This window comes from Ailuropoda melanoleuca, chromosome 2, assembly GCF_002007445.2.
Source record: "Ailuropoda melanoleuca isolate Jingjing chromosome 2, ASM200744v2, whole genome shotgun sequence".
NCBI classification, from domain to species: domain Eukaryota; kingdom Metazoa; phylum Chordata; class Mammalia; order Carnivora; family Ursidae; genus Ailuropoda; species Ailuropoda melanoleuca.
The window spans coordinates 66012486-66156664 of NC_048219.1; the positions used below are offsets into that span (position 1 = coordinate 66012486).

General features: G+C 34.8%; 1 protein-coding gene across 5 annotated transcripts; it reads left to right on the top strand.

Annotated features, from left to right (window-relative positions):
* The first annotated feature begins 22652 nt into the window (after positions 1 to 22652).
* PTBP2 (polypyrimidine tract binding protein 2) lies at positions 22653 to 89834 on the top strand. Of its 5 annotated transcripts, none has more exons than XM_002915125.4 (14): positions 22653 to 22851; positions 24516 to 24546; positions 48156 to 48231; positions 60927 to 61099; positions 61994 to 62137; positions 64530 to 64694; positions 64785 to 64895; positions 70697 to 70892; positions 79831 to 79985; positions 81434 to 81467; positions 81885 to 81977; positions 87771 to 87987; positions 88090 to 88167; positions 88338 to 89834. In XM_002915125.4, exons 1-14 carry the CDS (start codon positions 22844 to 22846, stop codon positions 88468 to 88470), a joined length of 1614 nt encoding a protein of 537 aa, XP_002915171.1. In that variant the 5' UTR covers positions 22653 to 22843; the 3' UTR covers positions 88471 to 89834. The 5 variants fall into 5 exon arrangements, with proteins under 5 accessions (XP_002915171.1, XP_011217883.1, XP_011217884.1 ...); XM_011219581.3 differs by having other exon boundaries at positions 22654 to 22851; positions 88341 to 89834; XM_011219582.3 differs by having other exon boundaries at positions 22655 to 22851; positions 79846 to 79985.
* Positions 89835 to 144179: the final 54345 nt, after the last annotated feature.

Genomic DNA, 144179 nt, shown 5'->3' on the forward strand with positions numbered 1-144179 from the left:
TGACTGGCTAGCCCATGATTGCTCACATGGCAATGACAGTGTTTCAAGAGAGGGAGCAGAGTGTACAAGGACTGTTTACTCTTGTATAAGAACCATCACTTCTGCCAAATGCTAATGGCCAAAGCAAGTCACAAGATAAGCCCAGATTCGAGTAGGAGGGAATAGACTGCCTTGATAGAAGTCCCATCGGAACAGGTGTGGATACAGGAAGGCATGAAGAATTGGAGACAGTTTTTAAATAAATCTACCACATGGGCCTAAATTGAGTTTTACTCTTAGATGTCTTGGTTATATGAAGCAATAAATTCATTTTTTAGTCAAGCTTACTTAAGTCTAGTTTCCTATCTCTCAAGTCTATCAGAGTTTTAACTGATACAATGATTGCCTCCCCTTTGTAGCCATATTTTGGACTCCTATAGGGTGAGAGTCACGTACATTTATGTCCCTCAAAGTTACTGTCATTAGGTGTTTGAAAATTTTACTATTTTAGGCTACTGTATTGGAGGAAATATCATACCAGGACTGTCCAATAGTAGCCACTAGTTATATGCGGCTATTGAGCACTGAAATGTGGCTAATTTGTACAACAAACTGACTTTTAATACTATTCAATTTTTTAAATTTTATGTTTAAATAGCCACATGTGGCTAATGATTAGCCTAACAGGACAGGTCTACACTGATAATCTCACCTATACCCAGGCTAGCTGAATGACTATGGGTCAGTCTTTTAAGCCTTCTAGTCTTAGGTCCCTTACCTAATTGATGAAGTGATCAGACAAAATGTTTTCTAAACAAACTCTTAACTTTAATATGTTATGATTTTAGGTAATTCAGTAACTTCTGCTGGAAGGATGAAAACTTCTGTAGGAAGTTTGATATTTTGTGAAGATATAAAAATGGTATAAAAGATTTTTTTTCTTTTTTAAAATAGTATTCATAACTCTTTTTCCTGCATTAAGAGTAGTATGTGAAAGCTAGGGGAAATTGACAATAAAAGAAAGAGGAAAATAAAATTCGGCTATAACTGGGATAAGCATATAATTTATTGTCCAAACACAGACAACTTTGAGAGTGAAAAGGCACTAATGACAATTGCAGTGGGACAAGTGGAATCCAGAACTGTCCCAGACAAACTAGGCTTTATGGCCACTCTGTATATAGTCCACAATGTGCCTTAGTATAAACTAATAACATAACATGGAGCTAACGTAATGTGTCCAGGTGTGTATGTTTTCTGATGTTCTGTCATACTACAGGGATTGATTTTATAATATTTAAAGAAAGAAATCGATGACATAGCTTTCAGTCAATTCTTCAAAAATTATTGTTTCTTCTGGCTAGAGCTTCAGAAGGTATTGAACAACAACGAATTAAAGATCAGTATATCAGGAGAGAGTCTCTATAAAATATTGCAGACTGAAACCAGATCCATGTCTTCTAACAGCCAGTCAAACAGAGGGTAGAATTTGCCTCTTCTATTACTTAGAATAACAGTTTCTTGTGAAGAAGATACTTGCTATTGTTTTAATTCTAAGAAAATGGGGGAAATTTTTCTCATTTATGTGAATGATAATTTGCTTACAAAATGAGAAGGTAGTTTAACTATGACAATAATAATGGTGTTTTAGACTTCTTCATTATAATATTAGAAATCATTTTACTTTGAAAATAAAATGGACCTTAAAAAGATCAAGTACTACCATTTTTATGTAGCATTTCTATGTATATTAACTAATTTATTTTCCTTTCTTTCTCTACCCAACTGTATCTTTATATTTAAAATATGTTTCTGGTGGACAGTATATAGTTGGTTCTGCTAACTGATAATATCTACCTTTTGTTGAACTGTTTAGGCCATTAATATTTAATGTTAGTATAGATACAATTAGGTTTAAATCTACTACTTTAGTTTTGTTTCCTCTTTAGCCTATCTACTTCATCATTTCCTTTTTCTTTTTTTGCCTTCTTTTGTTTTTTGTTTGCTTGCTTTTAAGTTTTTATTTAAATTTCAGTTAGTTAATATACAGTGTAATATTAGTTTCAGGTGTACAATACAGCAATTCCACACTTCCATACATCACCCTGTGCTCATCACAAGTGCCCTCCTTAATCCCCATCCCTATTTCACCCATTTCTCCCCACCGCCCCTCTGGTAACTATCAGTTTGTTCTCTATAGTTAAGAGTCTGTTTCTTGGTTTGCTACCCCTCTCTCTCTTTTTCCCCTTTGTTCATTCATTTTGTTTCTTAAATTCCACATTTGAGTGAAATTGTATGGTATTTGTCTTTTTCTGACTGGCTTATTTCACTTAGTGTAATACTCTCTATCTCCATCCACATAATTGTAAATGGCAAGATTTCATTCTTTTTTATGGCTGTAGTTCATTAGATAGATCTTTCATTAGATCTTCTTTATCCATTCATTAGTCCATGGACACTTGGGCTATTTCCATAATCTGGCTATTGTAGATAATGCTGCTATAAATATCAGGGTGCATGTATTCCTTTGAATTAGTATTTTTGTATTCTTTAGGTAAATACCTAGTAGTGTAATTGTTGGATCATAGGGAGTTCTATTTTTTTTTTAAGATTTTATTTATTTATTAGAGAGATTGTGTGTGAGCACAAGCAGGAATAGGCAGAGGGAGAAGCAAACCCCCCGTTGAGGAGGGAGCCCAATCTCAGGACCCATGAGATGATGACCTGAGCCAAAGCCAACTGTTTAACCTACTGAGCCGCCCAGGTGCCCCGGGGTAGTTCTATTTTTAGCTTTTTGAGGAACCTCCTTACTATTTTCAAGAGTGGCTGCTGCTAGTTTGCATTCCCACCACACTGCAAGGGGTTTCCTTTTCTCCACATCCTCACCAGCCCCTCTTGTTTCTTGTATTATTCTGACAGGTATAAGGTAATATCTCATTATAGTTTTGATTTGTATTTCCCTGACAATGAGTAATGTTGAGCATCTTTTCATATCTGTTGGCCATCACTATGTCTTCTTTGGAAAAATGTCTATTCGTGTCTTCTGCCCATATTTTAATTGGATCATTTCTTTTTTGGGGGTATTGAGCTTTATAAGTTCTTTGTATATTTTGGATACTAAACCTTTTCAGATATGTAATTTGCAAATATCTTCTTCCTTTCCATAGGCTGCCTTTTAGTTTTTTGCCTTCTTTTGGATTGAGTGTTTTTATGACACCATTTTATCTTTTGTACTGTTTAGCTATAATTCCTTGTTATATCCTTATAGTTGTGGCTGTAGGTTTTACAATATGCATCTTTGATCACAATCTCCCTTTAAATATTATACCACTTCATGCATAATGTAAAAGCTCACATTATTCTTCCTTTCTTCTCCTTCCATCCCACTGTTATTGTTGTCACACATTTACTTCTACATTTACTTTTTCATTACATTGGAAAACAATTTTATTAGTGAAATAAATAAAATAAATTGAAATGAAATACATGAAAAGACCAAATTTTATCATTTTATATAACATTTCAATCAATATTAATGACTTTTTCTTTTAACTCACAGTAAGTTGTTATTAATTTCTGCTTTAAGCATGCAATTATCTTTTGAAGAAATTCTAAAAATAGAAAAATTTGAACATATCCACATATTTACCTTTTCAAAACTTTTTATGCCATTATTGAGACTCAATTTCTATCTAGTATAATTTCTTTTTATCTGAGAAACATTTTTCTTGTTGTGTAGATCAGCTGAGAAATTTTTTCAGCTTTATTTGTCCAAAAAAGAATTTTTTTTCCTAATTTTTGAAAGATATTTTCTCTGGATATTGAATTCTAGTTTGACAGCAATTTTTTTCAACACTTAAAAGATGTCATCGTATTTCTGGATTGCAATTTTTTTCCAGTGAGAAGTCTGCAATCATTCTTTGTTTTCTCTGGCTGCTTTTAAGATTTTGTCTTTATCATTAATTTTTAGCAACTTGCTTTTGATGTGTCTTTATGTGGGTTTTTGTGTGTTTATCTTGCTTGTGTTTTTTGAGCTCTTAGGTTTGTAGTTTCATACTTTCTATCAAATTTGGAAAATTTTTAGTCACTAAAATTCCCATCTTCTCTTCCAAGTCAAAACTTCAATTGCATGTGTTTCAGACTATTTAATATTGTACCATGGGTCCCTGAAACTCTTCATTTTTTTTTCAGTCTTTTCTTCCCTTTTGTATATCAGTTTGTATAGTTTCTATTGATTTCTATGTCTTCAAGTTTATTGAACTTTACTTATGTAGTTTCTAAAAACTCCATTAAGCCCATCTACCAGTTTTTTCATTTTAAATATTATCTTTTTCAGTGCTAAAAGTTCCATGTGACCTTTTTGTTATATATGTTACATAATAATAATTTTATATATGATAATCTTTATACTTTTATTTCTGTCATTACATTTATGCTTTTCTTTAAGCACTTGACTTTATCTATAATAGCCATTTAAAGTATGTGCTAAAATCCCTCATCTCTACAGTTTCTGGGTATATTCCTATTCATCGATATCTCTCTTGATATAAGTCTCATTTTTCTGCTTGTTTACATGTCTTGTAATTTTGTAGTGAGTTCTAGACAGCAGATTTTATGTTGCTGTGTGTCTGTGTTTTGTTGTCTTTAAAGAGTGTTGAATTCAGTTTGGTAGGTGTTCAAGTTACATTTGGATCTATGTGACTCTTTCATGATTTTCTTTTTGTAACTTGGTCAGGGATGGTCAAGAGCATTCTTAACACTAGTGTGAGTTAGCTCTACTGTTACGGTGTGAGCTTTCTGGGGTTTCTGTTGAATGTCCGAGATGTTCAGTGAAGGCTCTGCACTATGGCTTATTAGAACTCAAATCTCTCCCACTCCTGTGTATCTCCTGGCCCTGTGTGAGTAATGGACATTGCTCAGCTTATAGCTCCTCAGTCATTTTCAACCAGCCTTATGGAGTTTCACCCTACACATGTGTAGCTCAGTATTCACCAGTAGACTCAAGAATAACTCTTGCAGATTTTTGGAGCTCTTTCTCTGTCCTCTTTCCTTTCCTGTTCTTATCAGTTCAAATTTCAGGTGGTTAGCCTCTCTTAAGTCTCATATCTGTCACTTCAACTTATTGAGAGTGTCATATTCTGCTTTCCTTACTTCTCGCCTTACCATATTCCAGGAAGTATCTTCAGGCACAAAGCTGAAGATATCATAAAGTTCACCTCATTTATTTTCTTTTTTCTCAGTTATGCACTACTTGTTGTCCAATGTATGAAAACAGTTGTGTCTTTACATTTTTTTTCAAGTTTTCTAGTGTTCATTTTATTTTATTTTGTATTTATTTTTTTTAAGATTTTGCTTATTTATTTGAGATAGAGCAAGAGAGAGAGAGAGAGAGCAAGAGCAGGGCAGAGGGGCAAAGGGAGAGGGAGAAGCAGGCTCCCTGATGAGCAGGGAGCCCCATGCAGGGCTCAATCCCAGGACCTAGACAGCATGACCTGAGGTGAAGGCAGATGCTTAACCAACTGAACCACCCAGGCGCCCCGCTAGTGTTCATTTTAATGGTAGGAGGGCAAGTCAGGTCCCATTTACTCTTTAATGACTAAGGATGCTAATGAGCCTAGCCCAGATCCTTATCTGTGGTTTTAATGTCTTGACTCTTTGTTAGAGAAGTTTCTGCTTTCTCTTGCATGCTGCTATATTAGTTGAGAACCCTGATTTTATCATACAGAAGTATGTTCAATTGGATTTACTCCTGAGAGCTGGAGATGGAACAAAACAGCCTTAGAAAAAACAAAAACAAAAAAGAAAGCAGAGTGGCCTACTCCCTGTGGCCATTATTTCTGCTGTAGCTCAAGGATCTTGTCCCCAGTATAGCTAAGCCAGATGCCCAGACTGGTGAACTTTGTTGCTACCAGGGACTCACTCAGGAATTTTGTCATTATTTTTTTAACCCAAATGGTATTAATGTTTAATTTCATTAACACTCTCTAGACTGTTTATGAACATTTTCGTGCAGTATGTATGAAATATTTCACAATACAAATTAAGAGTTTTGCTTACAGTAAGGATAAAATGTTGGAATTATGAGGCTCACATTTTGTATTTTAACCATTGTGAGATAAACACATTCTGGTAGGCATAGTGCTACCATAAAACAACAAGCAAGCAAAGAGACAAACCAAGAAATAAAACTTACATGGACCATGAACTCTAAAGGTATCCAGAGAAAATTTTAATTATTATGATGAATTGATTAAATATGTTTCATATTGCAGTATGGTAAGAAGAATTGGTGGATCAAGGTGAAAAAATATAGTTTCTACCCTTAAGGACCTACAGGGTATGTGTGATGGTGGAGTTGGGGAGCCCAAGCTTACGGAGATAATGGGAAAATAATAGATAAGAATGGGTGACGGAGAACCACAGAATATTATTACAGCACAAAAGGAAAGATTTTGTGTTGAAGTGACATATTAAATGACTCCAATAAAATAAGCAGAAATTAAATTAGGGAAAGGGCATATGTGGTGTGGGAAAGTTGGAAAGGTCATTAACAGACATAAACAAGGTCATTGAGGCAAAAAAGGAATGATGGGTGCAGGATACTGGTGTCTGTTTGGAGCATAAAGTGGAAGACTGGCAATGCCTGGAAATGAGGCTCAACACTATGAAGAGTTTGTATACTACGTTAACAAACTTGGAGTTCACCTATAATGAAAAGGAGCCATTAGCAGTTTTTAAGAAAGCTGTTCCATATACAGACTTATTTTTGCACAAATGTCAGGGAGTGTAGCATTCATATGAATAAGAACAGTGGTTAGAAAAGTCAAATGATTATTACAGTAATTGAATTAAAAGAATCCTGCCCCTGAAAAAAAAGTTTAATGATAGAAGAGGGGGAGTAATTGACAGATCAAGGGCCCAGATAGTACAGCGTCAAGGAACTGAAAAAGGCACCCTTCATCCTCAAAACTAGAGGAAAGGAATACATGTGAATGGTTTATGTAAATTATTTCATAGGTGAGAGATTGGCAAATTCAGAGAGATTATGCATTATGGCCTCAGTTTTGTCAATGAAAGTGGCCTGAAAGTGAGAGGAGAATTGGATGAGATTTGTGCAGATTTGGAATAGTAGTTAAGGGAGAGGAAGCAAAATACAGCTCAAGAGATTAGTAGAAGAAGCCGAGGATCCAGCTGCAGTTTGAAATTATGATTTTATGGTGGCAGCATCTATAAGACTGGGAGATTTTTCGCCTACTGGCACTCAACTGCTCAGGTGTAGGAAAGGGAAGATGATAGATTAAAGCTCTGATTCAGTTTTTGTTGCATTGAGTTTAGATGGTAGGGGTTCACAGTTTTTCTGAGTAGCAATTAAAAGCTTTTTTTAGAGAATCAAACCTACCTTTGAAATCTTCTCTCTCATCTCCTATAAGGAGGGAAGAAAATGTATTCATCAGGGGTCCTCTTGGGAAGAACAAAGTATAGTATTATTTGGAAGAATTATTTCTTGGAGTTGTGACCTCCAATTGCATATTGAAACAATAAATGGTATTCACTAAAATGATATGCATTAGAAAGGGAGGAAATTTTGGTTTGCTTCAATAGGGAGAGATGAGAATACAAAAACAAGAAGACGGAAGGAAGGAAGGGAGAGGGGCTGCAGATATCTAACCTGCACAATATACTCCTCATTGTCACCTCTAAATATTCAGGGACAATCTAACAAATACTTGGTAGAATCTAATTTATCATGTCAATTAGATAAGGGACTGAATTTTACATACAGGTTAATGCAAAATGTACAAATGCAGGAAACACAAACATAGGAACTAGAGGCAGCATACCTCATGAGAATTCAAGCTCCCAAGAATGGACATTGGCGATCCATGGCCAGTTTACCTACAGTGTCAGGAAAGTCTCCCTAATAGCTTCTGAAGGATAGGATTCAAACCGATCCCTCTGTATCTCCTGACTGCTTAGCATATGCCTTACACACAGGAAGCATTCAGTAGATAAACTCTATTCTGAGTCATCCTTCTTAAGGATGAATGCTACCTTTTATAAGAGGGAACAGAAGGAAAAAAAAGTGACTGGATCTCTGACCTTTCCCTGCCTTCAAATAAACAACTCAAAGCACAGCTCAGCACTGTCATTTTCAAATAACAAGGGCACGACATTTTCAAACATTGGAATACTGTGATAGCACATGTAAATTTTCTAAGAGAGACTGTATAACCAGAAACATATGTGCATTCAGTAACTATTATAAATTCCTGTGGCTAGGCTACAAGTAAAGCCACCCTTGTAGCAACTCTGTACCAAAAGCCATCGACATCTGTTCTTAAAGGTAAGTGCTGGCTCTCAGCTTTCTGGTTGAGGTCATTGTCTGGAAAAAATTTGTCAGGTTGGTCAGTACAGCGGTTAGTACTGGATTAACCAATTATCAGGTTAAGTTTGTGTTTAGGATGCCAGCAAAGCTGGGGCACCATATATATATATGTGTATATTGTACACCATATATATATATATATATATAAAATTTTTTACATATACATACGTATATGTACACTATATATATATTATATATATAATATATATATAATTTTTTTTATGAAAATCTTCCAAGAATATTATAGGAAAATTCGTTGGGAAAGGTTTACTTTTTGTTTTCGTTTTGTTTTTTAGATTATATTGGGAGTTGATGAGATGTGTAGGAGAGGAAAATGTTTTCCTCAACCTTCTTAGGATCCTTGGCTGGGTCTCAAAAATTAAACTGCCAAAGATAAATTAACAGAAGAAAAGAACACACATTTTATTGACTTTTTACATGTAAGTGGAAGAACTGAAGAAGTGGCCAGAGTAGGAAGCTGTTGTTCCTTTTAGGAAAAGAAACAATAAATTTGTGAAGAATTGACAAAAGAGAGGGGTTTGAGTTCTCTAACTCAAAGTAGCAAGTGGTGAAGTAGTCACTGAGAAGATAAGGATGAATTTAATAAGGTTTGTTTGTACAGATTTCTCAACCCCAAATTCTCCATCTCTGGTGACAAAAATGTCGTTCTTCTTCCTTGTACAGGGAGAGTAACTTTTATATGGGAGTTTCATGATCTATTTCAGGGAAGAGGGGTGAGGAGGATGGTGGGAGGTCAAAGTGACCTTCCTGCTTCTGCCTTTTTCTCAAAGTCCTCCAGCTTAAGATATTCAGCATGCCAAGTTTCCATTGTTTGGGGTAGCATGTCCTGAACCCCACAAGATGGAAACATACTTTTGTTAGTTTTGTTAGTAATTGTCTTCAAAAATTACACTGTAGGTGGATATTTTCAGCAGACACAATGGCATTGAATAATAACAAAGAAGTAGCAAACAAGTTGGTAGTTCAATAAAATAACCAAGTTCAATTGGACAAAAATAAAGGGCAGAAAACATCAGAATTTTCCCTTACTCATTCAGCTATCAAGTCTTAAGCAACTCAAGCTTACAGCTAACAATACGTTGACTAATAAAAATCCTGGGGGGACTGATTTAATGAATAGATAAGAATTATTCACATATTAATTATAATTAGCATATCAACTGTATGGAAATTAACTACTTCTGAAGTATTTGAGGGTATTGAAGGTGCTTAGAAACAGTTGATAGTCTATGTTATCTTAAACATTCTGCTTACACTTAAACAATTAAATCATAGTGTTCATAAGCAAGGAATTATTTTGACAAAGATGAACTTTATTTAAATTTAACTCAAGCTCAGACGTCCTAAATTATACAAAATCTGAATATTGTGGAGTATGTTGAAAGGTTTTATTGCAGCTTTTAAATCCTCTTTTCTTTCTTTCTTTTTTTTCTCTTTTTAGTGATATCGGGAAGGAGTTCCAGAAGATGTGCCTATACTGGACATGAGTAAAAAAAGGTCCAAAGATACATTTTGTAAATTATTAAAATCTTATCTTAAAATATACCCTAATTGGTCACATTGCATTCCACAGCCCGTGTAACATCTGAGTGGCCAGATGGGTACCTTCTTTTTAGCTATATCCTTGTACCCTATGGGATACAGGGAAAGAAAAAAAATCTCTTCTTCTGCCTACCTGAAGTTTTTCAACTGGAACCCTGTAAATTAGACTGACAAAAGACAGATTAATAAGAGAAAAACAAAAAGAAGTTTACTAACTTGTATATTTCACATACACAGGAGAGATAGGGTTTAGTAACTCAAAGGGGTGACTAGACCTTGGGCTTATATAGCATTATAACAAAGGAATAATAATTTTTTGAGAGAAGTAGCGAAACAAAGGAAAAGTACCTTGAGATTCTGGGGCTCAAACCATGGGAAGTCAAGTATCTGGGAAAGTAATGGTAGACAAAGGCTATTTAGTGAAGTTTGTTATGTAGATTATTCCAGTGCTGTTTCCAGGCTGATAAGGATCTAAAGTTGTCTCCAGTGATTCACTTTTGTTGTTCCTAGTGGAGGGGAGGAAGGACATCTTTATAAATTTATGTCCTGCTTTTAGACAAATAGAAGGAGAGCAGATTAAATTTTATATATTTGCTTCTTCCCAATTGCCTTCAGCTCAAAATCATCCTTCTGCCAAAGTGGCATATTTTGAGTGGCAAATTCTTCTGTGCTTCAAGGACAGGATTTTGCTTGTTCCTGCCCAAACTTCACAAACCTCTTTGTATTTGTAGAAAATGTGAGAAAGGTATAGTTTTTGATGAGATATAAATAAACTGTTTTTCTCATTAATATCAAAGGAAAGTCCATCAGTCCATTGCATTTACCAAGGTAAAATCAAGGCAATATTATCATATTATTAGCAGTAATATCGGTGGGAAAATATCCTATTGGCCTATTATAGAAGCTTCAGATCAAAGATAGTTTCCAGTCTATACTATGTCCGGAAAGAGCCACTAACACAAATATCTTGCTTAAATATCCTTTATGTATTTCAATGTTAAAGAGAAACTATAAGATCATTGTATTGGCGTTTTTTCCTTCTGAGATATCAATGTGTCAAATAGGTACAATTTTATGAAATAGTCTTATGACTTTAAAAAAGTTAAAATTTCAATGTCTACCCTAAATGTCTACCAAACTATCTTATAAGGACCTCATGTCCTCCCCTGCTTAAAACTTTCCAACAACTTCCTATTGCATTGCCTTTAGGATAAAGTTCAAATTCATCAGCACAGTATATTTGGATATTTCAGGATCAGGTTTCCTCCTCATTCTCCATTCCTTACACCAAAATTCTCAACACCATTAATAATTAATATCTCTCTGTGTGCAGGTACTAACCACTTGACACTCTCTCCTGACTCCCTGCTTTGCAGATGCTGTTACCTCTGCCGGCGATGCTTTCTCTGCCTCATCTACTGGCAACCTGACAGTTTAAGCTTCAACCACCCAGAAACCTGATCATGGATCCTCAACCTTCTCCAGCTTACGTTCAAAAAAACATTGTGTGAGAGACGTCTTTTGTGCTTTTCCTGGTTGTGCTGGTGCTGCACTGATTTTTTTTTTTTTCGCTGAATTTTAAGAATTGATTTTCTCATCTTTTCTCTCTACCAGAAGTTAAATTACTTGAGGTTGAGGACAGTTGGGGTTTTTTGTTTGTTTTCAGTACCTTGCACAGAGATTGAAATAGGATAATTTTTCAATAAATAAGTGTTAGATACTTAAATTCTAAAAAATTTTGAGCAGCCACAGTCAATATATTTCTACATCTTAACAGCCTGGATTATCATACCTGCCGTCTCACTCTCTTCTCTTTCTCTTCTTTCAAGTCTCTGCTTAAATGTCATGTTATCGAGATGGCCTTTCCTAATCTCCCTATTGAAACCTTTCACTCAATTCTCATCTATTACCCTCTTTCTACACTGCCTTGCTGTTTTTCGATACAGCACTTATCATCTCCTGACATACATACATACATGCATAAATAGTTTCTGTCTCTTCCACTGGAATGTAAGTTCCTTGAGAGCAGAGTCTTTATTTTGTTCTCTACTCTATCTCTAGTCCCTAACATAGTGTCTGAAACATAGAAAGTATAAATTTCATTCATTTAACAAATATTTATTGAGTGCCAGGTACTGTTCTAAGTGCTTAGTGTACATTGGTGAACAAAGTAAGCTCTTTCCCTTGTGAGTGGCCAGGGGGAGGCAGTGGTGAGGGAGGGAAAAAAATAAAAATAAAAAATCGGCATAAAAAATAAGGAAAATATTTGCTATATTGGAAGATGTTATGCGAAAAGAAATATAGACTGAAGAGGATCAGGTGTTCTAAGGGGGAATTTACACTATTAAATAGGGTGGTCAAATAAATATTTATGAATAAATAAATGTTTATTGAATAATACATATTTGTTCGATGAATGAATGCATATCTTCTATTCCATATGCTCAGCTATTTTATACATACTTAAACTTGGATGAGTTAAATAACTTCAGCTCACTAACAACCACAACATGAACGGAAACCTTTCGAATAGAAAATTATTTTGTTTGAATGGACCATTCACCTCATGTAAAAAAAAAAACAAACTAAATATTTCCTCCTATTTAGTTAGGCAATTAGAGGAAGAGTAAACTCTCATAAACTGCCAGTCCATTGTTCTTTTCATTATATCAGAATGGTTCAAATCCAAACTTTTATTTCTGAGTTGACCTACTAGCCTTATGGAAAGACAGCACAATTTATGTATATAGGTAAAGTCAACTTGTTTTTCTGTATTTCAGTCTTCCAAGCTATGAAATAGGATAAGGAAGAAAAGATTCGCCATCTGTTATGCAGGCATATCACTAGAAATATAATGTTCCTAAATGAACTTTCTGCTAACTTCCCACTCTAGCTCATTTGTCTTATATATCTATGTAATTGCTTATTCATATATTCAGACATTTTTATTGGGTGCCAATTCTGGTCCAGGGACTGTGCTGAGCACTTAGGATGTAGAGATGATTACCACTTTATTTAACAAAGTCTATTCATTAATTCATTCCATAATTATTTATTGACTACTTTATGTCAGGCATTGTTCTAGGTGGTGGGAGGGCAGCAAAGAACAAAAAATGCAAATTCACTGTTCTTATGTAGGTTGCATTTTGGGAGGAGAGACAAATAATAATCAACTAAACATATAGATACATGATATAATGTTAGGCTGTTAATTCCTAAGAAGAGAAATAAAGTAAAGAAGGAAATATAGTGATGGGATAGAGTTGCTGTTTTAAATAAAACTCTCCAAGAAGGCCCATCTGAGAGGGTCACTTCTGAGCAAGACTTGAATGAAGTAAAGGAGAAAACCCTGTAAAGATGTGGAGCAGAGCATTCATGACAGAAAGCACTGGCTGAGGCTGACTTTCTCTGAGAGCAGGTTCTAGACACAAGGTAGCCTCTATCAGTGGGTATGCCCTCAAGGGCCAACTATGCTTGGATAGATTATGCTAATCCATGTATAGTCATGTTTGTAGCTTGAAATCGACCATGGTGGAAGTATTTATGTCATGCAAATCAACAAATATAACAGATCAGAGTTTTTCTCCCAGAGAGCCAGTTGTTAAACATTTACCGGCATATCATTGACTCTGTTCCCAAGTACTGAGGGAAGGGAGAATGGTAGAGGTGAAATAATTTCCTTAGGGGCTAGATCCAACTTCTGTGAGACCAGTTCTCTTGGTGGAGACCTAGCCAAAAGATTCTGGTTGTTTCTTTATGTATCCCTTCCTGGACCCCAATGTTTGAGGTGGGGGGGAGTAAACTTGGTAGTCACTGCCCTGAGTAATTGGTAAATGGCATCAGTGAAAAAGCCCTTCCTCCTTACCCTTGCACTTCTATGCCACTTTCAATTTTTAAAAATGTTTAGTCCATAATACCTGTTTTATCATGTTCACAGTACCACCACCAACCAAACCTGAAAGAATAAAAAAGCTAAGTGGAGGACCGAATAGAAAATACTACCACCTCCTGCTCCCACCAAAAGTGAGCAGGACATAATAACAGCATTAAGGTACCTAAATAAAAATATACTGTACATTTGTGAAGCACCCAAATACTCAACATTTTAGAACTGTTATCACAATTTTTTAAGACTTAATTTCAAGTATTAATATGATGGAAATGATGATAAGGCAACTAATACATTGCAAAAAATGTCATACAGTGTACTTTTTTCAATTAAGTGACAGTGTATGCATTCCTTAATGTGTAGACAGAATCTTATTTTTACCCATTTTATATAAATGGTAGGTTTAATTTATTAACCTGGATCCCATACACACAAACAATAGTTAAAAGTGAAATAAAGTGTTATTGATTGTAACTCTTTGGTTGCAAGTAACAGAAACAACTTGACTTGAGTTACAGAAAAGAAAGACAGAAAGGGAAAGAGAATACCATTGGACCTTAAGAAGGCCTAGAACTAGGAATTAGAAATTCTGATAGCCAGGCAGTACAAGTACAGTCTCTGTTACTTATTGTTGCTCTCTTTGTATCAGCTTCAATCCTTTATTCCTTCTGCAGACCAGTTATCTCCACTCCTTAGTTCACATGGTAGAATATAGTTGTCCATTACTTCTGAGTTAAGATGTTACCTTTCTAATCACTTGAGAACAACAACTGAGAGTTTTTCCTCCTATATCTAAGTTTTTAGGTGGAAGAATTAGATTGACACACTTTGCTAAGCTGCCCAATCTTGGTCTAACCAGCTATGGCCAAAGGAACTGGGCTCTCACATTACAAATATGGCTGCTGAAAGCCCATCATGTGAAGAGAGTCAAGGAATTGAGAAAGAGATAGTTCATAGAGAAAGAACATGTATTTATGGGCTAAGCAAATATACTATAAGTGCCCACATCAAAATACTTCATAGCAAATTCGAGAGTAGAAAGGGACTCAAAAAATCACCTAGTTCAATCCACTGCCCTGTGCAGTGATCTCTTCCACCCTGTCTCTGATGCATGCATTCAGCCTCTGCTTGAACATATAATAACAGAGAGCTGACTAAAGCATGAGGCCACTCATTCCAATGTGAGGCACTTTCATTGTTAGAAGGTTCATTCTTGCACTGAGCTGAAATTTGCCTCTCCATAACTTTAATCCATTCTACTTTGTGGAACAATAAATAATATGCTTAATTCCTCTTTTTACATGACAGCCCTTTATTTATTTAAGGATGACTAACATATTCTTCACTGGTTTTCCCCAGGGCAAACATTTCCAACTCCTTCAAACATTCGTTCTCTGACATGAATCCCTCATCCTTCCCTATTTTAATGGCTAGTTTGCTTTTGATTGTCCAGAAAAAATATTCCTACTCCAAATGTATAAAGCAGTAAACGGATCTCCCTGGCTCACATCACTGGCAAGACTACTAGAGTCAGTCTTCAGAACGTAGGTGATCCAGCAGCTCAGTTACTCATTCATCCTTCAGCAAATGCCTGGGGAGCATCTACTTTGTGCTAGGCATTTGTACTAGGCACGTGAGATGCATCAAGGCTAAAACAAACTGTTGGTTCTAGAGCTTATATTCCAACAGAGGGAGACACATGGTAATGAATAAATGTAAAAAAAATAAATTATATAATATATTAGAATGTGGTGAGTGCCTTTAATAAAAAGAGTAGGTACAGCAAGGAAAGGGGGACTGAGATAATTGGAGCAGGGTGACAAGTGGCTGTGTTTAGTCGTGTGATCAGGGTGCATCTCATTGTGATTTGAATAAAGACTTAAAGAGGAAGAGAGTTGGGGGTGCATGTGAAGTAGGCAAAAGTATTTGCAGGAAGAGCAGAGCAGAGAAACAGCTTAAGTGACGACCCTAAAGTGAGACAGTGCCTGGCATGTTTTAGGACCAGCAAAAAAAGCCAGTACATGGCAAAGAATGAGTGAAGGGGAGTCATCAGTGTTGAAGACACCGGACAGGGGACCAGATCACATAGGATTATAAGCTTTTGTAAGGACCCTGCCTTTTACTCAGAATGAAATCAGGTTCCATTTCAGGGTTCTGAGCACAGGAGTGACATGATCTTACTTACATGTTAAAAGAATCTCCCTGGCTCCTCTTCAAAATACATTGTTGGGAGGTAAGAGTTTCTTTCTGTTTTTCTATAGTCTTTACATTTAGTAACCAACCTCTTTTGTGATTATAGTGTGGTTGTCTGCAATGATCAGAGCTATATGCTTCCACATTTGTGCTCATCAAGCAGGAGATGATGATTATTACCACCATCACATGATGGCAGACTTCATGTTGATTGACCCACCTCTGAACCAATCCCTGGTTCAAAGGAATGCCATATTCTGATTGGCCTTACCTCTGAAATACCTGAAACTATCACCATGGAATGGGAATGATTACTTTGATTAGCTTATCTGTGAAACTAGGAATGAAGGTTCAGCTACTCCACAGTGGAAAACTGAATGAACGTTGAGCTGCCAACAATAACGCCCTCTACAATTATCCTGGTCTAACATTTTCTTAACATTTATTCTAACTAAACATAATCTGTGGGCAAAATTTGAGTACAGTACTTTCATTTCATTAACAAATCCTAAGATTATAATTGTTTTGGTTCAATACTTCATGATTTCTTTATAGGGTCTGTCATTAAACCATGTATCCCCTAATGTGTATTTTCCGGTTATTTCTTTTAACCTAAATAGGAGACCTTACATCTAAATTCCTGTTGTATTCCTTCAAATATCATCTTGAATGCTGATTCTATTTTCCTAATATAGATTATCTGTGATTTGCAAATTTGGTAAACATTCTTCATTGTAAATATTAACTAAGGACAAAATCATATTCTTTTTTTCTTAAAAAGACACTTTGTTTCTCTAATAGAATATGGGTGTATGGGGTCAGGGAATCATAGACAGAGGTGACAATGCTCCAAGAGAGACATCTATTGCAAAATAATTAAGAGACTTAACCAAATTTGAGCTATTTTCAGCTCTCAATTCTCAGTTTTTCATTGCCAGTGTTCAGGAGCAAATGTACCCAAACCACTTTTAAAATTTTTGAAATATTGAAAGATTTTGAAAAGGCTGATGGTTTCCATTTGTTATTTGGTTCCTTTCTTTGTGAAGTTATCAAAGAAGAATTCAGCTGGGAAGAGTTACTCATTCCAGGAATGAGTTTAAAACCTGTATTTTTATTTGCAAATCGCTTGTCAGTCATCATTTATGTGGCTATTTACATAAAGCCACATAACTTATAATATGGATTTTATAATATATTTATAACATTTCATAATTTATAATATTTTAAAGCAAAATGATGTTGTTTCCTTTGTATGTAGGATTTTTTTCATCTTTTACTTTTCTGTGTATTTTTCTTTACTTTTCTCATTCTCTCCCCTAGTGTAGTCCTTTATGCATGATCATTCTAAAAACTGCTGATCCACTCAAACTATTGTGTTCTCTTCCAAGAATAATCTCTATTATATGCACACTATAGGAAGGACAGCCAGCTATGCTGAGCTTTTTTCAGTGAGCATGTAGATAAGCAGTCACTTTTGCTGAATACAAAAGAGGCAATGTTTGTGCTAAGACAGTCCTTTGCTCGTTGCCATCTAATCCTTTCTTTTTTTAATGTAAAATGTATTTTTATCAAAGTAACACATGCACAAAGCTTAACAAGTAAATAGTTCTGGAAGATTTATCATGAAATAAACAAAACCAAAACTATACTCTTCTGCCTTACCCTTTTCTTATCCCCAAGTACCATGCCCCAGAAACAACCACTTTGAACTCTTTTCCCTGATTCTCCTGGTATTTACCTCTATGCTTCTGAATGATATGCTCACTTGCTATTTTCTCACCTATCAATTCTACACATATTCTATTGACTTCCTACTTTGGAATATGAGAATTTATATTCCCGCCACACACACGCATGCACACATCCATACTTCTCTTCTAACCTCTCGTGAAATTGTTTCATAACCTTAGTTTTATTAATATTCGGCGCTTGCATTATTATGAAGATGTAACTGTTTTTACGATTGATCCATAGGGTGCATTGTGATTTATTTACTTACAACTTTATTTCTCTCAGAGTTAATTTTTTTCCCCTAAGCTTACCAACAGCACTACAAAACTCTGCTCAATATAGTCACACATTTTTGGTCTATATAGATCCATGCTTTTTCTTGGAGACATCTTTCCTGGGGCCCTCTGGTCTCATATTGTATTGGAACCCAAGGACTCCTGTACTGCCGTATAGCTCTTGGCCTAGGTCTTCTTCGATCAATATCTAATTTACTTTTCCTCTCTTATATGTTGGGTCTCTGGCTTCCTGGATAGCATATGTCCTTTACTGATGTATTCCCTTACTGGGAAATGCATCTTCCAGGAGATTTCCAAGAAGAAATTCATAGGGAACAAACTCTTTGACATACAAATGTAGTATATTTAGAAGTATGTTTATTCTATTTTTATACAAATTGATAGTGTGGAGAGGAATCCTTGTTCTCAGTACTTAGGAAGCTTTGTGCTATGTCTGCTGGGGAGCAAGATAGGTGGGCATTGACAGGTAAAAAAGGGTATCTTAGTACAGTTTTATCTTTATTATAAGTGAGGTTGAACATTTTTGTTTTTACTTTTCTGTAATATTTTTCCATATTCTATTTGTATGCTTACTTATTTTTCTATTTGGTTGTTGACTTCTTTATTTGTAGAAACTGCTTATATATTAAAGAAATCAGCCCCCCTTTTTACAATAGGAATTGCTAATGTTTTCTCACAAGGGCTCAAGGACTTAGAAGACAATTTGATAGCATTTTTAAAAATTAAAAATGCATTCTACCTAGGAACTTAGTTTGTAGTATTTTTCCAGCAGATATATTTGCACATATATATGGACAATGACTTAGAAACAAGAGTATTGATTGCAGAATTGCTTGCAAATAGTTAAGATTGGAGGCAACCTATATGTTCGTCAATGATATCCAGTGAAATAAATCATGATTTACTCATTTGGTGGAATATTAAGCAGCCATATATAAAGAATAAGACAGTTCTAAATGTACTGATAAGGAAAGATCTCTATGACATATTTTTTAAGTTAAAATATAAGCTGCAGGGGCGCCTGGGTGGCTCAGTCGTTAAGCATCTGCCTTCGGCTCAGGGCGTGATCCCGGAGTCCTGGGATCGAAGCCCCACATCAGGCTCCTCCACTGGGAGCCTGCTTCTTCCTCTCCCACTCCCCCTGATTGTGTTCCCTCTCTTGCTGGCTGTCTCTATCTCTGTCGAATGGGTAAATAAGATCTTTAAAAAAATATGTGTATATATATAAGCTGCAGAAATGTGTGTACTAGGGGCACCTGGGTGGCACAGCAGTTAAGCGTCTGCCTTCGGCTCAGGGCGTGATCCCGGAGTCCTGGGATCGAGCCCCACATCAGGCTCCTCCACTGGGAGCCTGCTTCTTCCTCTCCCAGTCCCCCTGATTGTGTTCCCTCTCTTGCTGGCTGTCTCTATCTCTGTCGAATGGGTAAATAAGATCTTTAAAAAAATATGTGTATATATATAAGCTGCAGAAATGTGTGTACTGTAATTATTACTTCAAAATAAAAACTAAAACTGTATGATCAAATTATGCAGTAGAACATTATGCAATAAATTGGTAAGATGGGTTGCTTCTGGAGTAGCTGGGAGCAGGAATAGGAGGTATATGCTTTTTTTTTTGTAACTGCTTTATTGATATATAATTTATATTCTATGAAATTCTCCAATATTCACTGTATAATTCAATGAACTTTAGTATACTTAGTAAATTGTACAACTGTCACTACAATCTAGTTTTAGAATATTTCCATCAGCCTAAAAAGAAACCTGTGTCCATTTACAGTTAGTTCCCATTTTCTCTCCTAGCCCTAGGCAACCACTAATCTATTTTTTGTCTCTTTATATTTGCCTTTCTGGGCATTTTATATATGTTTTTATATCTTTTGAATTAACTTTCCCTATTTTGAATTTGCATCACCTATTCAAAAATACATACCAAAAACCCTGATCTAATTGATTATACTATTATTCCTTCTCATAAGAAGAAACTGCTTTGTGAAAAAGTTAAAGGAAGTCTTTGGTACTATAAGCAGATGAGAGGTGAAGATAGGAATAAAATCAGAACATTATGAACAAGATCCTATTTCCTACTTTTATTGCATCCATATTAGACCTCGTTTTGGCTTAGCATACACTGAAATTTAGATTTAATCATTGTTCACATAAGTGTAAATCTCTGTAAAAGGTCAAAACATTTACCACTCAGAAGGGAAAGAACAAATCATTACACTGAAAAAAGATATGGGTATGAAAATAATACTGTACAGGCACTTCACTTTTTATTGCCTTATTTTGTTAGGAATCCATAAACACTAATATAATCTTGTCATATATTACAAAGGTTGGCCATCTGCTAATGTTGAGATTAATAATCTGCCCATGGTTAACTCATAGAATCATACAAATTTAGATTTGGATGAGGTTTCAGAAATTTATCTATGACATTTTCCCAGATTTATTCTACTAGATACCGGCCAATCTAATTACTTCAGTGACATGTTTAACCTTTGTGAAAATCCCTATATGGATTTATTTATATCAATATTGTTGGCTGTTAACAATCCAAGAGCTAAATTTGCTACCGGTTTCTTGTCAAGTGAATAATAATAGTTAATAACAAAAATAATAACTATGATGATAGCACCCTTTATTGAATATTTACTGTAACCCATCACTGAACTAGAGAGGTGCTTTACATAAAGGCATTTAGACTTCACAACCATCTAGGATGAAGGCCCTATTTTTAATTCCATTTTCATTTTCGGTAAAGTAAATCCCATTATTTTCAGTAATGGAAACTTTTTCTTGGAGAGGTTAAGGAACATGCCTAATGTCACACAGCTGCTAAATGAAAGAGCTCAAATTTGAACCCAGTTTTTAATCAACATGCTTTTGTGATATACATTGTTGCATTAGCCTCATTCCTGACTCCATATTATACTTTTGTCCTTTTGTCTTAATCCCTCTCATTTGACTTTGTTATTTCATCTACTATTTTATATGACTTGACTTGTAAAGAACCTTAAATCTTTTCTAGATAGTGACAGGTTTAAATAAGCAACATATTGACTATTGTTTGTTCATAGTCTTGTACTTTATTAGGAGAAAAAAAAAAGAAAAACGTGTTTTTCTCAATGCTGTAATTTCTTTTGACACCTAAGGACAGGCTTCCCCTCCTGAGATAGTTTGTCTTTGCCAATAGATCAATATTGATTGAGTCAATGTGGAGAATACAGAAAATTATGCTAGAGTTCCTGCCCTTTGGGAGCTTATGTATTCATTGTTGTGGGAAAATACATGTACAAAACCACAAATAGGTGAAAAATTATTATTAATGACATATAATGGGTTCTTTATGTATTGTAAGTCAATGGTGAAGGCAAAGGGAAGGCATTTTTGGAAATAGATCTTTTTAAGGATTGCCAATCCTTGAGTTAAGAATTTTTAACATTTGTGTGCTCTGAAGAGTTCTATAGCGAAATATTTGGACAAGATGCTCTTTAAGGTCTGTCCGCCTTAAAAATAATATAATTTTACGAATTATACATAAAGTACCAATTAGTAATGGGGTAAGAGGGTTGCATGAAGGATGAATAGGAAAACCAGACTGAGAGTAACTGGAGAAATATAAGGAATATATTTCGTTTCTCAGGATTTTAATGTACATTTGTGTTTGTCTTGTGGTTTGGGGTGATGGGAGAAGAGGGTAAATTGCTGGCAAAGCAGTCACCCACTGAGCAAATTTCCTCCAAATGGATGCTTGTTCAAACTTTGTTGAACCCCTGAAAAACATGTTAAAGAAAAGGTGCCATATGGTATTTGAATTAAAATGGAGACCGTGAGATAAATGGAAAAGGGAGTCAATTTGTGTAGCCCATTTTATTGTTCCTTTCGTCTCTAACCAGTGGTGAAGACTGAGGACCACTCCCATCCCCACTTTCCCTTTCAAGCCCCCAAATGGTAGCTCCTAACTTATCGTAACATTTTTCGTACCTACTTTTATGACATGGCTCAAGCGGTCTTCTTTTTCATCCAGGGTATTGTGACTATTTCCTACAGGTGCCCACTAATCAGCAGCTGAGGTTGAGAATCGCATTTTCCTCCAGTTGGCGTGGAACTACAAGTGTCTGGAAGCAAAAGCCTAGGTTTCAGTCTGATACCCAATAAGCAGTGGTCTCATTTAATGGAGTAAAGGTGTTTTGTTTTTTGTATCTGTTTTTGTTTTAGGGAAGGGAGAGGGTCTGCAAATAAAAGATGGAGTAAGAGGAAAGCGATAAAATCGTTTTTCCTTGGCCCCAGTAGGTCGAGGGTAGCCAAGTTGGGAACTGGTTTGGAGCGAAAAGTGGAGGCTGCCTGGGGACAGTCCTGCGGTCCCGGGACCACCCTCCTGAGGTGCAGAGTAGTGGGTGTGAAGGCTTGAGAGGTGTACACCCACGCCTCCAAAGAAAGACATCAGGGACTTCTCAGACCAGCGTGCAAAAGGAAGCCAGGTCGCCGCGCTCCACAGCTGCAGGCCCGGGCCCAGAGGGCGGAGGGCGGAGGGCGGAGGGCCCCAGGCGCGCGGCGGCGCGGAGGAAGCGACGGCGGGCGGCGCCCACTCCCCCTCGTCCCCGCGCCCCGCCGTTCGCCTCCCGCAGCCGGGCGCCGGCGCGCGGCTCTTTCCGCCGCCGCCGCTGCCGCGCGCTGCCCCGTGCGCTCCGGCACCTTCGGCAATTTCCGTCGGGCCCTGGCCGCCATTTTCTCGCCGCTTGTGCGTCTCGCTGGCTGCGTGGCTCGGTTCTTGTGAGCGAAGCTTTGTCCGGTTCGGCAATGGACGGGTATGTAATGGGGCTGGCGAGGAGGTGTGTGAGAGGGGAGTTGGACCGTCCTGCGGCCGGGTCCAGGGTCGGCCAGAAACCCTCCGGCGGCCCCTCCCAGGGCTGGGCTGCCGTTACCCAACCCCCGCCCCATCGCACACACCCCTCCTTTCGTTTCCCCCGGCGGGCTCCGGTCGAGAAAAGGAGAAGAAAGCGGGCTTGTAGACAGGAGAGGCACTGGGGCGATGGCGGGGGCGACGACCCCGGAGGAGGAGCGGACACGGGCTTGGCGGCGGGGGATGGGGTGGGAACCCCAGAATGTCTGGCCCGTCCCTGCCCCCTCTAGGAGCCATTTCGATCCGTAACCGGGTATCCGAACCCTGGGTAGCCGCGCCTGTGGAAGCGAGTGTAGTGCCAAAGAGAGAGGCCTGTGTGGGGGCTCCTGGGGGAGAGAGGAGAGGCATCTGTGTGCACCCCAGCCGTCCCCAACCTGCCCGGGCCGCCCTGGCTGGGGGAGATGCCGGTGGCGGGAGCTCGGGGGAAAGCTAAGTGGGAGCTGCTGGGGAAGGGGGGGCGGGGAGGGCGTGCGGCGGCGGGAGGAAGGGGGAAGGCAGATGTCATACTCCTTTGTTTTCACTTGAGTCTGGTAGTGGGGGCGGGAGACAGAAAAAAATGCCTTTTTGTGGGGGCCTAAGAACATTCAAGGCTTGGCAAAAGGGCCCAGAAATTAAATCATCTAAAAACCCAAGTGTTTGTGGTCGACATCAGTCACATGGGCAAGGGCCAACAGCCATGGCAGAAACAAGAGCAGATAGTCAACACAGGGCCATTTTTTTAAGCCACTTTGACCAGTTTCTGGAAAAACAAAAATAACTACAAAAAGCCAGAATCGTGCTGCATCTTTGAGAGCCCGAGTGGAGATAGAATGCTGAGTGAGGTGAGGCAAGGGCTTTGGGAAATGACACGGACCAGGGCCTCCCTGGTACTTAATGCTTTACATCTGAAAAGACTCGTAATTATTTAACTAATTGTTGGAAAAGAGGCACCCTTGAGGGCGAAAATACAGCTCTATTCAGCCCTTCTGGGGGTATAAAAACACTTAAAAAGCACATTTATTAGAATCAGTGACAACATATGAAGAGCCAAATAAGGGTTTAAGTGTTTGAGTTTAGTGTTTTTAAAAGATACTAAGGGAAGACCATATCAAAGTTAACAGAGTAACAAAAATTATCCTAGAGGTTATCTAGCGATTGTTTTCCACTTGAAACATAGATCTAGAGAAGTTCACTATTTCACCAGATAAACATGGAAATTGATGACAAAACTTGGCAGTGGAATTAACGTGTCCTAACTAAAGAGTTGGTTTAAGTTTTAAATTATTAATCTAAGTGTACAAGCTTTGCCTAAATGGCATTATAGTGTTCGGGGTTTAGTTCTTTTTGATATTTAAAGGGTTGTTTAAAAAATACCGGAAGTTCAGTGAATTTCATCTCAAGTTTGAAAGCAATTTCTAGAAAACGGAGTTGAAGGTTGTACAAAGAAGTGTCACTGACAATCTATGTATTTGTTTTCTATTTGCATGGTGAGTGGAGGATTTATGAATGATGAACTACCCTAAAAAGATTTATAGAGTCCAACAATGATTAGAAAAATAATGAGGTTGAAACTATTTTTTTTCTTTACAGAATTGTCACTGAGGTTGCAGTTGGCGTGAAGGTAGGAAAAAATTGTTTGAAACTAATGAAAACTGAATTGCTGAATCTACATTAAAGGAAATTTTCAGCTAGCTTTTGAAAGTTAGAGTTAACAAAAGTGTGAAGTGTTTCGTTGAATTTTAAAAGTTGGTTTATATAGTTTATAATCTAAATAGACAAAAACTAAGTTTTTCTAGAAATGCAGACTGTGAGAACATTTTAAAATAGGTTACGAACGCTGTTCAGGGTTGAAAAATGCTTTCAGACATGGCTTTTGGTGGATATATAAATGATATCCCAATTTTCTGAGAGGAAATTATGGTTTTAAATGGATAGATAAGTGATTTGACCTAAATCATGTAATTTTATTAAGATTTTTTTTTTTACTTTTGATTACGAATACCAAAATATGTATTTCAGTAATGAGCCACATTAGAAATCAGTTATCTTGATACTTAAAAGAAACTTGTTTAGACAATTAGCTTTAAATTAGAGTCAGAAGTTAAGAGCTGGTTTGTCTTTCCATTAAAGGAAAATAGGCCTTATGGTACAGATCATTTGGAAGCTTTCCTCACTTTTTGGCCAGGAAAACTACTCCTTTAGACCTTAGTTCTAATGCTTAGGCCTGTTTTTTAAAATTTTTCAAACCTGGCACATCTTCCAGGCCTCATGCACAAAGACTTGTTGATACAATAACATTTCTGCCTTTAAAGTGTGAGTAGCCTTGAGAGGCTGTGTCCCTAGTGTAGTGTTGGTGACTATAATATTTTTTGGAATTCTTAAAATTTCATCTATAACAATGTGATATTCTTTACAATACTTCAGGAGATATTTTGTTTTATCTTATTTTCTGTTCTCTGCCCTATAATGCACTAGATATTTATCCATACTTTAGTATTTAGGCTTATTTTTTGAATTCATATTACATAGATTGGGGGAGAAATAGCTTTTTCTGGGGAAGGTATTCTTATTTGGCACTGATACTTTCTAAGTTGAGGTAGTTGCAGGATTTGAGATTGGGAATAAGTCAAGAGTGCAAGATATAGAATGTATAGTTACCATCCAAATAGGTATTCTCTGGAATTTTGTAAAAGAATGAATGATACAAGTCTGAGTTGTCCACTGTTAGTGGATGAGGAAAGAAGGAACTCAGACAAGAGGCGAGAGAAATGAGGAGACAAAGAATTGGATGTCCAGGTATGGTTTATTGGTTTTACCAGTTTTCTGTATTAATTCGAGGAGAAAAAATTGGAAAATGATGTAAAAATAATTGCCAACCTTTTTTTTAATCCTTTGCTTAATATACAGATTTGAATAACTGAAGTTTTGTTTTATGAACTTTTCTGAGAATAGGGGTTAAGAATTTTTGCTTGGGGGCGCCTGGGTGGCTCCGTTGTTAACTGTCTGCCTTCGGCTCAGGGCGTGATCCTGGTGTTCTGGGATCGAGCCCCACATCAGGCTCCTCCGCTGGGAGCTTGCTTCTTCCTCTCCCACTCCCCATGCTTGTGTTCCCTTTCTCACTGGCTGTCTCACTCTCAAATAAATAAAATCTTTAAAAAAAAAAAAAAAGAATTTTTGCTTGGGAATCATGCCTGTGTATGAGTAATTAAGTTTTCATATGTATATATTATTTTAATATGCATGGTTAAATTCATAGTGGTAAGTATTTCTCCCTGAGTCCTAGTTCTGTTTCTCAAGTATAGGTAATTATGTTAAATTTTTTCTGGTGCATTTTTTTTTTTCCTGAAGTGTTAACTAGTTTGTATATTATCAAACATTAGTATCCTCGCTTATTTATACAAATGGGTTCTTACCACGCGTACTGGCCCACATCCTGCCTTTTTTAAAAAATAGCTTTACTGAGAGAAAATTTGACATAAAATAAACTGCACATATCTAAAGTGTACAATTTTTTGTCATGTGGATGTACCTATGAGACCATTACTACAGCAAAGATAATGAGCATCCATCACCCCCAAAAGTATCATTTTTGCCCTTTTGTAATTACTCCCTTCTGCCTTTCCTCAAGCAACCATTGATTGCTTTCTGTCACTATAGGTTAGTTTGCATTTTTTTAGAATTTTAAATGAATCAAAATGTACCCTCTTTTTTTTTTTTTTTTTTTTTTTTTTTTTTTTTTTTTTGTTTTGGTCTTCTTTCAGTGTAATTATTTTGAGATTTACCTATGTCGTCTATCAATAGTCTATTCCTTTTTCTTGCTTAGTAATATTACATTTTATGGGTATACGGCAATTTGTTTATCTGTTCAACTCTTGATGGACATTTGGGTTGTTTCCAGTTTTTGACTATTGTAAGTAAAGCTGCTGTGAATATACTTGTAAAAGTCTTTGTATGAACTTTCATTTCTCTTGGGGAAATACCTTTGGAATGGCTGGATCATATGGTAGACATATGATTTTAACTTTTTAAAGTTTTAAGAAACTGCAGACCATTTTCCAAAGTGGTTGTGCTATTTTACATTGCCACCAGTAGGGTATGAGGTTTTTCAGTCCTTCCACATTCTCTCTAATGCCTGTGATTGTCTTTGATTATAGACATTCTGATAGGTGTGAAGTGGTAATCTCCCTGTGGCTTTAATTTGCATTTCTCTAATGTCTGTGATGTTAATTGTCTTTTCATGTACTTTTTGCCAGCTGTATATCATCTTGGGTGACGTGTCTATATCTCTTGCCAACTTTTTACATAGGGTTACTCTTGAGTTTTAACAGGTCTTCATTCTGGTTATAAGTCCTTTATCAGATATATGGTTAATATTTCTACTGTTTGTGTTTTCACTTTCTCAAGAGTGTATTTTGAAGAACAGCAGTTTTTAATTCTAATGAACTGAAGTTTACCAGTTTTGTACGTCTCAAGCTTTTGGTGTCATATCTAAGCCATCTTTGCCTAACCCAAGGTCACAAAGATTTTCTCCTTTGATTTCTAGTAGAAGTTTTACAGTATTTGGTATTGCATTTAAGTTTATTTGAGTTAATTTTTTTTTCATATGGTGCAAAATATAAGCCAACATTTTTTGTTTTGGGGTATGGACTTAAACTTTTTCCAGCACCATTTGTTGAAAAGGCTGTCCTTTGTTCATTGAATTGGCTTTGCACCATTGTCAAAAATCATCTATGTATGTATGATTCTATTTCTGTGCTGTATGCTTTTCCATTGACCCATTTTTGTCCTTCTAGATGCCAAAAACATACTGTCTTAATTACTATCATTTTATATTATATAGTCTTGAAATAACGCAGTCATGGTCTTCTTCGTTTTTAAAGTTGTTTTGGCTCTTCACATGTCTTTTTATATATGAGTCAGTTTCTACAAAAAAGTTTGCTGGGATTTTATTGGAATTAACTTGAAAGGAATTTGAAGTAAACTGACATCCTGATAATCTTGAGTTTTCCCACTCAAGAACACAATCTATCTTTTCCATTTACCTAAATCTTTTAATTTCTTTCAGCAGTGTTTTCAGTGTATAGTTTTTGTACATTTTTGTCCGATTTATCCCTGTTTTATGTTTTTTGGTGCTATTGTAAATGATGTTTTAAAAATCTCATTTTCCAGTTGTTATTAGTGTAAAGAAATACAAATATTTTTGCGTGTTCTTGTATTCTTCACTCTTGCCAAACTCACTTGCTAGGTCTAATAGCTTTTTTGTAGATATCATCAGATTTTCTGCACACACTGTTTATCTTATTTCCTGTCTGGATGCCATTTTTTTTTTCCTGCCTGTGGCATCTGGTACAGTGCTGAATAGAAGTGATGAGAGCAAACATCTTTACTTTGTTCGTGTTATCAGGGTGAACCTGAATGATATTATTTCTTTCTTAAATGTTTGGGGGCAAATGACCAGTGACGTTGTGAGGGCCTGATGTTCGTTTTCTTTGTGAAAGTTTTAAATGACACATTTAATCTATTAGATATAGGACTATTTGGTTTATCTATTTCTTCTTAAGTGAACTTTGATAATTTGTACTTTCTGATCCAAGTTACTGAGTTTATTTGTATAAAGTCATTTATGATATTACCTTTTTATACTGTTGATGTCTATAGAATCTGTAGTGATGTCACTTCTCTCATTCCTGATGCTATTTGTCTTTTTTTTTCCCTTGTCAGTTTAGCTAGAGATTATATTAATATTCTCCAAAAATCAGCTTTTGGTTTCACGGAGTTGTCTGATTCCTATTTTATTGATATCTGCTGTTTTAGTTTTCTTTTGCTTGGCAGAAGTTCTTCTTTTTCAACTTAGTTATGTTGAAGCTGATATCATTGACATGATACCTTTTCTAATATAGAGGCTTAGTGCTATGTGTATTCCCTTTTAAGCACAGGTTTTGTGGCATCTCTCAAATTTTGACATGCACACTTCTTTTTATTCAGTTCAAATACATTCTAATATACTTTTTTTGACCCATGTGTTATTCAGAAGTATGTTATTTATTTAATTGCCAAATATTTGGAGTTTTCCATAGATGTTCCTGTTACTCTAATTTCATTGTAGTATATATGCCACTTCACATAAATTATGTGAGTATTAGAATACTTTATTTCTCTTGTCTTGGCCTCTGCTATTGTCATCATTCATTTTACTTCTATAGATGTTAAAAATTCTATAGTTTGTTTATTGAAACAGCCAGTTATCTTTTAAACATGACTTAACAAGAAAAACATCTTCTTTATTGTCCATAACATAGTTGTATGTCTGCACTGAATATTTGGGGGGATTCTCTGCAGATTCCCGGAGTTGTCTCTGTGCACCTGTCTTTGGTACTCTGCCATACAAACTCTTCTTGCTTTGGTCTCTTTGGACTCATGTCCTCTTACTTAATTGAGGGAGTTTTTGAAGTTTGGCCATTTTCTGCACCTGAGCTGTGCCATGGACTGGTCTTTCTCTCAAGAGAGTGAGCTGGGGCAGTCATGGACTCAGCTCGTTTGTTTTTTGAATTTCAGGGATCATTGTTCATCATTGTCTGATCTTCACTGGTCTTGAAAAACCATTGTTCTATACATGATGTGTGATTTTTTAAAAATTTCAACAGGGCAAACTGGTGCATGTTACACCATGTTGGCTGGAACTGGAAGTCCGCCTATTTTTTTCTTTTAAAAAAAAAATCACATGGTCTGCAGTTCAAGATCTGCCTCATTTTTTGTTACATGGACACACCACAATATAGTTCCTACATTGATGGCCTTATGGTTTGATTCCAGTTTGCAGTTAAAGACTGTGTGGGAATATTTACAATGGAAGTAGAAATGTGTCAAGTGAAATTTACAGTTCAAAAGTATATGAAAACCACATTACCAAAAGGGGATTCTTCACTAAATGCTTTTCCACAACTGTATGGAAGTACCTGTTTCTCTACACCCTTACCGAATTTTGGGTTTTATTTTTTTATTTTTTATTTTTTTTTAAAGATTTTATTTATTTATTTGACAGAAGCAGCAAGAGAGGGCACACAAGCAAGGGGATTGTGAGAGGGAGGAGCAGGCCTCCCACTGAGCAGGGAGCCCCATGTGGGGCTCCATCCCAAGACCCTGGGATCATGATCTGAGCTGAAGGCAGATACTTAATGGCTGAGCCACCCAGGCACCCCGAATTCTGGGTCTTATAAAAATTTAGAACGTTAGCTAATTTTAAGCTCAAAAAGTGCTTTATAATTTATATTTTGAAGTGGGTGAGATTTTAAGAATTTGATTTTATATTTCTTGCCCTGTGAACTGCCTCTGTATACCTGACCTATTTTAATGATCATCTTTGTTAGATTTCTGTATAAGGATTGATACCATATTCATCATAGGTACATTTTCTTATCGTTTATTCTTTTAATTTTTTTCCTTTGCATTTCTTCATGTAGTTTTGGGCATATAGATTTATTTGTGTATTATTAAGTAGTATAGTTTTTTTTTTTTTTTAGTTTATTTGATTTTAAACGTTTTTAGCTTCTGTTACCATCTTTTAAATGCGATTATAATAGTTTTAAAGATTAATGTGATTATGCAGAAAAATATTTTTCACAACTAGGTCTTCAGTTAACGTTAACTGATTTACAGTTCATATAGAATATTCAAATTTTATAGCTTTAGGATATGTTGAAATTTCATTTTTCATTATCTTTATAAATTTGCTGTACTCAGTTGATTTTAGTCCTTTTTGGTTAGCTTAGTGAGAGTATAAAAGGAAATCTGAATTTTTAATAAGGTTTGTTGCATGTCTTTAAAATGGTTTTTTACATTCCTTGTAATTTAATTAATTTCAGGTTTCGTTTCTGTACCATTAACCATTTGTCACTGTGAAATCTTTGCAAAATAATTGGCCTCTTACTTAGGAAAACAGAAATGCTTGAGGTGATTGCATTGTAATTCAAGATGATACTCAGTATGGTAAAATGTTAACTTTTTGGATGGATATTTTAAATAGTGAAATTTGTAGTACTCTTCTTACTAAATTGAGTAAAGGAAGCCTTTAACACTAGACAATTAATAAAGAACATAGTTGTTAAAATAAGTTGTTAGCATTTTCCAATTTGGATTTCACTAGTATTTTGAAAGCACTGGTTGTGAAGTGCTGAACTTACTGTATAAGTTTTGATATAGCAGTTAAATTTACCAACATTGGCTGTTTAGATAGTTGCAATGAAATAATGCCAACTGTTACTTTTCGTAATGATTTAGCATAACTGATTGTTTATAATAGGTATGTTATTAAAAACTTTTGTTTGGGTTTTTAGATTCTGATATTTCTTAAAATGCTGTACAGATATGATATGCATGCTTAGGTATTTATATTAGAATTTCAAGTTGAAGACATTTTGAATGTGTCTACTAAATGACAAGACTGTTAACTTGTAACTCAAAGAGTGAGAGAATATATGCTCCTTGAGGGAAGAAAGAGGTATTATTCAACAAGTTGTTTTATTGCTCCTCCATCATCAATAGTACATGTTAAATAGTACGTATTCAGTAAATATTTAATGACTCCTAAAGGGTCTGGCTTCAGTATTCTTATAATCTCATGAGCCACTAATCAATACAAAGATAAACACCAGTTTTATTTCACAACATTCTTCCTTTTTGCCAGAGATCTGTCTTTTAGGACCTCATATAGTTGAAGAGAGAAGTACGCAAGGTTGAAGCATGTGCCATACGGCCATGATAGGAGAGATTAGTTGGGGTTGGTAGGATCAGAGTAGACTTAACAAAAGTAGTGAGTTGTGACATATGCATTGTAAATAGTTTGTGATAGGAGATGAGTAGTATTTGTTGAGGGAATGACATGGCCAAAGTTGTATGATGGGCTGGCACAAATTCACAACCACTGAATAGCTTTTGTGCCAGTAGGTTTGTATATGGGTTTATATATGGATATGAGAGAAAGAGAAGATGGCAAATAGATTGTACAAGGCCTCAAGTGCAAGTTGTGAAATTTGTACTTCATTTGGTAGACACTACTCTGTATACGTGTCAGTTCCCACACATAAAAGTAGCTCACTATTATGCTGTTCTTGGAACTTGGAGAATGAGCTCTGAAAAGATTGGCTTTGGTATTACATGGAGTGCTATGAGCTAGAATAATGAGTCTCTGTAAATGTTAATATTTTAATCTCTTATTTGGTCTATTTGTGTTGCTAAAGTGTAATAGCTTTCTTAATGTAGTTGTAGACATGCTGCATTAGGAGCTAATGTGGCTAAGTAATATTTTTACTTTAGAAGTAATAAAGTGTCACAAAAACTTATGATAAGTGTTTTTGAAGAATGATTCTTTTTATATAACTTGTGAATTTTGAACATAGAAAAAGACAGTAGTTATCATCAACCATTATTTATCTGTCACTTAATCCCAATAATCATCAGTAAACCATCGTTAAAGTTTGTGATATCCACTCTACTTTTCTCGTCCTGTACTGAGACAAGTTGCAAATACTGTATTTAGAGAGAGAGAGAGAGCGAGAAAGAGAGCACTCCAGCAGGTGGGGAGGGGCAGAGGGAGAGGAAGGGAGAGAGAAATCTTCCTAGTTCTTATGTTCCATAGATGAGAGAAATCATATGATAATTGTCTTTCTCTGCTTGACTTATTTCACTTAGCATTATCTCCTCCAGTGCCGTCCATGTTGCAGCAAATGTTGAGAATTCGTTCTTTCTGATAGCTGAGTAATATTCCATTGTATATATGGACCACAGCTTCTTAATCCAGTCATCTGTTGAAGGGCATCTCGGCTCCTTCCATGATTTGGCTATTGTGGACAATGCAGCTATGAACATTGGGGTGCATATGGCCCTTCTCTTTACTACGTCTATCTTTGGGGTAAACACCCAGTAGTGCAATGGCTGGGTCATAGGGTAGTTCAATTTTTAACTTTTTAAGGGACCAGGGAGAGAGAATCTTAAGCAGACTCCACACTGAGCATGGAGCCTGACATGGGACTTGATCTCACGACCCTGAGATCATAACCGGAGCTGAAATCAAGAGTCAGATGCTGAACTGACTGAGCCACCCGGGCACCCCTGTATTATTGTATTTGTAAATGTTTTGGTGTGTCTCTAAAAGATAAGGACTTCGTCTTTCTCTCTCTCTCCTATTTTTTTTTTAAATATAACCACAATATTGTTAGGACGTCCAAAAAAATGAGCAATTCCTTAATGTTACCAAGTGCCAAATTTGTGTTAAAATTTTACTTGTCTCATAAAAGTCATAATATTTTTACAGTTTTTTTTTTTTTTTAGTTGGGGGGAGAGCAGGATCAAATAAGATGAACACATTCAATATATTGATATGCCTGTTTTATTTCTTTTAATCTGCAAGTTCTCCTTTGACCCCTGTGGGTTTTTTTGTTTTCTTTTGTTTTACTTTGCATTTTATTTATGAAGAAAACTTGTTGGTGCCCCAGAGTTGCCCCAGTCTGCATCTACTGATTGTGTTCTGATGTTGTAATTTAAAATGTTCATGTATCATTGGTGTTGGATCTAGAGACTGTCATATTCTCTTTTCGTTTGTTTTTGGTAATATTTTATAAGCGGTGGTGTGTTTTTCCATTAGAAGACGTATGCTGTCTGATTTGTGTGTATGTGCATGTGTGTAATGTTATTCCCAGTAATATTTCTTGTAATAACTTCTTTCACCTTGTTTGTGCTCAGCATAGTCTGTGCTGAATAAACATCTGTTTATCGGTGTTCTTAAAGGATATGTAAAAGAAGTGTATCTTAACGTTTGCTTAAACTTTGATAGAAACGCAATATTAAAATTTAATGTGAATGGTAATTATTGATGGTGGACAAGAATGTTTTTTCAATGGAGGTCTTGTCAGGTTAAGAACATGTGATTTAGAATTTGCTAGCAGGCTAGGGTTTGGCGTAGGTAATCTCTAAGCTTTAGTTTAACAAATTTTTAAATGGTTTTAATTTAATAGGACCTACCTCAAAAGTTATTTTGAAGATGAGATAAAGTAGCACGTAAGAGTTAACACAGAATGGCACATAAGTGCTCAAATGATGATCATGGTTGTTACTATAGCTCTTTATATACCTGATCTGGAAGGAGCACCTCTGGATGCCGAATAATATAAATTTCTTACGTGACTATTAGGGACAGGATTTTTTTTATCGTTTACAAGTTAAATTTTTTTAGGAGCGCCTGGGTGGCTCAGTCGTTACACGTCTGCCTTCAGCTCAGGTCCTGGGATCGAGCCCCCCATTGGGCTCCCTGCTCAGCGGGACCTGCTTCTCCCTCTCCCACTCCCCTGCTTGTGTTTTCTGTCTTGTTGTCTCTCTCTGTCAAATAAATAAATAAAATCTTTAAAAGTTAAATTTTTTTAATTGAAGTGTAGTTACCCTACAGTATTTTATTTTCAAGAATACATAATTTTTAAAAAGTTTATTATTTTTTTAGTAATCTCTGTGCCTAGTGTGGGGCTCAAAACTCACAACCCTGAAATCAAGAGTCACGTACGCTTCCAACTGCCAGCCAGGCACCCTCTCAAGTGTACATTAATTTTTAAGAGAGCCTGGAGTCCACATTAAAAACTGCTAGTCAGATAGAGAATTGGTTAACTAAAAGATAAAAATTACTCAGTTTAACACAGAACAACAAAGAGATGAAAATAGTAGAGGGGTTAAAAGATAAGGAGGAAAGGAAGAGGAATTCTAACAAATATCTAATTAGAGTACCAGAAAGAGAAAGTAAAGATTGCAGAGAAGCAGAATATGAAAGTTTAAAAGAGTGATAATTTTCCAAAATTGATGAGCTTCATGAATTCTTAGGTTTAGGAAGCACAAGAAAACTTAGACACATCACAGTTAAAGAGCAGACCAGCAGACACAGAGGTGATCTTTAAAGCAGCCATAGAAAAATCAGATTTCTTAATAAGAACTGGAAAAACACAATATGCTTCTTCAACATAGGGGTGCAGAAGATAGTGAAATAGTATTTTCAAAATGTTGAATGAAAATAACTACCTATTTTATAATTAGCTAAATTGTCACTTAAAGAGAAACACAAAATAGTGACATTTTCAGAAACACTGCTCCCCTTTCCTCTCCCCCAAGAAAGGCAATTGAGGAAATTGACCAACAGACTGGTTTGAGGTAGGAGAAATAAGGTTAACCAAGAAATTGGTAGGACCGTGGGTAAATGTATTTACTGACAGTATAAGAAAGTAATGGCAGTGATTGTTTGATTTGGGGTTTGAAAAATAAAAGTATTAAATCATAACAACATGTAAGAGTAGTCAAGTAACTGATATGTAAGTTCTGATGATTCTAGTATCGTTCTGAACTGTTGTGTTCTTTATAGTAGGCATTAGTCATACATGGGTATTGAGCACTTGATGTGTGACTAGTCTAAACTAATCTCCAGTTGTAGAATGCACATAAATTTCCAAGACTTAGTATGATTAAAAAAATACTGTAATTTTTATACCTATTACATAATATTTTGGATTAAATAAAATATCATTTGTATCCTTTTTTCTTTTTACTTTCTAAAATATGGTTATTAGAACGTTTTGTAAGATCTTATCTGTTGCTCATCTTACATTTCTTCTGGACAGTACCAGTGTGGAAGATGGAAATTTCAAGTCCAAAATGAACCAGATAAGTGTACATTTTAAAATTGTAAGGGTCAGCAGAGTAAAAATAGAGATAGGGTATATAATTTCTAAAATAATTGGAGGATGGGGGTGACTAAAATTAAAGACATAATCCAAAAGAAGTCGGGGGAGAAAAGATAAAATAATAGGACACAAGGTGAATTCATTTTAATGGTGTTAAAGATTCTGTGGAGGATTCCTTTGAAAATATAGAATTTTGGAGGGCATGGAGTTGGGTCTCATTTAGCCCTAATTATCTCCCAAAGGCTCCATTTCCAAATACTGTGACATTGGGAGTTATAACTTCAACATATGAATTTCGAGGGTCATTAACATTCAGTTCATTGCATCCTCTATATACTTTTCCTCCACTTCCACCCCAGGTAACCACTATTTTGAGTTTGATGTTTGCCATTCCTGTGTATACTTTCACTGTATGTGTTACTTATTTTTTTGTATGTTAAGCAATATATGGTTTTGTTTTATATGTTCCACATGCTGTGTATATTCTGTAACTTGTCCTTTCTGTTCAATATTATTTTTGTTTTTTTTAATGTAAGTTTATATGTGGCTCTAATTCATTTGCTTTCATTGCCATATGATATGTGATTTTATGAGTGTACCATTACCTTATTGACAAATATTGAGGTTGTTCCTAAATTTTTCCTGTTACAAATTTTGAGTATTCTTGTGCATATATCAATAATTGTCAGTATTCAAGTTTCTCTGGAAGTGGAATCAGTGGATTATAGTGTGTGTTGTCTATTTTGAAGTTGATTGGGTGTTGACATGTTGCATTTCTAGGTGCTTGTACTAATTTATACTCTACTAGCAGTGTATGAGAATTTATTTCTGCACATCTTCTCTGATAATTGGCATTGTTGGACTTTCTGTCAGTCTAAGGAACATGTGCATGGTGTCTTGTTTTAGTTTGAATTCCCTGATTATGAATGATACGTTTTCTTAGTTTTTAGGCCTCTTATGTTTCTTCTCTGTTAAATACCTGTTCATGTAGTCTGTCCATTTTCTTTTTAATGTAATTTTTAATCTTTTCCTTAGGAGTTTATTTATATATTGTGGATACTAAAGCCATGTTACTTATATATACTACGATTAACTCGTGTCTATAGCTTTATTGTTATTATTGATGAATAGAAGTTAGAAATTTTAATATTACATTTATATTTTGGTTTTAAGAAATTTTTCTTTAACTCAAGGTCTTACATACAGTGGATTTCATTTTGAAAGTTTTGAAATTTTGATTTTCACATTTAAGGCCTCAGTTTACCTGGAATTTAATTTTTGTATAGTGTTTGATAAAGGTTTAATGATTTTTTTCCCTTATGGATAATAAATTTAGTACCAACTTAATTGAATAGTTCATGTTTTTTTCCTCAATGATCCGCAGTGTCAGCTGTCAGGTTTCCATACATGCATGGAACTGTTTCTGGGCTATCTGTTCTATTTCATTGTTTGTCCTGTTTCATTGTTTGTCTCTACCACAGTGTCTTAATTTATTGTGGCATCTTGGAATCTTGTGGAGTGAATTTCACAACTTTGTTCTTCAAAATTGTTTTGAAAAACATTTTCTTTACCATGTGTATTTTGAGATCATTTGGCTGAGTTCCATGAAGATTTTTTGGGTTTCGAATACATTGCTCTAAGTTTATAAGATAATTGAGGGAGTGTTTACGTTATCAATAAAATAAGTTGGCAGTGCTTGAACTCAAAGGGAGAGGACTATAACATTTCTTTGAAAAATTTACCTCTTTCTTCCGCATAATATTTTCTCTAATTATAGAGGTCGTGCTTAATGCTTTAGGCAAAAATAAAAATAAATTAAATCACCAGTGATTTTATCCAAGTTAATCAGCACTATACTTGCTTCCCATCATTTCCCCTGTATATTAAAAGGATTTTAAGCAGCTTATCTGCAAAGGGTGAAGAAAGAGGGATACTGCTTTGACAAATAGTTCAGTTTCTTCCAAAGTTAGTGGTTTACTCACTGCTTTCCTAGAAAATTATGTTTTACTGGACTTCAGATTTCTTAGAATTGTGTAGCATTTTTAAATTCTCCCCTTTGTATTGCTAATATTAATATTAATATTAGCTAATATTAAACATTTATATTTTGTTTAATTCTCTTGTCGGAGACCTTAACCTTACTAGTCACTAGTCTGTACAAAGAACCAGCTTTTATACTTTTTTTGTTTCCATGATGCATTAATCTGTTTTTATCCTTATTTTTCTGCCTCATGCTAGATTTATTTTGTTTTTAGGTCCACTTTAGATCCTGAACTCACTGACTTTCTTGTTTAAAAAAAATAACATTCAAGATTAAGGAAGACTAGGTGATACTTTGGCAATAAGATTTTGCTTTTAGAGTTCTCTTTTTCTTTTTTTTTAAATTGAGAAATAATTGACATATAACACTGTTGGTTTCACATGTACAACATAATGATTTGATGTATGAGTATGTTCTGAAACAATTACCAGGATAAGTTAGTATCCATCACCACATATAGTTAAAATTTTTTTCCTTATAATGAGAATTTTTAAGATTGTACTCTATTAGCACTTTGAAGTGTATAATACAGTATTGTTAATTGCAGTAACAATGCTGTACATTGCATCCCCAGGATTCATTTATCTTACAACTGCAAGTTTGTATGTTTTGACCACCTTCGTCCATTTTGTCCATCCTCTACCTCTGGCAACCACCCATCTGTTTTTTTATTCTATGAGTTTAGGTTTCTTTTTAATTAGACTTTACATATAAGGGAGATTGTACATACAGTATTTGTCTTTCTCTGACTTAGCATAATACCCTCAAGGCCCATCCATGTTGTTGTGACAAGATTTCCTTTTTTTTTTTTTTTTTAATGCCTGAATAATCCATACCACATTGTCTATCCATTCATCCATCGATGGACGTTTAGAGTGGTTTCCATGTCTTGGTTGTAAATTCTGCAGTGAACATGGGGATGCAAATATCTTTTTGAGATAGCGATTTCCTTTCCTTCAGATAAATTCCCAGAAGTGGGAATGCTGGATTGTATGATGATACTTTCAAAAATTTGGCGGAGTGGGGGGGGACCTTTACTGTAGAGTGGCTGCACCAGTTTACATTCCTGTCAGTAGTGCACCAGGGATCTCTTTTTTCCACATTCTCACCAGCACTTTATTTCTTGCCTTTTTGGTAATAGCCATTCTAACAGATGTGAGGTGATACCTCATTGTGGTTTTGATTTGCATTACTCTGATGATTTGTGGTGTTGAGCACTTTTTTACGTACCTATTGGCCATGTGCCTGTCTTCTTTGGAAAGATATCTATTCAGATCATCTGCCAATTTTAAATTGGATTATTGTTTTGTGAGTCATATGAGTTCTTTATATATTTTGGATATTTTCAAATACAGTAGTATCCCCTTATTCCCAGGGATACATTCCAAGACCCCCAGTGGATGCCTAAAACTCAGTAGTACTTAATTCTCTCTCTCTCTCTCTCTCTCTCTCTCTCTCTCTCTCTCTATATATATATATATATAGTGTTTTTTGCTGTACATGCATACTTGTGGGAAAGTTTAACTTACAAATGAGGTACAGGAAGAGATTAACAACAATAACTAATAAAATAGTACCATTTATATTTAGGTGAATGTGGTCTTTCATCTTAGATTATCTTCTTGTACTAACCCTTCTTGTGGTGATATGATAATGGCTACATGATGAGATGAAGTGAGGTGAATGACATAGGAATTGTGATGTAGGATTAGGATGGTATTGACCTTCTGACAGTACTTCAGAAGAAGGATCATCTACTTCCAGACTATGGTTGTCCATGTGTAACCGAAATTATAGATAAGAGGGGACAACTGTGTATGACTTGCAGATATTTTCTCCTATTCTGTAGGTCCTCAGGTTGCCTTTGCTTTTGTGTCAAATGCAAAAAATCATTACGTAGGCTGTGTTAAGGAACTTACCACCTGTGTTTTCTTCTAGGAGTTTTATGGTTTCAGGTCTTATATTCAAGTATTTAATCTGTTTTTAGTTAGTTTTTGTGTATGGTGTGAAGTAGTAGTCTAGTTTCATTCTTTTGCATGTGGCTGTTTAGTTTTCCTAGTATCATTTATTGAAGAGACTGTGTTTCCCCATTTTGTTTTTGGCTTCTTTATCATAAATTAATTGACCCTATATGTATGGGTGTATTTCTATTTCTGTTCTATTGATCTATCTAGTTTTTATGCCTTACCATCCTATTTTGATCACTAGTTTGAAATCAGGGAATGTGATGCCTCCATCTTTGTTCTTTCGCAAGATTGCTTTGGCTATTTGGGTCCTTTGCAATTCCATATAAATAGTAGGATTGTGTGTTCTTATGTCTGTGAAAAATGCCATTGGAATTTTGATAGGGATTGCATTGAATCTGTAGATTGCTTTGGGTAGTATGAACATTTTAACAATATTGATTTTTCCAATCCATGAGCACAAAATGTCTTTCCATGTATTCGTGTCAGTTTTTTCATTTTAATTTTTTTAAGCTTCATTATTAAACTTTCAAGATACACAAAAGTGGTATGAATGGTGCAGTAATACACAAATCCTTCCTCTTGGAGAATATTAAAGGAAATCTCAGATAATTGCATACCATCCCGATATACTTTATTGTGTGTATCTAACAGATATATACTCTAAGGATGATATTGATACCATTATTATACCTAAATGAAATGTAAAATAATTTCTTAATATTATCTAATTTCCAATAGTAGTCAAAATTTCCCAATTGTCTCAAAAATGTCTTTTCCCCCCTTTCAAATCAGGAATCAAGGAAAGTCAGTATGTTTAGTTAATGTCTTTTAAGTCTCGTTATAAAGCAGTTTTCCTTCCCCTTTCCCTTTATTGCTTTTTATTTATTGATTATTAGAGAAACTGGGTCATCTATTCTGTATGATTTTCCACTTTGTTGTTTTCAGCGATTATACCTCCATGTCACTTTGTATGTTCCTCATATCATATTTCCTGAGGTGAGGCTTGATCAAATTCAGGCTTAATTGTTAGCAGGAATATTTTGTAGATGCACTCTATGTGATTCCTATTGTATCACACCAGGAGGAATATGTCTAATTATCTCTTTATGATGTTAACATTTATCAGTAGGTTCGGGTTTTTGTCAGTGTGATGGATCCAGTATAGAGTGCTCCATCATCCTTTCACCTTCCTGGTTTTATTAGTTAATGATTGCACTTTTGTTGGGCATTGCAAAAATGGTGATATTCTTTTTTACCCCTTCATGTTTTTACATCAAATATTTGTCATACTGGAATATTCTTTTTGTAAGAAAACAGGATAGATTTTGACTTTAAAAACATTTCCTGATGAGTTGGTACTGTAGTAACCTCCAGTGTAGCCAGTGTGAGTTGTTGTTGTTAGAATCATTGTGGTGGCAAGGACTTTTACATTTATTTTCCAGTCTTATTGCAGTGATCATTCTTTTAAAAGTCTTTGTTTGATCTTGAACCAGTGAGAGCTCATAAAAGGGGTAACTTTGATACTTACTTGCTTGAAGTGCCATTTTTTGTTCCAGACCTTTAGCCATTTCTTTAAGAAAATGCTGGTTCCTTTGGGTGGGTAGTGGTCCTTAGTGACCACATTAATGTGGGCGCAAAGGTGCTAATTGCTGTTAGGTTATTACTTCAAAGCTCTTTTAGTGGACAGAGCTAGCATTGTTTTGAAGACAAATACTGTGAGCTCATTTGTTATTTCCAGTTCATATTTAACTTTATTTTACAGTTTTATTTTTCTGATTTTATATTTGTACCTCTCGTGCATTGAATATTTTTGCTTGCTAATATTAACAAAATATTACATATATATACAAGTTTTTTTTTAAAGGAACATCAGTATTACACTGATATTGTAATTACTGAATATAGTTTAAGATTTCTTTGCAGTTATTTTTGTCCTTATAGTATAATTACAGAATTCTGAAGTTTATTGAGAGAATTCTATGTGTGGTTCTACTACCAAGCTGATAGTTAGGTTTAATGGTTTCATTTTGGTTTTGATTTTTAGAGATTTCCTCCTCTCCATTTTTGGCTTAATTTTCCCAAGTGAAAAAGTAAAACAAACTACGTTTATAATGATCCTTAAATTCCTGTCCACTCTAATTTGTCTTTTCTACCCATTATAGGTATCATTTTCGTTAATTTTTGGTTTATACTTTTATCTAATACAAACAAATATGAATTGCTTCCTACATTTTCCCTCCCATCACCATAGAGAGAAGGTGGCAGGGTATACAGATTATAACAGCTATAACTTCCTTTTTAATGATGAGTATATCTTGGAAATCACTCCATGGCTATACATGGAAATTTTTGTCTTTTTTTTTTTTCCTGTACCCGCTGCATAGAAAGTATATGAGTGTCTCTGTTCCTGATAGCCTTCCCAGTAGAGTATATTGTTCAGATTGGGGTTTTGCTAGTCTGATATATGAGATGGCACTTAAATGTATTAATTTGAACTGATTTTTACTCTGAGCAAGATGAAACAGCTTTTCAGTTTAATCTTTTACCAATTTTTTTTAATGGGGTAACATCTTTCTAAATTTTTACAGTAGTCTGTATTTGAAGTTTATACGCTTATTTTGATCCAAGTTATTTGGGAACCATTTCAGAATTTCATCTGATTAAAATAAAACAATTGAATTTTTTCTAGTTTTCTTTTTCCTCATCAAAATGTCTTATTGTGTTTGAGCAAATATAGTTTGTACAATTTCTTTATATAATTTATTGAGTTACTCGTTACATAGATTATGATCTGCTTTTGTGACTTTCATGGATATTTAAATACAAGGATGAATTGCACATAACTGAAACGTATCAGCTTGAGAATTTAAAAAACCGTGGTACACCAGTATACTAGAATGCTATGAAGATGTTGATAAAATGAAGTACTTTAGTAGTGTTGAGTTTAAGAATCTCTCAGCTATTTTATTAAATGAGGAAGACGGTGTGAAGCAGCATTTATGGTGTGATTCTGTTTTGTATGAATATTAGAAATGGATAAGTATAAATTTTTGGAAAGGAATTGTAATAAATTTAATGATAACAAATTTTGAACTGGGGAGAACTTCACATTTTCTATCTTTTTGGACTTGAATTTTCTAAATATTTGGAATTAATTAATATTGAATGTTATCAATGCTCTTGCATATGCTTTTGTGTTCCTTTAATCTCCCTTCCACCCTGCCATGAGTAGTGATTGCCAGGAATTATTTTATCCTTTTTATATATGATTTTGTCATGTATATGGCAAAAATGTATTATTTTGTGTTTTCTTGAGTCTTATGAAAATGGTATGCCCCTTTTATGTTTTCTGTGACTTGTGTTTTACTTTAACAGTGTTTTTAATTATTAGCCATGCTTTTGTATATAGTTACTTAATACTTATTGCAGTATGGTATTAATCTGTGAAAATACACTGATTTATCTCTTTTCTTGTTGGAATTCACCTGGATCATTTACCATTTTTGACTTAAAAACAGTGCTGCTCTGAACATTTTTGTATTACTTGGTGCACGTGTGCAAAAGTTTTGAATGTATATATCTAAGAATAAATATTGCTACGATGTAGAGTATGTTGAACTTTACAAGGTGGTACTAGATTATTTTTCAAAGTATTGCTCCAATTTATGTTAACAATAGTATGTAAGAGGGTGAAGGCTAAGTTATTGTATTAAATGCTGAACAAGGGGCGCCTGGGTGGCACAGCGGTTAAGCGTCTGCCTTCGGCTCAGGGCGTGATCCCCGGCATTATGGGATCGAGCCCCACATCAGGCTCCTCCGCTGGGAGCCTGCTTCTTCCTCTCCCACTCCCCCTGCTTGTGTTCCCTCTCTTGCTGGCTGTCTCTATCTCTGTCAAAAAAAAAAAAAAAAAAAAAAAAAAAAAGAAAATAAATGCTGAACATAGTGGTATAAACATACAAGTTTATTCTCATAAGCTAAAGTCCTGCTGGAAAATGGTGGTATTCTGCTTGATGAGATTATTCACTGGGCCGACTTTCTTTCATCTTGTTGCTTTATTATTTTCTAAGCTTCTGTTCTTGTCTGCATGGTCTGAAAATACATAATTGTGCTGTCTTGTTTGTTTTTTCCTTTGGTTATTCTCACCCTGAGGTTTGTCTGTTGTTTTGTTTAAAACTCAACTTTTGTTTTTTATTGATCCTCTTCAGTGTATCATTGCCATCCATAGTCCGTATTTTTATTGGTTGTATGAGTTAGTGCTTCCACAGCTTCTAGTAGGAAGCTAGCACCCAGTGCACGCCTTCTTGGCAGCACCTTTGTGTTTAAAGAAATACTCACCTGAGTATCTTCTTTTCTGAGAATCTAGCTTTTCTCAGGGATTTGATGTTGATTGGCATCCTTGCCCCCATGACTTTGGGTCATGGTTCCTTCTCCAAAGAAGAAAGTCTTTGGGCAATTCTCAGCCCTGAAACCTAACAGAGCCCAGGGACTCTTGTCAACCTCAGTCTTCAGTTCTTGCTTGCCTTCCTGATAAGCTTCAGCACCTCTTCTACCTGGGGGTGATAGATGGTACTTGGATTAAATTATTACGATGAACAGGATATCCAATAATGAAGATTAAAAAAAAAAACACAACATTTTAAGTACCGAAATTAATGTAAAATGTCATTTAAACTGTACTTTTTCTACTCATACTATTTTTACACCTTTTTTTTTGTTCGTTTACATATAGATTGTATCTTTGCATATTAGCATTTTCCTGATTATTTTTTGTGGGAAATTCAGTTCTCATGAAATGGTCATTTTTGTTACACAGGAGAAAAAGTTTCTGTGGTCAGATTTAAAAAGGAGGGACATCAGTGCCTATTTTAACACTTAATTTCCTTTTTTAATTGAATCTAAGATCAGTTGACATCCATCCTAGATGAATTTTAAGAATACATATTTTTAGTAGAGGTGGTTAATCTGAGTTTTGTTCTTATTCAGTTTGTTTTAATAGCCACTACTGTGAAACAGCCGTCAGTCACTATTTTGTTGAGTCATTTGATTTTTTTTTTAAAGATTTTATTTATTTATTTGACAGAGATAGACACAGCCAGCGAGAGAGGGAACACGAGCAGGGGGAGTGGGAGAGGAAGAAGCAGGCTTATAGTGGAAGAGCCTGATGTGGGGCTCGATCCCATAACGCCGGGATCACGCCCTGAGCCGAAAGCAGACGCTTAACTGCTGTGCCACCCAGGCACCCCGAGTCATTTGATTTTTATATCTCTTCCAACTTAAGCATCTATGCCAAGGTATATCAAATAAAATTGTTCTACCAATTAATGTGGAGACATTAATATTTTTTCAGTACTGTAGAATAACTTATTTTGGGCATAGAAGTGGTAAGCTTTATACTCAGTGGAAAGACCAACATAATTTTTTAAAAATAATGTTTATAAACATTTTCAGTAATTTTGGTAAAAATATCTAGAATTTCAGATAACTTGATATTCTGATTCAGTTATGAAGACTGTTAAACCTACTATTCTAGCAGCATGTGTGAAATCAGTTGAGGGAGAAAACTCACAAATAAAGCATTGTTTTAAAAAAATTAACAAGACTTTGCCATTCTTGAACATACTTGGAAGGAAGGAGGAAGTGTCCTGCATGCATCATGTCAAAATTACAGGCTTTCTTCTGTACTTCAGTAGATCTAAGCTTCCTCACTCCTCATCTCCAGAATTACTTATGAATCCGAATCCACTGAGGTGGAAGGATTTTGACTCACACAAATATCTAAAATGTAAACTGATAAGACATATTTGAAAAGAAGTCAGGTATACTTTTGAAAAGTATGGGAGTCTTTGTGTTTTGAGAACTAGGGCAATTGTTAGTAATAAACATTCATTCACTTATTTAGTCAAAAATTATATGTGGACCCTAGGCTTGGTTGACACTTGGGAATATTATTGAACACTGCTGATGTGGGCCAGGCGTGCTGTCTGGTAATCACTGTTCATGTATTATAACATTTAATCCCAAGGATTTTGATGTAAATGCTCTCCATATTACGAATGAGGAAGCTAAAGCTTAGGATAGTTAAGTAATTTACTAGTTACATAGCTGGTACGTAGAAGCTAAACTACAGAGCCCCTTTTCTTAATGCCATGTTGCATACTTGCTATGAAAACAAAATTAGGATGATCTATCACATCAACAGACTAAAAGAGAAATCACATGATAATAGCAGTAGATGCAGAAAAAGCATTTGACAGAATCCAACATCCACTTACGATAAAAACTAGAAATAGTGGTAGGAGAACTTCCTCAACTTGATGAAAAACATCTACAGGGGCGCCTGGGTGGCTCAGTCAGTTAAGCATCTGCCTTTGGCTCAGGTCATGATCCCAGGGTCCGGGGATGGAGCCCTGCATTGGGCTCCTTGCTCGGCGGGGAGCCTGCTTCGCCCTCTGCCTACCACTCCCGGTGCTTGTGTGTGCATGCTCTCTCTCTCTGACAAATAAATAAATTAAAACGTTAAAAAAAATCTACAAAGAAACTACAGCTAACATCGTACTTAATGGTCAGAAACTCAACACCTTCTAAGATTAGGTACAAGGCAAAGACATTCCATCTCATCAGTTCCTTTCAACATTCTGTAGGAACTTTTTGCTCATGTGGTAGGGCAAGAAAAGGAAATAAAAGGTGTACAGATCAAGAAGGAAAACATAAAATTGTTGTTTGCAGATGACGTGATGGCCTGTGTAGAAAATCTGAAAGAAATGACAATCTGGAACTAATAAGCAATTACTGCACTGTTGCAAGATACAAGGTTAATATACAGAAGTCAGTTGCTTTTCTGTATATCAGTGGTGAACAAATGCAGTTTGAAATGAAAAACACAGTACTCTTGACAGCACCCCAGAAAATGAAATAAATACCTAGGTATAAATCAANAATATACAGAAGTCAGTTGCTTTTCTGTATATCAGTGGTGAACAAATGCAGTTTGAAATGAAAAACACAGTATTCTTGACAGCACCCCAGAAAATGAAATAAATACCTAGGTATAAATCAAACAAAATATAGAAGATCTGTGTGAGGAAAACTACAAAGCTCTGATGACTGGAACAAAAACAAAATAAGTGGAGAGATATTCCGTGTTTGTGAATAGGAATACTCAATATTGCCAAGATGTCAGTTCTTTCCAACTTGATCTATAGATTTAATGCAATCCCAGTCAAAATTAGAGCAGGTTATTTTGTAGATATCAGCAGGTGGATTCTAAAGTTTCTGGGAAGGGGAGAAGATCCAAAATAGCCAACACAGTAGTGAAGAAAAACAGAATTGGAGGACTGACACTACCCAACTTCAGCACTTACTGTGAAGCTACATTAGTCAAGACAGTGTGGTTTTGAGGAAAGAATAGACAAATAGGTCAGTGGAACAGAATGGAGAGCTCAGTATAGAGCCCCCCGTAAATATAGTCGACTCATCTTTGACAAAGGTGCAAATGCAATACCATGGAGCAAATACAGTCTCATTAGCAAATGCTGCTGGAACAGTTGGACATCCACTTGCAAAAGAATGAATCGAGACACAGACAGTTAACGCTCTTAAAAATTAATTCCATGGATTTAAGGTTCCTCCTTATCTTTTCATGGTTTGATAGCCTGTTTTGTTTTACTTCTGAAAAATATCCCATTGTCTGGACATACCACAGTTCAGTTATTCATTCAATCTACTGAAAGACTTTTGGTTGCTCCCAAGTTTTGACAACTATGAATAAGGATGCTATAAATATCCATGTACAGTATTTTTTGTGTATGTCAAATTTTCAGCTCCTTTGGGAGTTGAAGATGCACAATTGTTGGATTGTGTAAGAGTATATTTGTTTTATAAAACTTTCAAACTACTTTCCAAAGTAGCTCCCCCTCACCAGGGATGGAGTTCGGGGAAGGATGAATAAAGCAGAGCATAGAGAATTTTTTAGGGCAGTGAAAATACTTTATACAACATAATGATAGAAGTATGTCCTTACACATTTGTTCAAACTCATCGAATGTATAACATCAAGAGTGAACCCTCAGGTAAACTGGATTTTCAGTGATTATGATGTGTCATTGCAGGTTGATCCTTGGAATAGCTACCACTGTGTTGGGAGGTTTTGGTAATGAGGGATGCGATGTATGTATGGGGGCAGGGAGTGTATAGAAATCTCTGTTGTCGCCTTCTCATTTTTATTGTAAACCTAAAACTGCTCTTCAAAAAAGAGAATATTTTTATTGTTGATAGTGAACCAATACTTAGGTGAAAGGAAAGAAGGAAAAACCGTTGGCTTTGTGGAAAAGGGAAACAGATTGACAAGAAAGTGCAGTTAATTTTCTATTTTGGGGGTTAAAATTTAAAACTATTCCCAATGATGTAACAGCTGAATTTGCTTTTCAGTGAATATTTGAAAAATATAGATAAGTGACAGATTCATATTTTTAAAGTTAAAAATGTCTTATGCTAACGTGTTTGTTTTTTATAGAGAGGATCTGACGAACTACTCTCAGGCAGTGTTCTCAGTAGTCCAAACTCTAATATGAGCAGCATGGTGGTTACAGGTAAGTGTTTCTTTCTTAAGTGTTGCTTAATTATTTGCCATTTTATGGGGTAGAATGTTAAAACTAAAATTTAGTCTTATCAGAATAGCCTTTTATAATTTATATTAAATGTTTCTGTTGAAATACGACAGGAAACTTTACTAGAGTATATATATTTAAAAAAAAAAGTGTGTAAAGTGGGTAAAAATTTGTATTAAAAAAGTTAAAAAACCTAAACTTGGTGACTTCTCTGGGCAAGTACCTAAGTCTTATTGCCTTTTTTAAATCACAAAAATATAACCGTTTTTCTTTCATGTTCTAAGTCCCCTCTTTCTTGCCCCTTTTGTACTTTTCTTTTTGGTTTTTGTGTTTGCACGTCTTAGAATATTTTTTACATAGTCCCCCTGCCTCCCTGAGAGATAAGTTCCAAGACTCGCAGTGAATGCCTGAAACTGCAGGTGGTACAAAACCCTAAATATACTATGCTTTTTCCTATACATACATATCTATGATAAAGCTTAGTTTATAAACTGGGCATATTAAGAAATTAACAACAACTAAAAATGGAACAATGGTAACAATATAGTATAATAAAAGGGTGTACTCACCCTTTGTCTTCTGATGATGATGTGAGATGATAAAATGGCTGTGTGATAAGATGAAGCTAGGTGAATAATGTAGGCATTGTGATACAGTGTTAAGCTACAGTATTTTAGAAGGGTGATCATCTGCTTCTGGTCTGTGGTTGACAACTGGTAACTGAAACCACGGAAAACGAAGCTGCAGATAAAGGGAATTACTGTGTTTTAAGTATTCGACATCCCATAAGCCCTAAAGCCCAACTAAATAAAAATAAAAAGATTCAGCTGCATAGTTGTCTTTTTTGTGTGCTTTCACCCTTTTTTTTTTTTTTTTTGCTGTAACAGTATTTTAATTCTTTGAATTGCATTCCTTAATGTTATCTCCCTATTATCTTCATACTTAGGGTATTTTTTTTATATGTCTGAAATAACATTATTGGTTGTAATGTTTGTCTAAACAAATGTAAACTAATTTTTGGACCCTAGTTTTATGGACCAGAATTTGAATCTGATGATGATGATGACGACGACAACGACAGCTGAATTAGTTTACCTTATAACCCTGCATTTTACATTGTTTACCTAAAACCAAAGTTCCTTTCCTGAATTACTTACTTGAGGAATTAATTGTATTGAATAGTAAAAGGGTTGTAAAAGACTAGAAGCATTTTGATTTACTCCAGGTAGCTATTGCTTATGTATATCTACACCTTGGCACAGACATACACATGCCTGGCAGTTCAGTTAAATAAAAACTGTAATGAAGTATTTACCATATCTAGTCATAGTAATGTGAAAATGAATTTGCCTACACATCATTATTATTGGGTTTTCCATGAGTACAAAGCAAAATCACTAGGCCATGATTTTGATAGTCAAAGTATGGTATACCAATAATTAAACAGGTTCAAATGTCTGTAATGCTGCTTTGCTAGTTTCATTTTTTAGAACAATATATATAGTGATGAATAGTTGAAACATTTTAAAAATTAATATGTAGGGCTATGACAGAATAACTGATAGCAGCTTCCCCTTCTCCCACTGATAGGCCCTCCAAGATCAACAACTATGAAACTGTATAAAATATATTGGACAACTGTTGTCTAGAATTGATGAGCAGACAGTACTAGATAATGATCCCTGAAAGAAGGGAATAGGGTCATTATTACATGAGGTGAATCCCATAATCATTTTGGCTTTCTTCCTTGGGGTACCCTGCTATTACAGCATAGGAAAGGGGAATCTAAGCAGAGTATGGAAGTCTCACTGAGCCAAAAGACAGATTGGAAATCAGCTGCTCAGACATCTAGGATTTGTGGAGAACGGTCCTAAAAAAGGAAGCTCTCCAGGGGTTTGAGCATAGGGCAGGGGTGAAAATTCAATGTGGGGATTCATTTGATTCAGTGTTTTTGAATAATAGCTGGGCTGCCTGTGTGCAGTTTGAAAACTCTTCATGGTCTGTCAGGACTGACCTGCCTTGGGGCTGAGAGCTAGAATGGTGGTTTCAAAAGATTGTTTAGTGCTCTGAGAGCTTATGGGAAGTCAGAATATAGACATCTTGGAGACAGCCGCAGGCATTTAATTTAGTTAGAAAGCCCAGTCCTTAAGAGAGTGGATCACACACTATAGCAAGTGCCAACCTTAGGACTAAGTTAAGAAACTGAGATAGTTTAGCCTGACAACACATTAAGGATCACCAGTAATTTAATTGCTTGCCTAAAGAAAACAATACCTCCTAAGGAAGACATGATTCAGTCTTTATTTTGTGAACTGTCATTCACAGTATCCACCAAAAGTTACAAATTATGGAAAGCATGAAAACATTCCATAAAATTGAGAAGCATTAAATAGAACCAGACACCAGAACGATCTAGATAATGGAATTGACAGACAAGGACTATAAATATTTTTAAAGCTATAAAGGAAAATACTAAATACTGAGTGAACATGTAGAGGCATGTGTTAAGAGAGAAAAGAGAAGTAGAGAGCATATAGAAATCTGAAATATATTTGAGATGAAAAATTCACTGGGGCTAACAGCAGATTGGAGACAACTAAAGAAAGGTTTTTGAACTTGAATACACATGGATAAAAAAATTAAGTTTCCCAGAGAGAAGAAAATCTATCATAGGACAATTAAACTGTCTAATACACGTATAATTGGAGTTCCAGAGAGGAAATAAAGAGAATGGGGCCAAGTATATGTAATTGAAGCAGTAATGGCTGAAAACTTCTAAAATTTTAAGAAAAATATCAAGTTGGGTAAATAAAAAGAACCACGCTTAGGCACATAATAGTCAAAATATTGAAAATCTAATGATAAAAGAGCAAATCTTACAGTCAGGAAGAAGCCATCTCACAGGAGACCAACGCCTTCACTGAAAGGGAAAAAAAGCTAACTTTAGATTGAATAGAATGATACTACATAAAAACTTGGATTTGCAGGAAGTAAACCAGGAGTACCGGGAATGGTAAATGTGTGTGTAAATTAAAAAAGCTCCCTTTTAATCCTTTAAATCTCTTTGAAAGACTGTTTACGTCCATTAAAAAAAAAACATATTTATGTATGTAGATGTTTCTGTGGCAACAGCACTAAGTGAAAGTAGAATTTTACAGTTGTAGGGTTTTTATTTTTTATATGAAAAGATAGAATATTAACTTGAACATAGATTCTTTTAAGATTGCATATTGAAATGATCTCCAAAAAAAAAAAAGATACAAGGAAGTGTAATTAAGTGTGAATAGAGAGAAAGTTGGAGGACTGATTTCCTGTTTTCACATGTTAATATGAAGCTGAGAAATCAAAATAATGCCATATTGGCATAAAGAAAGATAAATAGATTAATAGAACAGAATAGAATCCAGAAATAAACCTACATAATTATGGACAGCTGTTTTTTGACTAAGGTATTCATATGTAAAAAAAAAAAAAACAAAAACAAAAAAAAACTTGAACCTGTATCTCATACCATAGTTAAGAACTAGCTCTGAGTGGACCATACATGATGTAAATAAAATCTAAAATTATAAAACTTCTAGAAGATGACATAATAGAAAATCTTTGTGACCTTAGGTTAGGACCCCCAAAGCATAATCTATAAAAGAACAAATGGAACTTCATCAGGTTTTAAAACTTAAAGTTTTTCAAAAGACATTGATAGTAGAATGAAAAACAAGCCATAGAATATCTGAACATCTTTATAAGCATATGGCTGATAAAGAACTTTGATTCAGAATATATATAAATTTGGACTGTATAAATGCTAAAACTGAAGGCAACAAACAACCCAATGTAATAAATTGGCAAAAAGTACTTGATCAGCAAAAATGTGGCAAATAAGGACATGAAAATCGTGCTCAGTATAGTAATCATTAGAGAAATGTAGATTAAAACTAAAGTGAGATAACATTGCCCCCTTATTATAATGGCTAAAATTTAAAAGATTGCGCATACTGAGTGTTGGAAAGGATGTGGATGAACCGTAACTCTTATATACTGTTGGTGGGAATGTAAACTTGTAGAACTGCTTGCGCAAATAATCTGGCAGTTTCTTAAAAACTTAAACATCTATGAAATGATGGAGCTGTTTGTCTCTTAGGCATTGATGCAGGAAAAATGAAGACATGTTCATTAAAAAAAGCTTAAAAACTTAAGATGAATGTTCATAGTAGCTTTTTTTGTAATACCCAAAGCCCAAAACAATCCAGATGTCCATCAACAGCTGAATGGATAAATGGATTGCAGTTTTGACATTGTATTCCATTGCATACCATGAACTACCACTTAGTCATAGAGAATAAGCTATTTTTTTAAAGTAAGCTCTCCGCCCATCCTTGTGCTTGAACTCATGACCTGGAATCAAGAGTCTCATGCTGTACCGACTAAGCCAACCAGACTCTCCTAGAATAAGCCACTGATACATGTAGTAGCAGGGATAAATCTCCAAATAATTATGCTGTGAAAGAAGTGGGAAAAAGGAGTACATTCTGTATGATTCCATTTATATAAAACACAAGGAAATGCAAACTAAACAGTTTGGATTTGGGGGTGGGGAAGTTCAAGGGGGACGTGGTTGCAAAGAGTAAAAGATTTGGGGGTGATGGATATATATGCTTACAGTATTTCTTATAGAAGATTTCATGGATGTATGCATATATCAAACCTTGTCAAATTGTATGCCTTAAATATATGCAGCTTATTGTATGTGAATAAAACCTCAAAAGGGCTGTTTAAAAAGAAAAAGCCCATAGAGGGATTAAAATGGAATAATACTATCGAATATTCTATTAGTGCGGTGCAAGACAAGAACACCACCAAAAACACTGGGTAGTTAGAAAATAAATAGATGTTAAACTAACTTCTAAACACTAAACTAATGTGTAAAAGTAAATAGGCAAAAAAAAAAACCAACCCAAAACCTTAATCTGTAGTAATCAGTATATGTGAAGCTATGAGCACTTGAAATGTGCTATTCCTAATTGAGATGTATATGTGGTGCATGTGTGTTTCAAAGACATAGTATCAAAAATAGAATGTAAAATACTTGATTTTTAAGAATAATGTGTGTTGATACGGTAATATTTCAGATATATTGAACTGAAATATATTAAAATTAATTTCACTCCTTTTTACTTTTTGGTATGTTTAATAGAATATTTAAGATTATATGACTTGCTGAACATTTCTTTTGGACATTACTGATCTAAGAATTCCAATTAAAAGGCAGAGATTGTCAGACTGGGTTAAAAAGCAAGGCCTAACTGCAGTATCTATTACTAGAGTCAGACTGAGGTAAAAGGACACAGACTGAAAGTAAAAAGGATGGAAAATAATATTCTGTGTAGACAGCAAGCACAAGAAAGTTGATCTGATTATATTAACTTCAGACAGAGTAGAATTCAAGACAGGGAGTATTACCAGATATAAAAAAAGCATATTTCGTGTGTTTAAAGTGTTAATATATTAGAAAACATTTGTATGTCAGTAATACAGAGCTTTAGAGTTCATTAAATAACTAAAGAGAGAAACAAGTCTGTAATCATTGTTGGATATTTTAACATTAATTGATTTAACAGTAACTGATAGGACAGTTAGATCTTTAAAATAGTTTTTTAAACAGTGTCCTTCAGCTGGGCTTAATTCATATTCATGAAACTACAACCTGACTTCAGAATAACTTTTCAAGTGTACATAGCACCATGATAGACTGACTATATATAGGACATAAAATAACAATAGATTTCAAATGGCTGAAAGCTCATATAGTATCTGATTATAGTGGAATTTAAGTAGAACTCAAAAACAGTAAGAAATCTAAGAAATTACCAAATATTTAAAATTTGAACTATGTAATTCTGAACATGAATTATGGAAAATACAAGGGTGGGTATCTTTATGACTGAATGAAAGTGAAAATATATCACAATTTGTTGGCTGTAACGCAAGAAAGTACCTGAGGGAAAATATGTCTACACCTATATACGTATATTAGAAAATGCTTATATTAGAAAAAAGATTTAATAATCCTATCAGAACTATAATACCAATATCAGGAATGAAAGTAGAGGTACCAGTACGGATCCTACAGAATGTTAATAGGAAAATAAGGCAATATTACAAACGGCAGTAATGCCAATAAATTCAGCAACTTAGGTGAAATAGACAAAATCCTTCAGAAATTAATTGATCAAAAGTGACATAAACTATTACTCCATAATGTATACAGATTAGCCTTATGTCTATTATAAAAAATAAAATTTTTCCACAAAGATTACTCCAGGCATAGGTGATTTCACTCATAGGTGATTTTACTCAGGTATGAAGCTTCAAAGTAAGAAATAATAGCCATCTTCGGTATACTTTTTTAGAAAATAGAGAAGCGGGAATATTGCAAATTCTACTTTATGATGCTTTGTAGCAGCTGATGCCAAACTGATGCCAAAACCTAACAAAGAAGATATGAGAAATCAAGATTTGAAACTAATATTTTTCATTAACATAAATGCAGACATTCTTAACAAAGTGTTAGCAGATCACATCTGGCAATATGTAAATGATAAATCATGATTATTAATTGAGGCTTACCTGAGGATTGTAAGGTTTAACATTTGCAAGTGAACTCAGTATAGTTTATCACAATAATAGAATGAAGGCGCGGGGTGGGGGGGTAATCATGTCACTAAAAGTATAAAAAGCATTTGATAAATACAGCATTTCATTCATGATAAAAATCTCTCAGAAGACTAGCAAGGTAAGGGAACTTCCACAAGGTGAATAAGGGGCGTCTAATAAGAGCCTAAAACAAATTCCAATCTTTAATGAAGTATTGAATGTTTTCTCTTTAAAAACAGGAATGAGGTAAAGTATGTCTGATTTCACAATTTTCCCAGCTTTTTGCTTACGTTAGGGCAAGTAGTGTAAAAAGCATAAAGTTTAAAGAAGAAGTAAAACTATCTTATTCACAGTCAACATTTTTATTTTATTTTTTTTTTGAAATTGAATTTAATAATTACAGAAAAGTGTAGATGCTTCTGGCAGTTCACAATACTACATATGGTATTTGGTTCCTATTTTTAAATATCTGACTTTGTATAAATTGCTATTCAACTCTATTTGCTATGTAATTTTCTTTAATTTAAATTCAACCTATGTAAGTTAGTTAACATATAGTGTAGTATTGGTTTCAGAATTGAGTGATTCATCACTTATGTATAACATCCAGTGCTCATCCCAGCAAGTGTCCTCTTTAATACCCGTCACCCATTTATCCCATCCCTCCAAACTCCTCCCTTCCCGCGACCCTTATTTTGTTCTCTTAACTATACGGTCTCTTATGGTTTGCCTTCCTGTTTTATCTTATTTTATTTTTCCTTCCCCTCCCCTTGTTCTTCTGTTTTGTTTCTTAAATTCCATATATAAGTGAAATCATGGTATTTGTCTTTCTCTGACTTATTTTGTTTAGCATAATACACTCTAGTCCATCCATGTTGTCCCAACATGATTTTTAAAATAAAAAACCCAAAGGAATCTACAAAATGTTTTGTAGAACTGATCATTGAATTTAGAAGGGTTACATAATAGAAGTTCAACATACAAAAATAGTTTGCTGATATTATTAACATATTATTGGAAAATGAAATTTAAAAAAGCATTCACAAAAATGAAAAAATATCAAGGAATAAATTTAACAAATAATGTGAGAGACATGTACACCAGTAACTATACAAGACATAGCAAAGAGAGATTATATTAGAGACCTAAGTGAGAAAGAAACTATATGTTCATGAATTAGAAGGCTCAAAATGTTAAAATGTCATTTTCCCCTAAATTGAATGGAGTTGAATCTATAAGTTAGTCAAGCTCAATAGGCTTTTAAATTGAAATTGACAATGGATTCGAGAATTTATGTGGAAATAAAAAAGAACTTAGATGAACTAAAACCATTTTCCAAAAGAAAAATGTCGACATGATCTGATTTCAAGATTCACTGTAAACTTGTCATAATGGAACAGTTTAATATTAGCAAGATTAGTATTTACAAAATAGCGTACAGAAATAAACTCCTACATTTAAGGTCCACTGATTACTTACAAAGGTGTCTTGGTCATTCAGTTGGAGAAATGGTGCCAGAAAACAATTGGAAACACATATGAAAAAAAGAAACTCAAACTACTTAATACAGTACAGAAATAATAGATGAATATATACCTAAGCCTAAAAAACTAAATAGATAAAGCTTTTTAAAAAAAATTGTAGAATATATTCATGAACTTGAGGTAAATATTTTTTAGAGAAGACACAAAAAACACTACCCATAAAGCAATAATTTATAAACTAGACAGTTTACCTAAATGAAAAACTTCTCATCAGAAGACATTGTTAAGACAGTGAAAAGGCAAGTCACAGATTAGAAGAAGATAACTAATATTCACATATTAATACATATATCTGCAAAGAACTTGTATACAGAGTATATAAAGAATTCTTTCAAAAAAAGAAAGGATTCCTTCACATCTATAAATACAAACAGCCTAAGTTTTTGAAATAGACAAAAGAAGGTATATGAATGGTTGATGAGCACATGAAAATACATATTAGTCATCAAGAAAACACGTTATACCTACTGTGAGGCGTCTTGTCATGCCAACTAGAATCTTGGCTATAATTAAACAGATTGGCAACAAAACATTGATGAGGATATAGAGCAAATGGAACAGTTTACCATGGCTGGTAAAAATGTAAAATAGTTTGGTAAACAGCTTGGCTGTATCTTACGAAGTTAAACATAAACATGGCCTATGACCTGGTACTTCTATATCTAGGTTTTTCCCCCAATGAAAAGGACTTGTACAAATATGTATATAAAAAACTTTATTCGTCATGGTTCCAAATGTGAAATTACCCAGTGTCTGTCGTTAGGAAAATGGGTCAATGAATTGTGGTATAATCATACAGTAGATTACTAATTAGTAACAAAAGAATGACTATTAACAAATAACAAAACCATGAGTGAAGATTAAGACAGTATATGAAGTAAAAGAGGCCAGACAAAACAGAAATCACTGAAATGAATCACTGTGTGATTCCATTTTTATAAAATTAAAGAACAGATAATCAGTTTTTAGTATAAATAGTGGTTGCCTGTGGGTGATTAACAGGAAGTACAAGGAATTCTCTGCAGTATTGGACATGTTCCATATCAATTAACAAAGTTGTACAATCCAAAATTTGTTTGAAACGGTAGGGTACGTCTGGGAATCATGAACTATGCCTAGTTTTATTTTTCTGGAATGTGAAATATGAGAGGGGGGAATGACTTAAGTTGAGTCCTGATAGGTAGGGGTTTGGATATAGGATTTGATTTGTTCAGGAGTTTGAACTTTACCAGATTTACATTTTAGAAAGGATTTTTCTTCCATTTGTATTTTGTGGGGGGTCACTAACCGCACATAGGACAGTTAAACAGTTTTACAATAATCTGCCTCAGAGATATTAAGGATGATTTTTAGATTCTTAGAATATGGAGGAAATGATGTATCAAAAAATTAGAACTTAGTTATTTGGAAATAGACTGGTTTGGGAGAAGTGTTAGTTTGGGCTTAGAATCACTGGGTTGATGGATGATAGTCCTGTTAACAAAGGGAAGATAGTAGAAGAGGAGATTTGTTTTTGGTGGAAAGAATTATCTGTTAAAAGCATGTTTGGCAATGATACTTAATGTACTTTATGACCAAAGAATGAATTGAGTGTTGGAGTGATGGAATAAAATTCTTTAAAGCCTTGTTTTAACATAAATTTATATGCATTCAATTTATTTTACCTTTATTCACAGTGGAAACACTGAGTTTTAAGATTTTTTTTCCCTTAACATAAAAAGATGGGAAGAGTCTGTTTATGTTCTCACAGAGCCCAATATGAATATTGTTGCATATTAAGAGCAAATTGCAAAAAAGACTTTTAAGAACTAGTGATTATATTTGCCTGGAAAAATATGCCATTGTCATCCAGGTGTCTCAGAGATACTTTTATAGACCATATTATAAAGAAACTTTTATGGTTCTCAGATACAGAACAGGATTTCATTCTTATATTCTAGCCATATCCAAAATGTTTCCTCAATTTCACTTTACTATAGAATTTGGTTTCTAAAAGCATCTGTCTGAACGGCCTTTCCCTTATCTGTCCAGACTTTCTTTCTAAATATATATACGTGGTTTTTGTGTCAAAGAAGTGAAAAAAGTTAATGTCATTAGAACCTAAGTCTCCAGTAAATATCTAATAAGTCAGTACATTAAAATTAATTTGTAATACCTTAGTTCCTCCAGAAGTAAAAGTGAAACATTAAAAAAAAAAACCAATACCTAACTCCAGCTAGTATTGGGATTAGATTTTATTGAAAGGAGTTTGTAACTGTTTGTCAGTGAAGGAACCTTGACAGTTGTAAAATTCTTGAGTCATTTCTTGATAGCTGTGGATATGGAATATTCCTTTAAGTTAGGTATAAATATTTCTGCCAGTGCTGCTAATTGTTATTCTATAATAGCAAGATTTACTATTGCTAAAAGTGTGACATTTTGCTTTGTGTGAAAGAACTGAAATCATTCCATAGATTCTGTTATGTTACTCAGAATTCTTTGGAACTTTCATTTTATGTGAAGACATTTTTATATAATGTCATTTCATTTTGTTATAATGCTTTGCGAGTATTCCAGCACATGAGACTTCTAGTTTAGTCTAGGCTTCTGTTTTTTCTAGCTCATGTGTACGGTACTTTTGGCAAGTAGGCTATGCGGCTTCTTAAAAATGCAGTTACAGCCAGTTTTTACAATAAACCTAAAATTTTTTGTGTGGTAGCTGTTGGTCTTGGCTTAACAGCTAGCAGAATAACGGAAGTATCTTTCTGTATATTACTTGCATTTCTGGTTAACCCTTTGGAATTTCTGCTTTCCCAGATAAGAAAGTAGTAAAGTGTACAGACATTCATTTTTCATAACTCAGATTCTTTTTATTTTTTATTTTTCTAAAGCCAACAGCTTCTATAACATCATGCTTTGCCCTGAAGTCTAACTTAAAACTGCTCGGAATTGAAACTGCTTTTCTTCTCAGTTTCACATTTGATAAAGGATGCTACCAGTGGTTTTTTTTTTGTTTTTGTTTTTGTTTTTTTTTAATAAATGCTTGAGTGTGAAAGACTTAAGAGATTGAGAATGTACTTATTTTTTAGTTTTGCTAATTTCTGCTGTATAAATAAGTAGAAGCATAAAGTTTTGAAGTGTTGCACTTCAGGTTGATAGACAGTTGGAAATAAAGAATTAAAATATTGGTGAATGAGTGGTACTAAAAGAATAGATTTACAAATTAAATGAGAAGGTGAATTTTGAAACCCAAGTACTGGAGTGTTCACATGAGCAAGTAAAGATAGGACTTTGGGGCCAAAACAGCTTGAAGAACTCCCAACTGTTGGGAATGAATATATAAGCAGAAGGTTTGAAGCAGCTATGAAATGAATCAGAGAAGTGAGAAAACTAGAAATGAATTGTTAAGGGTGTTGTGAGAACAGAGAGATTTGGTAAGGATGAGAGGGCTCACAGTATTTTGACCATGGATGGATTTAACGAATTACAAATTAGTGAGACCGTTTATGTAAAAGCTGCAAGTAAATACCAGTAAAGAACAAAGGTCAGTCAAGGAAAAAAGAGATAGAGTGGTCAAAGGTGAAGATGTTCTCTATAGAATTGAGGTAGAAAAGCACTTCTGAGTTTGGAAGAGAAGTATTCAAATAGAAATAGTTTTCACATTTTTTTAACATATTATTTGTTTCGGATTTGAAAGAACATCTTAAAAGCCTTAAGAAGTCTGAATAACATTTGGGAAATGATGTGATTAAAGATTTCTTCAATTTATATACAACCTATGTACGTAAATAAAAGCATTACTACATTGTTGTTGCCTTAGTCCTTTTTAATTATTACTGGTTTTACATTCACAAACCAAAAGTTTGTGCTTTTACCTGGGGAGCGGAAGGGAAAAGATCATGAAAATAGTCCAAATTATTGTACTTTGTCTTCTGAAGAATCACAGATCTATAACCCAGAGAGACCCAATTTTCCTTACTTCTTTGGTAATAAATGGCCTACTTGTTTCATAAGCTAAGGGCTATACATTTTCTTGTGTCCTTTTTCTTTTCCAGGGATGGGGTGTTTTTATATATGAAACTGTGCTAAGTCGTATGATTTTGAAAAGTCCTTATTTCCTCATTTCATGTTCTTATATTCTCATCTAAAATGAAAACTTTCATAATATTTAGCACTAAAATATGAGTATTTAGTAGCCACCCCTTCTAAAACTATTTACCAACTGAGGGAGTATCAGAGTATGAAGAGAATATATCATTTGTTACTTTTTACATATATTGTTCAGAAACATTTATCTAATAATTATCTTAATTGATAATGTAATTATATTCAATAATTGGTGGATATGATTTTCTCTATTCCTTTGGAAGCCTGGCTTTTGAATTTTTAGGAATTATTCAGGTGTACTCAGCTATGTTTTTAAGTTCTTTTTTAAACTTTGCTTTGTGTTTTTTATGCAAATGAGGAAACTTAATAAAGACTTTTTTAAATGTCTTTCAGCCAATGGTAATGATAGCAAAAAATTTAAAGGAGAAGATAAAATGGATGGTGCTCCTTCTCGTGTACTTCATATTCGAAAATTACCTGGTGAAGTGACAGAAACTGAAGTTATTGCTTTAGGCTTACCTTTTGGTAAGGTGACCAACATCCTTATGCTGAAAGGAAAAAATCAGGTATGCTTCTTTCAGGGCCTATAAAATGTTAAGCCGCAAACTACCCAGTATGTGTGAATTAGCTAACTCCTAATAAAAGGATAGAATATAGTAGGTCCTGACTTTTCTAAAAGAACATAACAGAGTCTTAAGTCTTACTCTGACTTTTCCTGGTAATGCTGTTTGAGAAACTAATGCTAGGAAGCCAAAATGAATGAGTCACTGTAGTTTTCAAATTTTGCCTTTTGAATTCGCTTTTGGATTGTTATAAAGAGACTGTGGAAAATACAAATGAATGCAAATGAAGGATTTCTTTTATTGTGACTCTACTCTTTGTAATATCAGAAAACAGCGGGGGCACCAGTAGCATCTTATCCTTTAATCTTATCCCATGGAAATATTTATCTGATAGCATTAGAAGAAAATAGTCACTAATCCTAGGTATTCTTCATTGAATAAATGTGTCTGTGGCAGAAAGACCCAGGCGTATTAAAAAGATTTTGTTTTAAAATTTCTGATGATACTATTTAAAAGAATTTATGAAATTTAACATTCCCTTAAATATAATTAATGTCACTAATAATCTAATATTTAATTTTTAATTTTTTCCTTTGTCTCTTGAATTATGCTGCTTTAAAAAAACTTTGAGATCTCTTATGTTTTCTAGTATCGGAATGGTAAAATTCTGATATTGAAAAATGTCTAGATTTTATTTTCTCTAGCCTTTGTTGGACTACATTTGTGGTGTACAGAAAATAAGGAAAGTAAGGATAACTTATTTGAGTGTCTAAATGTAACTGGGAAGGTTATACTCTAGATATGGATTTTTCTCATTAGCTGAATAAGTTATACAGATATTGAGGTTTACTTGAATATAATTCATAGTATTCCAATTTTTGGTATTTAAATTTTCAGGCATTTTTGGAACTAGCAACAGAGGAAGCAGCTATTACTATGGTTAACTACTATTCTGCTGTGACACCTCATCTCCGTAACCAACCAATTTATATCCAGTATTCCAATCACAAAGAATTAAAAACAGATAATACATTAAACCAAGTGAGTATGTGTAGGTACATAAATAAAATGGACATATTAAGAATCTCAAACTTATTAACAGAAAGATGTAACTATGGGCATTTTCTTGTTATTTTTAAAGATACTTTCTTGCAATATGTCCCTAAATATTAAGTATTATGTTAATTTACAAAAAGTATGTGCAGTCTATTATTTTCAAGTTTTAAATTGGTACTTGATGAATTAGTTAAATAATTTTTTTTCAAAGCTTTAAGGTTCTGGTCAAAATGTTCATGTTGCAAGTTCAGATTTTTGTATAGAAACTGTTATGAGATTGGGCTCACTATTTGCATAAACTGTATGCTGCTGCTTAGACTTTTAAGGTATGATGTTTAATGCTTTTAGTTATTTGACTTTTTATAGGTCTTAGGTTTCTCATGGAAATATTTTTATTGAAGATGTGTTAATGGTTTTCTTTGGGGGGATGTAAGAATTGAGAATATATGAATATATTGATTTGTTTTTTTAAAAATGTAGAAGATACTGATTATTTAAAATTAATATATAAAAATAATATAAGAATGGGTTTATACCTAAATATATAGCGTTGCAGAAATGGTCAAAAATCTTTAGCTCCTTAATATAGTTTTTAGCTAACTATCTTTCTGTTTCAGGAAAATCTAAACTATATATGACCCTTTGTCTTATTGGAAATGTAATGGAGAATAATTCCTCATAGATTTTAATCATCATAAAAATGACCTTTCAAGATCATCTTGATAGTTTATAAATAAATAAGCATTTAAAACTCTCTGTCTGAAGATAAGGCTAAATTTTCCACTTTTTTTTTTTTTTAATTTTAATTTGATGATAATTTCATTACTTTTGAACCAGAAATTGTACTCTAAAAATTTATCTTTAGAAATATACCAGAAGAAAATATTCTTTATTCATTTTACTTAGAATTTAAAATGGTATTTATATTTCAGTTTTATTTTATATGTTAGTATTTCTAATAAAGTAATTCATAAAGATATTCTCATTTTAAAAGCTTGCAATGGAAGGAACATGAAAAGGATAAAGATAAGGCATCTTTATAATCTTAAATAGGATAAACAGTGAAAGCCCCATGAAGAAGTGACATTTGAGTAACAAACTTTAAAGTGGTTAGGAAATAAATGCACTTATTTTGGTCTGGGTTATTCCAGATACAGGGAACAATCAATGCAAACTTGCTTCTCTTGGAAAAAAAAAAAAAACCAAAAAACAAAGAAACCTGGTTTTTCATGTTCACGACAAAGGCCCTCAGAAGAGGTGGCTACTGTTTCTATTTATTGGCTATATATTTGCCTATGCTTCTACCCAAAAGTAATTGTAAACCTGGCATGAATTCCAGACTCTGTGATTTCCTGGTTATGTGACATTTCAGTGAACTATTTGTTTTTTTGTTTCCAGCTTTATTGAGATATAATTGATATATTGTGTTATATAAGGTATATAATGTGTTGACTTGATACACTTTATATATTGCAGAATGATTACCGCCTTAGCAAATGTGCTGCTAGAGGGAGCACTGACTATTTGTGTTTATTCTCATAAGTGTTGGCCTAATTCTTTTGTGTTCTTCCTTTTCATATATCATGGTGTGTAGTTGATATGCCTATTCATCTGCCAATGTAGGTTTTTCAAACTCTAAAGCAATGTAACGGTATTTGTCATTGTTACCTAACAGTTATTTGCCTTTATGTAGGTTTTTTGACTCCAGATAGGTAGAAAAATTATTTCCTTATCAATGAATCTGTCACAGCAGTAATATTCTGTTCTGTATTTTTTTCACATTTTAAAATCTCAGTGATAAAAAAACAATCTAAGATATTAAGATGTGTCTCAACAGTAGTGGATCTCTCCCGGTTTAATTAGCAGTATCTTAGAAGTTATGCTAGTATGAAAAAGGACTTAATATGTATCCTGAGTATTCCTCCTTTAAGATTGTATTAGAAATAATAAGCTTTATGGAAGTTTTTCCGGGTAATCTAGTAATCTTGCTGAGGTTTACCATGTGCCCTTTGAATAATGTTAGATTGAAGTTCTCTTAAAGTTTCTGTTTAAAATAACATTTCCTGATTATGTGAATTTGCCAAACTATACTTTGTTCTTTTGAAAATAAATTACACTGCCTGTCTTTGCCTGTTCAGTATAGGTCCCAAACCCTAGATAATTGTTTTGAAGTAAATACTTCAAATTGAATACTTGAATTATAAACAGATAATACCTGGCTCATGGCAGGTAATCAAAAGTATTTATTGAGTGACTATTAAATTTTGTTTAATCTGCATGTGTTCCAAAAAAGAAATGAGCTAATAGTGTAACATGCAGCAGAGGATAAGCGAAAATACTGAGTATGTTTCTAAAGTGTTTATCTTTCAATTTTTAGCGTGCTCAAGCAGTTCTTCAAGCTGTGACAGCTGTCCAGACAGCAAATACTCCTCTTAGTGGCACCACAGTTAGTGAGAGTGCAGTGACTCCAGCCCAGAGTCCAGTGCTTAGGATAATTATTGACAATATGTACTACCCTGTAACACTTGATGTTCTTCACCAAGTAAGTTTAACTTAGTTTTCATGTTTACCTATAAACTGGAGAAACAATGATAGAGTAGATAAATAATACTTTGATTTAATGTTTTAACAGATATTTTCTAAGTTTGGTGCTGTATTGAAGATAATCACATTTACAAAAAATAACCAGTTTCAAGCTCTTCTCCAGTATGGTGATCCAGTAAATGCTCAACAAGCAAAACTAGTAAGTCTGGAGCATTTTTTTTTTTTTTGAGATTTCGATATTTTTTAGTGGCAGATAGACATACACGCATATATATAGCTAATGTTATTAATACTAACATAACTTGGTAATACCATGTAGCATTATAGATGGCACAAATTGATGTCATTTAGATACTATTAGGAAAGCTTAAATTTATGATAAAGAAGTGTTTCTTTTTAAGGATAGTTATATGTGTAGTTATCTATAATATAGACTTCTCTTATTTTGCATTTTTGTTTGACTTAGGTCCAAAGTTTTAAGCTCTTGAGGATATAGCAGGATTAAATTGTGCATGCACACAGTAAAGATTTTAAACGTTTTCCAGTGGGAGTTTCACAGTAATTAATTTAGCTGTCAAGACAGTTTGGCTAAAGTATATCATCACGCATGTGGCTCCGATGTTATGATAGGCTGTCAGTTTATTTAAGACTACAGTATATTTAATATTCTTTTTAAAGAGCTTTTTTGAATAGGTTCTTAGTCTACTTTTTATTTACATCCTTTATATTTTTTATTGTTATATGTGGAGGGTAAGAAACTATTAAAAGAAATAAAATATGTTCCCACATCATGGCCATCCTTGAAAACTGCATACCATATCTTTGCTTCTAAATGCCTTAATCTTCCGTTTGTGTATCATATTTTAAATCTACCTTTGTTCTAGCTCTTTAACTTCTTGTGTCATATTATCTCACTGTGATTATTATTCTGTTGTTAAACCATTAAATATTATTAAACCATTACATCAACTGTCTTTACTTATCTTCCTTTACCTTCTGCCCTACCTCTTTTTCTCCCTTTTACTCTTACTTTCAGACTAATTATGGTGTGTAATTCATTCAGTGCCTCCTCTAGATTAAGATAGATTGTATGGAACGCAGACCATTTTTGATTGTTTCATTGTGTTTCCATCCTCAGAATCTCATTTGGGGAGCAAAAATAGCTTCAGGTAGCACAAAGTCTGTACTGTTAATATTGGCATAATTGAAATGGTTTAGCAAGTGCTGTTATCTTATTTTTTTCTGATATTTTATGTTGTAAACAGAACAGGAATTTTTCCTGTGTTACATGGGGGGGGAGCTAATATTTAAAGAGGTAAATAAATTACTTATCATAATACACACTATACGTGAGGTAGACATATTTTCAGCCTGTTTTTCTCCAGTATGTTGCTACTCACTGGTTCTTAAGTTACGTGACCTAATCTTATTATATTTTCCTTTGCAGGCATACATTAACACTTGGAATTCTTTTTTCCAAAAATAATGATTTCTCTTTACATGCCCCAGCCCTCCAACTTTGGAGATATTTTATATTTAAAGAGTAACCAAAATCCATGTGGTATGAGGTTTGATCAGTAGCAGTCTAGAAGCCATGATCTTGATGGCCTTTTTTTTTTTTTTTGCAACTTCACAACATATTAAAATATAGTGCATGTTTTTCTTAATGTGTAACATTTTTTGTGATCCTTCTGATGCAGAGGGAAGAGAGTATTTGGTAAAAGACCAATGAAATGGAATTTGATTTGGAATTATACTGCACTGGGGCTATAGTTCAGTGGGGAAAGTAGCTTATATGTGTGTTTTGTCTGAAATAATTTATAGTAATCATGACAAAAGATTATGCTTTAATAATGTTATCAGGTATTTGAAGTTTTCATTTAACCAATCTTCTGTGTACAGATAATAAGCATCAGGTATTTGTGAATGTTATGTACACTCAGTCAGGTCTTTTCTACAAAGATATACAGTTGTAATTCCAAAAAAGTAGGTAATTATTGAATATTATTAATTAACTGTTCTGGTATCTGAACTCAAGTTCATTTCACTATTATTAGAGAAGGAAAAAGTTTATTTCCCAGACTTGCTTGCCCCATTATCTTGTAACCTGATACCTTGTTTTGATGACTGTAGTAATCTTTCTTCATGCCAGTATCTGGACTGTTGAGTATACCTAGAGAATATCATATAATCTAGCAATTGGTACCGGTTGAAATTCATCATCATCAACTACAACTAGACAAGGCCCTCTACTCTACTTGAAAAATCGTACCATGTTTCTCCAGGCAGCATGCTGTCCCATTTTTCACAATGACTATATCAGAAAATTCTCATTCCACCAAGTCTCTCCTTACTTCCCCTTATGACCTTGCCTCCCACTTCTCAGGAAAAATAGAAACTATCAGATGGAAACTCCCATCAGCTTTTCTCACAAAATCTACTTATAACACACCTATCTTTCTCTTCTAATAAAAGGCATAGATATTTCTAAGACCAGTAAACACCAGATCCTATCCTCTTCTGCCCTCTAAGAGACTGCATGATCTGTTATCCCCTCTTTCTCATATTTTTTTCTCTGTTGGCTGCTTCTCACTAGTGTTTCAGATATCCTTAAATCTCTCTCATTCTAAGTAAATTTACCCTGAACTCCACATAACTCTCCATCTATTCACCCATTCTCCCTTTTCATTTATAGCCAGATTTATTAAATAAGGTCTCTCTGTTTGCTGTTTATACTTACCTCCTTTTTCTCTACCTACTGCAGTTTAGTTCCAACCCCCATTTACCCAAGTTCTTCGCAGTGTCACCAGCGATTGCTATAGTGCTAAATCTCAGTGTAATTCAATCCTTATCATCCCTATCTAGGTAACATTTGACACTGTGAGCCATTCTCTTTCTTAAAATCATCTCTTCTCCTGGTCTCCAACACTTCTCGCTTAGATGTATTCTACCTCTCTGACTACGTCTTATCATATCCCTCCCTACCCTTCTGCATGGGGGACTTCATCTATTCCCACAGCTGAATTATACTATACTTTGTGACTCCGACAGTGCCCCCATGACTCTCTAGCATCAGATCCTTTCTAAGAGACCCAGGCTAGGAACTTAGTGGACCATCAGGCACCTTCAGACTTCGTGTTCAGTTCAACTCCTGTAACTTACCCCCCTGCCCCCCACAAAAAAAATCCTTGCCCCATCTGTGGTGCTCACTGTATACCAAATTTGACATCAGTAACAAGCCAGAAAACATGGCTTTTATTCCTTTTACTTTCAGCCTATCACCAAATCTTACTGATTCTCATCCTAAATTTCTGTTGAATCTATCCTTTTGTCTCCCAGCTCTCTTGCCACCACTCTAGTCTAAGCCAGGTGTCACTCAAAGTGCTGGTCTCTGATGTTACCAGGAGCTTTTGCCAAGATAAAAGTCAGCATGCTTCTAGCTATAATGTGTGATTATTGATACAGATTCTGATATAGATTCCTTACCTTCATGCAGATAGGTTTGGGCTGATAGTCCATGAATCACAGTTTGAGTAAAGCACTGATTTAAGCCATCATCTCTTAAATCCTTACTTCAGTGGCCTTCTGACTCAGTTCACCTATTTTTCCACAGAGTACTAAATGATCTCAACTTAAAGTCCTAGAACTTCCATTCTCAGTGCCCTTCAGTGACTGACTTTTGTCGTTAGTATAAAGTCCTCAGTCCTTAACATGGCTTACAAAACTCTTAATCAGTCCTCAGCTTGTCTCACCTTTTACTATATTGGACTTTTTAAAATAGCTTGCAAATGCTGTATTTTCTCTGATTTCTCGGGCTTCCAGCTTGATGTTCCATTTGCTTCTGTTTCTTTTTCTTTTTTTATGTCCAGCTCTTCCTGTCTTCTTTCAGGTTTGCAAGTCTCAGAGTGGTCTTCCATAAAGTTCCAACTACATTATATCCCTTCCTTTCTTAGTTCTCACTACCACACATCAAATTTATAATTATTTGTTAGATGTCTGTATTTTCTGTTTTACTGTAAGTCATGTAAGAGTGGGTACCTTTTCTTCTTTGTTCTCTGCTGTATTCTTAGAACGTAGCACACTGTGTGGCACATTGTAGGTATTAGAACTTGCATCGCATGTCACAACTCTCCCAGCATCTGTTGTGCTACCATTTTGCATTCATCCTTGTATATCTCAGTATATTATGGAATGAGTTGGTTCTAAACTTTGTAGTTCAGTTGCTACATTTTTATACTTGTTAAAACAGTGGAGGTTTTATAAAATTATAGCCAAAGAATACAAGTTTAGAAAGAGAATCTCAAGCCTGCCTCTCCTAATGACAGTTGTTCCATATGAATGGGAAATGAAAAATACATCCTAAGCCCTGAAAATTCAGTTAGCCAGCAAAGTGTACCTTTAGGTTTTGCAGAAGAGAATTTATAGTGTTCTTCAAAGTATGGTCCAGAGCCCACGTAGGTTCTTGTTATGTAGATTGCTTGTTAGGAAAAAAAAAAAAAAAAGGACTCTTACGTATCCTGACATATGAAGTCATAATCTTTGGGGATGGCAGCTGAGCACTCTGTTTTTGGAAACTCTGGGAACCACTGCTACGTAAAGGCAGCTTGAGTGATAGCGCTAACGAAATTCTTTTTATATACTAGTTAAAATTTTTGGCAGTTATTTTCAGTTAATTGGAAAATTTTGCCCCCTAGCATTTTGTTTTATAAGAGAATAACAGCTTGGAAAAAGATTAATAATGGAGGTATTAGTGAGGGTTGGAGGGAAAAATTCAACAGTCCTGAGGATTCGTGTGTGTGTGTGTGTGTGTGTGTGTGTGTGTGTGTGTGTGTATTCCTAAGGTTCATATATATTTCAGTCTAATTTCTAAAAAGGTCATACAAAGGCCTACTATTAAAATAATATAGTTCTAGATTTACATCCCTAATGGATCTTGGTCTATATAAGCATCAGGTTTAATCTATTGATGTATTATCAGAAGAACTGTCATTTCATTTTCACAGTGACTTACAGAGCTAAACACATTTTTCATTTCTGAACCGTTATTTTATACAGTAAATGTTTATTCTTCTAATGAAAAATTAACAATATATTCTCCTGTTCTTTAGTTTGTTTTAGGCTTATATCCAGCTGGAGTAGAAATGGTGATTATATAGGACCAGGAGAAAAAACCCGTAATAATCATAACACCAGCATATGTCTTTTATAACTCACTTTGTACTTTCACATATGTGATCTTTTATTTAATCCTCAAGGTAACCTTGTGAGGATCCTGGCAGCCATTATCATCTCTTTTCCAGATTAAGAAAGATCCTGAGATTCAGAGAGGTTAAGTAATTTGTTCAAGATGACCTAATTGACTGTAGACTTTCAGCTCTAAAGCTTGCACTCTTCTATTCCCAAGCTTTCCTGGGATGATGTTCTATTTTCCAGTTCAACAGTCCATTTTGATTTGGGTTGAACACCTCAAGTTAAGGAAATAATAGTGTTTGCCCCATTTCATGGGAATCGCTATTATGCATTATAGTGATACTTATTTGGCTTGAGGCACTTCATAAAATGTGACATCAAACAAAAGTTACCTTATAAAATTGCACCAATTCTTCTAAGTACTGCCATCCAGCAAAAAATGTGTATGTATAATAAAACTAAATTATTACATAGACTATTATGGTATGACTTTGGCAGGACTGACTATATTTGTAATCTTTATTTTTTTTAATTGAATTATTTGCAGATTTTTTTCAAATTAAAAGCATTAGCATATTTGTTTAACTGGTTGTATTTTAGATTTAAGTAGCACTTTCTATTTAAAGAAGACGGTATTTTAGAAACGAATACATGTACAACTGGGACAACAAAGAATGACGTATGGTATTTGATCCCTTTCCTGGTGTCTTTTATGTGCAGGTCTTCATTGTTGGGTTTTATTGTCGAAGTCCTGTTTCTTGCTAATTTTCATTCCTTAAGACTGCTGATGTACTTTATTCACTTTTACAGGCCCTAGATGGTCAGAATATTTATAATGCTTGCTGTACCCTAAGGATTGATTTTTCCAAACTTGTGAATTTGAATGTAAAATACAACAATGATAAAAGTAGGGATTATACTCGACCTGATCTTCCATCTGGGGATGGACAGCCTGCATTGGACCCAGCTATTGCTGCAGCATTTGCCAAGGAGACATCCCTCTTAGGTATGATTTTTATTGTCTATACCACTTTTCTCCCATTTGCCAAATGGGAAGGTGCCTGTTAAACTCCAGTAAGTATAATGAATCCCCCATTTTGGAATTTAAGAAATTGTGTTAGGTTTTATTTTTATTTTTATTTTATTTTTTTATATATAAGAGGCATTTGAATGCTGTTGGGAGGAAAACCTAAAGTGTTAATGAAAATTCTATTAGCTATATTCCTTTCACCATCTTCATTTTCTCTCCCAAAATGAAAGAAGAAAAGCTCTAATGAAGAAATACTGTTGAGTTCTTATTTCACGTTAAATTTGATGTCACACTGTCTACGTCTAAGCCCAGGTTTAGAGTCCTTGTACATATTCTTTAGGGCTAATCTGATGTTGTAATTTAGCACTGTATAGTAACAGTGAAAAGTGAACAGGTAAAACATGTAATGGAAGTAGTCCTAATGGATCTTATAGCTTGTCTCTTGAACAATTTAAACTGGGAAGAATTTTCTATAAAATTTTTTTGGTATTCACATTTTGTCTTAATCATTTATATTTCACCTCATTCTACAATGGATTTGACACAAGAAAATGCAAAAATTTGCAACTACTAGTTGATGGAGTGAAAATGAAGAAAAAATAAGGGAAAATGTTATTTTGCAAATAAAATGAGTGAAATGATTTATAATTTAAGATGAAATTTTACAGTTTTATTTGCTGTGTTTGGGAAATTCTTGATTTCTTGTATATGTGTAAGATAATCTTTAAATCAGAGTTTCTGTCCATATGGAACCCAAAATTGATGAGTTATAAACTAGCTCTTAGAGTTCAGCTTATGTCTCTCAGTCAGAAAAAGAAAAAGCATATTATAATGAAGTAATCTTGCAAGTAGATATATATTTACTATAGATAATATAACAATTGTGCCGTTATAAATATGTAGTAATATTAGTGATCCATCCATGAACAGAGACACCTTATGCACAAGAGAAGCAATTGATGTTTGAAATTAATTCTGGTAACTTCAGACAAAATTGACCCTTTATTCCAGTTATCTAATATATCTAGCACAAGCCATAATTGTTTATCATGATTTTAACAGATTGTTCAGGTTAATAACATTCTTTTCTGACAGAATCTCTTATCACTTGTGTGGGCTTAGTTTAAACCTTTATTCCCTCAACTTGGCTTGTTGACTATTTCATAGTGTACCGTTTTTAAAGGTAAAGTCAAGAGTGAGACAATCAGTGATACATGATCTTTGCTTATAATTATTACTGTAGATTCTTAAATTATTTACTGATAGAAATTGTATTATTTTGTACGAGAGAAAAAAAATCAACATTTATTGAATAACTCCCAGGTCCTAGGCATTGTACTAGGTACAGTAGTTCTACTGGATCAGATACATTATTTAATCCTTAGCACAAAGTAGATAACATCAAGATTTTACATACAGTTTCTGAGAAGTTTAAAAATTCACATCCAGCTCTTTAAACAACTTAAGTGTAAAATATCAAGAAATTCCAGGTAGCAACAAGCACAAGATCATAACAATCACTTCCTTGGACTCAAAGGAGTTTTGTGCTTTTTGCCCATTTGGGTATAGTTAGATGTGTCTGTGTGTGTTTGGATTCTGGGTGGAGTCCTGGTTAGAAGTCACTTGGGTTCTTCAGGGAGTTCATCACTGTTTTCCTTGTAACCTCATGGCCCTGGTGAAATTTCTTTTAAGTAATAATGAAATGTCTGAATAATAATGAATTGNAGTCACTTGGGTTCTTCAGGGAGTTCATCACTGTTTTCCTTGTAACCTCATGGCCCTGGTGAAATTTCTTTTTAAGTAATAATGAAATGTCTGAATAATAATGAATTGTATCTTCCTCTATACTTTTATTAGTCATTTTTCAGGTGTTCTGCATTTTTTGCATTAAAAGCATGAGTAAAGTTGTTCACTAAATAAATTTGTCTTCATCTTCTAGCTCTATTCTGAATATTTCAGTATATCTTTATTTCTGCAGTGTGCTTGATAAGAAAGATGAAGGTGAAGATATATGAATTCACCTTTTTTTACTAAATGACTTCATCATATTAAGTATCCCCAGATATTTTTTGAATGTTAGATGAGTTAAAAGTTTCAAAAATCAAATAATGGTATGGACTCTGGTAGTTTTGATAATTTACAAGAGGGGTAACCATTTTTTCTCTTACTTTCTATGTAAATACCTTATTTTTGTACAAAATTAAAACCACACTGTATGTGCAGTTCTGTGTTTTATTATAATTGTTATTTTAGTAAGAATTTTAAAAAAATTTAATAGCTGGTTAGCATGCTAGTGGATTTGTAGTACTTGAGAAAGCACCTTTATCAGACATTTAATCTAGTTCCATACTATTTATTTATATATATATATATATGGTATTTTGATAAACACCCTGTATATAACTTTTTTGTCTTTCAGCTTATTTCCTGAGACTAGATTCCTAGTGCTAGATTTATTGGGTCAAAGAAAATGTTAGAGACTCCTGATTCTTACTGCAAATTTCTTTCTAGAAGGATGATACTAAACTAATATGAATGGTATATGAGGCTGGCTATTCCACTTTTTTGCCTACCAGCATTGAGTATTATTTTTTGGATTTGATATTAATTTGATAGGAATAGGAATGTGTCAAATTATTTTAATTTTTATTACTTTATGAGCTAGCTTATAGTTTTTAAGTGCTCATTAGACATTTACAATTCCCTGAATTGGTTGTCTAGGTTCTTTTATTGGGATGTACGATACATATAAAATGTGTATTAAGGGTATTCATACTTCATATGAGCTGAGTCTTCACCTTGATTCACAATATTTTAGACTAGCCAGTTTATAGAAAAATTATTTTTAAATAGTTTATCTCAATCCCAAAGTATCCATTTATGGGACATGAAGTTAACTTTTCTTCCCCACACATTTGTGGCTATTGTGATCTTTATAAGGAACCACTTATGCTTTGCCTTTTAAAGTAGTTTTCAAACATCTTTTATAGTAACATCCAGTATTACTTTAGGGAGGTCATGTCTTCTGGAATGGTAACTAAATCTTTTCTGTTTATTTGCCTCCAGTGAAATTAATAAGTCAGGTGACTTCAGCATGCAACAAATTAGTGTTGATAGGATCCATTTCCTGCTGTGCCTTCCTCAAACAGTACTTGTTCAAAATGAAATAATTGATAGATCTCCCTTTATTTTAAAGATTCTGTAAGAACACAAGTACTAGGTGATCCTTCTTTTCTGCAAATATTTAGGGGGATTAACTTTACCTTGTATAATTTTTATATTTAAGAACTTGATTGAATTTGGAATCAGTATAATACATTTTAATGGTTTATTTTACACAGTAATTTTTTAAGACTAGCTTTTATACCTGGCTTTTTTTTATACCTTTTCTTTTTCTTTTAGTAACTAGGGATTACAGTGTCTCAGAAAGTGTAATTTTTTCAAGAAGGAAGACTGAGTGAGGGCTTTGTAATTAATTAGAAATCTGACATCTAAATACATAATCACAAACCTGTCAGACTATTAGTTATTCACATATTCTACTTCATATAACAAAGTGATAAAAATCCTTGAGATTTATAAATTGAGACATCGTTACTATGATCATTTTATCATGTTTAAGAAGTGTAGTTAATTTATTAAGGGGTGGATCACTTTTAGAAAAATTGCTAGAAGTAATTTTTCATGATAATGCTGTCTACCTTTTAAAAATTAGGGAAGATAATGTGTACAAAGAATACTTATGTTAGAGCTTTCTATGCATTTTGAGTTGAATAAAGTGGCAGTGAGCCGTCTCATCATATGGCCTTAACAGAAAGGCAGAACAAATTTTTTATGAGAAATCTGTTGACCTTAAAATAATTGATAATGGAGAACAGTTATAACAGACCTTTTGTTCATAAAGGTAAATCTGTAGTTCCATAGAACAGTATCTCCATTTTCTGCACATTGAAATCACCAGGCCCTACCCTAGACTGAGAATCATGAGTAGTGAGTCCTAGGAGTTTGTAGTTTAAGATCTCAAGATGGTTTTACTGTGTAATGAGAGTTGATAATTACTGTTACAGAGAAAAGTTTGTAAGTTTTAGATGCTAAATTTTAGCTTTTTAGCTAGCAAAGTTAAGGGTGTTCTCAAAAAACTTCTTTATAGCTATTGAACAGTATATACTTTGTTTATTCATGCCAAGTAAATATATCTTGGTATAATTGTTCTGATAGACTATTGTTTAGCTGTTAAATTGAATTTGATTTTTTCTTTGTGTGATACATAAAATTAATAAGAAAACTTTAAAATATTCTTCTAATGTTATTTTTAAGTGATTTCTGAAACTTGTTACTTTTGAATGGGTTATTCACATGGTAATTTTTAAAAAACTTTTTACTGTTAAAGTTCATTCATCATATAGCAATGTAGTGACTCCCACATTTGCATCATCTTGATTTAGTAGCTTCTACACTTGTTTTATCTTTTCATTTGTTCTATTGTATTTTTAAGCAAATCCTTGACATCATGTCATGTCATTTCAAACATTATCATAATATCTTTAAAATAATGACATTTTCTTATCAAACCATAATATGATCATACCCATCAAGTTTGACAATGATTTCTTAATGTCATTGAATACCCAATCCATGTTCAAATTTCCCCAGTTGTCTCAAAAAATGTATTTTAAGAGTTGATTTGTTCAGAATAGGATCCTCTCAAGGGCCATACATAGCATTTGGTTGTTATTTCTCCTAAAACTCTGTTAATCTGTGGTAGTCCTCTCCCTTCATCTTCACCCTCAGTTCCACTGACTTAATGAAGAAACCTAATTATTTTGAGAAAAAGCCCTACTGTCCTAATTGGTGTGGCTGTTTCTTTGTAGTGTCACCTTTAACTTGTTCCTCCATCCATTGCATTTTTTATGTAAACCAGAAGTTATCCAAAAGCTTGATTAGATTTAGGTTCTGTTATTTATTTGTATTTTTCAAGCAAGAATACTTTATAGGTGTTCTTGTGTTTCATATTGTATCTCAGTTGGAAGCATAAATCATCTAGTTATCCCACATTTGGTGATGCTTCAAGATGAATTGTGGTTCAGGTGGTGACATTCTGATCCTTCCATTGTATTTTTTTACTAATGGTTTGAGTATCCACCAGTGATTGGTGCCTTAGTTTATTTTGTTTGAGGTTTGTGAATGTTGCCTTCCCACCCTCCCCAATTCACGTATTTCTCTACATTAATTAGTTGAAAATCTATATAGAGTTTTCCTTCATCGACTAGGCCTGTTTACCTTGTAATACGGTTTGTACAGGACAGTTAAATTCTTGCATTTATTTTTTTGGTTTTTGGTGGAAGAAATTGATGCCCAGCTTTTGTTTTTTCATTAATTATTTAAACCAGTGTATGAATGGGTACAGCCTAGATTCTTCACAATACTGCTTTAAACTTTAGAAACTGCAGGTTGCCTCCAGGTTCTGGTAGCCCCAGAGTGATTTGAGATAGTGACTTTTGTCCAGAGGTGAGCTGTTTTGTTTATTAATGTAATAATTATTTTTTATTTTGGTCTTAGCCAGTGGTCCAGAAAAGGGAATGGGTGATGGATAAGGGACTAAACAGAGTAAATTAAAATTTAGATATGTTTCTCTCAAGAAGGAATTTCATCCCCCTAAAATAAAGAACCAGGAAGCATTAGTATTTCCTTACTAAACACCAATAGAATGTAAATCTGTTCTCTCTTGTAGCTAATTGTGAGGAAAAAAATATCTACAGATAAGAGTGTGAGTTGTTTTCTCAAAGGATTAAAATCCCTTGGGTGGTGTTTTCCTTGTATCTATGTGTATGTGTAGTCTGTTTATACTTTTTAAATATTCTATAAGATGTGCTGTAAAAACAAACATCTTTTGTGAAACATTGCTATCTTATGTATGCTATTTCAGTAGAGTGATGAGGGGGAGAACTGCAAAGCTAGACTAATTGGAAATTAATTAGTATGTAGCAGTGAGCTAATAGAGCAGTATTCATATATTTTCTTATATTTAAGTGATGCCTTTGTTTTCCCATGTGTGTGTTTTTAGAAAATAAGATATTTACTCATTGTCTTTTAGATATTATTTAATAAATTTAGGCTGTTTCAGTATCCTCCAAGGTGAATGCCATTTGGAAATTCTTTGTTTTTCTGCTGAACCATTCAATAGTCACAGAGCTTAGGAAGAACAAAATTATCACTTGGTATTTTTATGAATTGTAAGGCTGCTTTCAGTTAATTATTGTGCTGTGTAAGCCATTAAGTAGGCTTTTCTAAAAAGAAATGCTGGTTGAAATGAGTCTTAAGGATACTTTGTACCAGTTTCTAAAAAGTGGGGTCTATTAGATGATTGTTATTGGTAGAAGGAATTAGCTGTTTTTTCTACCACTATTTGCTTTCTCTATAAAAATTTGGCTCCACTGTCAGAATGCCTAGATCTTTTGGGGGTAATTCCTGTGATAGTAATAAATATTTAGAAAATTATTAGTTTAAAAGGAGTTGCTTAGGTGCCACCTTAACTATTACAATTCGTTTCATATATATTGTAAGAAAAACACATGAAATACTCCGGCTTAGAATGAAATTGTCTCAGTGCCTGGAACGAAAAGGTTGTCTGATGCATATGGATACTAATCATTAGCCATTTCTTGAATATGTATTAAGTGCCTACATCATTCTTAGCCCTTGTGAGTTAATCCTCACATTATCCCTAAATGAAGTTATTCTTACTGTCCCCCTCTTCATAGATTTAGAAATTGGGACACAAAAAGATTAGCAGTTTGCTCAGATTCCCATAATTAGTGAGTGGCTGAGATTGGCATTCTGGCAGTCTGGCTCCAAAGTTCATGCTCCTAACCAACAATTGAATAAAATATACTATAGATTAGCTGGGCCTTTTAGCCTGTCTTCTTTTCCCCTATGGAGTTAATAATAGAACAATGTCATACATCTAGGCAATACGTAAGTCCTATAATTTTAATTTCCCCCCATATACTAATTCCCCCCCCCCATATACTAAGGTGTTTTCTGTTGCCAAGAAAGATTGTTTTTTTGTTGCCAAGTTCATTCAGTGTTTAACCTGGTTATTATATGATTCCAAAACCAAAAGTATTGTTCATATGCCCCTTCAAAATTGAGTCCAAAATAGAGATATATATATAACATGCAAACCAAAATATAGTAAACTGAATTTATATTTTTATGTTTTCACAAAATGTACACTAAACTTAAAAACCAAAATCTTAATTTTAGCAAAGCCCTAATCTTTAATATCCCATTATAAGACTGCATTATAGCAAAGAAAATTATGGTCATAAAATCAGACTGAATAATTCATCTACTGCAGGCACATTTACAAGTCATAATCCAACAAACATTTTAGAAATATTTCCTAGATGAAAAAATAAATAATAAATACATAAAATGGGTGAGTGGATGGAACAAGATTGGCCATGAGTGCTATGAGTTAATACTGGTTACACCAGTGTGATGGGTATGTGGGGTTTGTTATTCTAGTCTTTTTTTTTTTTTTTTTAAATGTTGGATATTTTCCATAACAAGAGTAAAATCTAAAAAAGAAAATGGAGAAATAAAAAGGGAATCTGGGAAAGTGGGCAAAAAGCACTAAAGCTCATCCTCAGAAAGATTGAAAAAATATTAGTCCACTGTTGTACTGCTCAGAAGAGATAAAAAGAAATTGGAGAGAAAAAATTTGTAAGTCAGAAACTGAAGAGATTAAGAATTTTGAATCTTAACCCTTCAGACCGTCAATGAAATCATAGTTTCTATAAAGTAAAAAAAGAAAAAAAAACCAAACTTGGCCAAAATACTAGATCTGAAACCAAAGGCAACAGCACATCCTTGTCACATACACAAGAAGGCTGGTGGAAAGAGAAAAGAAGAAATAAAACATGAACTTACCGGAGAACAGTACTAAGGGCCATTTCTATCCAGGTATGTCATAAATTAACTGTGTAGGTTGGATGTTTCATTTTTCATGGAAGGAGAAAAATATAATTCATTAGTGAACTAGTATTTATTGAGATATAAACTGGTATGTAAGAATTGAAGGGAGGGAGGGATTTTGAGTTTATTCTTAATTGTAATGTGGATAGAAGATGATGCGACAAAAGAGAATTCTCATGAATAAATGACTGGCATATCTTAAAGATGATAGAACAGTAAGACTGGAAAACAGAACAGTAGAAATAAGGAAATGTTAAAACTGGTAGGCAAAAGATAGGAAAAGATTGAAAGAAAGCTTGCATGTTAACAGTGACATTTTCTCAATCTTTCTATTGGGGAAATGTTGTATTTGAGGGATTTGTTGTGTTCATTATATCTACTTGAGTGTGAAATTAAGGCAAATAAACTTGGTAAGTTTTTCTTTAGGTCATTTGAATGAATTAATTAAATAATGATGTTCCGGGTGATATGTCTCCAAGAACAGAAGAACTTACTATATTGTTTCATAAGCTGTTATGAGTTTATGAAGAAGATAGCACTTGTATAACAATGTGTTGAGTTATTGTTGAAGATGATATTTTAGATGTGCCTTCTTGCTGTAAACCATGGAAGTGAATTTTTCAAGTTTCTGACTTAGAAAATATATTCTTTATGCTTTGTTTGCTTTTCCATAGGAAATGGAATATTGTATATTTAATTTTTTAGCATACTACAGGTATGTACCTTAGCCCTAATATTTAATGATTTCATTGAAACCAGTTAATTTTCTCTAATTACTACATTATGAGCAAGCCATTTTTCTAAATGTTACAAAAATTAACTTTCAGGAACCATTCGGAATGGTCAGCCCTAAGCCATGCAGCCATCGTGCTTAAATTGGTTTTTGTAAACGACTTGTGTGTGTTTCGTAAAATATGCTTTATTTTAAAATTAGGGCTTCCTGTTGCAGCTGTTCCAGGAGCTCTGAGTCCTTTGGCTATTCCAAATGCTGCTGCAGCAGCTGCTGCAGCTGCTGCTGGCCGAGTGGGTATGCCTGGAGTCTCAGCTGGTGGCAATACAGTCCTTTTGGTTAGCAATTTAAATGAAGAGGTTAGTAAAATAATTTTCTAATGTTGATTCTTTAACTCCATTTCATTTGTGAAAGTTTCTCATGTTTATTTCATTTTGCACTTGCCTTTCTTTTTATGTACATTCATTAGTCAAAGTATTTTCTGTATGTTTCTACTTCTGAATAAAATCTATGTACTTGTTTAGGTAATATTTCCTTAGTCATATCTCTTTATATTTATATATATATATATATAATTATTATTTTAGCCTAACTACCTATTTTTCCTAAGAAAAATATGGTGAAGTACTATAGTATGGCTTTTTTCTTTTTGTTGTTCTCAAAGGCAAATGTGATCTAATTTGCAGATTTAACTGTAAAACAATTTTGTTCTTGCCTTTTCTAATTATTTGCTTGTTCATTTCATGCTTATGTGTCATTGCATTTTTTTAAATCTTATTTTATGTGAACTACTCTAATACATTTTTCTTTGAAGGTTCTTCCAAAGATCTTGACGAGGCACTCTTCCAGTCTTTCTTAGTAATTTTTTCTTTGCAGTTATTAGTCATTGTCTTCTAAAAATATTTTTCAACTTTATCCCCCCCTTGTTGAATAAAATTTATTGCTGAGTTATTTTCTTTAGTTGTACATTTTATGTCTGGTATATTTTATTTTGATTGCTATGAAAGCTGGTATGAAATGTGGGAAGCTCGATGTATCAGTTTACAATGTCTAATTTAAATATTTCATTTTTAATTGGCCTCTGTTAATACGAACATTAAGCTTATTTTATCATTTAATACTATTGTCATTCACAGTTCTGCATGCTAAAATGTTTGAATCAGAGTGCCTTTGTTTTTTTTTTAAGAATTTTGCCTGCATTTCATAACCAGCCATGCTTATGCAGTTAAAGTTCAAAGTTTAAAATTCCTGTGCATGCTTTCCTTCCCTATGTTGAGATGAAATGCTGTAATTTACTCTTTGATATAGATGTACTTTACCCATATTTGTCTTGGATGACTACATTTTACTCAGTTTTTCTTGTACAGTACATAAACCAACCATTTTCTGACCAAATTCCTGCATTTCCTATGTACTGACCTATATTTTATTTTTTTTTTGTTCCCCAATTCCTTATTTTTTTCTTCTGCATTGCTGTTTCCCTTCCCCATTTCATCCTTTTCCCCTGTGTGTTCACCTTCCCTTTCCTTGTCTTTTCCCAAATGCCCATTCCCTTCCCTGTCTTATCCTTTATTTTCCTTGTCCTTGTCTTCATTCCCTGTCTCCATTCCCTATGTTCATGCTTCTGTGCTTGAACAAATGTTCCTCGGACCAACTTGCCCCAATTAACCGCCTTGAACCATGATCCATGACCACCTCACCATTCTGCGGGAACCACCCTTCGTTATGGATGATCTGTTCATCTCCGCTCTTCCTCGACTCTTCTCTCTTCTTGTCTTACGCTGCTTGCTCTTCTCTCCTTCTAAAGATGGTTACGCCCCAAAGTCTGTTTACCCTCTTCGGTATGTTATTGTTAGCACTATACTTTTATTATTGATTTGATTTTTGTTTCACCTTAATTCTTATTTGTAGCTAGCACTTTGGCTTAAAGTTGAATAGTAAATCTTTTGCTATTTTTCTTTGCTATTTAAAACTCTCCATAGACACAAAATTTGTTTTAATGCATGCTGATTTATTTTGCATGGTCTTTAATTTAATATCATTCACATAGCTTTGAGGGTTTATCAAAAATTATTCTTTTCAAAATTCACTGTTCAAAATCTTGATCTTCTTTATTCATTTGTGAGAATGATGAGTTTGAATGAGTGATCATGTTGATGTCTGAATGTTTCATTAATATGTCAGAAAGATAATCTTCAGCTGACTTGCATGTAAAATTAATTCCATTTTTGGATTACCTCTCTGTGGCTCCAAAAAAGGTGTTTATGGAGATGTGCAGCGTGTGAAGATTTTGTACAATAAGAAAGACAGTGCTCTGATACAGATGGCCGATGGAAACCAATCACAACTTGGTAAGATTAAGCTATGTGTTATCTATACATCTTTAAGTCTGAATCTGTTAATAAAAACAAGCCCCTTTATGGCAGTAAGAAACCATTTTTTTTTATAGCTGGGCTCAAAATGTCATGTTAATTGTCATATTTTAATGTATTTATACATGATGAACATGTTTGTATATTCTGCTGTCCTCTTACCTAGCCTCAAGTACAATCTAATGGAAAAAGGTTTGGGCTCCAAAATGGCAGTAACAGTTTCACAGAATAATGATAGCATTTATATTAAAGATCCTTAGTATATTTCTTTCCTGGTTACTCTTTACAATAGAAGTTAACTGTTCATTTGGTCCATGGAATCCTGGTTTTAATTATTCTAAGTATTTGTCTAAACTTAGTAATGGAAAGAATCACATGGAAAATGTATTTTAGAGGTACCAGGTTTCTACAAAATGAAAAACTTGTGACACATACACCATTGTTAATCCCTTTGGAATCTTAAAATGTACTTGAGTCAAATTACACATATATTCTTTCTTAGGTAAATATTTTAATGTACCATTTGACTTTAGATACGAAGTCAGATCACATAAATTTGGAATACAACTGCATATTCACAATGTGGTAAGACTGTAAATATCATGTTCTTAGCTTATAATTCTGTTCATTGAGATTAACGGATGATGATGCCTCATATTGGTTGTTTCCACGTTGTTAATTCTGAAATTCGTTATTTTTGATGTAAGGGCTGTGTATTTTTGCTGTTAACACTCAGTGAAACTCAAACTTGAACAGTGTGATATATTTGGCCTTTGGTAGCAGATAGAAGTAAGTTTGAATTTCATTGTTTCTTACCAGCTATCATGGTAGCTCAGACAATATATGAAACTACACATCTGGCTCTCCACTTTTTAAAATGGAGATATCCATCTTCAAAGAAAGATTTATAAAAGTGTTAATCATGTCCTAGATGCCTACCTTCTGCTTTATATACTTCTATACTCTGGTAGGGGTAGTCATGGCCATTGTTTTTATGTACATTGTAAATAGCATTTTAGAAAGCATTAAAGCTTTCTCAAATGTTTCATTTTTTTTCTCATCACACACAGTGTGAGCTGTGGGTGGCATTACCCTTCATGGTTGAGAAGTACCTGAGGTAGAATGTAACCAAACTCTTCTGGATATTTTTTATATAAGGACTATTTTAAATAAGTCGCATTTTAATTTTTATTATAGTCCTATTAGTTTCCTTGGGCTGCTAAAACAAAGTACCGCAGACTGCATGCCTTAAAAAAACAAATTTACTTTCTCAGGTGCCAGCAGATTCAGTTTCTGATAAGGGCTTTTTTCCTGACTTGCAGATGGGTAACTTCTCCGTGTGTCCTTCCTTGGACTTTCGTCTGAGTTCTCTGGGTTTCTCTTCCCCTTATAAGGACACTAGTCTAATTGGATGAGGGCCTCATCCGCATGACCTCATTTAACCTTCATTATCTCTTTATAAAAGTCCCGGTCTTTAGATGGTCATATTGTAGGATTAGAGCTTCAGTATATGACTTTTGGGAGAATACAGTATTCGGTGCATAATAGTATTTACATTTGTAAATCTTTTATGCCTGCTTTTTATAAGATCTTTTTTAATAAAGCTTTGACATGATTTATAGTTTTTAAACTATAATAGTAAATAATTTATTTTTCATTGCTAGATTTTGCTTTTTTGAAGTAGATGACCATAAAAATATGTACTCACACCATTAATGCCTTTAATATTGAAAAAGAATTTTTAAAATTTAATATGCTTTATTTCTGGGCACTGTTCTTTTGTTTTTCATAGGACTGTTTGGAAATACTCATTGTTTCATGATACAGGTAGTTTTTTTTATGCTTAGGCAGTGGTATGGGGGAAATAACAGAATTAAGAGATCATAGTGTTTAAATGTGAATTAGATTGTTGCAAACCTCAGAGGCCATGTTAAATCATTTGAGACCACAGTTTTAAAATTTGCAAACATTAAGATTTTTTTTAAATGAAGATTCTACCATGTAGTGTTCTCTTAAATTGGATGTTTTAAGAATAATTTGTGTATATTATCTTTAAATGAACTTTAACAGAAGTTTAACAAAATACCAAAGAGTAGTAGTTCCTTCATGTTAAACTGGTTTTTATTTATTATATAGCTGTCATCTCAAAAGTAAACTTAGTTCTTCTTAACAGATCTTTATCTACTTAATTATATCTATCAAAGTGTGCTGTGAGTGGAAATCCTGTAACACTGTTACGATATTTGAATAATTTTTAAGTATGTGTATATATTGGCTTCCACAGTAGAACTACCCTATTCTGAATAGTGAAGAATTCTCAGTCACACTTTGAGGTTTTGCTGGTCTCCCAAAAGAGATTTCAAGAGATCCCCTCCTTCCGTCAAGGAGGGAGATAGCAAATTTTATGGAGTATAATGAGGAAACAATAAATTTAAAAATGATAGAATCTAAATCCCTATGTAGCAATAATAACAACAACAAATGTAAAGGAGTAAATGCATCAGTGAAAAGACAGGTTGTCAGATCTGAGTTTTTAAAAGTTTGTAACAAGAAACATATAAAGCACAAGATGTGGAAAGGTTAAAAGTAAAAGGGATATAAAAAAGATAAATTTAGCTCACCAGGAAGATAAAAGTTTTATATGTGTGCATACCCCTAATGAAACAGCCTCAAAATATGTAAATCATAAATGAATAGAACTAGAGGGAGACTTGAGCAAATCTTCTCTTATAGGGAGAAATTTCAACACACCTTTCTGAATTATGTCAGACAGACAAAAAGAGTATCAACAAAGATACAAATGGTAGGACACAATTACCTTAACGAATTGCACATATATAGAATTACACATTTAACACATTAAGTACATGTGGGAACATTTATGAAAGCTGGCTTCAATAAAGCAAAGAGTAAGTATCCTTATAGACCCTATTCTCTGACTGTTGCACAATTTAAGAGTTAATAACAAAAAGATACATTTAGAATTTCCCAGTCTCTCATGGATCAAGCAAGTTACTTTAATAATTTAGAATACTTAAAACTAAAATGATAATGAAAGTACTATACAAAGTAGATATGTGTAGTACAGTGAAAGTGGTGTTTTGACATGTTAACTTTATGAATGTTGGTATAAACCTAAGAAAAGGAGATGATAATAATAAAGACAAGACTAGAAATCATTGGTATAGAAGACAGTTGAGAGAGAAAAAAGCTAGAAGCTGGGTCTTTGGATAGATTAATAAAATAGACAAGTGGATGTTGAGATTCATTTTTTAAATGAATGAGAGGCAACACAAATAATACTTTGAATTATAAAGGGGATAATTGTTGATATAGCTCCAGTTCCACATTTTATAAACTCCTCCTGTGTAAATTACTTTTTATCATCTTTGACTTTCTGTTATTCATTAATATCTTCTTCAGAGGTTAAGGGAAAAGTAAAAAATTGTATTCAACCAAAACTTGCCATTTACACTGTGAAACATTGGCCTTTTCCTCTTTTATCATTGATTGCTTTGCCCATTTACACCATATTTCTTATAACCGATTTCAAGATAGAGTCCTGTTATTTATACTTGACTCATCTTAAATTAGCAATTCAAATAATCCCCTGCATTTTGTTTAATCATTACATGTGCCGCAGTTTTTGACTTTTTTTGTTTTTTAAACCGTGATACTCGACCCCTCATCTTCACCCTCATCCACTTGAGATTACTTCAGATTCTTTTGTCAAGTCAGCTGACTAGGATACCTCTCATTACCTGACTACTTCCGGAGTTAGCTCTTTGGTTATTTTGCTTTGTTTTAATACCATTTCTCTATCATCCATCTCCTCTTGGTACAGGTACTATGCCTAGGACTTTTCTTATTTCCGCTTTTCAGTATATCAAAACTCAGCTATTTGTGCGGTCATAACTTTTCAAAGCTGAACTAAGGTAGCTTTCTTTATAACAGCCTTAGTCTACTTCTTTACATCACTGTATTCCCCAGATTCATTTCTTATAACACATTTGTATGAGCTAATCATAAGCAATAGAATGATAGAACTTTAAAAATGTTTCGTAATTCAAGTAAGTTTATTATAATAATGTATGTACCATCTCTGAATAATTGATTTTATAAGTGAAAATTTAGAAGTATATGTGAAATGCAGTGGAACTAGTGAGAAAGAATTCAGGACTAAGATGATTTTTTTCTTTTAGTCTCAGTTAAAAATCTAAGAAAAATACATTACAAATACATTAACACTACAGTAAAAACAGTCGGGAAGAGTAAACTTGTTTTTAAAAATTAGGGAAGCTGTAAGTGAAAAAAGAACATACTTTTGATTCTTTTCTGAATGGTACCTTATACTTTCATAGCATTTTCCTTTTCAGGCCTATTTTATATTTAAGTGGTTTATATTCTATACAAGTAAGTATGACAGGATGCACAGATTTAATAAATTCTGTGTATCTCCAGTGTCAGACTGTGTGCTGCAGTATACTAATCAAATTAAAACATTTTGAGAGTAGGGATTTTGTTCTCATTTCCCTGCTCTTCCACATTGCCTTTATCTCTCTGCTGTTAATACTCTAATACTTTGAGTAGTCAAATCAGACCTTCAGTTTAAAGTATATATGACTTATGAAATGGTCTTAAGTTGTTGTGACTAGTGAGTAAAACATAGAGAACGGTTCTGTAATCTCAGATCAGTTCATTTAGCTTAAAAATAACCCAACTGCTACTTCAAGAAGTAGTCATGTAATGTTCTGTGTTTAAGCACTGTACTTTGTGCTGGAGTAAAGACCGTGGTTCCTGCCTTCATGTACTTTGCAGTCGGAAAGAGAATTTAGATAAAATAAATTGTGATGAATTTTAAAAGAAGTAAAGTGAGGTTCTGAACCTTTCCAGAGGATGAAGGAAAGGCCTTTTCAGAGAAGAACGATGAGAAAGGCTAGGAAAGATAACGAACGAGTTAGGAAATTATTATAGCTAGAACAGCATGCACACAGGGCTAAAGGTAAGAAAAACTAACATGTCAAGGAGATAGGTTTTATATAGCTGGAGCTTAAAGTGCAAGGAAGTACGGTACTAAAACACCCTAAGTTCCATGAGGGGTAGGAAGGTTCTTGTCTTACACTTACCGGCACTAACAAAGTAGTAGGTGTTGTCATACATCATCAAGAAATACTTCCAAGAGGCTGGGGAGATTTCATTCTTTAACATGGCATATACTTTTCCTAGTCTGGCCTCAAGGATTTTAAGCAGATAATGACATCAGATTTGCAGTTTATAGAGTTCATCCAGCTGCTGTGTGTAATAGATGGAGAAAAGTAGAAAAAAAGGCAACAGGAAGATAAATTAGGAGACTGGGTTATGCAGATCAAAACATTGTGACAGTGAAAAGTGGAGAATGGAGAGATGAATTGAGGGATAATTAGGAAGAAAAGTATTCTAGGACTTGGCAGGTTGTGGGGCAGAAGGGGGAAAAAGTTACAGATGAGTACTAAGTTCCTTTCTGCAGCAACTAAGTGTTTGACTTAGCAGGATTGGCAAGGAAGAGAGAGATTCATAATCAGGATTTTCATCCTGTGAAAGAAACTGGCTTTTTTGCCAGAATGCTTGTCTATTGCAAATAAATTTAAATCGTCTTGTCACCAGTGACTGTTGTAAACTTACGATTTATTTAAAAATCATAGAATTCGGTTATTTCTGTTCTAAAAGAAGAATTCTTTTTGCTTTGGACTTTGTTAATACTGTTTTTTAATAGGCATTTTTTTCTTTTTACAGCCATGAACCATCTTAATGGACAGAAAATGTATGGCAAAATTATTCGTGTTACTCTGTCTAAACATCAGACTGTACAACTACCTCGAGAGGGACTTGATGATCAAGGGCTAACAAAGGATTTTGGTAATTCTCCATTGCATCGTTTTAAGAAACCTGGATCCAAAAATTTTCAGAACATTTTTCCTCCTTCTGCAACCCTTCACCTATCCAATATCCCGTAAGTATGAAAGTTGGAGTTTTTTAAGGATATACATTTTAAGAATACAACATAAAATTTATCATTAATCTTTACTTTTTTTTTCCCATCCAATTTTCCTAGTCCTTCAGTAGCAGAAGAGGATCTACGAACACTGTTTGCTAACACTGGGGGCACTGTGAAAGCATTTAAGTTTTTTCAGTAAGCAAGCTTTCTTGTCTTTAAATTAGTGACTTCATAGAAGTTAAAAGTTGTCTTCATAGTTTTTATCCTTTTTGTTTATGGAAATTGATTCTGGAATGGGTAAAAATTCAAGTATTTAAGCCCTTCCTAATTTTTATGAAGTATCTAATTTCATAATTTTGTTTCAGAAGAGATCACAAAATGGCTCTTCTTCAGATGGCAACAGTGGAAGAAGCTATCCAGGCCTTGATTGATCTTCATAATTACAACCTTGGTGAAAACCATCATCTGAGAGTGTCTTTCTCCAAGTCAACAATTTAAAAAGGGGGAGGTGAAGAATAAGGGTGTATCACATTGTTTGGTGTCATCACCTATATGACTGTTCAGAAAAGTGGGGACCAGAGTTTGATTTTTTGTTGTTTCCTTTTTTTTTTTCCCATGCTGTTATCATTCCTTGGTTATCAAATGAAATGGTATACATAAAGGCAGAGTCGTTAACTGCTATATTTCATCTGTTCTATTGGGAGGCCATTTTTATTGTCTGTTTATAATTTTAGTTTAATTATACTTTCCCTTTTCAACTTAGTTGACATACGTGCCTTAAAAAGGAAAACTAGTGTTGCTATTGTGCATTTACTAGGAAAAAGGAATTGGTTGTCTAGGGCACATTGTTATATGGGAATTACAATATGTTTAGGCAGGGGTGTGTAAAAAGGTTAAGTTTTTGTTTCTCCTGCTTGGAACTTATTTTGAATTATTGGCTTGTCACATTTCTTTCTATTTAATCAAATAAGATACATGATACTGAAAGAATTAAAGCAGCATATTTTAGTTTTTACTACCTTAGGCTTTATTGCTTTAAAAAAACATTGGCCTTTTGTATCTCACAATTCTGGTCTAGATTCAGTTATGAATGTAGGCATTAGTTAAAATTAACAAGATGCAGAGTATTAATTTCTTAAGACAACAAAGTGATTTCTGTAAGTTTGAGCCCTATGTGGAAAGCATTGTGGAATCTTAACCTTTTTGTACACACTCTTGTGGGACGTATCATATAAATGTCAGCACTAAGTAATGTCTTGTTTGTGGCTGAATATTTTTCGTAGATGTTTTTGAAGTTGACATGACTTACGTGCATTTAAATATATATTGCCATCCTTAGTTTGTAATTAAGATTTGGAATATGGTTGTGGATTTCTGAGCATGTGCAGACTGGTCTAGCTAGTTCAGGAACTGGTGCATGTATTTTTCAAAGATAAAGAAAGTGTACTGCGAAAATTTGCAGGAAGATTAATTTTGTGGCAGTTTTCTAAAACTGACAACCAGGTGGGACCAAAGTTTATGTGCCTTTAGTCTTAATTTACCTTGCATTGTAATATTCAGTTTTAATAAATCTTCAAAATATTTTGTATTTAGGAATAGATCTGACTTTAATAAAAACATGGCTCAGAATCTACAGGTCAAATTAATTTGAACAGTTCTTGTCAATCTGAATTGTTGATTCTGTTTAAATGACCAATACTTTTTGAAATTGATGTACTTAGTTTCAAGATTCATAGATTCTGTTATCTATGTAGACAGAATGGTCATGTATATTTTCTATTAGTTGAGTTTTTACATCTTTAGAAATGTAAAATTCAGTATAGTTTGAAAGTGGCACAATTAAAAATTAATTTTCTAACAAAGTTGGGAGGTTTGATGGTTGTTTAATTTCCTTTTGTGTGTACTCTGCTTACCTCTGTAGCATGCTCAATAAACACTTCTGTAGCTCTGTATTCACCTTTTCTGTCTTTCTCTGCTGCCTTTTCTCTCTCCTCTTCTTTGTTTTTCACTCCACTGTGCTTCTGAATTCATGTTTATTCTCTGCCAGGGTGGGAAAGGAGTAATAATATTACAATTCTATGGCTTTATACCATAAATAAATCTAGATGCTATGAAAATATACCAGCTGGTTTTTTTTTTTTTAATTTAAAAGATAGCAACTGCTTTTCAGGAGGACACATATTAAACATTTCCCACCCTGTTATAATCTGCTTTAAAGACATAACTTTTATTGTATCTTGTTAATTCTTTCTATCTCTTTTGTTGTTGTTGTTTTTTTTTCCAGTAGATTTATGCACTAATAGATCTTTTGGATTTGCCATGCTCTCTTGCTGCAGTTTCATCTTTCATCTTTTGTGTCTGCTAAAGATTTCCTACTAATCTTAGATTACCATGTGAGTTTTAACAAAGGGTACTAGGTGTTATTGGGAAGAAACAATAACATACGGTCTGTTTTTTTGCCATGGATGGGAAGATAATACATTCAGGTATTTTAAAATTTAAGGGTAATCTTGTGATGTAACAACATTTTTTTTTTTAATTCAGTTAGGGTGCTATTTGTGTTACTCATAATATTTTTGGTCACTTAACAATTGATATGTTGGTGTCAGGTAACTTCAGAGTTAATACATGTTCCATAGGTTTGTTTTGTTATGAAATAACTAAGAATTATGCAAAACTCATACATTAGGAGAATAAAAAACAAATGAAGGAGTAGGAGATAACTTTAAATGGGCCATATTAATACAACAATTCACTTATTTCGAAGAAAGAAGAATATAGTAGATAAAACAATTGCTTACATTTGAGTCAACAACATTGGGGTTCTGTGGAAGCTAGGTGATCTCTTTGTTTCTTCTTAAAATGGAATTACACTGCAGAAGCACTCAGAGCAAGAGCAGATGTGCCTAAAATATGTGTAAACAAAAAACAATACCATGGCTATTGAATAGTAATTGAACAAAATTTCTTCTAAGTGAACTTTTTTCTCAGTATTGGGTGGTGGTTGAAACACCTGAAAGTACGTACTTAGCATCTTTCAAGTATTCTTTGTGGCTGGCTTTGGGTTGGAGGAAGAAAGGAAGGTCCTGAAATGCACACAAGAACTGGGTTGCTTCAGTTGCTGAGCTGGGGGAAGAGTTCACAATACCTCTGATAGGGGATAATAACCAGACACCAAAGTTCTTCCTGCCCAGGGAGTGGCAGATTCTTTAGTCTCTTAGAGTACACTGTGATACACAGCCTTCCTTCCAAAAAGCACCAAGTCAGTAAAGTGGTAATGTTGACATTGTAGAATATTTAAAATTTGGTACATTAAATTAACTCAGTCCTTGTCATATGTAAGTTGCTGAAGTGCTAGGTGAAAATACTGTCAGCATTGTCATCATTATTACCACTATATGCCTCAGTCTTTTACAGTGAACTAGAGAACAGTGAAGTGTTCTTATGACTTAGCTGCTTGTTAATAGAGGCCTTACCTTGAATACTTAGGTTTTTTTATGACTGTGCTAGAAAACCTGGTTTTTTTGACATTAAGATTGATTTGGAAATCGGTTTCAAAAANCTGCTTGTTAATAGAGGCCTTACCTTGAATACTTAGGTTTTTTTATGACTGTGCTAGAAAACCTGGTTTTTTGACATTAAGATTGATTTGGAAATCGGTTTCAAAACACCTATTTAAGGAATGGATTCATATGTGTTTATATGTTATATTTAACATAAGAAATGTAATTTAGTCTTTGAAAGCCACTAAAAATACCTTGGCTTGACCAGGAAGGGTAACAAATCATTCTGTTATGTTAGGAATATATTAACTCAGACTTTTTTTTTTTAAGATTTTATTTATTTATTTGACAGAGATAGACACAGCCAGCGAGAGAGGGAACACAAGCAGGGGGAGTGGGAGAGGAAGAAGCAGGCTCATAGCGGAGGAGCCTGATGTGGGGCTCGATCCCATAACACCGGGATCATGCCCTGAGCCGAAGGCAGACGCTTAACCGCCGTGCCACCCAGGCGCCCCTTAACTCAGACTTTTGAGGCATTTTAAGATTTAAGGTTAGTCTGATCAAATTACAGTAAACTTAATTTGTTCCCGTAGTTCTGTTTGGATCACCATATAGCGTCTAGGCAGAGGACAAGTCACTTTTCTAAGACTCAGTATCCTCCATCTATAAAATGGAGGCAGTAAATTCTCTGCCCACCAGACAGAATTATTGTGAAGCTCAATCAGGATAAATGCAGGAATGCTATTTGGTAAACTGTAGGAGAAAATGTAACAACGCCGAAGTTCTAGGACTGCCATATTAGCCTGCAGTAAACTTATCCACAATAAATCTTATCCTACTGCCTTTTTTGCTAAAAAGGAAGTATTTTTTAATGGTCTAAAATTATTTTTTGTCAGTCCGGTAAAGCAAAAAGATGGAGAATGCAAATATATAATGCATCCCCCAAAGCCAAATGAAAGGTACCTGGATTTATTAGGCTATTTGATAGCTCAGTAATTGAACATAGATATTTAATTATAGGCTCCACTTAAAAATGAGATTTTATATATATATATATACACACACACATATNTTGAACATAGATATTTAATTATAGGCTCCACTTAAAAATGAGATTTTATATATATATATATACACACACACACACACACATATATATATATATAGCTTTAAAGGTTGCTGTGAAACTTGGAGGTAATTCTAACACTTAAGACTTTGAAGGCTATGAAAGGAAGAAAAGATATTCTCATGGCTAGCACAGGACTTCAAACTAAATTTCCTCACTGACGTAATATTTTCAAATGGAACGTAAATCTGAAAACATGTTTGTTAATTCAGGAAAAAAGTGTGTACAGTATTTAGTGAAATTGAGCGTGCATAGGTTTCTATTGTAGCTATATGTTTCTAGAAAATCTTAATTTTAAGCCACAGTATTAGAATTTGTGTACTAATTATCAAAAATCTTTATTGTCCTATACTTTTAAGGTTTTTTTTCACTTTTTTCACATACAGAGAAAATTGAATGAACACCTATGCACTTGGCACTTGATTCTTTCACACTTCACACTTTCCATACTTTATATGTAATTTTAATATGACTTAAAAATAAAACATTACAGATTGAACTGACATACCTGTGTACTTCTTGATCTAGTCCCTACGCCATCCCATCCCCAGAGGTAATCATTACCTTGAATTTTTTTATTCAGCAGTTGCTCTTCTGTATTTGTTCTGTATTCTATAGCCTAAACGTTCTTTTTTATCTAAATACCGCACATACACTAATAATCATGATGTTTGGATGGTATATTTTGTTGTCCAACACATAAACTATAATTTTCTTAAGATTGAGATATTTGGACGTCGGTACTCCCCTCCTCAAATCTCATGATATTTAACCTATTTTAAGGTTTTTAACTCACTTTTTTAAAATAAACATTGAATAAGTTGTTGGAGCATCAAGTTTCTCCTAATGTAAAGATGTAAAAAGTAAGCAAGGAACTGTTGATAGTATCTTAAAAGCTGAAATTATGTGTAAGATTCTTAAATATAAAGACATCCTTTCTGGCTTCCCGTTATAGCCACCCTTCTTGCAACTTCCTCCCTCCCTCACCATTTCAGTGGAAAGGTGCTTGGCATCTTTGTTTTCATCCCCTTAATTGGTGTTAGCGCGTATAGGATTTTTTAGTGAAGGCATGTTACTTTTTATTATGAAACATTTCAAACACAAACAATAGAAGACTATAACCCCCATCATTCAGCTTCATTTACCAACTTAAACTTTGTTCCTCTACCCACTTCTCAACTCCCATATTAACACAAATCCCAAATATATTTCATCATCAGACTTTCTGGTATATTTTCCTTGCATTCTTGGTCATAGTCACTATTCTATAATGTCTGGGCTAGTCACACTTGTCAGCATTACAATTTCTTCAGATCCTAGAAGCTTACTACTAAAAATGCAGTCCCCAGATCAGAAGCAATTAATATCACCTGGGAGCTTATTAGAAACTATCTCTGGCTGTCTCTGACCTGCTGAATACATTTTGACAAGATTGGCAAGTGAGATCCATTTGGACATTGAAGTTGGAGAAGCACTCTAGTAGAATAGACTTTTTTCAGTTTCATGAAATTTTTTTTTTCTGAGTGAAAATTTTATTAATTTTAAGTTAGAGATAAGTACTGTTAATAACAAAGGAATAACTGTAGAACTAAAAAGGACCCTATAATATATGTATTACAGCTTCTAACCTCGTTTTAAATACAAACTTCTAGAAAAGTCAAATGAATAGTTTCACAACATATTTCTATTGACTGATCTGTAATTTAGAATACAGTTCCTTGGGTTCCCAGTCCAGTCCTCCAGTGTGTTCTACCAATTAAAGGAAATACAGGCCTGCTGTTAAAACTAATTTAGTGTACAAGTTAATAGGTAAATAGCTAATAATAGAAACCAATATGATTTTTTATTTAGTCCTAAACATCAAATTTAGCTTGGCAGGGAAAGAAATTCCACGTGAATTGATTTTAAACGATTAGAGATTAACATTCTTTTAAGTGCTGACTCAAAGTATGGTATAATAAAATTATGCCCTTGGGTCACTTCAGTAAATAGGCAGCTTTTCTATTCACTGAATACTTCAATCCATTTCCCGACTTCAACTGGATAGCAGTTTCATAGTTGAAATACCTAAGCTTCGCTGAGTAATACTGCTAACACTCTCATTGTTAGAGCTGTGTTAATAGAGATTGAGCTTTGCCATAGCATGCCCTTAGGGACTCTTAAAGCATACTTTTAGCATAGTTCTTAATGTTCGTGTGGCTAGCAGTTTTCTCCAGTGTCCTGTCTTGCTGAATTTTTCCTGCTTGCCACCACTATTGCTGTCCCTAAACCTTCTTGCTGCTTTAGCTGTCATTTGCCCTATTTCTTCATTTTTCATCTATCCTCTTTTCTTCTTTGCGATTAAGTTTCTTGCTCTTTCTCTTGCTCTAGTAGAATATACTCTTTTCAGTTTTGTAACTTTCTTTTTTGTAAGCATAACCAACCAATTACATTATCCCTTTATACTTCTGGTTAATGAGCTGACAAATGATAGTGCATTGTATGTAATACTCAGATATTTTCCTGTTTTTGTCTGGTTCTGCTTAAAATCCTTTTGCCTTTATTTTGCTATGTAAATTTTGGGATTGTAACAATTCCAAATGGTTCAAATCACTAGAAGTCTTCCAGAAACCTGAAGCATTCATGTATTTATCACTATGTTCAATTCTAGTGGAGGGAAATCTGTCAAAGAGTTGTGGTTAAAGAGCTCCTTTAAGGAGACTTTTAAACTTCTAAAAGGTTTCCAATTCATTTAGTCATGATTCTGAGAAAGCATGTATGTTCAAAGAAATAATTGTATTTTCTAAAGATGTAAGTGAAAGAGCTCCAGGAGGAAGTAATAACATTACAATAGCTCTCTCTTCCCTCTGTTTGGAATTTTATAATGTGAGATACTGTTATTTTTTTTTATTCTGGAAAAAGCACAGGCATTAATGTTATACTACACTGTATTCAAGCCTTATTCTCCTACCTAGTAGCCGTGAGACTTTTGGAAGCCTTAACTTTCCCATCTGTAAAATGGAGTTAACATATACCTCAAATGTGCACTGTGGGGGATTTATGTGAAATACAGTTTCATCCCTTTGATAGTTTTTCTTTTTCCTTGCTTGGGGAAGATTTTTCGCATTCCATTTATGGAAGGTTTTTTTTTCCCCGTAAATATTAGACCTCTTTTATTCAAAAGACATTTATTGGACACTTGCTACGTGCATTGTAGGGAATTCAAGGAAAAATAGAACCACAATACAGCTTTATAACACTTGGAAAAGGCAAACTTGTTCCAACATATTTGATAAACTTTAGGGAATAATTTAAGCGTTACATGAGTTTTGCATTTACTCATGTGCAATTTCATCATGGGAAACATTGATAAAAGCAAGAAACTGCACCCAGCTAAACCAGCTGTATAGAAGTATGTAGAAATTTACACAAAATATGCTCGTGTATATTCCTCAGATATCTGTTGGCTACCTCAGTTCTCCACATGTATTAGGTGCCACACTTAACCCACATCTGGTGTTAACTTTTCGTCCAGTTTCAGGTAACTCAACCAACACTTTACAATAATAACTGATAAGCTTCAACACTACTTCCCATATTCCCACAAAACAACTTAAGATCTTTTTCAAGATGATATATTTATAGCAGTATTTATATATTTTTTAACCACTTAACATGTAAAATGTGCTGCCTTTTTTACTGTTTTTACTTTTTATGTTCCTGATGAAGTTTTTGAGTGTTGTGCCCTAACCCCATTTTTCCCCATTAAGCCCTGTGGTTTTTATTTTGTGATTTTGCATAATGTGGAAGTTTCTGGAAATGTTTATGCTATGTTATAGAACTATCTACTCTCAAGGAGCTTCTAGTCTAAATCACATTATGACAAGACAGTGTATGGCAAAATATTGGACATTAGACATCAAAAAACAGGATTTGATGTTGGGCATCACCATTTACTGATACTGGTAGCTAGAGCAAGGCCAGTCAGTCTTCTGAGCCCCTTTTCTCATCTATATCCTTTCTTACAGGGTTATTTTTAGTTTCAACCAAGATAATTTATGCAAACATTGTATAAAATATCAACACCTGTAGAAATAATAGCTTTGGGAATGTCTGTAAGTGGTATGAAAATTGCCTTTTGGGCCAATTTTAAGGTGGGATGATCATAAAAATTTTTCTGAGCTATGGAGATATTTTTTAACCTCAAAGCCCATGCTCTTTTTACTTAATACCACGCTGAATAATAACAACGTATATATAAGTTACCTGTGGTTAATTTATTCCCTTACCACTTTTGTTTTTTAAATAGTTGAGTTTAATTATTTGTCTTTAAAATTAACTATAGGAGAGCACCTTGAAGAGGTAGATTCCAGTTTTAAAGATTGGCAATATAAAAAATCCAAGTTTTGTCCTTTCAAATGAAATACTAGTCCCTAAAACTATGATTTCTACCGACTAGAAATATAAATCAATTTTAAAAGGATTTTATACTTAATCTGCTAACATCTTTTAACCTCTTGAGAATTTATTCATTCTTTCATTCAACAAATACTACCTGCTAACCATGTGCCAACTTAGATGCTGTGAAATGGCACATAAAACACAGTTCCTTATCATGGGGCTTTCAGTCTGCTCTGAGGTAAGTAAACAAGCACTTGGTTTGGTAAGTTTTATGGAGAAAGTACTGGGTGCTATTATACTTAACCTTTATCAAGTAAGGATTCTTGGAGGTAGTTATACTTTAGAGCTGGGTTGGGGGAAGAACGAGGAAGGGAACTGTTCAAGACAAAAACAGTGTGTTTTTAAAAAAGAGATACCTGAATCAAGATTATGGCACTCTAGAGAAACTAAAAGTTAACATGGCTAGGTTGTAGATTATGAGACAAAGAAGCAGTAGAGAAAATGTGCTTTGATAGGAAGAGTCAGATAATGGGTCGTGCCAAAGAATTTGGACTCTAAGATCAGTGGTTTCCAAACAGTTATTGGTAAATGGATTTAAGAGAGGTAACGTGGATGATATGACAACACTGGTAAATTTACCCTGCTTATTTAAAAAATATCCCTTTTAAATACGAAGTTCTTCTAATTCTAAACAAAATGACATAAAAATTAAATTTATTTAAACCTATCCATCTAAGAATCTCAAAATTTGATATTATTTTAAAGAATACAAAATTAAGACTTGCAAAAGTTTTTTTTTGTCGAATGCCATTAAAAGGAAGACACTCTAATGCATTATCCTGACAATCTAAACCCCATGACCATGCTTCTCTATATGATAAGGGTTAGACAAAGCCATGGAATGCTGCATGTTTTTGAATTGTCTTTTTTTGTTTTTTTAGTGGTAATTAAAACTATTTTCCCATTAAAACAAACATGGATGTATCATTGGAAGAATGCAAAACATAAAGCCTGTAATTTACAATATAAGATTTAAAATGAAATTTCAAAGCCATTTTAGCCACCATGCTTTAAGGACCATTTTAGGTTGTGCATCATTATAACCCAGGAATACTGGTTCACTTTCCTATGCTGTTCAGGCTGCTGTTTGGTTTTAGAATTCTGAGAATCCCTACTCTTAAGTAATAGAGAAGTTTTAAATCTGAAATGCCAGTTTTGTTTAGTCAAGAGTTGGTGTATATGAGCAAATATCCCTTTCTAAAAAACATTTTAACCATTAAAAGGAAAGTCTCATAGCAAGTTTAAATGTTATTTGCTCATAAGATAGAAGTATGTTAACCATAATTTATCGTTTAGCTAGTTCAAGTACGATTACACTTGCAACATATTCTTGAGTTTAAAACCACACTCAAAACCAGTTTAATGATTGAAAATTCAACATACTTTTCTTTACCACCTGTGTCTCTAAATATGCTCTCTACCTCGGCTTATCATTTTGTATACAAAAGCCATATGAAATTGAGTTTAGTGAAAATTATTTGAAATCAAGAAAACAAGATATCTATGGGAATATTGAATTTCATAATAGATAAACAGAATGTCCAAAAATAATTGTGTTAGCATTTGCTTTCTCTCTGATCACTGAATTACCATACTTAACCTAGAACTCTATAGAGGTTCCTTACTAGTGTATTCTCTCTCCCTCAAGTGTCTCTTTCTGTGTCTCTGTTTTTACTAACCATTCTTAACTGTGATGATGTATATAGTCAATATCCAGACCAAATTCCAGTTTAGGAACTCCAAAAGACTCACATTTTTGACACATACCTAAAGTGAATTGTTCTTGAACAGATGTCATTTAGTTGTAAATAAGTTTAATACTGTTTCACCTAAGTAGATCAAAGAACTCTCATTCATTCTTTAATATATTTACTGCATAAATTTCAGACCATCTTGGTCTAACGTGGCCTAATGCAAAATAACTGGCAAAATTCATCCAAATTTTGTTTTCATTTACTATCTATTTTTATTAAATTCTAAATCTGAGCATGATATATGCAAGGATTATACACTAGCACACACTTTTTTTTTTTCCAAGAGTAGTTTGAATGTTGTCTTCTGAGGGTTGGAGAGCTGAAGTATATGGTTCCTTATAGATTCATTGAAGCAAATGATAGGAAATCATTTAACTTCTAAGGACACCGAAACAGCAAAGTCATGTAACATGTAACAATTTCTAAAAGAACAAATAGGTGTGTCCTTATCCTCTTTTATATCTGTACTCAACAATCAACACTTTATGCAATGGAGATCTGAAATCAGGGTGAACCCTTTTCTTGCCCTTTCTTCGGGGGAGGGAAGAAGTATAGAAGTATAAGAACCTTATCTCCTGTGATAGAGACATGATCAGAGTCAACCATGGACCTAATTTAACTTTGTTAGATCACAGTGCCAAAAGAAGACAAATTCCTTTAATTTGTCTATACAATCATAACTAAAAGCAAATTATCCGTATGGCAACTCTTCTGTCAAAAAGAGATGAAGAAAAGATCTTTATTAAATCTATCCATCTTGGTCACTTACCTGTATAACTCTTATTCCTGACACAATTTTACATTACTTAACATTTTTTCTGTCCTTTGGATGTAAATCTTATACTTTTTTTATCATAAGATCTAAATGAATTTTTGCACTAGAGAGCCAGAACTTTCTCTCAGCTGACCTCCATCTTCTCTCCCACAGGATAAGCATGAGAACATCTGTTTTTCCTTTTCAGATAATGGGGAGTTTTAGGAAACAACACACATGTTGGAGCAGTGGTGACAGAAAACACAAATATGATGTCTAGTAGGTCTGATTTAGTTCTGGTCCTGTAGTAAATAATAGCTAGAATTTAAAAAATATTTTCTCGTAACACTTATATATGCTGTACTTTATATGCATTTGTACATCTGATTCCTGTGGTAACAGCGTGAAGCAATTATTTCCATATTACAGAAAATGAGGATTAGTCAATATTACTACCAAAGTCACCTAGTAAATGGCAAAGCCTGAGCCCACGTTTTAAACACTAATCCACTCTCATCTCAGCTCATAGACCATCCTGATCACACTTTATCATTTGCCTTCAAAAATATGAACAGTTTTGTTTGAACACATTTACTTTTAAGCCTGTCTTATTGCCCTACCTACCTCAGGCTTTAAGTTTCAGAGCCATTTGATGGGGCAAATAAACACAAAACTAAGCTCACTTTTCAGTGGGAGTGTTTTAACCAGGGTCCAGGTGATGGTATTCTTTGCTCTTGAGTCTTTAAGCTGGCTATTTCTATTTTTATTGACATCAGTCTCGTGAGGCCTCAAGTCCTCTCTGAGTTTCCCAAAACAATGACCTTCATTTCCACCAGGGACATAATCTGGGACTGGCTTCAATGTCTATTGATCAGAACTTTGTTTTTCTAGGGCCTTAATCTACACCAGTTTATAAAACAGGCCTGTGACTGGCTTCATTTAACTTCCAACAACTTCCTTGGGGTTCAGCGTATTAATAATACCTAATAATTAAGAATTGTTCGTGCAAGCTCTATAGAAAGCATTTTATATAATTTCCAAAGTCACGAAGTCTGTATATAAGTGGTAAAGCCTCCAAATACTGAGAAATCACTAAACATAACTTTACTTTTGGTACATGTTTGTCCTCTGTAATGTTCTAACTTTCCTCTTTCCTAGCCTAGACTTGTCTTTATTATTATTTTTTAAGTAGTCTCTATACCCAACATGGGGCTCAAAAGCACAATCCCGAGATCAAGAATACTCTACTGACTGAACCAGCCAGGCACCCCAACTTGTATTTATTCTTAAAACAGAATTGTGTTACTGGGAATTCTTACCTGATTTCTCAGCCTAGACTTGGTAATTTGTCTCCCTGAACCAAGTGTTTATCTGTATCACTGCACATGCCAAATTTGTTCTATTCAAGCAAAAATTACAAAAATGACCCACAGTCTAGCAAAGAAAAAAACCACATATCCATGATTATAATAGAGATGTATATGTAATTGTGCAATGAGAACTCATGGAAAGGATAAATTAATGCCACAAGGGATATGACATTTGACTAGAGAACTGAAGGGTAAGTAAACATTTGCCAGAAGGAGAAATGGATAAAGAAGGCATCCTAGGTATGCTGAAAGATTTAGGCAGAGGCACAGAGCAATGGAAGAACATATTATTTTTAGCTCATGTGAATAGTGCAGTATTGATGAAGTGTAGTATGGGAGATGGGGAGTGGTGAAAGATAAGTCTAGAGAAGTTGGTAAGTTTCCTCTTTTATGCTGAGGATTTTGGTCTTCCTTATAGATCAAAATTGTGAATATTTAAATTGGAGCTCTATGGCCTCAGGAACCTGTCTTGTACCCACTTCAGTGTGAGCTGTCCTGCCAGGTTGCTTTCTGTGAAGGAGCACCCCAGCCCATGCCCCCCTAAGCTTCAGGTATCCTGGTAAAGGCCTCTCTGTATGGAGAGCCACAGGACCCGCCAGTTCATATTCAATTCAGCTTCAGCTGTCCTGCCAGTACGTCCCCTGCGTGGAGAGCACAGAGACTACCCCAACCTGTGCCCACGTCAGCTCCAGCCATTCCACCAGGGAGACCCCAGCACGGAGTACCCTAGGACCCCCAGGCTATGCAGTTACATCTCCAGCTAAAGTCACCAGGCACACATAGTCTACTCAAGGGTGATCACACACAAGATCATTCCTTCAAGTTTAGAAGAGGTAACTGTTCCACCTAATTCATAGAAACAAACACAGAGTCAAACAAAATGGGTAGACAAAATATGCTCCAGATGAAAGAAAGATAAGAACTCAGAAAAAGAACCAGATGAAGCCAAGATAAACAATCCACCTGATAAAGAGTTTAATGGTCATAAAGATGCTCACCAGATTGGAGAGAAAAGCAGATGAACTCAGTGAGAACTTCAATAAAGAGATAGAAAATAAAAAGCAAAACCAAAAACTATCAGAGTTGAAGAATACAATATCCAGAATGAAAAATACACTAGAGGGAATTTACAGTAGATTAGGGAATGTGGAACAATGGTTCAATGATCTGGAAAACAAGGTAATGGAAAGCACCCAATCTGAACAGTAAAAAGAAAAAAGAATTTTTAAAATGAGGATAAAGTAAGGGATCTCTTGGACAACATCAAGCAAACAAACATTTGCATTATAGGGATCCCAGAAGGAGAAAAGAGAAAGGGGCAGAAAACTTACTGTTAGAAATAATAACTGAAAACTTCCCTAATCTGTGGAAAGAAACAGATATACAGGTTTAGGAATCACAGAGAGCTCTAAACAAGATGACCTAAGAAGATCCACACACTATGTAATCATTAAAATGTCAAATATTAAAGGGAGAGTTTTTAAAGCAGCAAGAGAGAAGCAACTGGTTACATACAAGGGAAATCCCTTTAGGCTATGGGCTGATCTTTCAACAAAAACTGCAGCCCAGCATCCTCAAAGTGATGCAAGGGGGAAAAAAAAAGGCAAGAATATTCTACCTGGTAAAGATATTAAGAATTGAAGATGAATTAAAGAGTTTCCCAGCCCCCCCCCAAAGGATTTTATCATCCCTAAACCAGCATTGCAAGAAGTGTTAAAGGAACTTCTTAAAGCGGAAAAGAAAAGGCTATAATTACAAGTAAGAAAATTAGGAAAGGAAAAAAATGTCATGACTAAAAGCAAACACATAGGAAAGAAGTGTAGCAATCAATTATAAAGCTAATATGAAGGGTAAAAAAAGTACTAAAATCAATTATATCTAAAAAATTAGTTAAGGGTACTCACAAAATTAAAAGATGTAAAATATGACAACACATACATAAAATGTGGAGGGGAAAATAAAAATGAAATTCTTTTAGAATGGGTTTGAAATTCAGTGACCATCAACTTAATACAGACAGCTATATACTTAGGATGTCATATATGAACCTAATGGTGATCACAATCCAAAAACCTATAAAGATACACAAATAAAAAGAAAGGAATCTAACACACACACACACACACACACACACACACACACACACACACACACACACAGCCATTAAATGACAAGAGAAGAACACAAGAAAGGAATAGAGAGAAACAACAAAAACAAGCAGAAAACAATGACGAAAATGGCAGTAAGTACATATCTTTCAATAATTACTCTAAATGTATATGGTCTCAATATTCTAATCAAAATATGTAGGTGACAGACTAGATTAAAAAACAAGACCCATTTATATGCTTCCTACAGGAAACTCACTTCAGACCTAAAGACACATACAGACTGATATGTCATTTGCAAATATCTTCTCTCATTCTGTTGGCTGTCTTTTGGTTTTGTCGACTATTTATTTTGCTGTGCAAAAGCTTTTTATCTTGATGAAGTCCCAATAGTTCATTTTTGCCTTTGTTTCCCTTGCCTTTGGAGATGTGTCTAGCAAGAAGTTGTTGTGGCCAAGGTCACAGAGGTTGCTGCTTGTGTTCTCCTCTAGGATTTGGATAGATTCCTGTCTCACATTTAGGTCTTTCATCCATTTTGAGTCTATCTTTGTGTATGATATAAGGAAATTGTCCGGTTTCATTCTTCTGCATGTGTCTGTCCAATTTTCCCAGCACCATTGTTGAAGAGACTGTCTTTTTTCCATTGGATATTCTTTCCTACTTTGTTGAAGATTAGTTGACCATAGAGTTGAGGGCCCATTTCTGGGTTCTCTGTTCCATTGATCCATGTGTCTGTTTTTTGTGCCAGTACCATAATGTTTTGATGATTATGGCTTTGTAATAGAGCTTGAAGTCTGAAACTGTGATGCCACTAGATCAGATAAGGGGCTAATATCCACTATAAAGAACTTATCAAACTCAACACCAAAAGAACAAATAATCCAGTCAAGAAATGGGCAGAAGACATAAACAGACATTTCTCCAAAGAAGACATACAAATGACCAACAGACACATGAAAAAAAGCTCCACATCCTTTGGCATCAGGGAAATACACAATGAATACCATCTCACACCAGTCAGAATGGCTAAAATTAACAAGTCAGGAAACAACAGATGTTGGTGAGGATGCAGAGGAAGGGGAACTCTCTCACACTTTGGTAGGAATGCAAGCCGGTGCAGCCACTCTGGAAAACAGTATGGATGTTGCTCAAAAAGTTGAAAATAGAGCTACCCAACAATTCAGCAATTGTACTACTGGGTATTTACCCCAAAGATAAAAATGTAGTAATCTGAAGGGGCACCTACACCCCAATGTTTATAGCAACAATGTTTACAATAGTCACACTATGGAAAGAGTCCAGATGTCCATCGACAGATGAATGAATAAAGAAAATGTGGTATATATAAATATAGCCATCAAAAAAATGAAATCTTGCCATTTGCAATGATGTGGATGGAACTGGAGTGTATTATGCTAAATGAAGTAAGTCAATCAGAGAAAGACAATTATCATATGATCTCATGTGGAATTTAAGAAACAAAACAGGATCATAGGGGAAGAGAGGGAAAAATAAAACAAAATCAGAGAGGGAGACAAACCATAAGAGACTTAATCATAGTAAACAAACTGAGGGTTGCTGGAGGCGGTGGGGAGTTGGGGTAACTGGGTGATGGACATTAAGGAGGGCACACGATGTAATGAGCCCTGTGTATAATATAAGACTGATGAATCACTGACCTCTACCTCTGAAACCAATAATACATTATATGTTAATTGAATTTAAATTAAAAAACAAACAAAAAAGACACAGACTGAAATTGAAGGGACAGAAAAAGATATTCCATATAAATGGAAGCCAAAAAAATAAATAAATAAATAAAAGCCAGAGTCGTGATACTTGTGTCAGACAAAATAGACTTTAAAACAAAGACTGTAAAAAGAGACAATGGCATTACAAAATGATAAACAGGATCAGCAAGATAAAACAACTGTATATATGTACGCATCCAACATTGGAGCACCTAAATACATAAAGCAAATTTAACAGACATAAGTGGAAAAATTGAGAGTAACAGTAGAGAACTTTAACACCCCACTTACATCAATGGATAAATCACGCAGGCAAAAATCAATAAGGAAGCAGTGTCTGAATGATGCACTGGACAAGTGGATCTAACAGAAATATACAGAACATTCCATCCAAAAACAACAGAATTCATGTTATTATCAAGTTTAAATGGAACATTCTCCAGGATAGATCATGTTAGGCCATACCACAATGGCAGTCTCAACAAGTTTAAGAAAATAGAAACCATTTCAAGTATCTTTTTGACCACAATGATATAAACCTAGAAATCAATTATAAGGAAAGAAAAATACTGGAAAAAACACACAACATGCTAAGCAACATGCTGCTAAACAACCAATGGGTCAACCAATAAATCAAAGAAAAAAATTTAAAAAAATACATAGAGACAAATGAAAATGAGAGCAAAATGGTCCAAAATCTCAGGACATAGCAAAATCAGTTCTAAGAGAGAAATTTATAGCAATGCAGTCCTACCTCAAGAGATAAGAAAAATCTTGATTAAATAATCTAATCTTACACTTAAAGGAACTAGAAAAAGAAAAACAAAGAAAACCCAAAGTTAATATAAAGAAGAAAATAGTGAATATCAGAGCAGAAATAAATGATATAGAGAATAAAGAAAATAGAAAAGATTAATGAAACCAAGATCTGGCTTTCTGAAAAAAAGGTTGATAAAACTTTAGCCAGACATATCAAGAATAAAAAAGACAGAACATAAATAAATAAAATCAGAAAGGAAAGAGAAGTAAAAATCAACACCACAGAAATACAAAGGATTATAAGATATTACTATGAAAAAGTATATGCCAACTAATTGGACAACCTAGAAGAAATGCATAAATTCCTAGGAACATACAGTTCTCCAAAACTGAGTCAGGAAGAAATAGAAAATCTGAGAATGATTACTAGTAACAGAATTGGATCAGTAATAAAATAATCCACAAAAAACAAAATTCTAGGACCAGGTGGCTTCACAAGTGAATTCTGTCAAACATTTAAAGAAGACTTAATACTTATTCTCATCAAAGTATTCAAACAAATAAAACAAAACAAAACCAACAAAACAAAACAAAAAAGCCAAAAAACTGAAGAGAAAGGAAAATTTCCGTATATATTCTACAAGGACAGAATTACCATAATAGTAAACCCAGACAAAGATAGTACCAAAATAGAAAATTACAGGACAATATCCCTGATAAACTAGATTCAGGGATCTGAAACAAAATATAAACAAACTACATTCAATAATACATTAAAAGGATCATTCACCACAATCAAGTGGGATTTATTCTGAGCACTCAGGGACAGTTCAATAATTGCACATCGATCAACATAATACGTTAAACAAAATGAAGGATAAAAATGAGATCATCATCTCAATAGATGCAGAAAAAGCATTTCACAAAATTCACCAGCGATTCATGATAAAAAACTTTCAACGAAGTGGGTTTAGAGGCAATGCACCGCAACATAATAAAGTCCATCTATGATGAACCCACAGGTTACATCATCATCTTCAAAGGTGAAAGCAGAGTTCTATTTCAAAGGTCAGGAACAAGACAAGGATGTCCACTCTCACCATTTTTATTCTACATAGTCCTTGAAGTCCTAGCCACAGCAGTTAAACAAGAAAAACAAATAAGTATCATTAAACTTGACAAGGAAAAAGTAAAACTGTCACCATATGCAGATGACATGATAATATACATAGAAAGCCCTAAAGACTCCACCAAAAAACCTGATAGAATAAACTCAGTATAGTTGCCAGATACAAAATAATATTCAGAAATCTGTTGTTTTTCTATACACTAATAACAAGGTAGCATAAAGAAAAATTCAGAAAACAACCTCATTTACAATTGCACCAAAAAGAATAAAATATCCAGGAATAAAATTAACCAAGAAGGTGAAATACCTGTACTCTGAAAACTATAAAACATTGATGAAAGAAATCGAAAACACTAACAAATGGAAAGAGATACCATGCTCTTGGATTGGAAGTATTCATATTATTAAAATGTACACATCACTCAAAGCAATCTACAGATTCAATGCAATCCCTTCCAAAATACCAATAGCCATTTTTTTTTTTTTAGAGAGAGAGAGAGAGCATGTGCATGAGGGGGAGGGGCAGAGAGAGAGAGAGAATCCCAAGTAGGCTCCACGCCCAGTGAAGAGCCCAATGCACGGCTCAATCCTGTAGCCCTGAGATCATGACCTGAGCTGAAATCAAGAGTTGGTCACACAAGTAACTGAGCCATCCAGGCACCCCCCGATAGCATTTTGCACAAAACCAGAAAAATTAACCCTAAAATTTGTATGGAGCCACAAAAGACCTCAAATAGCCAAAACAAGATTGAAAAGAACAAAGCTGAGGTATCACAATCTCAGAATTCAAGATAAACTACAAAGCTACAGTAATCAAAACAGTATGATACTGACACAAAAACAGACACATAGATCAATAGAACAGAATAGAAAGCCCAAAAATAAACTGATGCATATATTGTCAATTACAACAAATGAGGCAAGAATATACAATGGTCAAAAGACAGTCTTTTGAACAAATGGTGCTAGAAAAACTGGACAGCAACATGCAAAAGAAGGAAACTGGACCACTTACACCATACACAAAAATAAACTTAAAATGGATTAAAGACTACATGTGAAATCTGAAACCATAAATCTCCTAAGGGAAAACATGGGTAGTAATCTCTCTGATATCAGCCTTAGCAACATTTTTCTAGATGTCTCCTTAGGTAAGGGAAATAAAAACTAAAATAAACTATTAAGATGATACCCAAATAAAAAGCTTTTAATTAGTAAAGGAAACCATCAATAAGATGAAAAGGCCACCTGCTGAATGCAGAAGATATCTGTAAATCATATATGTGATAAGGAATTAATATTCAAAATGTATAAAGAACTCATACAACATAACCCAAAAAACCCCACAAATAATTCAATTGAAAAAAGGGCAGAGACCTGAATAGACATTTTTCTTCAGAAGACATACAGTTGGCCAACAGACACATAAAAAGATGTCAATATCACTAATCATCACTGAAATGCAAATCAAAACCACAATGAGATATCATCTTACACCTGTCAGAATGACTAGGATCAAAAAGACGAGAAATAACAAGTGTTGGTAAAGATGTGGAGAGAAAGGATCCTCATGCATTGCTGGTGGGAATGCAAACTGATGCAGGCACTGTGGAAAACAGTATGGAAGTGTCCCCCCAAAATAAACATAGAAATACATGATCCAGTAATTCCACTACTGGATATCGAATCAAAGGAAATGCAAATACTACTATGAAAAGATATATGCACCCCTATGTTTACTGCAGCATTATTTATAATACCCAAGATATGGAAGTAACACAAATATCCATGGAGAGATGAATGAATAAAGATGTGGTATACATACATACAATGGAATATGTCTAAGACATTAAAAAAAAAAAGAGATCTTGCCATTTGTGTCAACATGGATGGACCTAGAAGGTTAATTATGCTAAGTGAAATGAATCGTACAGAGAAAGACAAATACCACATGATTTTACTTTTATGTGGAATCTAACAAAATAAAAACAAAGGAATAAACAAAAAAATGCAGAAACGGACACCTAAATACAGAGAACTGATGGTGCCAGAGGGGAGGGGGATGGGCAAAATAGGTTTTTGGAGTGGGAAGATACAGCATAGGGAACATAGTCGATGGTATAGTAATAGCGTCATATGGTGACAAACGGTAACTACACTTGTGGTGAGAATATCATAACATATAGAGTTGTAGAATCACTATGTTGTCCATCTAAAACTAACATAACATTATGTGTCAACTGTATTTCAATAAATTATTTTTTAAATTAAAAATCATTTTTAAAGGGGCTCTATGTGATTAGATTTGTATCCGATACTGGTAGGAATGATGAGGACAGATTGGGACGGAGAGAGCCTGGAGTAATTGAGATCAGTTGGGAAAACTCTTGGAACAGTGTAGGCCAAAGATCATGCTGTGAACTTAAGCAGTGGAAATGGAAAGAATTTGAAGAGATTTTCAGAGATGGGTTGGGGAACCAATTAAATGAAAGGATGTGAAGGAAAAGGAAGAGTTGACGATCAGAGTGTTATGCTATTATTTGTATTAACAAAGTAGGGAAAGAATTAGCTCTTGTAATGTGGTTTAAACCATCAGTTGAAAGAACTGTCAAAATACCCATTTAGGCTGTAAAAGCATATATGAAGCACAGAAAAGAGGTAGGAGTTGAGGTAATATCCTGGAAGTCTTTTGGCCATACACTATATGTAACAGTTTAAGCAATAGGAGTGGATAAGATCATCTATAGAGAGTTGGAAGATATTTTAATTTTTATCAGTTCTGTTGTTCCTCTCTGTCCAAATAAATCGTGCGCCCATTAAGGGCTGGGATTGAGTCAAATTTCAAATGCTTCTAAGAGCCCAGCAGAAGAAAATAGTATAAGTATTCACTCAAGAACTTTTCCCCTTTCTTTGCTCTCTTACCTTTGAAGCACTTGTCTTTCTTTGCTTATGCACTCTCTCTCCAATTCAGCACAGAGAGTAATTTGGAAAGTAATTTCTGGCAAGGTGTATAATATAATGAAATTCCACCACAGGGAAAATTTGAATGCTCCATGGAACTTACTATATAATGTCAGACATAGTTTCACCTTAGAGGCTTTTCAAGAACATAGAAAAATTACTATTTTTTTTAAAGTAATGTTAATGATGCATTGTGACTTCTATTGTTCTGCTTTGAGACATAAATATATCCTAATCAGAAAGGCCACAAAATACAAACAGGCCTATGTACTATGTGGTTTGCACCAAGTGTATGAAAAAGGGTTTAGGTTACCAGTGCATACTCTATAGTGATATAAATTACTTATAGATATAGTATCATAGAGAAATTACACAATTCTATATCTACACCTACATTCTAGGTAGGTAGGTGGAATCTATATTTGCTGATACTTAAAAATTTTATTCATTTAGATTTGGCATTTTTTCTTTATATTTTCTCTTATCTGGTTTAGCGGGGTTTTCTCCTTCTTTCATTTTTTCCCTGCACTCTCCTTGTTCCATTAGAATCTCAGAGTTAAATAAGCAATTTTCTAAGATGTCCTTGTCAGGAGACATTATGGAAATTATTTGAATATCATTGCTAAGCCAGGTGAGCCATTTAAAAATGTAAATAATTTGCAATACCATGAATCTAGTTGATGAAGAGCAAGCTTAATGCTGATTGATTTATTAGAATCTTTTCCTGATTAGTAATTGCTCCAAAATGGCTTTTCTATGGTTCAGTTTATCATTTTTGTGCCAGTTCTTAATACATATCTGTATAACTGTCAAGTTTGTAATAAGCATTTCCCATCATTAGTTACTCGTACTTTTCAAACCAGTAAGGAGGGCTAGTAACTATACATTTCTTATAGTTATTGACTACTTGCAGTACTTAGTTGATATTATTAGTGATCCAATTTATAAAAGGCTTGGAAACTCTGCAGTTATCCTACACAGCATTTTGTTTTTCCCAGGGTATCCTATTTTAAAAATATGTATTATGGCATCAAAACAACATTCAGATTACAGACTTTCAGGTTTTTATCCAATCTTTAAAACTACTTTACAAGAAAAGATATAATCATGACCTTGAGGCATTTTCAACATGAGCTTTATTTGAAATTCACAAACATGATTATAATTTCAAGAAGCTCTGTCTTAAAGTTGTCTTATTGCTATAATGAAGCAGCTAGAAAGTTCATTTATTCTAAAGTTAAATCTCAGGAAACCTATTTTATCATAGGAAATCACTCAGCACTAAAATCCTGCTTTAACTCTGGGATTCAAATTTATTCATATAACTGTTGGGGAATGTCTATCAGTCAATCACAGAAGTTTTATTGTCTATTATATTTATTTTTTTAATATAAATTTCAATTTAACACCCTCTAAGGGTAAGTACTCGGCGTATTGCTACTTTTATCATATATGTATCTTCATTTATTTAACTGTAGATACATCAGGAAGTTTGCCATATCCTACATATCACACATTTTAGTTGTGTAGTGATAATAAAAAGATTTGAACACAATACATATTAACTCAAAAATCTATGATTATGGATGATTTTCAGCCATTTATTTCAACAGTGGTAAGAGATAATATTATGTGCAATATAAAAATGTTTTCCAGTTTGGAATTAACTTGACTGTGACATTATTTTGGCAGTTGTGATTATTATAACAATCATGATTTACTTATGCCAAGTCTACTGCTTGATACATCCATGAAAATGTTAGGACAAATCACTTACTAAAATAACAAATGAATATCTCTTTTAAAACTGTTCACTCATAGCTCAAAATCTTATATACTGTTTTGTTTCCAAAAAATATCCTTTTGTGTACACAAAGTCTCCTCATTTCTGTTAATTTCTCAAACTGAAACTACTTTTAAAAAAAAGGTATAATTAAAAAAATTGTGTGCTGGTATCTATTACTTTTGAAGTATTTTTCTTAAATGGAGGAATCTAACATTTCAAAAATCAGAAGATATACACCAAAATATTGAAAATAAAATAGGATTTCTGTTTGTTCATCTAAATGTTGTATTTGGACCTAGAAGCATGTGTAAGATCTTTTGTCAATTTCTAAACATTTACTTGTATAGTTTAGTTCCATTACATTTATATTTGATGTAGCAAAAATTTATGAGGCCTAAAAAGACTACTTATTTGAAATGAGAGAATTGAAAACGAACATATAATTTCTAAGATCAGTGGGGAAGAAAGGACAAACTGGAAGGATTTTACCTAGAGTAAAAATACAGGGCATTTTCCTCTTGTAGATAATTGTATTAAAATAAAGTCTCTTTTTTCTTTCAACTGACTAAATAAGATATAGTTCAAAAATGATTAATTGAACTTGAAAGTAAATAAATACTTCTTAACTAAAAATGTATTTAGACTTTTAATTTTATACCAAAATCTATTTATATAAACTTAAGACTTTGTGGCCTCTAATTTACTACATTTATTTAGTTCAATTATATATTTTTTCCATCTAGAAAATGTTTATTCTGTCATGAAAAATTATTAGATTTTAAAAAAGATTTTATTTATTTATTTGAGAGAGAGAGCACAAGCAGGGGGAGGGGCAGAGGGAGAGGGAGAAGCAGACTCCCCACTGAGCAAGAAACCCCAGACAGGGCTCAATCCCAGGACCCCAGGATCATGACCTGAACCAAAGTCAGATGCTTAAGCTACTGAGCCACATAAGTGCCCCCCAAAATTCTTAGATTTAAAACTGAAATTTAATTAATATATAAAAAGACATATTTAAAAATCCTGGAGAGTGATCCAGTATTGCCACTGATTTAAGTCTGACTTTGAATAAATCATTTAACCGTTTAAGAGATGAAATTTCTCATGAGTAGAATTACCATAATTAATTAATATAGTTGCCAAGAAACTAAAATATCATTCAATCTTGGAAACATAGGAAATGCTACATAGTTTTAAAAACATTCTGACAACAAATAATGCCCTTAATAATTTGGAGATTTGACCTCTAGAAAGAAAAGCACTAAAAAGATTCAGTGAGTAGAAGAAAACAAGTACAGTACCATGGGAGAAACACTGATTTAGATTGGAAGAACTGAGTTCCTAAAATAGGCTCTACCCTTAACCACCTTAAAGACTCTAAGCACAGATGCTTTTATCTTGAAAATCATGATCAGCCTAAAAAAATATCTATGGGACTTTTAAGATCTAACATCTATGACTTAATATCATCAGAGGCATAGAATATGTTAAATACAGAATGATGATGGTGAGCTCCTTGAAATGCTACTTTAGAGAGATGGGATTCTTTAAAGAGTACATTAGACAAAATCTAAATGGCAAGTCTCTCCAAAACTTACTGTAAACATCAGTTGTTTAATAGTATGTGTTTTCCTATACTGTTATTGAAGTCTTACTAATCAGATTTCTCTATTCACATAGCCAGGCCTGGGATCTAAAGCTGAAGACAGGCTCACAACTATTAGATTGAGGCCTTCACAAATTCGGGATTTCTAGACTCACTTGGTCCTCAATGTTCCTCCTTATCAGTCATTTTAATTGACCTTGATGAACTGCTGCTCTCTTTGTCGTCAACACATGCTACTCAAGCCCCGCACTTAATAAATGTGTGCATACACAGCCTTAATACATACATACCTATGCTAGTTCACTCAATAAGTGATCCTGTAATATCCTACCCATTCCCTACCCCAACTTTATAATCAAAATCATCAACTGAAAACTCTTAATTCCCTGCCTACATAATCATCACATATGTCCTTTTCTACAGTCTCAAATAGGTCCATCCTATTCAAGGATAATTCCTCTCTATGCTTTTTTCCCTATGAAGTACCTTTTCTCCTCTATCTCTTAATTTTCCATTTGGATTTCAAACTCTACTGAAAAATACAACATGAGGAATAATTCCAAGCTCATTTTATGATGCCAGCATTACCTAACACCAAAACCTGTCAAGGACACTACAAGAAAAGAAAATTACAGGCCAATATCCTGATGAATATATATGCAAAAATCTTAACAGAATATTAGCAAACCATATTTAGCAATACATTAAAAGAATCATACACCATGATCAAGTGGGATTTATTCCAGGGATGGAAGAATGGTTCAACATTTGCAAATCAATCAATATGACACACAACATTAACAAAATGAAGGATAAAAATTATATCGTTTCAATAGATGCAGGAAAAGTATTTGACAAAATTCAATAGCCAATCATGATATATACTCACAACAAATTGGGTATAGAGGGAACATATTTCAATATAAAAAGGCCACATATGACAAACACACAGCTAATACTCAATGATGAAAAGCTGAAAGCTTTTCTTCTAAGATTAGGAACTAGACAAGGATGCATACTCTCACCAATTTTATTCAACATCACATTGGAAGTCCTAGCCAAAGCAATTAAGCAAGAAAAAGAAACATAAGGCTTTCAAATTGGAAAGGAAGAAGTAAAACTATCTCTATTTGCAGATGGCATGATATTATATATACAAAACCCAAAACTTCCTCCCAAAAACTGTTAGAAATAATAAATTCAGTAAAGGATAGAAAATCAATATACAAAAATCAATTATATTTCTATAGGGTAACAATGAACTACAAGAAAGAGACATTTAAAAAAATAATCCCATTTACAATTGCATCAAAAAGAATAAAGTATATGGGGCACCTGGCTGGCTCAGTTGGTAGAGCATGAAACTCTTGATCTTGGGGTTGTAAGTTCAAGCCCCACATCAGGTGTAGAGATTACTTAAAAATAAAAACTTTAAAAAGAAAAAAATAATAATGAAGTACCTAGGAATAAATTTATCCAATGAGGTAAGAAATTTGTACAGTGAAAAGCATAAGACATCAATGAAAGAAATTGAAAATAACACAAATGGAGAGCTATCATGCTCATGGATTGAAAGAATTATTATTAAAATGTCCATACTACCCAAAGCAATCTATAGATCCAATGAAATACCTATTAAAATTCCTATGGCATTTTTTTACAGAAACAGAAAAAACAATTCTGAAATTTGTGTCGTACCACAAAGGACCATGAATAACCAAAGCAATCTTGAGAAAGAGCAAAGCTAGAAGAATCACACATCCTAATTTAAAACTATATTCCAAAGCTATAGTAATCAACACAGTGTGGTATTGGCATAAAAACCAGACACATAGATCAATGGATCAGAATAAAATGCCTAGAAATAAACTCATAAATATAGCTAATTAATTGATAACAAAGGAGCCAAGAATATACAATGGGGAAAGATAGTTTCTTCAATAAATGGTTCTGGGAAAATTCAACAGCCGCAGGCCAAAGAATGAAACTAGATCCCTATCTTACACCATACACAAAATCAATTAAAGAGTTAAATTTAATATCTGAAAACATAATTTGCTGGATTTGATTCCAGCAAAGACAATAAAAGCAAAAATCAACAAGTACAACTACATCAACATTAAAAGTTTATGAACAGCAAAAGAAACCATCAACAAAATGAAAAGGCAACCTACAAAATGGGAGAAAATACTTTCCAATCATATATCTGGTAAAGGGTTAATACCCAAAATGTATAAAGAACTCCTACAATTAAATAGCAAAAAACCCCAAACAATCCGATTAAAAACTGGGCAGAACTGAATAGGTATTTTTCTAAAGAAAGACATACAAATGGCCAACAGGTGCATGAAAATGTGCTAAACATCATTACTCACCAGGGAAATACAAATCAAAACCATACTGAAAAAACCACTGCACCTTTTTGAGGTATCGTCTAAAAGACAAAAAATAATGTGTTGATGAGAATGTGGAGAAAAGGGAAAACTAGTGCATTGTTAATGGAAATGTAAATTGGTGCAACAAATATGGAAAACAGTATGGAAGTTCCTCAAATTATTAAAAATAGAAATGCCATATGATCCAGCAATTTCACTTGTGGGTATATATCCAAAGAAAACAAAAATAGGATATTGAAAAGATATAATGTTCAGCATTATTCACAATAGCCACAATACAAAAACCACCGAAGTATCTGCCATTCTACTTATGCATATATATATGTGTGTGTATGGTAAAAGGGTACAAAATTTCAGCTGTAAGATGAATAAGGTTTGAGGATCTAATGTAAAACGTGGTTAGTTGATAACATTGTATTGTATAATTAAAATTTGCAAAGGAAATAGAACTTAAATGTTCTCACCAGAAGGAGGAGGAGGAGAAGGGGAGGAGGAAGCAGAGCAGGAAAAAGAGGAGGAGGAGAAAAGAAGGAGAGGAGGAGGAGGAGGAGGAAAAAAAGGAAAAGAAAAATGTGAGGTGATGGATGTGTTAACTAGGGGGGGATAATCCTGCCACAATGTGTAACTATATCAAATCACTACAATGTACACTTTAAATATCTTACAATTTTTAAATTATACTTCAATAAAGCTTAAATTAAAAAATATTTCTAAATAAAAATGCTTTTTGAATTAGAGGGGAAAAAACGATCCTGTGATGTCCCTCCCCTTCCCAACACAATTTTATAACCAAAATATAAGTTGTCAAGTGAAAACACTCAACCTCCCCCTGACAACATAACAATCACATATACTCTTCTCTTCAGTCTCAGAGAATGAGTCCATCCTAATCAAGAATAATTCCTCTCAATGTCCTTCTTCCTGCCCTTTTAGAAACTCCTCTATAAATTATTCTCTTTTCTCTATCTCTAAATTGTGACTTTGGATTCTGTCTCAGCCTATAAACGTGTGCAAATTGTATAAAATAATCACTAACACACACACACCTTCTTTGATCTGATGTTTTCTTCTGATTTAATCTCCTCTTTACATTCACGCTGTTTGCAGATGTAGTCCATACCCACTATTCACATGATCTATTCTTTTTTTAGTCAACTGCAGTCTGATTTCTGCCACCAACACTCCATAGAAACTTCTCTTACTCAATGATTAATGGTTGTTAATGACCATCTAATTGCCAAATTTACTTTATATGTATCATTGCATTTAATCTGTTAACATCCTACTAAGTGTATATTATTAGCCCAGTTTTGCAGACAAGGAATTTCACTTCCTGGTAATTCCTCAAGTGTCAGAAGTTAGCCTGATAGGATCAGCTCATGTCATTTGCCAATTCATGAGCTAATCATTATGACCAGAGTATAGAATTTCTTTAGGCAAACTGAGGTTGTGTGCCTACCTCTGAAATAATCACAGTAGATGGGAATTTGATACTTTGGCCAAGAGTGAATCACTTGCTTAATCCCTGGAATCCTCAGCATATAAACAAAGAACTGTGAAAAGGTGCTTTCCCAAAGGAAATTCTACCACCTTTGTATCTGTTATGATTTTTTTTTAATGCTATGAATTTTTTTCTATCAAAAGCTATTTTCTTGCCCTTTTTATGGTAAGAAACTTTCTGTAAAAATAATCCTCCTTAATTCTAAAAACTTTATGAAACTTGTGCTAGGTCTTAGGCCTTACATTAGATCCTAGAAGTACAGTATAGAAATGAGAGATACTATAAAAGATCCTATTGTATATAACTGTGGTCTTCATTATTTTTTGCTTCTGTACCTCCAAAAACAATTTTGAAAAAGCATGAACTCCTAAGTATAACTTAAATTGACATCAAGACTTTTTGTTGTAAGTTTGAATTAATTACGTGATTTAATTTCCAGAATATTATTAATGGTTTTTTAAGGGAAAAAAAACTGTATAACTTTTAAATAAAACTAATGGAATTTAACCCCCTAATTGTTTGATATACACCATCTTCCATCTAAAACCTATTTGTAAAACTTTTTCTTTGATATTCAAAATTTTATGCATTTCCTTTTACTCCCTCACTTTGAATTTTCTCTTCCCCGCAAACATTTCTATTCTTCTTATTGATTACACTTGGATCATCCTATGCAACAAATTTTCATAAAAATTAAAATATCAACTGCATTCATTTTCTATTGTATACAAAATTTCCACAAGTGCGAAGGAGAGAAGATGGCAGAGAGGATACTGAGTTCACCTTGTCCCACAGACACACTGAGATTAACAGCTACATCTATATAACTAACTCTGAAAATAACCTGAAGACTGGCAGAACAGACCTTTGACAGTTAATCATAGATAGAAGCCCACATTAAAAAAAAAAAAAAAAAAAAGTCTGAAAGCAGAGATGTGGCTGGGAGCTAAACTCCTGGCAGGAATAACCACAAAAAGGAGGGACACCACAAGCATGAGGAATGAGAGGATCAGTCCCCAATCAGGTACCCCAACACCGAGGACCTACACAGAGATGAGAAGTTCTCATACCATCTGGCTTCGAAACCAGTGGGGCTTACCTCTGAGAACCCTAAAAATCAGCAGACCTAATACTGGAAGAACCAGAAGGCAATAGGAAACTGAATTCCCACCCTTAAAAAGCCAGCATAATAATTCAGCCTAAGACACAGCACAGAAGCAGCAGTTTGAAAAGCATCTGGGGTCTAAGTGAAGGAGACTTACTGGCTAATCCTTGAATATGTGCTGGTGGGGCAGAGGTCTTGAGATTTCTGTGGGAACAAAAATGACGGTGGAGGCCATTTCTCTTCCACTCCCCCAGCCTAGATAGCCAGATGCTTATGGGAGGCCGCACTAACACTCTTACCTAACTTACTACTACCATGTGCCCCACCCCAGAATTCCTCCGAGGACCCACCCTACCATGCAACTTGCCTGCCTCAGCAGATGCTCCTCCAAAGCAGTGCCTGCCCTGCTCACCCTGCAGGCAGCTGCTGAAGGGACCAGCACCACTCTAGGGTGGGTGGAGACATAACATACACCAGTGCACCTGCTGTTCCAGCAGCCCAGTATTTTAGCTGGCTGTGCAGGGACCAATACCTGCCTTTTGGTGTGCCTGAAGCTGTGGCAGAGAGGCTAACTGCAGACACCAAGGCTGACTACTGACCATGTCTACCAACAAACCCGCTGTGGTCTCAGACAGACCTCTCAATAGCACAAAGACAAAACCATGTCCCCTGCACCCATAGCAGGTAAAACAGGTCATTGCAGCCAGCTGGGCTGAAGGCAATATGGCTCAACTACACAGTAGGGAAGTTCAGCTCATGCAGGAGACTACCCTGGAGACCCTGATCCTGATCTGATCCTGAAGACCAGAGAGGATTGCACTATAGGGCACCACAGGACCTCTTCTACACGAAAGCACTACTTTTAAGACCAGGAGACATGGCAGACCTACCTGATATATAGTAAGAAACCCAGACGGCTAGACAATGTGTCCCAAATAAAATAACAACACAAAATCACAGTAAGAGAGTTAAACGAAATGGAGATAAGCAAAGTACTTGATGAAGAATTCAAAATAACAGTCATAAAGATACTGGACTTGAGAACAGTGGATGATCTCAGTGAGACCTTTGACAAAGAGGTAGAAAATATTAAAAAGAACCATTTACAGCTGAAGAATTCAATAATTGTAATGAAAAATATACTAGAGGAATCAATAGCAGTTTAAAGAATACAGAAGAATGGATCAGTGATCTGGATAACACGGAATGGAAAGCAGCCAAGCTGAAAGGAAAAAATAAAAGAATAAAAAATTAGAATATGTTAAAATTAGAATATGATCTCTGTGATATACCCAAGTATAATATATTCACATTACAGGGGTCCCAGAAGAAGCCAAAGAGAAGAGGGCAGAAAATTTATTTGAAGAAATGATAGCTAAAAACTTCCCTAAACTGGGGAAGGAAACTGACATCTCAATCCGTGAAGCTCAGAGAGCTCCTAACAAGATGATTGAAAGGAGGTCCACAACATGACCATAATAATTAAAGTGGTAAAAATAATGAGAGAATTTTAAAAGCAGCAGGAGAAAAGAAAACAGCTATGTACAAGAGGAACCCCATAAGACTATCAAATAATTTTTCATCATAAACTTTTCAGGCCAGAAGAGAGTAGCATGGCATATTTAAAGTAATGAAAGAAAAAAACCCTAGCACCAAGAACACTCTACCTAGAAAGACTGTCATTGAGAATAGATAGAAAGATAAGTTTCTGAGACAAACAAAAGTTAAAGGAGTTTATCAGCACTAAACCATCCCACAAAAAATGTTAAGGGAAGTTTTTAAGTGGAAAGAAAAGGCCACAGCTAGAAAACATCAGTTAATGGAAGTCCTATATTAAAAGCAGTAGATCAATCACTTGGAAAACAAGAATGGGGGGTTAAAACCCCAAAGTAAAATCATTTATAATTATTTAAAATCTATAAAAATTAGTCAAAAGAACACACAAAATGAAAAGGTGTAAAATATGATGTCATATGCATAAAATGTAAAGAGGAAGTAAAAATTTACTGCCTTTAGGGGCGCCTGGGTGGCACAGCGGTTGAGTGTCTGCCTCCGGCTCAGGGCGTGATCCCGGCGTTCTGGGATCGAGCCCCACATCGGGCTCTTCTGCTATGAGCCTGCTTCTTCCTCTCCCACTCCCCCTGCTTGTGTTCCCTCTCTAACTGGCTGTCTGTATCTCTGTCAAATAAATTTAAAAAATCTTTAAAAAATAAAAAAAAAATTTAGTGCCTTTAGAATGTCTTTGAAAGTAAGTGACCATCAACTTAATACAGACTGCTATACATATCAGATCTTATATATGAACCCAATGGTAACCCCAAATCAAAATCCTCTGATACACAAAAAATAAAAGGAAAGTAATATAAGCATGACAGTTAAACAGCCATCAAATGACAAGAACACAAGAGAAGAAAGAATAGAGAAGAACTACAAAAACAAGCAGAAAACAATTAACAAAGTAACATTAAGGACATACCTATCAATAATTACTTTAAATAGAAATGAACTAAATGCTCCAATCAAAAGAATATGGTGATTGGATGGATCAAAAAGCAAGACCCATCTATACACTGCTTACAAGAGACTCACTTTAGACCCAAAGATGCATATAGACTAAAAGTGAAGGGATGGAAAAACATACCATGCAAATGGAAGCAAACAAACAAACAAACAAAAAAAAAAAAGAAAGAGAGAAAGAAAAGGTCAGAGTAACAATATTTAAATTGGACAAAATAGACTTTAAAACAAAGATTGTAACAATAGACAAAGAAGGGCATTACATAATGAAAAGAGATCAATCCAACAAGTGGATCTAACAATTATAAATATCTATACACCTAACATAGGACCATCTGAATACATAAAGTAAATATTAGCAGACATAAAGAAGGAAATGGACAGTAATACAATAATAGTAGGGGACTTTAACAACCCACTTACATCAATAGATAGATTATCCAGACAGAAAATCAACAAAGGAACAGTGGCTTTGAATGGCACACTAGACCAGATCCACCTAACAGATATATACAGAACATTCCATCCAAAAAGAGCAGAATACACATTCAAGTGCATATGGAATATTCTCCTGGATAGACCATATATTAGGACACAAAACAAGTGTTAATAAATTTAAGAAGACTGAAATGATCTTAAGCATTTTTTTTTCTCACCACAGTGGTATAAAGCTAGAAATCAATTATAAGGAAAAATCTGGAAAGAACACAAGTACCAGGCTACGAAACTACCAATGGGTCAATCGAGAAATCAAGAGGAAGTGGGATGCCTGGGTGGCTCAGTTGGTTAAGCATCTGCCTTTGGCTCATGTCATGATTCCAGCATCCTGGGATTGAGTGCCACATCAGGCTCCTTGATCAGTGGGGAGCCTGCTTCTCCCTCTGCCTGCTGCTCCCCATGCTTGTGCTCTTTCTCTCTCTCTCTCTGATAAATAAATACAATCTTAAAAAAAAAAAAAGGAAAGAAATCAAGTAAAAAAAAGAAAGAAAGAAAGAAAGAAAGAAAGAAAGAAAGAAAGAAAGAGAATACATGGAGACAAATGAAAATAAAAACACAATGGTCCAAATCTTTAGAATGCAGCAAAAGCAGTCCTAAGAGGGAAGTTTCTAGAAATACAGTCCTATCTCAAAAAACAAGAAAAATCTCAAACAACCTAACCTTACATATACAGATGCTAAAAACAAACAAACAAAAAAAGACAAAAAAAGAAAAAGAAAAAGAAAAAAAGAAACAAAAATACCCCAAAGCTAGAAGAAAATAAATAAAAATTAGAGCATGAATAAATAAAATGGAGACTAAAACACAATAGAAAAGATCAATGAAAACGAACTACTGGTTTGAAAAGATAAACAAAATTGATAAGCCTTTAGCCAGACTCAAAGAAAACAAGAAGGCCTCAAGTAAAATCAGAAGAGACAAAGGGGAATAATAACTGACACCACAGAAATATGAAGGATTACAAGAGAATATCATGAAAAACTATATGGCAACAAATTGGACAATAGAGAAGTGTATAAATTCTTAGAAACATACAATCTCCCAAAACTGAATCAGGAATAAATTGAATATCGGAACAGACCTATTACTAGTAATGAAATTGAATCAGTAATTAAAACACACACACACACACACACACACACACACACACACACACACACCTTAACAGGTATGCCTGTGTGGCTCAGTCAGTTAAGAGTCTGAAGTCTGACTCTCGATTTCTGCCCAGGTCATGATCTCAAGGTCATGGGATGGAACTCTGTCAGGCTCTGTGCTCAGTGCAGAATCTTCTTGTCTCTCTCCCTCTGCTCCTCCCCCTGCTTTCTCTTAATAAATAAAATCTTTTTTTTTTAAATAAAAAAAACTTTCAACAAAAGCCCAGGACTAGATGGCTTTACAGGTGCATTCTAACAAATATTTAGAGAAGAGTTAATACCTATTCTCTTAAAACTATTGCAAAAAGTAGAGTGGAAGGAAAACTTCCAAATACCTTCTATTAGCATTACTCTAATACCAAAACCACAAGAATACACTGCAAAAAAGGAAAACTATAGGCCAATATCTTTAATGAACATGGATATAAAAATCCTAAATAAAATATTAGCAAACCAAATTAACAATATATGAAAAATGTCATTCACTGGGGACTTCCAGGGCCAATGGCAGAGTAGGAGTGTTTTGAGCTTACCCCATCCTTTGAATATACCTAGATAACACCCATATAAGGGTAAAAATCCAAGAAAATGACCCAAAGCCTGGCAGAACAGACTTACCACAGCTAAATGTAGGGAATAGGCCATATCAAAGAGGGTAGGAAGAGCAGAGATGTGGTTGGGAGCTAAACAGACCCATGGGACTGGCCATGGGAGGGAGGGACGCCACAAGTTCAGAGAAGGGAGAGAAACAGACCCTCAAACTAAGCACCCCAGGCCTGGGGAACCCACATGGGGAAGACAAATATCCATTACATGTGGGTTTGAAAACCAGTGGGGCCTACTTTGTGGAGTTCTTACAATCAGTGGGGCCTAACATCTGGAACTTTAAAAATCATCAGGATCAGCTCTGGGAGAGTGGGAGAGTGAAAGGAAACTGAGTCCCTACCCTTAAAGAGATGCCACAACAAACAGTCCCACACAGATATGGAATAGAAAGAGCAGTTTGAAAAATACATGGGGTAGAGGGGAAGATTTATTTACTAATCTCAGAGCATATACTAGATGAGTAGAAATCCTTCAGAGATTTCTCCAGGAACAATGGAGCTGGCAGGCGCCATTTTCCTCCCCTGCTCCGCAGCCTACACACACTGACACTGCAAGAACCAGCACAGTGCCAACGCTCTCCACCTAACTTGCTAGCAGCGCACTCTGCCCTCACATTCTCTTGTAGACACACCCCTCCAGCCAGGCCTCAGCTCCAGGTGTCCTCCCACAGCAGACCTCTGCAAACTTTGCTAACACATGCCCCCACCCCCATATTCTTCTGTGGATCTGCCCACTCCAGTCCTGCAGCAGTTTTCTAAAGCAATTCCAGGTCTCTTCCCACAACAGACCTGAAAACCTTGCTAACACACATGCCCCATCCCAACATTCTCCTGCAGACTTCCCTCTCCAATATGCGCTGGCCAGAGCCCAAGTGGAGCCACAAGCCTGTCAGTGTGCAAGCAGCCCTTACAGGGGCCTACACCACTTCTGGGGAGAGGGGAAGGTAACACATACCAGTGCAACTATGGCCCCAGCAGTGGGCTGGGAGCAGACATCTGGCCTGACTGCAGGTCCTGTCTGCCAATGAAAGCTTCTCAGGAGACAACATAGGGAAAGTGCCCTGTAGTTTGGTGCTATGCTATCTCTGACAAATGCCTGGTCTGATTCAACTGAAGCCCAAGGTGGCCTCAGACTGGCCCACTAACAACACAGGCAAAATCCTGCCCACGATAGGCAAAGAGAGCCATTACAGATGACTGGACTAAAAGCAAACATAGCTCAGCCACAACAGTAGGGTGAACAAAATACACAGAAAAAACATCCTATAAACATCATGAAACACATAGAAAAAGACCCAGAGAGTTAGACTAAATGAGGAGACAGAGGAACATGTCCCAAAGGAAAGAATAGGACAAAATCATAGCAAGAGAATGAAACAAAACAGAGATAAGTAATATAACTGTTAGAATATTTAAAGTAATGGTGGTCAGGACCTGCATGAGACCCTCAACAAAGAGAAAACAGAAAAAAGAACCAATCAGAGATGAAGAACTCAATAACTAAATTAAAAATACACTAGAGGGAATAAATGGGAGACTAGAGGAAGCAGAAGGATTAACAACCTAGAGGACAGAGTAATGGAAAGCAACCAAGCCAAACAGAAGAGGCTAAAAAATAACAACAACAACAACAAATGAAAATAGGCAGGGAACTCCATGGCATCAAGTGTAATGACATTTGCATTATAGGGAATCCCAGAAGGAGAAGACAGAGTAAAAGGGTAGAAAATGTATTTAAAGAAATAATAGCTGAAAACTTCCTGAATCTGGGGAAGGAAACAGAAATGCAGATCCAGGAGGCACAGAGCCCCCAAGAAAATCAACCCAAGGAAGTCCACACCAAGATACATAATAATTAAAAGGGCAAAAAGTAGTGCTAAAGAGAGAATTTTAAAAACAGCAAGAGAAAAGAAAGCAGCTATAAGGGAAACCCCATAAGGTTATCAACTGAAACATTTAGGCCACCAGTGAATGGTATGATATATTGAAAGTGCAAAAAGAAAAGAACTGCAACCAAGAATACTCTATCAAGCAAGGTTATCATTGAAACTAGAAGGAGAAAAAGAGTTTCCCAGACAAACAAAAGTTAAAGGAATTAATGACAATTAAACCAGCCTTACAAGAAATGTTAATGGAGACTTTTAAGTAGGTTCCGTGCCCAGTGTGGAGCCCAATGCGGGGCCTGAACTCACGACCCTGAGAACAAGCCCTGAGCTGAGATCAAGAGTCAGACACTTAACTGACTGAGGCACCCAGGCGCTCCTAAAGGGGACTTTTTAAGTGGAAATGAAAGACGGTAAGTAGGAAGAAAAGTAGGAAGCACAAAAGCAGTAAAATTAAATATATCTATAAACATCAGTTAAGGGGCGCCTGGGTGGCTCAGTCGTTAAGCATCTGCCTTCGGCTCAGGGCATGATCCTGGTGTTCTGGGATTGAGCCCCTCATCAGGCTTCTCCGCTGGGAGCCTGCTTCTTCCTCTCCCACTCCCCCTGCTTGTGTTCCCTCTCTCACTGCCTATCTCTCACTCTGTCAAATAATAAAATCTTAAAAAAAAATCAGTTAAGGGATTCACAAAATAAAATGATGTAAAGTATGACACCTTATACCTAAAATGTGAGAGGAAGGAAGTAAAGAATGGGTTCAAACTTAAGTGAATCAACTTAATATAGACTTCTCTATGCATCAGATGATGTCTATAAACCTAATGGTAACCAGGAATCAAAAACCAGTAACAAATATGCAAAAAATAAAGAGAAAGAAACCCAAGTATATCTCTAATCAGCAAACCATGAGAAAAGAGAGCAAGAGAATAGAGAAATACAGAAGCAAGTGTTAAACAAGTAACAAAATGTCAGTAAGTACATATCTATCAAATACTTTGAATGCAAATCAAAAGACATAGGGTGACAGAATAGATAAAAAAGCAAACCCATCTATAAGCTGCCTACAAGAGACTCATTGCAGACCTGAGGACACATGCAGATTGAAAGTGAAGGGATAGAAAAGCACTTATCATGCAAATGGAAGTGAAAAGAAAGCCAAGGTAGCAATTCTTATACTGGAGAAAATAAACTTTAAAACAAAGACTGTAACAAGAGACAGAGAAGGACACTTCTTTACAGGAATATTTATGCATCCAAATGGGAGCACCCAAGTATATAAGGCAGTTAATAACACACATAAAGGAAGTAATCAATAAAGAAAGTAATCAATAGTAATACAATAGTAGGGGACTTTAGCACCCCACTTACATCAATGGATAGATCATCCAAACACAAAATCAACAAGGAAACTGTGTCTTTGAATGACACATTGGACCAAATGAGTCTAACAGATACATTCAGAACCTCCATCCAAAAAGAACAGAATACACATTCTTTTCAAGTGCACATGGAACATTCACCAGAGTAGATCACATATTAGGCCACAAAAAAGTTTCTACAAATTCTAAAAGAAAAAAGTCATTCCATGTGTCTTTCCTGATCAGAATGCTATGAAACTAGAAATCAGCCACAAGAAAAAAATCTGGGAAGAGAACAAATACATGGAGGTAAAATAACATGCTACTAAACAATGAATGGGTAGACCAAGAAATCAACGAGGAAATAAAAAATACAAGGAGACAAATGAATATGAAAACAGAAGGTCCAAAATCCTCAGGATGCAGGAAAAACTGTTCTAAGAGGGAAGTTTCCAGTCATATATGCCTACCTCAAGAAGCAAGAAAAATCTGAAACAACCTAATCTTACACCTAAAGCCTTAAGGAGATTAAAAAAAAAAAAAAAAAAGGAGAACAAACTAAACCCAAAATCAGTCGAGGGAGGGAAATAATAAAGATCAGAGCAAAAATAAATAAAATAGAGACTAAAAAGACACCATAGAACAGATCAATGAAACCAGGAGCTGTCTTTGAAAAGATGAACAAACTGGATAAACCTTTAGTCAGATGCATCAGAAAGAGAGGGAGAGAAGATTCAAATCAACAAAATCAGAAATGAAAGAGGAGAAATAACAATTGACACCATAGAAATACAAAGGAGTGTAAAAGAATATAAGAAAGTATATGCCAGGGTACCTGGGTGGCTTAATTGGTTAAGAGTCTGACTCTTGGCTTCGGCTCAGGTCATCGTCTCAGGGTCGTGGGACTGAGCCCTGAGTTGGGCTTTGCACTCAGTGTGGAGTCTGCTTGAGATTCTCTCTCTCACCCTCTCGCACTCCCTCTGCCTCTCCTTCCTGATCTCTTTCTTTCTAAAATAAATAAACAAAATCTTAAAATAAAAGAAAGTATATGCCAAAAATTAGACAACTAGAAGAAGTGGATAGATTCCTAAAAACATATAACCTCCCAAAACTGAATCAGGAAGAAACGAAAAATTTGAACAGACCATTACCAGCAATGAAATTGAATCAGTAATCAAAAAATCCCAACAAATAGAAGTCCAGGACCAGATGACTTCCAAGGTGAATCCTACCAAACATTTAAAGGAGAGTTAATGCCTATTCTTCTCAAACTATTCAAAAAAAAAAAAAAATAGAAGAGGAAGAAAAGCTTCCAAATTCATTCTGTGAGGCCAGCATTACCCTAATATAAAAACTAGATGAAGGGCACCTGGGTGGTTCAGTCAGTTAAGCTTCTGTCTTCAGCTCAGGTCAAGACCCCAGGGTCCTGGGATTAAGTCCTGAATTGGGCTCCCTGCTCACTGGGGAGCCTGTTTCTCCTTCTACCCTACTCATGCTCTCGCTTTCTCAACCTCTATCTCTCTAATATAAATAAATAAAATCTTCAAAAAAAAACTAGCCGAGATACTACAAAAAAAGAGAACTACAGTCCAATATCCCTGATGAACATAGATGCAAAATTTCTCAAGAAAATACTAGTGAACTGAAGCCAACAATACATTTAAGAAAGAATTCACCATGATCAAGTGGGTTTTATTCCCATGATGCAAGGGTGTTTCAATATTCTCAAATCAGTCAACGTTATACATCATGTCAACAAGAGAAATAATAAAAATCATATAATTTTAATAGATGCAGAAAAAGCACTTGACAATGTACACCATCTGTTCATGATGCACACTGAGTAATGTATAGAATTGTTGAATCACTATACTGTATACCTGAAACTAATGTAACACTGTGTTAATTATACTGGAATTAATATTTAAAGAATCATTCACCACAATCAAGTGGGATTTACTCCAAGGATGTCTAGATAGTTCAATATTTACAAATTAATTAATTGACAAAATATAACATCCATTCATGATAACAACTCTCAACAAAGTGGGTTTAGAAGGAACATACCTCAACATAAGACCATATATGGAAAACCTACAGCTAACATTGTGTTAAATGGTGAACAACTGAGAGTTTTTCAGGATCAGGAACAAGACAGGCATTCCACTCTTGACACTTTTATTCAATATAGTACTGGAAGCAATTAGACAAGAAAAAAAGGCATCTAGGGGCATCAGTCGTTAAGTGTCTGCCTTCGGCTCAGGGTGTGATCCTGGAGTTCTGGGATCAAGCCCCACGTCAGGCTCTTCCACTGGGAGCCTGCTTCTTCCTCTCCCACTCCCCCTGCTTGTGTTCCCTCTCTCGCTGGCTGTCTCTCTGTCAAATAAATAAAATTTTTAAAAAACAGGGCATTGAAATTGGTAAGGAAAAAGTAAAACTATCACTGTTTGCAGAGGACATGATACTGTATATAGAAAACCCTAAAGACTCTACCAAAAAACTAGTATAACTGATGAAGGAATTCAGTAAAATTGGAGGCTACAAAATGAACATATAGAAATCTGTCGCATCATTATACATTTAGCAGAAATAGAAATTAAGAAAACAATCCCACTTACAATTGCACCAAAAAAATAAAATGAGTCAGAATAAATTTAAACAAGGAGATGAATGACCTATACTCTGTTATGATCAAAGTTGCCTTTGCCCTTTCATCCTTCTGAAATCCATCTCCTTTAACGTATCTTTCTAAAATTCCCTTTTCCACACTTCTCTTCTCACAGTGTCCCCCAGCCTGCAAAGTAGGTTCTGTAATTTCATTCGGGAAAATATTAGCCACTGTAGTATTTGTTCTTCTTCTTTTTTAAAAAAATCTCAGATCATGACCCATTTGTGTGCCTCTCTCCTATTATGAAATACTTTTGTGTAATGGGCACAGAGGACGAAAGCACCCTGGAAATCATAAGACACTATATAAATGCAAGGCAGGCTCTTTACCCGCAAACAGAAACTCAATCATTTTTAGAGGAGGAACTACTATGACCATTTCCAAATGGAAACCGCCTTCTGTGATATGTAACATTAAACTCATGTGGTATCTTCAGCCACATTATATCTTTGACCATGTCTGTTTGAGAACCATGGAAAGACTCCGCTTGCTACAGTTCAACTCATAATCTTTTTTTATTTTTTTGGGCTAATTTCATTGAACTGTTAATTTGTCACAATCCAGTTGCCAATCATTAGAAAATGAGTCGAATGTTTAGATGACATCACCTTAGAGCTGCTACCTGCCTCCTCTCTCCAGATACCACCCCTCAGAAAGAGTCAAATTTCTCTTCTGGTCTAAGGCTCACACCTAAATGCTTGCTTTAGTTTGAATGGCAGGAAACCTTTCTGTTGGCCCCAGCCAGATGGAGGTAGTGAGAGAAAGGCCTGCTGCATCATGACTCACTTTCATCCCATGTGAAGCAGAGTCCGTGGACCTTCAGTGCTATCACGGTGCGTTCCCCTAGCCATCCCACTGAGGGACTGCCGGAGTTCTCTTCCCTTTTCCTTCTCCTCTTCTCCGCAGGAATCATGTTATGATAAAATGCCATGATATTTTGAAATATTAGCTGATATGTCCTCCTGGAGTATCCTATTATTATGTTTTTACACCCTCCCAGTTGGAGAAATATCACCTCTTTTCCTCAAGAGGAATAGATAAGAGAGTCAAGTACTTGACATTTCTTAAAGCTGAGGTACAAAGATAAAATGATAGATTTGGAAGAAAAAGTCATTTATCAAAGCCAGCATTTTCTTGTCACTAAGACTTGGGACAAAAAAAAATGATTAAAGGAAAAGTAAAGAGATTAGAATGTTGGAAGGGCTCAGTAGGAGTTATATAACCTGGCCCTAAAAGTGGATTGAGATTTGGGGTAGGAGAGCAAACCTCTATAGATTTGTGGATTTAAGAATAAAGAAGGTCTGTCTTATTCCCAGGGAAAGCAAAAGGAAGAGTCTGCAGACTGACTGTCCCACAAGCCAGCTGCCTATTTTTGTAATATATGCCCATTCATTTATATATTATCTATTGTTCCTACTATGTTGAAATGGCAGAATTGAATAGTTGTGACAGAGACCTTATAGTTTGCATAGAGCTTGCATAGCCTAAATTATTTACTACCTAGCCCTTCACAGAAAACCTTTGCCAACCCTTGGCCTAGGGCATTGGCAGATTCCAGTTTCTCAAGTAGAAGTGCAAAGTATTTTATGGGAATAGAATAAATGGTTAGTGCACTTAGGTGAATGGACTTAAAACAGCCAGCATGGCACATAACAGTCAAAAGATTTATCATACATTCAAAATGGCAAAAAGATGGGAAAAAGACCGAGACACTCCTGGTGAGTATTTTGAAGCTTGGAAGTATAGAATGACGACTATACAGAAATAACCAAGAATTCCATTAGGGTTTTGAGGAGCCAGGACAAACAAGAACAAAAGAGACTCTTCAGGATCCAATGGCCAAGAACCTAAAAGGATGACTAATGTCATAACAGATGCCAGTCTGGAATTGTACTACAGACCAGGTGCCAGTGCATAAACCCCCTTGAACAAATTGCAGGGACTGGAGGGTGGAGACCTACATCTATTGTTCATTCATTCATTCAAAAAATTCTTACAGAACTCATATTATCTTCCTATAAACACAGAATTAAACAAAACAATGTTGATTTCCCCCAAAATATCACCAGACAACGTGTTAATAAAGCAGAGGTAAATTTATTAGAACTTGCTGCAGTAAGGGAGACTACTACCTTGATGGAGTTTTAAGTGTCTTAGACAGGAGAAGTCAAACTAAAATGGTATTAAGACTTTGGGGTCTGAACTCAAGTAGTTTAAGGTAGGTCTTTCAAAGTGGTGAACGGAATGGAATTTAACAGAGATTGTGATATAATCTTTAAGGATTGATCACAACAGAGAAGACCAATCTCGAAGCGAGTCTTGCTAAGTAAACCATCATTGGTGAGCAAACTGTCCCGGTGAGGTCATTGTCTTTGATAAATTGTTCGGAGGGAATTTTCTGAAGTAAACCATAAAGTTATTTATTGACTTATAGCCTTGCCTTTTCTGGGCAAAGTTTTTCAGTAACGAACAACTAAGTCATGCTGACATAGATGGTCTACAGTCATCTAAGTTATATTGCCACAGGTGGTCTTGATTCTCAACAAAGTCCTTGCGGGGCTTCAATTCTAGTCGGGGAAGGTAAACAATTAACAAATTAGATATATCAAGTGGTACTAGTGCACTGGAGAAAAAAGTAAACCAGAACAATGCAGGAGTTTGGAATAAGGTTGAGGCTGATATTTTATACAGTGTGATTAGGAAAGGCTTCATTGATAAAGAAGCATTTGAGAAGTTCCTGCATGGTATGTGTGAGAGAGCCACAAAGACTGGAACAGGAACTACCTGAGGGTGTCTCCACCACTTTAAAAATAGGGGCTCAATCGTTAGTTCAGTAAGAGAAAAATACAGTTGCATTTCTTTCTCACCTGAGTTGGCAGGTGAAATTTCTACCAATAAAATAGGCAACCTGCGATTTCCTTCTCCTCCCCTTTCTATGTTAGATTGTCCATCCTGCCTTAATTGTTGATCTTTTTCTGAGTAAATCACACCACCCCCAGGTCTACTGCTGGAAAAGCAGCTCTGGCCTTGCAGACTCCCAAGTTTGTCTTCTACATTTCACCACGTTTCACTCTCCTCCTCCCCTTCTTGAACCTCCTACAGGCTTTCTGTACAGCAAACACTCCTCCCTCCTTGGGAACAAGTAGCTTCCTTGCCTGCACAGATCACTGGATGAGGCAGTTGAAGCCATGGTACTCTGGAAAGAAGAGGAGACTGAGGCACAGATTGATGAAAGAATTTTCCTACCATATGATATTAGAGCTGGAATAAGCAGATGGGCTTTCCTGATTCCTAGCTCCCATCTTTTGAAGAAAGAAGACTCTCCCAAGCCACGGACGGAGTGTGCTACCTCTCTCTGAGAGCCGCTTGTTATGGCTTTTACATAGTCTGGGATATCTCAGACGCTCAGATCTGGACTTTTTATTAAAAATAATTATAACTTAAACTCATGTAGTTCTTTGCAGTTCACAATGAATTTCTGTATTCATTTGTGCTTTACACAAAACTCTTAGGGATAGTCTAGAAGATGATGATAATGATGATGGTAGCAGCTAAACTTTGATGGATCACTAACCATAGGCCCCCATCAGTTCTAAGTGATTTATATATATAATCATTTCATCCTCACAACATTCCCTATGATTATTACATTCCTGCTCTACTGGCTAGAAAACAGAGAGAGGTAACTCATGCCAGTTATGTTAGCTGTATGTGATTCAGCCAGGAATTAAACCCAGAAGGTCTGATCTGAGGACTACATATTCTTTATTCTGCTATAAGCCTCTATAGTGTCCCTGTTTCATAGGTTTGGAAACAGAGATTCCAGCATTGCTGTTCCATGGTGAAGATAGAAATAGAAACCTAGTTTAGTAATCTTTTGACTTCCTACAATCTCCTGTTCAAAAGCTAGTACTTTTTTTTTTTTTTTTTTAGTAGCTAAGTTCAGAATGGAAGCCCTAGGAAACTGATTTGTTTAACCTGGAAGAGGGGATACAAGTGGACTTAGAATAAAGGTAGTTTTCCATTATAGACAGTGGAGGAAGTGCAAGACTTCACTATCTTTCATCTTCCCATAGCCTTTGGTAATGAGTCTTTGCTCATGTTAACTACTGTATTTTATGAGATTGGTGTAAGGCCTAAAATCCCCTGAAGAAGGACCAATATCCATGAGGTAATGTCAAGATATTTAAAAACACTGGGGAAGGGAGGATCCAAGATGGTGGCATAGGAAGATACTGAACTCCCCTCCTCCATGGACACTCCAAATCTACATCTATTTGTAAAGCAACTCTTCCTGAAGAACTGAGGGTTGAGTGAACAGTTTCTGCACAACAACAGAGAGAGGGACCACATAAAGGATGGTAAGAGAGATAGAGACGTGATAACAAAGGGAACCCCCAACCCAGGGGGCACATCCCTGGCTCATACCTCTTTGGCCCCTGATGACTTGTCAGGGACCCTTGATGTACAGTGCCCCTGACACCCTGGCCTGAGCCAGGTTGCAGTAGCCCCATCAACATGCCCACTGTGCAAAGTGCCTAAGATACTTCGGCTTGTACCCACATCAGCTTCAGCTGTCTTGCCAGGGTACCCTTTTTCTGGAAAGCCCAGGACCCCCAGAGTTCCACCTAGTTCAGATTCAGCTGTCCTGCCAGGGTGCTCTCTGCTAAGAGCCACAGGATCACCCTGGCCCACATCCAATTCAGCTCTGGCCTAGCACTGGATGCCCTGAGACTCTCAGCCACTGCCAGCCAAAGTCACTAGATACACACAGTCTACATAGGGGATGACCATACCCAAAACCATTCCTTCAGGTTTAGGAGAACTAGCTGTACAGCCTTATCCATAGAAACCCACAAAGTCAAGCAAAATGAGACAGAATATTCTGAAAATTAAAGAATAAGACAAAACTTGAGAAAAATATCTAAATGGAACAGCAGGCTACCTGATAAAGAGTTCAAAGTAATGGTCATAAAGATGCTCACCAGACTGGAGAGAAAAGTGAATGAACTCAGTGGGAACTTAAGAGATATAGACTATAAAATATATTTTTTTTTAAAAAAAGCAACCAAAGTTGAAGAATATAATAACTGAAATGAAAAATACACTGTAGGGAATAATCAATAGATTAGAGGATGCAGAAAAATGGATTAGTGATTTAGAAGGCAGAGTAATGGAAAGTGCCCAGCTGAATAGCAAAAAGAAAAAAATTAACTAAAGAAGAGGATAGGTTAAGAGATTTCTTGGACAACATCAAGCAAACACACATTCCCATTATAGGAATCCCAGAAGAGAATGGAAAGAAAGGGTCAGAAAACTTACTTGAAAAAATAACAGTTGAAAACTTCCCTAATATGGGGAAAATAACAGATATCCAGGTTCAGGAAGCGCAGAGCGGTCTAAACAAATGAACCTAAAGAGAGCCACACCATGACACATAATAATTAAAATGTCAAAGATAAAGAGAATTTTAAAAGCAGCAACAGAAAAGAAAACAGCTATATACAAGGGAAACCCCATAAGGCTATCAGCCATCTTTTCAGCAGAAACTTTGCAGACCAGAAGAGAGTGGCCACATTATACATACTATTCCACCCAAAATCAATATCCTTTTTCAAGTGCACATGGAATATTCTCCAGGATAAATCACAAGTAGGAGACAAAACAAGTTTCAGTAAATTTAAGAAGACTGAAATCATATCAAGCATCCTTTCTAACCACAAATGATATAAAACAGGAAATCAATTACAAGGCAAAAACAGGAAGAAACACAAACATGTGGAGGCTAATCCAATGCTACTAAACCACCAATGGGTCAACTAAGAAATCAAAGAGGAAATAAAAAAAAATATATGGAGACAAATAAAAATGAAAACACAATGGTCCAAAATCTTTGGGATACAACAAAAGAGAGAAATTTACAGCAATACAGGCCTATCTCAAGAAACAAGAAAAATATTGAACATAAAAATCTAACCTTACACCTAAAGGAACTAGAAAAAGAGAACAAAGCCCAAAGTTAATAGATAGAAGGAAAAAATAAAGATTACAGTGGAAATAAATGAAATAGAGACTAAAAACACAATACAAAAGATCAATGAAACCAAGAGCCGGCTCTTTGAAAAGTTGAATAAAATTGATAAACCTTTAGCCACGCTCATCAAAAGGAGAGAAGACTCAAATAAATTCAGGAGTGAAAGAGGAGAAGTAATCACCACCACCACAGAAATACAAAGGTTTATATGAGACCACTATGAAAAATTATATGCCAACAAATTGGACAACCTAGGAGAAAATGGATAAATTCCTAGAAACATTCAATCTTCCAAAACTTTACCAGGAAAAAGTAGAACATCTGAATAGATGAATTAGTAGTAATGAAATTAAAGTAGTAATCAAAAATTCCCAAGAAACAGAAGTCCAGGACCAGATGAATTCACAGATGAAATCTCCCAAACATTTAAAGAACAGTTCATATCTATTCTTCTCAAACTATTACAAAAAAAAAAAAATAGAAGAGGAAGGAAAGCTTCCAAATACATTCTATGAGGCCAGCATTATCCTGATAGGAAAACCAGACAAGAATATTACAAAAAAAGAAAACTACAAGTCAATATCCCTGATGAACATAGAACCAAAAATCCTCAACAAAGAGCAAACTGCGTTCAACAAAACATTAAAAGGATCATTACAACTATCAAGTGGGTTCAATATCCACAAATCAATGTGATATACCACATAAATAAAATGAAGAATCATATGATCATCTCAATAGATGCAGAAAGAGTATTTGACAAAATTCAACATCTACTAATGATAAAAACTCTCCAAAGTGGGTTTAGAGAAACATGCCTCAACATATTAAAGTCCCTATATGACAACCCTATAGCTAATGTCATTCTCATTGGTGAAAAACAGACTTTTTCCTCAACGATCAAGAAAAGACAAGGATGTCTACTGCAGCCACTTTCATTCATCATGGTATTAGTAGTCCTAGTCATAGCAGTCAGACAAGAAAAAGAAACAAAAAACATCCAAACTGATAAGGAAGAAGTAAAACTGCCAGTATTTGCAGATGATATGAAGTAGCAGAAAGGGAAATTAAGAAAACAATCTCATTTATAATTCCACTAAAAAGAATAAAATACCTAGGAATAAACTTAACCAAGTTGGTGAAAGAGCTGTACTCTGAAAACTGTAAAACATTATTGAAAGAAACTGAAGATAGCACTAATAATAGAAAGACATATCATGCTTATGGATTGGAAGAATTCATAGTGTTATAATATCCATTCTATCCAAAGCAATCTACAAATGCAATCCAATCCCTACCAATAGCATCTTTCACAGAAGTAGAAGAAATAGTCCTAAAATTCATATGCAACCACAAAAGACGCTGAATAGCCAAAGCCATCGTAAGAAAGAACAAAGCAGAGGTATCACATCCCAGATTTTAAATGATACTATGAAACTATAAAATAATCAAAACACATATAGCACAAAAACAGACACATAGATCAATGGAACAGGATGGAAAGCCAGAGATAAACCCATGCATATATGGTCAATTAGTCTATGACAAAAAGAGGTAAGTGTATACAAAGGGGAAACTAAAGTCTCCTCAATAAATGGAGCTGGGGAAACTGGACAGCTACACACAAAAGAATGAAACTATGCCACTTCCTCAAACCATACACAAAAATAAAATAAAAATGGATTAAACACCTAAATGTGAGACCTGAAACCATGAAACTCCTTGAAGAAAGCACAGGTAGCAGTCTCTTGGTCATTGGCCTCAGCAACATTTTTCTAGATATGTCTCCTCCAGCAAGGGAAACAAAAGCAAAAATAAACTATTGTTAACTATATCAAAATCAAAAGCTTCTGCATAGTAAAGGAAATCATCAATAAAATGAAAAGGTAACCTACTGAATGGGAGAAGATATTTGCAAATGATACATGTGATAAAAGGATCAATATCCAAAACACACAAACAACTTTTCCAACTCAACACCAAAGAAACAAACAATCTGATTAAAAAATGGATAGAGGACTCAAATAGACATTTTTCCAAAGAAGACATGCAGGTGGCCAACAGACACATGAAAAGATGCTCAATATCACTAATCATGAGGGAAATACAAATCAAAACCATAATGAGATATCACCTTACACCTGTCAGAATGGCTAGTATCAAAATAACAGTGAAATAACAAGTGTTGGTGAAGATGTGAGAAAAAGGAACAGTTGTATATTCTTGGTAGGGAAATAAATTGGTACAGTCACTGTGAAAAACAGTAAGGAGGTTCCTCAAAAAATTAAAAATAGAAATACCATATAGTCCAATATTACCACTACTTGGTATTTACCCAAAGCAAACAAAAACACTAATTCAAAAAGACATATGCACTCTTGTGTTTTATNACTCTTATGTTTTATTGCAGCATTATTAATAATAGCCAAGACATTGAAACAACTAAGCATCTGTTATTAGATAAATGGATAAAGATGTGGTATACATACGTACACACACTGGACTATTACTCAGCCACAACAAAGATGAGACCTTGCTATTTGTGACAACATGGATGGTCCTAGAGGGTATTATGCTAAGTGCAATTCAGTCAAACATATGATTTCACTTATATGTGGAATTTTAAAAAAACCCAGCAAACAAAAAAAGCAGAAACAGACTCACAATACAGAGAACAAAGTGGTAGTTGCTAGAAGGAGGAGTTTGGGGAGGGGTGAGCAAGATGGGTGAAGGGGAGGGAGGAACAATCTTACAGTTATGAAATGAATAAGTCCCATAGATGAAAGGTATAGCATAGGGAATACAGTCAATGGTATTGTATGGTGACAAATGGTAGGTACACTCGTGACGAGCATAGTCTAACAGAATTGTCAAATCACCATGTTGTACACCAGAAACTAATGTAACAATGTGTGTCAATTAGTCTTCAATACAAGGAAAAAAGAAAAATCAACAGAAATATAATATAGTTGCCTAAATGAAAAAAAAAAAGAAAATGGTTGACTCATAAATTTCCTGGTTTTGTTATTGTGCTGTAACCATTAAAGATTAGATAAGTAAGTAAACCCTCTGTCCTCATAGACTGAACACGCACAGTGTTTCTCCCTGGGGACTGCTTGCTCTAGGACACTTGGAATTCTAATTTCTGTCATTTGTGTTTTCTTGACTTGTAAATAGTTTGCATTTAGAAGTTCAAGCAAAAAAGTTGGGATGTGGGTATATTGAAGAGATTCATCTGGGCATTAGCTACAGTTTGAAATAAACATCTTGTCAGTGAGCAACTTTTAGAGTAAACTGGTTTATTCTCTTGAATATTCTTTTGCTCACCTGGTCTATGAATGCATATACTTCACATGTAGCACCCTGAGCAGCTGGAATGGAACGAACACAACGTGTGCCGAATAATTACGTAATTCCACTTGCTCATGTTCTCCCTCCGTGGAGCACTTTTGCTCACAGGCGGAAGTGTTACAGTGCCCATTTTTGGCTTCAAATAATTTTTCTGGATAGTTAATGATGAATCCTTATAACCTCTAGAGCTGTTTGCATTCTCTCTCTTTCACAGGTAGAGAAACTGAGGTAGGTAAGTTAGGAAACTAAGACGTCTGCCAAAAGCTAAAGAGGGTGTTTTATGAGAGTTGAGATTAAGATGAGGCCAGAGCTCTGCCTCAAGTTCTGTGCTCAGAGCTCTCCTGCTCCGTGAAAAATACATGCCATTTAAATATTTACATTTTGCTAACAGTGGCAGAAATAATGCCAACAAATGTTAATTAAACAGCCACAAGATGATTAAAACACTGGTACGGGCCTCCCTAGTGAGAGGAAATCTATTAGCATTTTCTTATTGACTCTCAGAAGCCTCACTGTGATCTGTCTCCATGAGCTGAAACAAAACAAAATTTCTGATCAAAGAGATTTGTCCCAAGGGGGATCAACTTTGCCAGAAGATACTGATCTCGTAGCTGGTAGGGAATGGGTGTTTATCTGACGGCAGTCAGAAATAGCAGCATGACTCTTAAAAAGGGATTTGTAGTCAAGAACAGTAACCCTCTGGGGGTCAGGTGCCAGCTAGGGCCTCCCAGCTCCTGCCATTATTTGTTTCTACTGTTTTTCAAAAAGGGGCCATTTCTGCTTACTGCTTTCATAGCTGAGGTCTCTACAACTACAAGGAGTCTTGTGTTCCTTACCTGTGGCCACAAGATACCAGGTGAGTGTGCATGCACGTGAGCGTGTGTGTTTGTGTGTGTGTGTGTGTGTGTGTGTGTGTGTGTGTGTGTGTTGGGGTGGGGTGGGGGTCAGCCTTATCTTTCTCCTTCATCCAGTTCTTTATCTAGTCCCCAGCCAACCTGGAGACTGGCTTCATTGCCTCCACTAAGCATAGAGGTTAACTGTGTGCATTCTCTTTCCGGTCCAGAGATTTTCCCCAGATCTTTTTCTTTGCATTCCCAGAGGTTAACACTGCATCTGTGCTTTTCTGCTGCCTCCTGCCCACCCTAGCAAAGGTAACGTGGGGAGCCTTCCTGTCCTCTTTAAGGCAATTCTTGTGAACACTTTCAGATGAAGACCCCCTTTATGGCCTAGAGTCTCTTCTTTGCAGTCTTGCCCCTGGCACTGAGAATTCAGGTGCGTGCTTGGTAGATAGGCAGCCCCTGGTTTGCAAGTCCGGAGTTCACTCCCGGTCCAGCTTTCTGGCATTGCCTATGGCCACAGACTCTTGTTAAAGGAAGGGGAGCTTTTCTAACAGAAAAGATTTCAGTTACAAGCAAGAACCTATAGGAAGAAGAATCTCAAAACAAGAAACACCTCATTCATTCAGTCTGAAAATACTCTCACAGATGCTGGGACTAAAAAAGCCCCAATGCCTACAATAAACAGACTCCCAGGAGACACAGGTGGCCCATGCTCACCACACAGAAGCTAAGCGTCCTGATGGATGGATCCATAAGGGCACCAGAGCAAAACTGCTGGGTTCAGGAAGCCTGCCTGGAGGAAGAATTGCTCCAAATGAGTTTTGAAAGACAAAGGGTAACTGTAGAGAAGATTGTACTTAGGAGGCTTTTACNAAAATCAATATCCTTTTTCAAGTGCACATGGAATATTCTCCAGGATAAATCACAAGTAGGAGACAAAACAAGTTTCAGTAAATTTAAGAAGACTGAAATCATATCAAGCATCCTTTCTAACCACAAATGATATAAAACAGGAAATCAATTACAAGGCAAAAACAGGAAGAAACACAAACATGTGGAGGCTAATCCAATGCTACTAAACCACCAATGGGTCAACTAAGAAATCAAAGAGGAAATAAAAAAAAATATATGGAGACAAATAAAAATGAAAACACAATGGTCCAAAATCTTTGGGATACAACAAAAGAGAGAAATTTACAGCAATACAGGCCTATCTCAAGAAACAAGAAAAATATTGAACATAAAAATCTAACCTTACACCTAAAGGAACTAGAAAAAGAGAACAAAGCCCAAAGTTAATAGATAGAAGGAAAAAATAAAGATTACAGTGGAAATAAATGAAATAGAGACTAAAAACACAATACAAAAGATCAATGAAACCAAGAGCTGGCTCTTTGAAAAGTTGAATAAAATTGATAAACCTTTAGCCACACTCATCAAAAGGAGAGAAGACTCAAATAAATTCAGGAGTGAAAGAGGAGAAGTAATCACCACCACCACAGAAATACAAAGGTTTATATGAGACCACTATGAAAAATTATATGCCAACAAATTGGACAACCTAGGAGAAAATGGATAAATTCCTAGAAACATTCAATCTTCCAAAACTTTACCAGGAAAAAGTAGAACATCTGAATAGATGAATTAGTAGTAATGAAATTAAAGTAGTAATCAAAAATTCCCAAGAAACAGAAGTCCAGGACCAGATGAATTCACAGATGAAATCTCCCAAACATTTAAAGAAGAGTTCATATCTATTCTTCTCAAACTATTACAAAAAAAAAATAGAAGAGGAAGGAAAGCTTCCAAATACATTCTATGAGGCCAGCATTATCCTGATAGCAAAACCAGACAAGAATATTACAAAAAAAGAAAACTACAAGTCAATATCCCTGATGAACATAGAACCAAAAATCCTCAACAAAGAGCAAACTGCATTCAACAAAACATTAAAAGGATCATTACAACTATCAAGTGGGTTCAATATCCACAAATCAACATGATATACCACATAAATAAAATGAAGAATCATATGATCATCTCAATAGATGCAGAAAGAGTATTTGACAAAATTCAACATCTACTAATGATAAAAACTCTCCAAAGTGGGTTTAGAGGAAACATGCCTCAACATATTAAAGTCCCTATATGACAACCCTATAGCTAATGTCATTCTCATTGGTGAAAAACAGACTTTTTCCTCAACGATCAAGAAAAGACAAGGATGTCTACTGCAGCCACTTTCATTCATCATGGTATTAGTAGTCCTAGTCATAGCAGTCAGACAAGAAAAAGAAACAAAAAGCATCCAAACTGATAAGGAAGAAGTAAAACTGCCAGTATTTGCAGATGATATGAAGTAGCAGAAAGGGAAATTAAGAAAACAATCTCATTTATAATTCCACTAAAAAGAATAAAATACCTAGGAATAAACTTAACCAAGTTGGTGAAAGAGCTGTACTCTGAAAACTGTAAAACATTATTGAAAGAAACTGAAGATAGCACTAATAATAGAAAGACATATCATGCTTATGGATTGGAAGAATTCATAGTGTTATAATATCCATTCTATCCGAAGCAATCTACAAATGCAATCCAATCCCTACCAATAGCATCTTTCACAGAAGTAGAAGAAATAGTCCTAAAATTCATATGCAACCACAAAAGACGCTGAATAGCCAAAGCCATCGTAAGAAAGAACAAAGCAGAGGTATCACATCCCAGATTTTAAATGATACTATGAAACTATAAAATAATCAAAACACATATAGCACAAAAACAGACACATAGATCAATGGAACAGGATGGAAAGCCAGAGATAAACCCATGCATATATGGTCAATTAGTCTATGACAAAAAGAGGTAAGTGTATACAAAGGGGAAACTAAAGTCTCCTCAATAAATGGAGCTGGGGAAACTGGATAGCTACATACAAAAGAATGAAACTATGCCACTTCCTCAAACCATACACAAAAATAAAATAAAAATGGATTAAACACCTAAATGTGAGACCTGAAACCATGAAACTCCTTGAAGAAAGCACAGGTAGCAGTCTCTTGGTCATTGGCCTCAGCAACATTTTTCTAGATATGTCTCCTCCAGCAAGGGAAACAAAAGCAAAAATAAACTATTGTTAACTATATCAAAATCAAAAGCTTCTGCATAGTAAAGGAAATCATCAATAAAATGAAAAGGTAACCTACTGAATGGGAGAAGATATTTGCAAATGATACATGTGATAAAGGATCAATATCCAAAACACACAAACAACTTTTCCAACTCAACACCAAAGAAACAAACAATCTGATTAAAAAATGGATAGAGGACTCAAATAGACATTTTTCCAAAGAAGACATGCAGGTGGCCAACAGACACATGAAAAGATGCTCAATATCACTAATCATGAGGGAAATACAAATCAAAACCATAATGAGATATCACCTTACACCTGTCAGAATGGCTAGTATCAAAATAACAGTGAAATAACAAGTGTTGGTGAAGATGTGAGAAAAAGGAACAGTTGTATATTCTTGGTAGGGAAATAAATTGGTACAGTCACTGTGAAAAACAGTAAGGAGGTTCCTCAAAAAATTAAAAATAGAAATACCATATAGTCCAATATTACCACTACTTGGTATTTACCCAAAGCAAACAAAAACACTAATTCAAAAAGACATATGCACTCTTATGTTTTATTGCAGCATTATTAATAATAGCCAAGACATTGAAACAACTAAGCATCTGTTATTAGATAAATGGATAAAGATGTGGTATACATACGTACACACACTGGACTATTACTCAGCCACAACAAAGATGAGACCTTGCTATTTGTGACAACATGGATGGTCCTAGAGGGTATTATGCTAAGTGCAATTCAGTCAAACATATGATTTCACTTATATGTGGAATTTTAAAAAAACCCAGCAAACAAAAAAAGCAGAAACAGACTCACAATACAGAGAACAAAGTGGTAGTTGCCAGAAGGAGGAGTTTGGGGAGGGGTGAGCAAGATGGGTGAAGGGGAGGGAGGAACAATCTTACAGTTATGAAATGAATAAGTCCCATAGATGAAAGGTATAGCATAGGGAATACAGTCAATGGTATTGTATGGTGACAAATGGTAGGTACACTCGTGACGAACATGGTCTAACAGAGTTGTCAAATCACCATGTTGTACACCAGAAACTAATGTAACAATTTGTGTCAATTAGTCTTCAATACAAAGAAAAAAGAAAAATCAACAGAAATATAATATAGTTGCCTAAATGAAAAAAAAAAAACGCAATGGTTGACTCATAAATTTCCTGGTTTTGTTATTGTGCTGTAACCATTAAAGATTAGATAAGTAAGTAAACCCTCTGTCCTCGTAGACTGAACACGCACAGTGTTTCTCCCTGGGGACTGCTTGCTCTAGGACACTTGGAATTCTAATTTCTGTCATTTGTGTTTTCTTGACTTGTAAATAGTTTGCATTTAGAAGTTCAAGCAAAAAAGTTGGGATGTTGGTATATTGAAGAGATTCATCTGGGCATTAGCTACAGTTTGAAATAAACAGCTTGTCAGTGAGCAACTTTTAGAGTAAACTGGTTTATTCTCTTGAATATTCTTTTGCTCACCTGGTCTATGAATGCATATACTTCACATGTAGCACCCTGAGCAGCTGGAATGGAACGAACACAACGCGTGCCGAATAATTACGTAATTCCACTTGCTCATGTTCTCCCTCCGTGGAGCACTTTTGCTCACAGGCGGAAGTGTTACAGTGCCCATTTTTGGCTTCAAATAATTTTTCTGGATAGTTAATGATGAATCCTTATAACCTCTAGAGCTGTTTGCATTCTCTCTCTTTCACAGGTAGAGAAACTGAGGTAGGTAAGTTAGGAAACTAAGACGTCTGCCAAAAGCTAAAGAGGGTGTTTTATGAGAGTTGAGATTAAGATGAGGCCAGAGCTCTGCCTCAAGTTCTGTGCTCAGAGCTCTCCTGCTCCGTGAAAAATACATGCCATTTAAATATTTACATTTTGCTAACAGTGGCAGAAATAATGCCAACAAATGTTAATTAAACAGCCACAAGATGATTAAAACACTGGTACGGGCCTCCCTAGTGAGAGGAAATCTATTAGCATTTTCTTATTGACTCTCAGAAGCCTCACTGTGATCTGTCTCCATGAGCTGAAACAAAACAAAATTTCTGATCAAAGAGATTTGTCCCAAGGGGGATCAACTTTGCCAGAAGATACTGATCTCG

Bases quoted from the DNA above. Each gene is read 5' to 3' on its own strand.
- PTBP2 (XM_002915125.4), top strand. The intron at 62,138-64,529 runs GTGAGTATGTGT...TTCAATTTTTAG, and splicing joins CAGATAATACATTAAACCAA to CGTGCTCAAGCAGTTCTTCA. The intron at 88,168-88,337 runs GTAAGCAAGCTT...ATTTTGTTTCAG, and splicing joins AAAGCATTTAAGTTTTTTCA to AAGAGATCACAAAATGGCTC.